The 144179-nt window shown below is 40.2% G+C and overlaps 3 protein-coding genes across 4 annotated transcripts; 1 reads left to right on the top strand and 2 right to left on the bottom strand.

The window, feature by feature from the left end:
- Positions 1-1302: 1302 nt before the first annotated feature.
- Positions 1303-52194, bottom strand: LOC146557267 (polycystin-1-like protein 2). The gene is made up of 40 exons (XM_085250554.1): positions 51945-52194; positions 51212-51370; positions 50942-51127; positions 37974-38084; positions 35494-35641; positions 31696-31925; positions 31346-31536; positions 29616-29832; positions 28845-28987; positions 27587-28700; positions 26661-26806; positions 26399-26560; positions 25655-25792; positions 25262-25393; positions 24960-25084; positions 23782-23902; positions 23528-23659; positions 22767-22880; positions 22109-22223; positions 21823-22013; positions 21509-21739; positions 20940-21041; positions 16852-17030; positions 16382-16528; positions 15434-15633; positions 15130-15341; positions 14753-14939; positions 13431-13671; positions 11446-11686; positions 11178-11274; positions 10964-11086; positions 10596-10781; positions 9178-9508; positions 8910-9043; positions 8576-8703; positions 7350-7510; positions 7017-7227; positions 5741-5842; positions 5487-5618; positions 1303-1780 (listed from the first exon to the last, which is right to left on the bottom strand). Exons 1-40 carry the CDS (start codon positions 52192-52194, stop codon positions 1577-1579), a joined length of 7674 nt encoding a protein of 2557 aa, XP_085106680.1. The 3' UTR covers positions 1303-1576.
- A 17012-nt stretch (positions 52195-69206) lies between these two features.
- On the bottom strand, positions 69207-133624 carry tmem163a (transmembrane protein 163a). 2 transcript variants are annotated; one of them, XM_085249248.1, is made up of 8 exons: positions 133088-133624; positions 126254-126373; positions 87716-87759; positions 86572-86663; positions 82028-82124; positions 75396-75507; positions 72922-73063; positions 69207-72741 (listed from the first exon to the last, which is right to left on the bottom strand). In XM_085249248.1, exons 1-8 carry the CDS (start codon positions 133287-133289, stop codon positions 72681-72683), a joined length of 870 nt encoding a protein of 289 aa, XP_085105374.1. In that variant the 5' UTR covers positions 133290-133624; the 3' UTR covers positions 69207-72680. The 2 variants fall into 2 exon arrangements, with proteins under 2 accessions (XP_085105374.1, XP_085105375.1); XM_085249249.1 differs by lacking the exon at positions 126254-126373.
- A 727-nt stretch (positions 133625-134351) lies between these two features.
- Positions 134352-143764, top strand: acmsd (aminocarboxymuconate semialdehyde decarboxylase). Its single transcript, XM_085250137.1, has 10 exons — positions 134352-134492; positions 135436-135480; positions 138848-138944; positions 139034-139083; positions 139256-139492; positions 139633-139726; positions 139895-139990; positions 140164-140336; positions 140554-140652; positions 141033-143764. The coding sequence occupies exons 1-10, from the start codon at positions 134436-134438 to the stop codon at positions 141093-141095; spliced, it is 1011 nt and encodes a 336-aa protein (XP_085106263.1). The 5' UTR covers positions 134352-134435; the 3' UTR covers positions 141096-143764.
- Positions 143765-144179: the final 415 nt, after the last annotated feature.

Genomic DNA, 144179 nt, shown 5'->3' with positions numbered 1-144179 from the left:
TGATATCTGGTGAACGCAGTAACCGGGTCATTGCAGTAGATTTCAATGCAAGACACCCTACGAGACCACCCATCTCCCATGCAACAGTCAGCAAACTGCTTGCTAAGTTGTTGAGAACCTATTTGAATTGCTTTAGTTACTGGACCCAGGATGATTGCAGGATGTCAACAGAGGCAGAATTTGCCATATAATAGGCCTAGACTTCATCTATGAATGTGACCTGCACAACCCTGCATGATTTCCAGAGTATTGCAGTTTTATTTTCAGAAAGTAATTGCTGAGATTTGTTCTTTGATGTACACTTTGGGGTTCTCAAAATGTTGGTTATAAAGTCCTCGTGAACAGCTGTCTTTACACTGTGTAAGCTTTTTGTCAGAAGGTAATCCTATTAACTTTCATTTTTCATAATGTTCAAGGGTGCTCAGCATGTTCTTATGCTTGACTTTCAAAACCACCAGAAACTGTCACGACCTCTGCGCTGTTCGCTGCTGCATGATCGAGTGTGCTCTTATACGCTGACAATCCAACATTGTGTCTCTCAGACACAACCTGACGTCCACAGTGGCTCAAAGCACACGCTCTAGTACATTTTAACTCACACACATCTGTTAATGTTTCTCACTTAGTGACACTGCAGAAACATACTTCCTTTTTTCTGGGTCAGCGTGACAAAGCACCCTCATATGGAAAAAGAATAGAGAAGACGGACCTGAACCGTGTTTAGCAGCTCTGAGTTGAATATTAAAATGATCTTTGCCTGACTTTGGCTTGTTAATGCTGTTGTGGCTGAGTGGAAGTTGAGTCTTGTTGACCCTGTAGCTTATGTTACATTTAAGACTTTTGCTTTTCTGATTTGCCTAATTTATGTTACCTTGAATTTACTGGTTAGTTTTATGCACCAAAAACTTTTTGGTTAGGTTCATGAAAAGTGGTTGGAATTTAAATATCTCAAAAGTGCATGAAAATGTCTTTTAAACCATCCAAACATGACAAGTGAGAAATGAGATCCATCACTGATGTCAGAACCTGACAGTCTGCAAAAGACGAAGCCTCTCTAATGATGCCTGCGTGTGTTTGGCTGCGATCTGCTTGGTGATGGACTCTCATCTATTTTGCAGTGTCTGTGGATACTGTGTGAACAAACCAGTTTCAGTAAGCTCGACCTGCAAGGACAGCATGTTTTAGAGAAATCAAAGCTGTTTGGGGAATATTAAATGAATAACAGTGGTTATTAGACACAAACACATGAATCACACACATGAATGCATTTTTCTCTTTATTTTAAAGCTGAAACATTGATTGTATGATTACGAGACACATACAAACTATATACTTACAATATATGTATGAAATACTCATATAGTTCTTATGTTTTTGGCAACCTGAGTATCATCGTTGCAATAAAAACAACACTGAGTCCAACATGCTCTAAACATCTTATTTATCTCAACAAATAATGTATTTCTGTGTGTTATGATAAGCTATTACACATATTCACAAAACAGTGCAGCATGCTCTCGAGAAGAGGGAAAAAAGGATAGGAGAGAACACCGTGGAATAAAAGTACAGTACGTCCTTAGAGGTTTACGTATTTGTCAGACATCTGAAAAATGTTGGAATCAGGAGAAGTGCTTAAGATATTTCTGCTGTTATTTTGGGCCAAGCCACATCCGCCGCTCACGTCGGACTCCCGGGTGTCTTTTGCATGTTTACGTTTGATGCCAAAAAGACTGTAGATTTTCATCAGCATCAGGTCGACAATCTCCTCCTCTTCAGAAGGCTGGGTAAGGAAGCACAGATTCAAAATCCATAATAAAGTACTGCAGATGGCGAGAGCTCTTTTGACCATTTGCACATATTCGTGCAAGTTTGAAATACGAATCCTAAAATGTGGGTGTACAGTTCAGCTCCTACGGTTACTTTGTAACAATAAAACCGCTGTGCTTCCTCACTTACATCAATGTTTTCCCTTTGTAAAAGCATATATTTTAAAAATAGAAATAAATAAATAAACCATGCTGGAACTGAACTGTTGCTGTGACTCCTGTTTAGGAGTCCCACTCAGCGACTTAGAAAACCATTAAAAGTTAACAGAATGGACACTGTCTGAATGCAGAACGCTTTAATTAACACTGAGAATTACACCTCAGGTCGAAATCGAACTGGCAGAAACAGCCTGCTGGCCTGGAGGCAATTTTTGGTCAGTTTGATTCTGCAGAATATTTTTAACCTGGAATCCTTAGTGAAAGATTTGATTGCATTCTCTTAGCTGTCTCAGTTAAACTGTGCAAACAAGTATCACTGACTACTGAATTATGTAATGTCTCTTAATTGCCACCAGTGAAATAGATCATTAAAAGCTTTCACAACCCTCCAAAGTGCCCTGAGTTAATCTGAATAATTGCAGTTATGTAACATTGCACTTAAAAAAAGAACATGTCGGGTTCAATAGTGGACAGTGGTTGCATACAATTGTTTTGCTTTGGCAGAAACTTAAACAACTAAATTACAGCAACACAACTTATTCATATTCAATAAACCTGTGCATTTTGTGTCGATAAAACATGATTGAAACATGTTTAGATGACGTAAGATGAGGTCTTGGAATATTTTAATCCTTCACATTTTTGTCACTTTATTCCAACACTATTCACTAACTTTTATCCTAATACTACTTGGTCACTTAAATACTACATGTTGTATGTTCAATGTTCAACAAAGTCTAGAGCAGGGGTCTCGAACTCCAGGCCTCGAGGGCCGGTGTCCTGCAGATTTTAGATCTCACCCTGGGTCAACACACCTGAATCAAATGATTAGTTCATTACCAGGCCTCTGGAGAACTTCAAGACATGTTGAGGAGGTAATTTAGCCTTTAAATCAGCTGTGTTGGATCAAGGACACATCTAAAACTTGCAGGTTTTAGATGTGTCCTGGAGTTCGAGACCCCTGGTCTAGAGTCTGGTTAACATAAGACGTGAAGGGATTTACAACAACTTCCACCCTTCTATCTTTATCTGGGCTGCAGGGGCATAACCGAGAAGTGATAGGGTAAGAGGAGGGTACACTCTGGACAGCTCACCAGTCTATCCCATAGAGACAAACAACCATTTGCACTCACATTCACACTTATGGGTAACTGTGGGAGGAAACCAGAGTGCTCAGAAGGAACCCACTGCAAACTAGCCAGATTGTGGATTTGAACCCATGACTTTCTTGCTATGAGGCCACAGCACTAACCACCACGCCACCAATCGAGGTTTAGCAAAAGTAGGAAAGCTATGATTTCAAGGCTTGATGCAGAATTTTCTGTACCTTTTTATCCTTGACAGGTTAAACCACAATAATTAGCAATAGCACACATGGTGTGTTTATAGTTGTCTGCCTCTTATAACTCCAACGATTTTCCTGCAGTTTGAAATCTCATGTGATCTTGTGACTTTCGTGACAAGTGAGAAACTCTTACTAGATCCTATCGTGTCATCTCAACAAGAACAAATTAAGCTGTTGAACTTCATGCAGATCCTACATGATTTAATTACGTTCACCATAGAAACATGAAATTATTTTCTTCAAATCACAAGTTAGACTTTTGTAAATGTAACAACCACTCAATTGCATTTTTTTCAGTGCATTTAAGCAGAAGCTGCAGAGTTCACAGTCTTTCCTGAATAAGAAGTCAGTACTCTTCCTGAGATAAATACACATTTCTATCAAAAAGGACAGGAAGCAGACAACATGAACGATGGTGGAAATAATAAAATTCACTCTTGCACTCACAGATTACGGGATACTTTGATGTCATTACCTAAAGCTACTGGCTGCTGCTCTCGACTTCTGTGTAAAGACTAAGTTGTGTTTTCAGGAACCATATGGGCTGTCTTACTCACAAAGTGACAACTTTAGAAATGTAATCTTAGCGTTTTCAGATAGCGAGCCAGACGGTTCCTGCCTGACAATATCAGCATTATCTCCAATCCCATCAGTGCACACAGCAGGCTGCTTCTGTCTAACAAATACCAACAAACAGTCTGGACAGCAAATTGTAGCTTAAACTAGAGTACAAGGAAACCTTTTACAGGAATTATTGCTAATTAGCATCATAAATATATATTTCTCAGACATTCACAATCATACTTTTAAACTAACTTCACTTTTTTTGTCGTCTTTTAGCTGTCGGGTCTCTGCTGATGAATAAATGTTCTGTCACAGAAGCAAATTCTCTTAATAATTACTCTACGAGATCATGGTGCACTTTACTGACACGAAAAAGCGTTTGCCTTCTCTGCTTTTACATAACTGACACCCATAAAAATGGAAGCAACACAGCCAAGTGTTAGGAATTTGTGGCTGTTCCAGTTTGGTTTCATGACTTTAGTGTTTTATATTTTGAGTTTGACTTTTAATTCCTCAACCTTTCAGTTTGCGAGTTACAGCGCGGTTTGTATTTCATTTACTGTTAAAAACTCACACACAGAGACTTCTGATTGGATAATAAGGAAGTCTGCTTCTTGTCCACTCAAAACCTGAATGTAATGATTTTGTGAGGTGCACTCGTCTGGCTTTTAAGCTTAAATTTCAGTGAAGTTTGCCCATGTGCTTAGGAGGTGCATGACTGGGTAAAATTTTGTTGCATTTAGATTTTTAAAGAAATGGGAGATGGTTGCTGCCTGTGGCCTGGAAACAGCTGGAGTAAAATGTGGATATTTGCAAAGTAAACTTAAGAAATCACACAACAGGAAAAAAAGTGTCAAGAACAGACTGACAGTGTCAAACCTGCAGCTTTTTGTAGGACATGTCATCTTTTCTCTGGGTACACTTTACACTGGGAACCAGAGTTTATTGAAAATAAGCAAATGTTACTTCTTTTTCTTCTTTTGGCACCTCAGCCTATCGCTTCTATGCTCTTGTGACACATCAACCCTCTGAACATCCTCCTTCACATCTATGGGCCTATTTTTCAGGTGTTCCTCATGGCAGCTCCTTGCTGCTCTGATTTAGTCTGAACCAAAGTTCCATCCATCCATCCATCCATCCATCCATCCATTCGCTTCCACTTATCCTATCTATACATTTCTTTAGATCCACAAAGACACAGTGAAGCACAAAAAGGCACCTGTGCTTTTTTGTGGCATGAAGCCACACTGCTGCTCACCGATGATCACTTCTCCTCTTAACCTAGCTTCAGCAACTCTCCTATGTGATCAACGTTATCCCTGTGTAGTTACAACAGATCCTCTCATCCCATTTATTTTGAGAACTGGTACACTTCTTTTCCTATTTTCCTCTCACTCGCCAATATTGTCTCAAAAAACCTGGTTAAAAAGTCCATTGGGCCAATGCTCAGCTTTTATTCCTCTAGAGCAACAATATCAGCTGAGTTATTCAGTAACATTTAAAATGCGTGAACTACTCAACTGCTACTGAATGATTAAAATTGTATGGTGAGGATAACTAAAACACAGAAAAATGATCCTGATTTTTGTTACCTTGTGGTATTTTTGCTCCTGATTGAATGCCACGAGGATCACCGAGAGCAGGAGATTGAGCACCACGAATGTCACAAAAACTATACAGGAACCAATGAGTAACCCACCAAGCACAGGATTGCTGGCCAGGACCTAGAAGATAGTGCCTCAGTTAGATGTTATTACCACTTTGAAACTAACTGACCAAATTGGAAATGACAGAAAAAGAAAAATGTTGACTTAATGTGTGCAAATCCTGAGACGATCATTCTCACCTCATCATATTTAAAGATGCCTATCTGCAAACCGATGAGAGTCATGAGAGCATCCATGAAAGTTTTATAAGAGGATAGGTTCCAGCCATAAATCACGTTACACTGAAGGAGAGAAATTACCATTAGATCAGCAGAAGGACCGCTGAGATCATTCCTGCCCATCATGGATTTCAATTTTCATTAAATAATCTCGGCGATAATGGAGTGAGGTTACTTGATTGGTATTTCACGCACCGTTTAAAGCATAATGACACTGTACTATAACAGAATGAATTAGTTTAAATTTACGAATGTAATGAACACCACCTGCCCCGGCTCTCCAGTCAACGCTCATCACTATTCAAGTCCTCTAATGCACACAGTGGAAAAGATTAGCATCAGCTGTCCTTTCGTTTTGGACTTTTATGTAATTTATCAAACTACTGGATGGTTTTAATTTAAATTATATTGATTAGAGCAGCGGTCTCCAACCTTTTTTGCGTCACGGACCGGTTTATGCCCGACAATATTTTCACGGACCGGCCTTTAAGGTGTCGCGGATAAATACAACAAAATAAAACTAGTACCGGTACCGAAAAAAGAAGATTTATTCATAACACACGTGAAAAGACCCAGGAAAACCAAGTTAACGATAAAAACGATAACAAAATAACGCTGAAAACCGATAAAAACCCTGAAAACCACACATTTTGCACCTGAGCCTCAACTCTCGCGGCCCGGTACCAAACGACTCACGGACCGGTACCGGTCCGAGGCCCGGGGGTTGGGGACCGCTGGATTAGACAAAGTCAGATTTTTCAGTGTTTCCAAAGAGTTGAGTTCTTGACTTTTAAAACATTGTTTATTTTACTAAAAAGTGTATTTTCTCAAATTATTAAGATAAATTAATCTTTTTAATTAATTTTCAGAATAGATATATTTTTTAAATCTTTGTATTAAAGGCTTTAGAGAACATTTTTTTGCTTTGACTGAGCAGCACCGTTAAATCTGAGAGAAGTTCTCTTTTCAAGTTGTCCAAAGTGTTATAGTTTTCTCCTCAGATACACGGTTTTGAACAAGCATTCCCCATCTTATCTTAAAGACCTCAGAGTACTCTTCAGTGGAACCAGCTTACAGTTTGGATTCAGGAGAAAGACACAGTCTCTACTTTTAAGATTAGGCTGTAATTAATAACCCTCCCGACCGCCACCAAAAAGCGTTCTGTTCTTGTCCATGTAAATACAAAATTATTTATTTGCGAGGAGTCAAGATTTGGTCAAAGGAACCAGATACTTACTGCAATGGAATAAGCAAGCAACATGATCACAATGATCAGAAGAAGACCGCTTATGCTGGTCCAGGCTCGCTGCAGTGCAGCTGTGATCATGTTCATCTTTGGGTTAAGTCTAAGCAGGTGCCACAGTTTGACAGTGGCGAGCAGGACCAGGAAAGCCATCAGATACTGAAAAAGGGATTCTGATGTGCCTGTCTGGTAAAAACTGACAAACCTATAAAAACAGGAAAGATGTGGAGTAAAAAAAACAACCCACCAAATAACACCAAGCATGGGAGAGGCATGTTTTTGCAGTTAAACAGCTAAAATTAAAGCAGAGTTTTACGTTAATCTCACTTGTCGTTGTGGTTTTGGTAGTATGCTATATCACGGTTCGTGATCAGAGTCCTCTGGATAAAGGCGGCCACGGCACTCCAGCTCAGCAGGATGATAGAAAGCTCCAGAAGGTTCCATTTGTTCTTGAAGTAAAGCCAGCGCTGCTGCTTCATTAATTTCCCCTTTCCAGGAAAAGAAGTGAGAGCAACAGCTCTTATGTAATCCAGCAGGGGGTTGTCTGCATGCTCATGCATTTGTTGAGGTTTTAGCAGGAACAACACCAAACATATGTTGACAATTTGCACAAATAAAAGTGCTGATTTGTCCCATGATGTCCAAATGCATGTGAAAATAATCTGATCATATTTAATGAAAGTCTCAGTGCTCACATAAGAGGTTTTTAAGTATAAGCATTTACTGTATACTGTTTATCTAACCCTAAAAATCTTTATGAGAGAGCAATACAAAGATAGATAAAAATAGCACATTTATGGATATTTAGGCTCCTTAATAATTGAGATTATATGTTGTCTAAAGCTCTTACTGTAGTTAATTTAACATGCAGTCTTTGGGACTTCCAGGTGAATTTCAGAGGGGGTGTAGCTACATGACATCTTGACAGATACAGAAAAATAAGCTGTGTGCTTATGTCACCATAATAATCTTAAGGGACTGCAACAAAGGGCACACAATAGGAGCTTATTGGCTCAGAAATTACAGTTAATGGTCGACACCCACGATCACAATGAGCCTGAATGAAGTGAAACGACGTGATTAACATGTGACTCAGTGATGCACTAAAAAGCAAAAGGATTATTACGAATGACAAATAAGATTAATGCTATTATATCAGCATCAACTTTGTAATTTCCTCGTAATTACAGTACAGTAGAGCTGCACAGCATTTGACATGCTCTGATTTAGCTGCTAATTGCTTCTGGATTAACAGGCAGTAACGACTTAATAAAAAATGATTAATAGAAACATGCAGAGTGGCTTCATTGACTGTTCAGCCTCACGACACTCGTAGTTAATCCACGTTAGACTAATTCTTGCCGATCACAGTAACAAACAGTAACTGCTCACTCTCAGGAAAATAATGGTCAGGAAACCAAAAAGTGATGATGATGCCATTCTAAGTTTGTTTAAACCTCATTGGCTAAATGAAGTTAGTCTATTTAACTGGATACATAGAAAACAATATTTGGAACTAGATTCCATTATGTATTAATAATGTTTGTATTTACCTGATTGAACATGTAATAGAGGATGAAAAGCATATAAATGATCTCAGCGGTCATAATGCAGATGTGGAGGCCGTCACCTGGCAGGTAGAGATGAACACTCTGCATTTCACTGTTTAACTGAAAGGCTCCTGCAAAGTCAGAGAGAAGACTTCACTTACATGCGTACAGCTTAATGTGATCTCAATCATAGGCTGTCGGAGTTCTCAGTATGAAGGTGTAAAAAGGGAATAAATGTAGATTGGAGTTACATATGAAAAGTAATAAAGTCTGATGTGTTATCCATTCTATAGAGTCTTCTTTAACAAAGCTTTAGATGCATTACAGTTCTCCTTACCTACAGCAGGGGACTCCAGCAAAAGCGTGACAATGCAGAGGAGATTCACATTTGCATTATAAACAGTGAACTCAACAAAGATGGCCCGCGTGTAAACATCGAACCACATATTGTTGAACAGATAGTCGAGGGTGCTGTGGATAAATATTAAAGAATTAATGTTGTTAATATATTCCATATGTTCATTTTAAAACCAACCAAGAAGACTATTAACTCTCAGACAACACAGCATCTTGGGTATTCTTTCGATTTTTCTTAAGGTAGAGACCTGGTTGCAGTTTGTAAATCTGGGCCGAGCTCCACTGAAAAGCCTCCCCCTCTGTAGAGCGCCAATTCTCCCCAGACGGGGTAAGCTCTGAGTTGAGAGTGTGTCTGGTACGTCCAGGGACTGGAAATGCTTGCAGAGATGTTATTTCCAATAGACGTGTTCCAGCCAGGTCCGTAGGAGCCCATGTCCTCCGCTTCCCATGAATATGGAGCGCTACAGCCTGGCACCATCTTTAGCATGGGGCCTGCAATCTCACACGAGTTCTTCTTCACTCTCAGTTGACGAAGACGTGCATTTCCCAGAAGCTTCGAGTTTCCATCAGTGATGAATCCTGGAACAGTATTTTACATTTCACTCTTATTGTCATTTATTTTTCATTTGAGTAGGCTACGGTCTTTTTAGGTCGTACCTACACGCACCTGCCCAGCTGCAAAGATCATTGCAGTTCAGGATGAGAAACCTTTGTGTAGCATGTATATATTTATAGATTTAGCTAAAAGGTTCAAGTCAAAGCACTCTAACATACGCTGGGAAAACTGTCATGTGTCTTGTGTTGACAAGATTACAAAAAAAAACTAGACCTCTGACCTTCACCTCAAGATCTGAATGTGTGTAATCCTTTTAGTTGATGCACCTATTTGAAAGTCCTAGCTTATCTTGTTCTCAAGTTATCGTGTTTACAAAGTCGGGTGTCCACGCTGCCTGCCCGACCACCTGGCAGGGTGACAGCAGTACTCCACCAACCTTTAACGGCTGAGGGATAAAAGGGCACATGTAAAAAAGAGGCAGGAAATATAGAATAATAGATAATAATAATCTGTACTTCCTGCACCAAAGTTCAGATTTGATATCACTGCAATCTCAGTGAAGACTTAAGGCACAATATTTAAAATAATACACAGATATTAATGAAATGACACTTGACACAAAACAGTTGCTTTGACATAAAGCTGGATTAATCTGTTCATGTGTTCTGCTTTAATAAACAAAAAAGTCTTCTAAAACTTTTATGAAATAACAAAACAAACCATCGAATCGAACCTCGAACGAATTCACCTGTTCGTGTAGATATGGTTATATCCCTTCTGTATGTTCTGCTATTGGAACGTTCTAAAAAAGGTTCAACACTAACCCTTAAAAGTAAGAACACAACTACACAGTGAAGCAGAATAAACAGCTTTAGGTCAGAAATCATGACTCCTTGTTGAAAGTCATCAAATGCTTTCCACTTCCACTCTGATAACATCCTTGTATGGACTTTTGTTGCTCTTTGCAAAACCATTTCTCCCATAGTCCTTTGATAACAGTCTACTGAGCCTGCAGATTAGAGGAGGTGGCCAGTAACTGGCAACGTCTAAAACAGAGATAAAAGCGAAGCCCTGTCCTGTTTGACTGTCCTTTTTGTAACAAATATTTACCTGGATATTGTCCAAAGAGGTTACTGAGTAGAGATGTCTTGGCCCAGTTGAATACATCTTGAATTGCCATGGTGGCTGGGGCGTTTCCACAGAAGCTTTGTTTAATGTGTGTGTTTAGGTAAAAAGCATTTGGATCTCTCTGGCCATGTGCCACCAGCAGCAGCATCCACAGGAACCCCATGTAGACTGAAACATAGAGGGGGATTAAGTCAAACCCAGCATTAATTTCAGGTCAGACTTACAACATCCCTGGAAGATAAGTTGTAGTCAAAATTATTATATTTTTTCTGCAGTTTCTGTCGTTGATGAAGATTTCCTTCAATTTGTTTTAATCAGGTTAATTCGCAGTTCTTTGTGTGTCTACTTACTCAGTATCTCCTTGATTAGAGCAAAGGCTTTCTGTTCCAGCATCCTGTTCCTCCTCATTTTTTCTACGTCTGCCAGAGGCGGCGGCTCATAAACACTGCCATAGCGCACAAACATTTGTTCACCTGTGGATGAAGTTTGTTGCCAAAGAAATGTTCAGTATTTAAACAAAAGAGGAAGAAAGTATGCTTTCTAGAGTTTTTCTTGATATTTTACCGATATTTCTGTGGTTTCTTTCAAATTGAACATTTTGAAAATCTTCCTCGTCGACTTTTTTAATCACAAGAGCAAAGAAGATTGCAAAACAAAGCACCTGTTTTGAGAGGCATGAATAAATGCAGTGGTTTATTTCGAGTAAATATTTAAGTTTACAAAAAATTATCTATATTAGAAACGTTAAATTATAAGAAAATTGTGTAACTGAAATTTTAACTGTGCAGGAAATCTTAAGGGTATGTATATAACAGACAAATGTTCTTCTCACCTTCAGCGGCTGAATAAGGAGGACACTCTGAAAGAAGGAAATAACCATGGATACCAACCAACTTATGGAGCGCGGTTTTCCAAATTTCAAGCCATACAGCATTGTGAAAAAGCCTGATACGACACTGGTTGCGATCACCAGCAGCCAGCCAAAAAAAATAAACCACCAGGGTAGACCTCCATGACAGCACGTCCTTTCTTTCTCACCGCCATCGCCATCAGTGCTGTCTGACGGACTGGCCCTGTAAACACGGAGCGACAGAACAGCAAGTAAAATTACATTTCCTTTCACCAATATGAATTTCAATAGCATTAACATGTAACTTTACAGAGCAACGAGTAAAAATGTTTTTGCAAAGTAATAGGCCATTATCCTAACATCGTGTATACATGTTTAAATCAGTACTGCTCTCCATATTATACTACTTTAGGGCCTTTACCATATAAAGCACCGTGAGGTGACTGCTTTTGTGATTTCCTTCTATATAAATAAAACTGAACTGAAAAATTGAATTGAATATGCTCAATAATGCAGAGGTAGGAAGTACAACTATTTTGTTAGTCAAGTACTTGAGTATTTATGTTCAGCTGTTAACTTTTACTCTCTACATTTTTACCCAAATATTTATACTTTTCACTCCTCACATTTTCAAACCAGGCTCATTACTTTAGGTTTAAGACAACTGAGGGAAGTTTTTATTTCACAGCTGCCTTCAAACATCTGAGTGATCTGAGGCTAAATGGTGGAAACAGTAACACAGAAAAGTAATCCTACTGTTGTATCTATCACTGGGGCTTTACACATACAAAGAGATCAAAGAAGCAAAAGCTTTTGATAACTCATATTTTTTGCATCATTCATCACGCTATAGTCAGGGGTTAAAGTGGGCTGGAGCATTGCACAATTCCTGGCTGCAGGAGCGAGCATAAAGGGAAAAGAGGAAAACAGAACAGGAAGAAGAGGTTCATGCTCAGAGTTAGGTTACATGAAATGTAGCAGAGATGAATTTGAATTTGAGCTGATGACACATAGATCCATCATCTGAAACTGATCGAGTAATAGCACAAAGTTCATTTAGCTTTGCATAAAAATACTTGATATAAATGTGCTTCAAAGAGCTACTTTTTACTTTCTCACTTTGAGTACATTTCAGAGCCTTTTTTTTTTCATCTTTTACTTGAGTAAAGAAGTTGAGTCAGCTTTTTCTGGAGTGTACTTAATACTTTACTAGTATTTTTTTAAGAACCTGTACTTGTACTTTGGCACTTTTTCTACCTCTGCAGATCAGCAATTAGACTTCAGTTGTTTTACTCATAGAACACCCATTTTGATGATTTAAAATTTAAAGTCACAATCTTGAAACTCTCATAGATTTTATTGTTTATTTTTGAAGTTTTTTAATAGCTTACTGTGCAGGCTCATGCATATTTTGACTAGTGAAATTTTGTGCTCTAGCTCAACGTATTTTAATGATTGAATTGTGCTCTATTTTGATTTACTGTGAGTTTAAAAATGGTGTTTGTTGGTCCTTTTTCTCATATTGCTTTTGTAGTTTCTTTGATAATTCTTACAGAACATTGCTGAGGTTTTGTTATTGCTTTGATATGTAGGGACGTCTGTCTTTTTAAAATACTTTGCACACAGGTGCTGGTTGAGTGCGAGCCAGGGTATTTAATCTAGGCTGTGCATGTGTCAGTCCCTGAGGAAGACTTTGAGTCGATACACGTTGGTGTGTTTTGCTTGCTGAATTGTTGCGAGAACAAATTTGTTATATGATTTTATCCTCAGAGTGCCTCAACAACCCCCGTCTTTGTGTTGAGTTTTAATTTTATCAATTAAAAGCGTTGCAGTGACTATAATAATTAAAACAAAGACATACAGCAGCTATAACTGCAGTTAATTCCTCCAAGATAAAATAAAATGTTCTAGATGGATGTGACATCTAACTGCACCAGCGCGGTCCTCTTACAGAGTGACTTTCATACGTTTTGTTGGTGGGTTCATCTGGAACGCCTCTGTTGGATGCAACGAGTTGATCTTCAAGCAACTCCTTCGTGCTCTGGACTTGCTGCAGCGCCTGTTTGTAGCTGTGTGGATTCGGGAAGCCTGAGGGACCCAGCTGACTCAACTCACTGTCGATGCGACACAGTTGTCTGTACAGATACTGGCTTTTGTTTCTGTTCTTTTGAATCCCCCCCTCTGCCGATGCTGGATAAGCGCTGCTATCTGAAAATGTACATATGTTATTACTTGGAAATCTCAAGGAAGCACATGATATGATGTGTTCAGAAAGCAAAAATTGCTTTGTTTGCAGAAATGTGATTGTTGGCAGCGTTTTCAAATTCTGTCTTTATTTGTTTCAAACAACCACTTTGTCATATAAGCAAGTATCTTCTGAATGATTTCAGAACTCTGCAGTGTCCGTCCTTTCAGGCAAATTTTCATCTTTTATGCCTCTTTGAATTAACAGCTGATTAAAAACAACGTCCATCAAATTTGTAGCACGCCACTTAAATTTGCTTTGCATGTTATTTAAAAGCAAAAGAACTGACACCAAACTGTTTGTGAGACCTTCTGATATGTAAGTACTAATTTGACCCTTAATGCGAGAGCTGTGATCATAAAGTTGTCTGACTACACTTGTGAAAAGTCCAAAGGTCGAGTTAGCTGATCTCCCCTCTGGTTTGTATCCAGAGGCACTCGAAGACATGAATCCTATTCTACGCACTCATATGTGGTGCAGAGTTCACATGTAAAAATTTGTGTCCAACTGACCCCGGCTTCAAACCAAAGTACTTCTCAGTAGACCTCACCCCAATGGCAAAGCATCGCTCGAGGAAGATGCAGCATTCACCATAAATTCATTTTCTAGGCTCAGACAGTCAGCGTGTTCTAAGGTAACATCCTAAAGAGCCATGAAACCGAGAAGATTTGCTGTACACCGCTTCAGTGTGGTGTGTGCTGATACTCAGTGGCACGCACCACAGTTGAAGAGGCAGGTGATTTTGGCCTCAGCAGCACAATCATTCATCAGCAGGTGCCAGATTTGGCTCCCTGCAACTTTGCTCTTGTTTTTAGAAAGCTACTTGCACTTCAGTGGCCACTTGATCTCCTCCAGTGTGTCACGATGTCCGTGCTTCAACTTTAGTTTTGTTTTTCTGAACAGTATAATGTTGAAACTGATATAGAAGTACCCAAGAATATGTTCTTAACGGGCAGGTCGCGCAAACTTAAATAAGATGGGGGTTTGGGGCAGTGTTGCAGCACTTTTGGTTGATCATGATCAATTATTAACACGAGAACTCACCTGATAGCTGAGGCTGTGTTTCTGTCTCGATATTTTCACTAGCTGTGTTATTCTGTGTGATTAAGTCTTTCAACACAGAAAGTATAGCATTGACATCATTTTCTTGTCCAGGTACAAACTTAATCTCCTTGCATGCGACGTTGCTTTTCATCGTCTTAGAGAGCGAGTGGGCAATTCTTGTGATGTCCTAAGGGGAAGCACATTCAATACCGAATTTTGATACCAAATGAAGTGTATGCACATTAGAGAAATTCTTCTAAACCCACAAAACCATCAGTATTTGTAACACGTACAAAAAAGTTTGTCATAAGGCTTGGGTGCCAGTTTAGCAGCACCTTAATATTAAATGCAGAAACACAAAAACAGGAAACACCTACCTTAATGATAACATCTAAAGACACTCTGTTAGTCATGTCCGTTGTGGCAGAAGAATCTTGTGTGTTCTTTTTCTTTTTTTTGCGCTGGCAACAAGAAAACTCCCGAGGACGAGTGAATCTGAAAATACTGACTATGAGGATATTGACGGGAAACATGATGAGGGAGCTCTGAACTCCAATCATGAACTGCTGCCAAGTAAACTCAAAACTTCCTGAAAATACAAATGGGAAATAGATTAATTAGATTTGGACTTTTTTACACTTTTTTAAAAGTAAATTTAATGGCAATACATTTTTGATGTACCTAGGTCCATTACTTGGTCAGAGGGATCTTTTGGGATCCCATAAAACATGATACTGGTTAACATGGTACAGAGCAGCAGAGAAAAACAGCAGGACACTCTCTGCACACAGGTGAAGTGGCTGCTCGGTGGTCGACTGATCACCGAAATCCAGAGGTGTCCGTCATTGAAATCCTTTGTTGTCTTTGTGAAGAACAAATTACTGAAAGATAAAAGCAACATTGTAAAAATCAAATGTTTTAAACCTTCATAAACAGCTAATTAGTGATGGATTAGCATCACATTTTAATCTTTTTCTAATTCCTGTAAAACACTATTGTAGATCTGAAGCATTTGGAGGTTTTAGAGCCTAAAGAAAAGCGAATAATCCCCACTAAATCACCAGATCAGCGCTTAAACCAAATATTTAGCTACTCAACTGGGATGAGAAGAAAGTGGCAGCTTTTACTGGGTTTCATTTCGTCTTTGGAAATCTGCCTCTATCTCACCCTATCCCCAGCTTCTTCTGTCACACCAACCCACTGTATGTCCTCTATCACATCATCCATGAATCTTCTCTGTTGTTTTCTTCTTTTTCTCCTGCTTGGCAGCTCAGCATCCTCTGTCCAGTGTGTCCACTCTCCCTCCACCTTGCATTTTAATCATACCTGGGCCTAATAATTTCTTTCTGGTAGCCTTGTGAAAGTCCACAAGCACTGGTAGATTTTTCAACGAGTTGAAAAGTAAATTCTGGCTGCTGCTTTGTGAAAGTGAATTTCATTAAAAAAAAAAATGATAGTTTACCCTGCCTGCTGCAAACATAACATTATCCAAATGGAACTCCAAACCATGAATTCGATTGAATTTGCATTTGATCAGTACTCCCAATCTGAGTTTCATGTTCAGCCTCTAGACAGAGTGCTTGTACGTGTAATTCTGCTACCAAACGTACCACCAGGCTTTGCGCTTACCTGAACCTTTTTAGATCCATCTCTGTTGCAGCAGGAAATATTTTATCGAGGGAACAGTCATCAATGTCTACCGACAGCCAGGAATTACATAGAAAATGCCATTTCTCCTCTGTCTGTAAATCCTGCACCATGACATTGCCTACATACCTGAGAAAAGGCAAACAATGTAAATGCAAGATGCAATCATGTGACCTCTGCTTTGCTCCACGTGACACCCACAAAAGTCAGTAGAAGACATATTACTTAAAATGACAGCTGAATTGCATTTAAAGACCATGTTTTCCTTAAAAAAGCAACAATAATTATCTTTAAGATCAGTGTAATTGGGACCGGATTCACACTGTATTCACCTTAATGTCCAATCATTGTGGTGTTCTTGGTCAAACAGTATGTTTCTAATGACTCAGAAAATACCATAATTGTCGAGATGCCTTTCTTTTGTGTGGTTGTGACATTTCTTTTTTTCCTACCAGGCAGAATGGCTTCCTGAATTGTTGTGCCATAGTCTGATGCCCTGCAGGTCTCCCAGGGAGAAGGGCGTAGTTAGCAGGAACATGTCCACTGCTCCCCTTTCAAACACACGTTTCTTTGAATCTGTCAAGTGGTGAGGCTCGCTGTGTCCTTCTGTGCCCAGCAGAGTAACTGTCACCTAAAATAATCAATTTTGTGCATGAAAAGTATAAAACTGAAAACAATACCATTCTGATTCCATATATGAGAGCAATGGTAGCGCCTTAGTACTGGTTTAAACTGTTTCTGGCAATATATTAGGGAAAACTTCAAATAGTAATAGAAATACGGACTTGATCAATTTTTGTCTGTTTCATACAGTTAGAATAACCACTGTAAAAATAACAATTAAGATTTCACTGTGTGTAAGTGTGAGAGTCTGTGTGCAGTGCATATGATACACATAGTGCTGTGCATGTATTTATATTTTGCTAGGAAACAGGTTACAGAATTTCATTAAACATGAGCTCGTAACATGCTAACATGCTAACAAGCTCGTAGGTCAGTGTTAACAGCAAGAAAAACATCCCCGACGTTAAGACACACAATGTTTTACCATCATTTACAAAACTGGTAAGATGTTAGCAACAAGTAGAAAAGTAAGAATTTACCAAAATACTTCTATACAGTCTGTTTTATTAGTTTCTTTACTTTCCATCCAGAGGAGTTGCCACCGGTTGGACATTAAAAAATGCATGTTTAAGCTCCACTCTCGTTAACTTTCTTCTTCTTCTATTCTATCTGATGAGATAGATATTAAAGCATGTGCATGTGCCTTTTCTTTAATATGTAATTGCATACATCAGTCTGGGAATACAGAAAAGAAAAGACACAAACAATGTACTTTTTCACATAAAGTTACTGAAAGAAAAAAAAATCACTGAAAAGTTAGTACAGACAGAAAATACGAGTGATGAGATGAGCAGCCTAAGTGATCAGTACAGAGCATGTGCTGAAACCCAAGTGCAAATCTGCCTGTAGCTTAGTGCAGAGGTGTGGACTCGAGTCACATGACTTGGACTCGAGTCAGACTCGAGTCATTAATTTTATGACTTTAGACTTGACTTGAAAAAATGTTCTAAGACTTGTGACTTGACTTGGACTTTTACACCAATGACTTGGGACTTGAATTGGACTTGAACCGGTTTACTTGAAAAGACTTGATATTTTACCCCAAATATAAAATTTAACATGCATATTATATAGAGATTGAAAATGTGACGTCATTCACGGGTAGAACCGCAAAGGATTCTGGGAACTCGTGGCAAGCGGTACTAGCGCACGCAGGCTTTCAATTGAAATCAGTTATACAGCGATAAAAAGAAACACAAGAAGCCGTTGTATTATTAACTGCAATAGCCGGTCGCATGACAGCCATGGGAAGCCGACGGGTAAAGAGATCGGTTGTTATCGGATTATGTCGTTGAAGAGAAATTGTTCGAGCCATGTTGCCGAAGTAACAAAGACACAACTGGATTGCAGCCATTCAAAGGTCAAATATAACGTCCCAGAACACTCCAGCTCACAGGTTAGTCTGCTCCAAGCATTTACACAAAGGTCAGTCTGCTGTTGTAGTTAATACGTCACTTTCATAACATAACTGGTGATATAGGTTACAAGCAAGTCTGGCGCTGAACAGAAATTGTCGCGCTATGCTCCTTTGTTTATTGTGCATAAATAGTGAATTGTCCTGACACAATATTGCGTTTCGCTTCTGTTATTATGGTACATTGACAAAAACACATACTTTTATTCACAGGATAAAACAGGTTTTTTGTATCACCAATTGTCCAGTACGATTACAGCATACAGTATTATTGTCACTGCTACATTTCTGTGATGCTACCAGAAATTATTTCCACTACTAATTAATTACCGTTGAGCTCAAAGGTCCTATTAATAAACGGTTAAGGAATGTGTATTTATGACGACGATTTGTGAGACTGGTAAACTTATGATACGTACGATGGTCTTTACTTTCTACACGGTGCATTTCAAGGTCCTGCACCCATCCGTCGGTAAACTGTACCTGGGCTTGTTGCAGTGACCTGAAGTTACTAAACTTCATGAGTGTGTGCACTCACTCCAAGAACCGTATGATTATAAATATGCATATAAATATGCTAAGATGAGATAGCTGACTTCATCTAACTAGCAAATGTTGTCCAGGCTACGTTGGTGATACAGTTTTTTTTAATGTGTATGATATTTTTGTCATGCGATTTTAAAGCCGGTCCTACAACCGCATCCAAGAATAACATGCAGCGTATCTCAGAACTGTCGGTGAAAATTATCCTTGGAGCTAAGTTTAATTGAGCTGCATTTTAAAGAGGTGCAATTTCACAATTTGTGTATATTTTCTAAGTTCACTATTTTGTCATGTGTTGAGAAAAACACAGATTTTAAAATTACATGGTCTAATATTTACATTTAGCATAACTGCAACATTATTTTTTCGTTGTTTTTTTTTTTTTAAAGACTCGAAAGGACTTGAAATTCAAAGTTTCAGACTTGTGACTTGACTCGGACTTTTACACCAGTGACTTGAGACTCGACTCTGACTTGCCTGACATTACTTGAGACTTGACTTGAGACTTGAGGATAAAGACTTGAGACTTACTTGAGACTTGCAAAACAATGACTTGGTCCCACCTCTGGCTTAGTGTTAGCAGAACATGCTAAAAAAACACATATATTATGGGGCCTAATGTGTCGGCAGAAAGAGCAGGTGTATGAAGCCCACCACCTAACGAAAGCTGAGTATTCACAAGCCTATTTTAGAACTCGCCCTTAAGATGGAGCTGATGGAGCAACCCCAGAAGTCTTTGGTTATTGAGTGCTTCACGGTGTTTCACTGCCAGCGAAACATGAAGAGTTGCTGAATGGCGTATTGTGTGTTTGGGTAACACAGATGAAAAAGTTCTTGTTTGTGGTGAACAGTGTTGATCAAGTTACTTGAAAATAGTAATTAGTTACTAATTACTGATTACTTCTCCAAGATGTAATCCTGTTACTTTACTGATCACTTGTTTTCAAAAGTAATTAGTTACTTTATTACTTAGTTTATAAAAACATGAGACACAACCTCAATACATAATAAAGCGAAAGACCTTTCAGCCCAGTTCTTTTTCTGCATAATCCATCATTATGTAAAATGTAATCAAATGAAAAAGTCTCTCTTTAAAACGTGTTTTATTGGTTTTAATCTTTTAACTTTAAGCATCAAGCAAAAATTTAATTATATGCAATATTCTCTGTGAAATGTGTTTAACATTCAAACCTATTTTCTGCATATTCCAGCTTATAAAATAAAATAATGTTTTGCGTTTGCACTCACTCTTTCAAATAAAATCTAAGACTCAGCGGCACTGGGTCCTGTGGCTCTTAAATCTATTTTCATCTATTTAGCAGGAGTGGGGCGGGTGGAGGTTTGCCCGGTGCCTCAGCAGTCATGTCAGTGGGAGGATCCGGGGATTTCTCTGTGAATTTCACATTCCCGTGGCGGTGTGCTCGGTGCTTGCTCAGATTTAATGTTTAATTTTTCGCTGTAGAAAGAAGTTTTTTTTTTCCACGCAGAGTGAACAGCAAACGCTAATGTTTTTGTCACTTACAGAATCAAACTCAAAGTAATGCCAGTACTTCCAAGCTTTAAACGCCGCATGGTTGTACCTTCTCTCCTGCACTCCATATTATTCATTGTTGATCTGCACATGGACGTTGCTGCCACGGACGTCGCACGCTTGTACGTCCTTGTCGTGAGACACGCTCACAAACAAAATCACGGTTTAGTAACGCAGTAACGCAGGGTGCTTATGGGAGAAGTAACAGTAATCTAATTGCTTTTTTGGCAATAGTAATCCCTTACTTTTCTCATTACTTGAAAAAAGTAATCGGATTACAGTAACGCTACTGCCCATCTCTGGTGGTGAAATTGTAAAAAGATGAGCTGCTGATAAGCAGACTGAAAACAGAGAACGTGCATCTCATGATGTTTCCACAAGTCTAAAGTAACTTTGTGATAAGTGTGACTTTCACTGAACACATGTACCTGAGAGGAAGTGGAGGCTCCTATACGATGCCCGGTGCAGACACTCAACAGGTAGCGATACTCATCCATTGGATCATTGTCCTCCAGCTCTGTCACCTTTACCTGTTATTCAGCCAACAAGCAAAAATATTATATGGACATGAGATGGAGACGCTATTCCCAAACAGAAAAGCTGTTCACATATTAGCGTTCAACTATCTATCTAGAAACTATCTATCTATCTATCCAGAGAGAGTTCATGTAAGAATATAGAAGATGCAGAGAGATACAAGTGTGTATTTTAGAAGTGGCTGAAATGACCTTAAGCTTCAAGGATCAAACAGATGAGAAGTGAGCTACAAAGTCTTTCTAGCTATTTTCTTTATTCTCTAACTCATACACCTCCAGGTTTTCACAACATCAAGCGTCCCCTGGAGCCTCAAACACAACTGTTTCCACAGAAAACACCTCAGAACAACTAACATATAAGTTGTTGTTGTGTTTTTTTTTAAGATATATAATACTCCTAGGAAACAGACAAGCCTTTTGTTATTTTTAATCTGTTCTTCAGTCCACGAGAGATGCAATACCTTGACTGTGTCTTGAATATCTTTTCGTCTTGCCCACACGAGGACCAAGAGATATGCCAAAAAGAGTGCCGCGACGAAGCACACAACCACAGGATTATCGGCAAAGGTTGCAAATAGCTCAGCAGTGCGTGACGGGTCGACAAGGTTGGGAGTGACAAAGAAGGAGTTCCCAAAGAAGGTGAGGTGGTTGCAGAGGCACTGGGTTTCTAAATGCGTGGTATTGGCACCAACCTTGAAAGACAACAGCTTATATTTCCATTATTGTTTAAGCAACGCCTCACTGTACGTGTAGCAGATTGAAATGTTGCACTTACTCTGCATCCAGATTTGCTCCAGTCCAGTAGTGATTTATTCCAAAATTGACATGAGGTTGTGATGGGCGTAATTGATAAACTGGCATTTATAGATTTTATACCTGGGCCCACTATGGGTCTCACAACAAGATAATGCACTCCAGTGTTGCCCTTTAAATCCTCAGGGTGCAGGAGCCATGTGTATTTCTCCTCTGTGCAGGCACATGAGACACAGTCAAATCTCACTTCAGTCACATTAGAAGTGGAAAAAATCTTGTCACCACAATTAAGCAAAGGCATTTCTTACCTTGTGTGGCTCCCTGCTGAGGCATCTCTGTTGCCGCTACATAATTTGTCTCAGTAGGGTAGTCATTATAACCAAGGAGGACTTTGAAGGGTAAAGGAACCTTTGAAGGCATCATCTTTAAAAGGTTGGACATGCAAGACAAAATCTTATGAATGCGCAATCTAAAATAAAATCATGAATTTCCTTCATGAAAGAATAAAGAATATAATTAGTAAAACTATGATTGGCTGCAGTCATCATAGTGCTACAGTGTAGCAAAGATATGAAGTTTTAGGGAGGGTAACAGCGTGGCTCTACATATTTGACATGACAATCTGTCAGCGGTTAATCACTATGACATTAATTTACATCAAATAAAGATTCTTCTGATGTAGGTGATGAAATGTGTCAGAAACTGGTACATATATTCGTGGTCTCCAGGAGATGACCTGCAATAGCTGATCTTTTAATGCAAAACTGCCATGTAAAAATTTTCTTTAGCCTCGTCTTGTAGCTACACTTTCTGCTAACAGTTAGCAATGTTAGCATGGTCACAAGCAAAAGTCACGCTGAACAGAATGTAGCCTCTGTATGTAATGTAACCATAATATAACTGTCCACTAAGCATGTTTGCTTCTTCTAATTTCAGGAGTCGACATAAAAGAACAAGTCACTGAACCTTTAGAACCAGGGTAGAGTTCGCTGAAGGAATATCAATAACCGTTGTGCTGAAGTTCCCCAAGTCCAGAATAGTGGTGTTCACTTGTTCTCCAGCAAACCGTGGAAACATGATCTGAAGTCAGATGTTAGAAAGCAGTTATCCACTGTTTCAAAATGTAGCCACTTTAACATATTTTAAACTTGTAAAATAGTTACATGCAAGTAACATATTAATTAGTACTACTACTACTATTAATTGTACTACTATTTAAAAGTAGTAATCCCTCCCCAGAATTACATCAGGCCCTTTTCTATTATATAATTTTTTTTGTCATTGAGTGAAAGTATTTGCATAAGTATTTAATCCTCAAGTAAAATATGACTTAGCACTTGGTGGAGAAATTGAAAGCAGTAAAATGTTTCTTGTAGGTGGTCACCACCTTCTCTCACATCTAGGGAGGGATTATAGCCCAGTCCCCTTTACAGAAACTCTCTAAACTCTCCAGGTTTCTTGGCTTCTTCTTGGTGACTCACAGTTTCAGCTCTCTCCCTAGATTATCAAATTCTGGAGATTGGTTAGGCCACTCCATGACCTTATTGTGATTCTTTTTTAGCCAGTGTTTTAGCCATTGATAGGAATTCTGGGCAACAGATTCACCATCTTCACTTCTGTCACAAAACTATTCTTAATATGCATTTCTCAAAAGTCCCCAGAAACAAGTCCTCTCAAAAGGAGATTGAAAACAGTAAGTGTGGATGCTGTAATGTTGCTACACTGACCTGAATATCCTTACTTAAGTTTTCCACAGGGATAACAGACCCTTCTTTTGTTGTGAGGGATAAATAACCTATGAATCTGCTGATGTCCCATCCCACCTTCCAACAAAATGGGTTTACATCTAAGTTCAGCATCTGAAAGTGTAATTCAAAGATCAGGTCAGACATTAGACGTTAGGATGATTGAGCAAAATTGATTTACACACATGTACATATCCACAGCACAAACACTCATAGGCACATGGGTATTGACGTACTCGCACATCCACTGGTTTGTCTGAAGGAAGTATGGTAGTGGGTAGTTGTGGGAGAGAAAATGTGATGCAGGTACAGTTGGTAATATTTACGGAGCCTGTGTACAAGACTGCTGGTAAAACTCTGTAAGAAAAGATCAGGAGATCCACATTAAACATGTGCTTCTCTTAAATATTAGTTTGCAAGTTTAACAGCTCTGGAATCAATAAACTATTAATATACAAAGTAAAATGTGTTTTCATTGCGACTTGGCTACTTGTAACCACGTTATGGTAGTTATGTTAACAACTGGAGGGGACATAAATGTGAACCACTGTCACTTCAAAGAGGCTCAGTAAGAGATCCTTTTACTATATAATGTTGTCAGTATAATAAGCCACTGTAAAAACAAAACTGGATTCAATCTGGATTGTCACAGATTCTGCCTTTACTGTAGTAAACGGATATTTTTAGGACATAGTCACTCCTCAGCGCTTTCATAGGTGCCACACAACATTGTTTTATGGAAAATGGAAATGGAAAATGTGAATGTGGCACTTACAAATGTGGATTGTACAAGATGGACATTATATTTCTTCATTTCCATTTAATACTTGTACAGCTGCTGTTATTGTGTATATATATATTTATATTTCTTCATACATTCTTATATATTTCTATACTGTGTATTGTGTATTTTGTTGTACAGTTATTCTATTTTCAACTTTAATTTATATATTTTATCTTATTCTTTCCCAGTTAAATTTACCCTTCATTCTAATTTGTGTTGTACAGTTATTTCATTTTTAACTTAAATTTTTATATTTTATTTTGTTTTATTTTATTCCTTCCTAGTTAAATTTGCTCTTTTTAATTTTTATATTTATTTCCTATCTTATTCATAGCTTTTTCATTTTCCTTTAGGTCACGAGCAGTTGTGTAAGCATTTCACTACATATCGTACTGTGTATGACTGTGTATGTGACAAATAAAATTTGAATTTGAAACATCTGTATTTGCTGAATTTTCCATGTGGTTTATGCAGGTTTTCCTTTATTTTGTCACCCATCCGTAGACAGGTGACTGTAGGCTTCAGCTTTTTAGTATACCAGCATCAGTGAGATTTTTCCAGTTCAAATTTCTGGGACATGTGGTTAATTTTTGTTTGATAACTTTGTCTTGCATTCGAAGTGAAACTTACCTTCTGACAAATACTTTAACGTGCGTTTTCTGAATTATGCTTGAGTCCTCATTGAGCTCCATAAAGACCAACATCGCACTCTGTATATTGTACAGGGCCCCAAGAAGGCCATCTGAGGTAATTTTCTGCAACACACAACATTTAGAATAAGAAATAAAACTGATTTTAAATACAAAAAGGTTTTTTTTGAAGAGACAGCAGATATTGCTGGGAAGTGATATTGATTTGCATATCTAACATTAAAAGCTACCACGATTCCCCAGAGAAATAAACACAATCAGTATCGGCCTCATAAGACTCACACTGGGACAATAGTCGAGCATGTTGCTTATGCCCTCCACAATAATGTTGGCTGTGGCAAAGACTTCAGTTGCGTTTAGATCCATGTGGAGGAGAAATGAACTCAGGGTTGCGAACAATGATGCGGCCCTTTCCTGAAGGTGGAAATTAACTCACAGTCACAGACATGTATTTGGGAGAAATTATGAAGATATTAACATTTTTGAATTGTCAAAAGCTTTAAAATGTGGTCCTCATGTCCCACCTTTAATTTTAAAAAAGCCCTGTCCACCAAACATTTACTTCCCATTAAGAAGGGAGCTACAGTGAAAGCAACGTACATCAGTACGCATTGCAGAGAGATGTCTACAGTCCTTACTGATGGATTCCTCCTTTTTTGAACTTCTCTACAGTACCTGTGCTGATGTATTGAGTTCAGTCCCTTTCTTGACGAGAGAAGCAAGTGCTGTGGCTAACACCTGAACGTCTTGTAGAGTTTTGTTGAGATTTTCATTTACTATAGCAATCAATATGTCCAGCATCTTCTGTCGAAGCTTCAGACACCAACAAAATAAATGCATAAAAAAGTGACATATTAGAATTTTACAGTAACAATGTTGTTCATTCAGATTCAAACATTTCCTGATTCACAGAGATGGTTTTTCCTTTCCATCCACCCTGTCTGATTAAGTTTGGAAATGAGACCTGTGTTTTCTTGAGAAGCTGTCAAAAAGATGTAAAATTACACACAGAAACTTCCTTTGAATGAATCAACTGTTGGGCGGCTCCTAAAGCATGCCCTATTAAAGGCCTGTACACACTGACTGCAATCTGAATACACAACAACAAAAGGAAGAAATGGAGATTCTGGGTTCATCCAAATCTCACAACAAAGAAGCAACAGAGAAAATTTGGTGGTTTGATTCATAACTGCATTATGACTGTTTTTGTACATATTTTAGGATGTCAGTGGAGCTGTCCAGACTCTTTTTGCAAAATTACACGGTTGATGTTAACAGCTGCATTAACAATACGTGAGCCTGAAAAATTTTTAACCCATCCGGTGTGTAAAGGCCTTAAAAGTTAAAAGCTTGCTTAGCCCTGCTGGCAGCACAAGGCTCTTCACTGGTCCTATCCTTAAACAGGATGAGATTTGCTACCTTTTGCCTATCTGCTTGTCCTGCAGGATCAGATTGGTCGTTAAGTTCATTGGCCACAGAACTGAAGAGTTGTCCAGCGACTTCTGGTGACAGCTGGCCTTCTGCCTTTAGCTGATCCAAGATGTTCTCTATTGAGCTTAAGCTCAAAGTTGAATCCATAACCTGATGAGAAGAAAATATTTTCTCACAGTACTACAAAATCAGAGCATTTCCGTACTCTGGATCTTTTCTCGTCAGTACATGCATCCTATTTGTGGCATACCTGTGCAGTTATAGTGGTGCTGAGTACTGTTTGGCCTTCACCCGTTGCAGTTGCCAGTATATTCAGTTTGTAGTTAGAATTGCTGTCTCCGAGAGGAAGGAAGATGAATTTTACTTCATTGCTCTGACTGCATCGCAGAGTCTTACCTGATAAGGTTCAAACAAGAGAGTTTCTATCATTATTAGATTTCTAGTGAAATATACTCCATTGTGTTTGTAGCTAAATGAATATTATGAATATTTCAGTATTGGATTATTAATCACACTACTAGCCAATCACATTATATGGTGCTACGATAATAGTAGCTGCATCCCTCACTTGCTCACCTGTCGCTGTACGCATTTGAGCCCTCTGTCACCTGACTTCCCTAGCTGTTACAGGTAGGAGTCATGTCACTACTGCCTCAGTCTGAATGGGCTACACTTTGGTTGAGTGGTGCTACTCGTGTTTTTGTGGAGATCACCTGTGGATTATTTCTCCGGAAGCCTTCCATCGATTTCTGGTATGTTATTTTGTGCCGTATGTTTATTGTTTTACTTGGTAGTAAATGCGTGTGTTTTTAGGCTGTAGCTGCAGAAGCCTCCTATTGGCCACGTCGTTTGCAGATTGGGCAACGCCGTTTGATCAGTAGCGGAAAGTGGGGTGAGTTGTGCCAGTTTTTACTTAGAGTGACTTTACAGTGAGGCCTTGAAAGGAATGCTTCTTTCTATAATATGTACATATATTTCAGGATCTAACTCATCCCTGGGATCAGTCACTTTGGATTGTTCTACAGTGCCACCCCCGTGTTTCTATGGATCTTTAGAAACACAACTTACCGCTGGGACAAATCGCCCCAAATGTTAAAACAACGTGGAAAATAAATGCCACTGTTTACTTAGTTACATCAGTGTCTTAAAAGATTTTGCTGATCCAGAAGTACTTACTCTGAGTGCTGAAACAATACTGACAGTTAGAGCAGGGATTTTCAGTATTGCAAGTTATATCAAAAGCATCAAGGATTGTTCCACTCTGTGGAGATATGCTACATGACAAGCCACTGGAGCCATCTCCATCCGTTCCGCAATCAGGTCCTCCCCCTCCCCCTTTTTCGCAGTCGCCTTTTCCACAGTCGCCTTTGCAACAGTCTCCTCCCCCTTTTTCGCAGTCGCCTTTTCCGCAGTCGCCTTTGCAACAGTCTCCTCCCCCTTTTCCACAGTCACCTTTGCAACAGTCTTCTCCCCCTTTTCCACAGTCGCCTTTGCAACAGTCTCCTCCCCCTTTTTCGCAGTCGCCTTTTCCGCAGTCGCATTTGCAACAGTCTCCTCCCCCTTTTTCGCAGTCGCCTTTTCCACAGTCGCCTTTGCAACAGTCTCCTCCCCCTTTTTCGCAGTCGCCTTTTCCACAGTCGCCTTTGCAACAGTCTTCTCCCCCTTTTTCGCAGTCGCCTTTTCCGCAGTCGCATTTGCAACAGTCTCCTCCCCCTTTTTCGCAGTCGCCTTTTCCACAGTCGCCTTTGCCACAGTCTCCTCCCCCTTTTTCGCAGTCGCCTTTTCCGCAGTCGCCTTTGCAACAGTCTCCTCCCCCTTTTTCGCAGTCGCCTTTTCCGCAGTCGCCTTTGCAACAGTCTCCTCCGCCTTTTCCACAGTCGCATTTGCCACAGTCGCCTTTGCAACAGTCTCCTCCCCCTTTTTCGCAGTCGCCTTTTCCACAGTCGCCTTTGCAACAGTCTTCTCCCCCTTTTCCACAGTCGCCTTTGCAACAGTCTCCTCCCTCTTTTTCGCAGTCGCCTTTTCCACAGTCGCATTTGCCACAGTCTCCTCCCCCTTTTTCGCAGTCGCCTTTTCCGCAGTCGCCTTTGCAACAGTCTCCTCCCCCTTTTTTGCAGTCGCCTTTTCCACAGTCGCATTTGCCACAGTCTCCTCCCTCTTTTTTGCAGTTGCCTTTTCCACAGTCGTCGTTTCCGCAGTCTCCTTCCCCTCCATCTCTTTGAGTTATTGTAGCTGAACGGTTAGCTGTGAGTGTCAGTAGAGCTCTGCCAACTCTAACATGCTTCTTTCTCTGAAAACACAAGCATTTATAAATGTCAGGTAAGGTAGAACAAAGGTGAGGATGAGGGTTAATATTTACTTAAAATATTATTTTGTACAGTTACATTAGAAGTACAACTACATAACTATAAATTGGATGGACTTCTGTAATTACCCGTCTGTTGTTCATTCCAAACAAAATGTTATTTTGATCGCTGGGTTTAAAGCCTAAATCTTTATCACAAGAAGCAGATATATTCAGCACCACTTCAAGAGAGGAGAAGATGTTCCAAACTCTGAGTTTTGCTTCTATAGAACCTGTAGAAAAACACACGGAAAAAATCAATGAATCAGCAGTAGAATCTGTAAATATTCATGTTTCAGACATTTTGACTGACATCAAATTCGGGTGGCTGTAGCTCAGGAGGTAGAGCAGGTCATCTACAGTCCTAATTAGAAGGTTGGTGGTTTGATCCCTGGCAGCTCCAGTCTGCATGATACCAACCCAATGCATCCATCAATGTGAGTGAATGTGTATGAACATAAGTTGTAAGTTGTAAGTAAGTTGTGTAAAGCACTTAGAGTGCCTAGGCAGAGTAGAAAATGAGATGCATTAACACTATGGAATACCTGTGTTATCAATTTCAAAATACTATATCGCCTTATTCTTAGATTATCATTCACAAGATTTTTGGAGAACTTGATCTTTGACCTTGAGGTTGAGGTCACCAAGATTTAAACTTGTCTGAGACTTTTAATAGATACACTAATTTGAACATCCTATGTTGCTTTGTTCTTGAGTTATCACATTCACAATCTTTGGTATTCATGATGCCCGCCCACCTGGCAGAACGACAACAATACCTTCAATTAGCCTTTTATGGCTGAGGGGTAAAATGCACTACATAAGAAGCAGTCCATTTACCATTTACATTTTAAAGCTCACCTTGAATTGGGTTTTCAGTTTCAAACATTTCCTTTCTGGTATTCATTTGTCTGGTTTCAGTGAACAAGCCATTGTTTCCAGAAAGAGAAAACAAGAGCATCACAGGCTCTCCTCGTACAAGGGAAACATCAAAAATAATAAATGGGGAATCTAAACATTCATCGCCCGCTGTCAACACAGAGGCCTGAAGTCCAACTATTTTCTCCAGAACACACACCTGTGGGATAAGCAGAATTACAAAGCAGAGGAACACATTAATCAGATAACAGAAGCAGATAACACGTTAATCTGATAACACATTAATCTGGCAATTAGTGTTTACTATGAAAATACATTAAAGATACATTAAAAATACTCTACAAAGCATTTTAATTCAGTAAGAAATTGTCTGATAAAGAAAAATCTTGACATATTAAATTGTGACTGTCTATGAGAAGAATAAAACTGTCATGGTCTGGGTGAGTGCGGGGTTTTTCCACTCTGCTGGGCTCCACGTTCAGGCGGAGACTCCAATCAGCCTTCACACCTGATTCCAATCAAGTCACCAGCATATAAGACCAGCGCTCACAACAGACCTCTGCCAGATCTACAGCTAACGCACTACCTGCCTGGGCGTTACGCTTCTCAAACTGAACTGCACCTATCTCTGTCTGGATGCTGGTTTCCTGATATCTGGTTGTAACCCCCTCAATCGTGGCACTTCGCCTGCCCACCTCCCTGCCAGGCCTGTTGCTACAAGTGTATTCCAGACCCTCCTTGGACCTCTAGCATGCCACTTTCACCTGCTATGTGTAAGCCATAACCATCATAGTTGAATCCACCGACTGACATTCACTAGACTGCCACTGACTGCCTGTCTCTTCTCGTTATAGTGACTCTGTGTACCTCCACCCAGGCCGCTGCCCCTTTTCCCTCCCCAGGATCTGGTCACAAAATCTAGCATCTAGTCTAGGGTGTGAATGGGTGGATGACTGGACGTGTAAAGCGCTTTGGGGTCCTTAGGGACTAGTAAAGCGCTGTACAAATACAGGCCATTTACCATTTAGTCATAGCGCACAGTCTGAGCTCCATGTTCCATAGTCTGGCCTCTTAGCCTTCACAGTCCATATCCTACATTATTTCCTGCTCTGTAATTAAACTACGCACTGTAAATAAAGCACTGTATTCACTCCAGTTTTGCCTCCCTCTGTGTCTGCATTTCAGTCCACACTCACCGCCTGGCCCTCTCGGCCGTAACAAAAACTTCCAATATATTTCCAGAGTTTTTGTGCCATGCAAAGAAGAGCAGGTGAGCTTCCTGTTTACGGAGGTTAGCTGGCAGCTGAGTGACATCAGACCTTGTGGTTTAATTTTGATTAAACTTAGATCAAAGGCACATTTTCACACTATGTTCCTTGACTTAAAATGACTGATTACCTTAATGGGGACAGCAGGATGAAAGTGCAGACTTTTAAATTCATAGTTGGTATGAAAAAAAAAAAAAGAAATAATTGTGAATTAAATTGAGAGAGATGTTCTCGTCTTCCCAGTTATATTTCCCTAATTATCTTAAAGAAGTTTTATAATTAAAGGTTAAATTTAATTAAGAATTTTAAACAGTCTAATTTTTCAATCAGTACTCAAATTCTTTATTCATATGAACACCATGCTCAACAGAAACCTGGGGATGATACATCATTATTTTTGTTACTGTTGTACTAAAAGAAGACTATTAGTTTGATTTACTGTACCTGCAGGTCTTTGGACACTTCAAGGAATGTGACCGTGTTAGACGCATAAAGTGTCAGATGGTGGCAGCCAGACCCGAGCTGCGTCACTATTTCTGATGTTACTGTGACGTTCTGGGGTTCAGTTCCTCTGACCACAGATAAACCGGACAACGGCTTTTCATCAGCTTTGATTCTGTAGGTCACATTCGTACCTAAAGAATAGAAAACAAATAAAACTTAAGTGACAGTAAAAGTCAAACATGATTTCGGGAAAAAAACAAATATATGCTCAAACTAAAGCCGATGCTGTTATGTAGAGATATCAAAATTTCAACTTAATTATTTGATATTAGGTTCACTTTGGTACCTACCTGCTTTTACTTCCATTTGAATATGAAAGGCTTCTCCACACAGGGCTTTGCAGTTGGTTTCATAAAAAGACAGGTTTCCAGCATAGCACTTGATAACACCGATCTCTGCAACAGGCTCTTGAATCGTAATTATTTTCTGAGCAGTAATGTGCATTTCACTGCAAGTGCATTCAGCTGCCACAATAAAGGTACTTGGATGAGTGTATTTGTGCACCACACTGCTCTCCAACCTGAGCAAATTCAAAAACAGGAATCAGCGTGTTCGTTTGAGTAACACTATTTCAGATATGCCACACAACCATTAAGTGCATCAAAATCAAATTAAACAAACAGCCATTAGCATCAAATGGTTTTTAATCCCAGTGTAATGGTGTAATGTGTCATAAAAATTATTATTATTATTATTATTATTATTTTTATTTTTTACTATTTAATTTGTAAAAATGTGTATACACACACACACACACACACACACACACACACACACACACACACACACACACACACACACACACACGTAGGAAAATATTTAGTATACACATCCAGAAATGCATACACTATTATATATTGTACATATATTTATTAGTTTCAGGTTGGCCATTCTTGTATTTTGCTCGTTTGTGTTGTTGTGTTTGCACATCTCTGTTGCTTGTGGGGCTCGCACACAAGAATTTCACTCGCATGTGCTGTGCCAGTGTGCCTGCACATGTGATGTGACAATAAACGTGATTTGATTTGAATTGATTTTGAAAAATGAAATCTTCCCTGACTCTTAAGTCTTTAACAAAATGTTGTCTGATATCACTGAAAGACTTTGGTACTTTAGTTGTAAGTGCAAATTCAAAAGATGTTGCATGTGCTTGTTCACAACTGAACAACAACACTGAACCAGGGGTCACTCCAGGAAGATCTCTATTCCTGACTCCAGGGTGAGTTTGCTGGTAGTCAAAATCTGTCAGAAAAAGGGTGATGCACTAAAAATCTTCTCGAGGTTGCCATGGATTGCTTGCAGATCGCCACAGTTACCTGCAGACTGGAGCGACTCACCAGCTACTCGCTGAGTACAAAGTGCCCAGATCCCATGGGTGCAAAACAAGCCCAAATCATCAGCCTTCCAACACTTTGCTTGACAGCTGGTAGGAGGTGTGAGGTCCTGATATGCTGATATATGTTTGGGCTCTACCAAATGGGTGGCTGTGCATTGTAGCCAAGCATCTCCAATTTGGTCTCATCTGGTCAAAGAACATTGTTTCTGAAATTTTGCAGTTTGTACAAACATACTCCGTGCTGCCATGTTCTTTTAGAGAGAAGATGATTTCTCCTGGCAACCCTTCAAAGCCAGCCATGCTTCTTTGAATTATTCTGTCATGAATTTTAATGTTATGAACGTTAGCATGTGGCCTGAGACCTGTGGAGTCTTACAGTAGAATGTTTTTATTATTTTTGCGCAGTCTCCTTGGGGTAAATTGACAGAGACGTTCAATCTTGTGATCGTTAATCAAGTGCTTTCCTGCAAAGAAGCGCAAGGATATAACATAGAAGTCCTCAATCCTTTAGAGAATGCTCGACATTCAACTTGTTTAAGGCACAGGTTAAAAACTGGTTATGGACAAATCAAGTGTGTGATCATGTATAAGTTGTATAGTTTTAATGTTTTATTTGGGAATAGAACGGTGTGTATGTGTGAGTACTTTTAATGTTTTATGGACAACAGATGGAAATTAGCCCTTGGCTATAATCTGGCATGTTTACATTCATGTAATTTATTTTACATTTATGTTCATTAACATGCACTGTCCTAAATAAATTAAATTAAAGTTCACCTAATGCCTGTGAGTATATCATAATGGTTTTCTGGACATTACACACAGAACGTCTAATAAAATTTTTAGGGTTTTTTTTGGCGATTTAAATGGGAGAAATTGGGTGAATAATGCAGTTCTTCAAAAATAACTGAACTTACATCTGCTGATCATTCCTGCATTTATTCCCAGTACCTTTACTGAAAGTGGCTGCAGTTAAAAACAGGTATGCAATCTAGTGGCTCGCTTATTAATTTCCATTAGGCATTCAAAAAACATTTATAAATAAAAACATTAAATTTTTAAAACATCCCTTTCCTTGCAAAATAAGACATCTTGCAGATTATCAATATGTGACCTGTTCTTAAGGTTTACAGATTCAGGTAACTTATAACGCTGATGGAGATGGTAGGCCTACACAACTTTCCTCCAGCTTTTGTACAAATGACTTTGATAGCAGCATGGTCCAACTGAAGTGCGGTGTGCCTGTTTGTATCATTACATTTCATGGTTAAATTCAACATAAGGATGAAATAAGTTGCACATTCACTATGATACAGGTGATGATTGTGTGGTGAACAGATGTAGCAGATCCAGCTAAAGATATAATGGATTGTTGTGGTTCACACTTTCATAGTGAACTTTGTTAAACTTTCACCAAGCTCATGTTGTCACATGTCAGAGCAGTGAGACCGATTACACAAACAATGCTGACGCAGGCTCATGACACGCTCAACTGTTGACTGATTTTTTATTTATTTTGTAGACTGCATTGCTTCTTCTAAGTGCTGAGCCTTTTATAGCTGAAGCGTCAAAACCTTCTCTGGCATGGTTCCTAGGCTGCATCCTACTTCTAGATGCTGTAATGTTTCTGTTGCTGTGCGCCTTGTCAGCTCTGGTAAACAAATTACTGCCGGCTGACGTAAAAGGCATTACTACCAGTACAGCAGTGACTGTCGCCACAGACACCAGGATTCAAAACTGAAACTGTGCCCTCCAAAAACAGGAAATACAGATTTAATCACCACTGATTAACTGATTACGAATGAGCTTGAATCTAACAGATGTTCATTTCTATATGACAGCCCCACACACCCACCCACACAAATGTAGTATCTAAAAGCACAAAAAGCCAATGGGATGCATTTGGGAATCACAGGAGGTGAGCTGGGTGTTGGCGAGCTGGAAACTGGAAACAGAGTAGATTGATTGGATTAATCAGTCCATCTGGTGAATTCCCCTGCCAGATGGACTGAAGACAATTGGCAGGTGATTTTGACACAGTGTTAGGAATGATGGGGAAATTTTTAATTTCTCTACTTTGTGCATCTTTGTCTCATCTGTCATCCCTCCATTCATTTTCCTCCTTTTGTCCAAATCAGGGTGGAGCCTATTTCAGCCTATCCTTCCGCCTGTGACTTGGAAATCAGTCTGATTATTTTATTGAAGGCTCTCTCACATTGTTGAGCAGAAGAGGAGGCTTGTCCGAGGAGCTACAGTTGTATATTGCAAAACTTGTTTTTTCCTGCCGTGATGCGTGAATGAGGAGTGCTACACCTCTGTAACATACAAACTATCCTCAAACTGGGAGTCTACACAAAAAATGAGGGTTTTTTTTCCATATCGAAGAAGAAATAACTGCTTTGCAGAGGAAGCAGCTGTGCCGCATAAATGTATTGCCATTGCTTTTAAATAGCAGCCTGGAGCAACTGTCTCAGTATGTTAAGTGCCAGTTGCACTGACTCCTTGCTCCTCCTTTTTCATCCTCATCTCCTCTGCTCGTGTCTCAGGTACGATGGACTAAGTGCACTGAGAGGATGCCAAGGAAAGGAATCAAGGATGTGCAAAACTTAGTAACAAGAAAGCAGGATAGAAGGCAAAAACAAAACTTTGACACCTACACAAAAATAACTAACCTCATGTGGAAAATAATGCAGAAAATGTTCTTTAAACTCATGGCTGAAAAAACCTAAAGATTATTAATGTTGATACTCACCCTTTTGGATTGTTCAAATTAATTACATGGCCATCTCCTGTGTTCACTCTGCAGCTAAAGTTTGTCAGGGGTGAATGTAAAAGCCACTTCACGTGGATTCTGACGTCACCAAGAACCACAGCGGTGGGAGTAACTGACAGTGCGAGCCCTGTGGTGTGGGAGGATGACCAGAAATGTTACAAAGCGCTTGTAGCCCAGCAAGCAAAAAATAGACAAGCACAAGATCTCAACAGATAGAAGCACAGATACCATAGAGGTTATTTAATGCAGGAGCATGATCTGATTTTAATGTGATCTGAGCAAAAAAATAAGAAGACAGCCCAAAGAAATAAACTGGAAATGCAGCCTTTGTTGTCAACTATAGATTGGTTTGTACTTTTTTTTGTTGGGACTGATCATATATATATTTCTGGGGTCCATGCCATTTAATGATGTATAAACAACCGAAATTACTTTAAATTAAAAATGCAGGGAGCTGAGAATTGGAGTTCAGTCGCATTTTGAGCTAACTGTAGTGTTTCCAAAAACAGCACTCCAGTACTAAACTCTACACGAATTAAAGACCTGAGTGAGCTTCTCCAGATCTTGCTGGGGCACAAATCTCCCAGTTTGACTTTATTTCAAAGATGCCAGTAGGCTGGTTTAGTTTCAACTTTCTAAAGTAGATAGTGGGAAAACTGGAACCTTTTTGTCATTTAATCGTTTCTCTATTGCTTAAACACTTCGGTGTTGTATTTGCCAATGGGAGTTGCATCTTTATCAGTAGGAAACGTTATGACAACACAGCCAAGAGTTCAAAATCTATGTACTCTGTCACATTTCCTAAAGCCTTCCAGCAGGACAGATTGTCATCTTTGCCTGGCCAATTCTGGCCCTCCAGCCTTATCTGTGACACCCCTGGTATAAGCCATTCCTGTCAGGTACAGGTAACGTGACTGAGCCTAGAGTTTGCACAGGCTCATCGTTGGAAAAACACTGTCTGGTCTGATAGGTCTCAATTTCTGCTGTGACATTCAGATGTTAGGATCAGAATTTGGTGCAAACAACCTGAAATGATGGAGTCAGCAGTTCAGGTAATGCTGTGGGGGATATTTTCTTATCATACTTTGGGCCCCTTGGTACCAGCTGAGCATCCTTTAAATGCCAAGGCCTACCGGAGAATCACTGGTGACCATCCTGTTGTAACCACAGTGTATCATCTACTGCTGGTGGCTTCCAGCAGGTTAACACACTATGCCACAAAGGTCAGATCAGCTCAAGCTTGTGTCCTGAGGATGACAACGAGTTCACTGCACTCCCAGGACCTCCACAGTCACCAGATCTCAATCCACTGGAGCACCTTTTAGATGTGGTGAACAACATGTTCACATCACAGATGTGCAGCTGCAGCAGCTGCGCGATGCTATCGTGTCAAAATGGCCCGACGTCTCTGAGGAATCTTTCCGTTTTGAATCTACCGATGTTGAGATAAGGGTCACTGTAGAAGCAGACCGTGTCTGATAGTTTGACCTATAATATAACTTGTCAGTGAAACATATAAAATGAATTTCAGTGTGAAGCTTGGATTGTTTGTTTGACATTTACCTGAACAGCTACTGCTGCCAAATAAATAAAAAAAACCCTCAGTACAGCTAGTCCTTTTCCTTTTTACGTTGCTATTAACATTAACAATCCATCTGTTCTGTCCAAGAACTCCAGTAAAGTATGAGAGTGATGAGAAGAGATTGTGCTCCTGTTTCTGAGTAAAACTTTAAATTGCTCATCAAAAATTTGGAAACAATTGGAGATAATTTATCTGAATTTCAGGAGCGGGACCAAGGCTCCAAACACACCCCTTCTGGGTCTTATCTATATATGACCCCCCAGTTCTACAAGATGTTCGTTCTCATTTTCGTGCCCCACCCGCCCCCCTTTTTTTCTTTCACTTCTTCAGTTGTCATTAGTACATCGGGATCTGCCAGGCGAGACGTCGCTACCGATGGAGACAAACTCAGACCTCCATGAAATGATAAAGTTATGTTAATCTTCCTACTATGAAGTAAAGTGTTTTATTTCTGAAACATTTTTACAACTGTCTTTGTGCTATTTGAGGTAAATAACGCTGTTTTAATAATTCTCCGTGGTTAAACAAGTGGGAGAACTTCAAATCTTTGTAAGCCATATTTTTATCTTCACACTCACCAGAAGTGAAATAAGCCACAGAGTGTGAGAGAAATTTATTGGCAATGTTTTGAGAGCTAGATTGGCAGCATTTTTTAATTGGGGTTCTAACGCCTGCATCAAGCATCATCAGCCATAGTTAATCTTATTCTAACACTTTACTGGCTCCTAACGACTTTATGTAGTACTCTAAGTGGGAAAATTAAACAGATGGGATAGAAAAGAACAGACACACGCTGCCCTTCATGGATTTAGGAAGTGTGATTCCACTTTAGAGGGAAAAAAAATGAAATTAACCTGAGCACAGAACCGTGACCTACCGTCTTTGCAGTGATAGTCCACAGACAGGTAGCTCTTCAGCTGAGGACAAGGGTCAGCAAAGGAGTTCGCAACTTCAGCAATCTGGCAGACCTGTCGGCCGTGGCAACGAGCTGGGAATCACAGAAGAATATGATTAGCTGCTGCTAGCACACACTGTCACACGCACACACATGTACGCTCCAGTGGTTTCAGCAGTGTGAAAAGTTTTGCATCTGTTCATATCTTAGTTCATGCTTTGACGACAATATGCTTCTTAGCTACCAAAATCAAAGGCAAATAAATCCCTTCAACCTCACGCACAGAGAGGGGCTTCATAATCTTGAGACGCTAAAAAATATGAAAAGAGTTGTGATAAACTTGAGATTATACTTATGGTTTGTAGAAATGAACAATATCAACATTTTAATGCAATGACTGGGCTGCAAGAGAAACAGCAGCACTGATGTGTTTATGCTGTGTTCATGTAACATTTTTTAATCATAATTATCCATCCATCCATTGTCCAATTCAAGGTTAAAGGGGTGCTGTCTCAGGGCAAAAGACAGGGTACCCTGACAGTCTGTATCAGGACTAACACAGAGAGACATGCTCACATTCATGCTGAGGGCCAATTTAAAATCCTCGAAAACTGCCAAATGTGTGTGTATTTACTGCAAATGTTAGTTATGCCAATTTAACAACAAGAAACAAGAATATAGCCAGTATATTTTTTGCCGTGTACACATCTACTATTTGGCTTTACCAAAGATCGATGGCCTAAAACGTTGATTCTGTATATCTGGACGTAGCGTTTTCAGCGGGAGAAACGTCACTCGCCCAGGTGACTTCTTCAGTCTCAGCTGACTGCAACTTTCCAACATTATAAACAGTACATTTGTACAATAACTGAAACCAGCACCACTGAATGAACAATGGGCTGTGAGGTCAGTTTCATGATCATTAATATGCAAATTGTCATGACCATTGATCAGCAACTACTGATCAAAGATCATTGATCCATGGCCATGAGTCCCATTCACAGAGAGTTGGGGAATGGCTGCAGTCACAGCATTGTAAGATGGTGACAGATGTACCCTTAGGCCCCCTCCTCGATTCAGAGATCGTCTTTCCCTTTTCACGTAACTGGCCTCCTTGACTCTGCGCTCAAACCAGCGTTCCTCCCTGTCCAGGATGTGCACATCCTCATTATTGAAAGAGTGTCCACTGGCGTAGGTGTAAATAGGCTGCAGAGTCCTGGCCTGACGAGGTAGCTCTTCTGTGTTGTGCCAACCGCTTCACCAGAGGTTGTTTGGTTTCCCAGATGTATAAATCCTGGCAATCCTCCTGGCACTTAACAGCGTACACTACGTTACTCACCAGATCCTTGAAGGTTCATTCAGTGGTGCTGGTTTCAGTCACTGTGTAAATGTACTGTTTATAGGGTTGGAAACCTGCAGTCAGCTGAGACTGAAGAAGTCACTTGGATGAGTGATGAGAAGTTTCTCGTCACTCAAAACGCTACAAGGTTCCGCATCTTCCGGGCAAGGACAGAGAGACTCAAGAGGAGCTTCTATCCCCAAGCCATCCGTGCCCTAAACACACACACCCGCCCGCTCACATCATCTATAATTGACTGAGACAGGACTCTCTTCCAGACACTCTAAACCAAGGCACAATGTACATTTCAATTCCTTTAACTTTAAATATGTTTATATTGTCTATCCTGTAAAATAGTCAGATGTCTATTCATATTAATGTACAGAATTCACCTGCTTGCTGCTACTACTGCACATTCACCCAGTGTATATACTATATGTATGTATATATTAGGGGTGCAACGATACTCGTATCGATATTGAACCGTTCGATACAGTGCTTTCGGTTCGGTACGCATATGTATCGAACAATACAAAATTTGTAATTTATTTTATCAACTTTCCTTCTGACGATGCTGTCTGTGTTGAGCGCTCAGTAAATCTGCATTCGACTACTCAGCCTAGGCTGCACTGTCGAGCACAGATCCACTGAGCGCTCAACACAGACAGCATCATCAGAAGGACGAGCGCAGGGCAAGCTAGCGAGACAGAAGTTAAGCTCTCCTTGCAACATGGCAAATTGAACCTTCCCCACCCTCATTCAGATGTGGCGTTTGGAATTATTTTGGTTTTCATGTGACGTATGACCCTGAAGGTAAGTGCGTCATGGACTAAAGTAAAACAGTATGTTGGATGTGCCACGCAATGCTCAATTACATGGGTGGGAACTAGTGTGTTAGCGAGCAGTTAGCTCGTTAACGTGTTAGCCGTCTAGCCCCACGCAGGGGTAGCTCGATAACGGAGCACTAGTGGGAACACAATGAATATGACTGCACATTTACGCCGACATCATCCTAGTGCAAAGACAAGTGGAAGCAGACAAAAACAACAAGCATGCATGTTACAAACTTTACCCAAGTCATTTAGACAGCCGTTAGCACATGATTCTCCTTATGGGGACCTGATATGTTTAATATTGTGGCGAGCTCAGACAAGGAGGAGAGGGAGGTGTCGTTTGGTCTTGCTTCCCGTGAGCTAGCCAGGGAGCACAGCCGTTTATTGACATCTGCAGAAGAACACTGCCGCTAGCTAACTCCTCAGCGCGGCAACCGCACAGCAACAACAACACACAGAGCGCCCTCTGACCCCGGAAGGACACACCGTCGCAGCGAGAAGGCGTCACCCGTCACTATGGCAACATAAACAAAACATAACTGTACAAACAGAACCCTGAACAGCCCTGACCCGCTACATAGCCCCCGCCTAAGGGGTCAGTCGTCCCCGACGACCCCATTGCCCCACACAAAGTCCTGCAAATGTCCAGGTGCCTTCTTTTGGCGCACCGGCCGGTCACGACCGGCGGGGGAAAAGTCACTCGGGTCAGAACATGGGGTGCCACCATCATCCCACTTCTGACACTAATGTGGCGAGCTCAGACAACGAGGAGACGGAGGTGTCGTTTGGTCTTGCTTCCCGTGAGCTAGCCAGGGAGCACAGCCCTTTATTGACATCTGCAGAAGAACACTGCCGCTAGCTAACTGCTCAGCGCGGCAACCGCACAGCCACAACAACAACACACAGGGCGCCCTCTGACCCCGGAAGGACACACCGTCGCAGCGAGAGGGCGTCACCCGTCACTATGGCAACATAAACAAAACATAACTGTACAAACAGAACCCCGAACAGCCCTGACCCGCTACAATATGCTGCTGAGAATATAGCCCAGAAGAAGCGTATAGTATAGCTTTTATTTTGGAAAGAGCCATTTCTCTGTAATAAACTCTCTTTTCCAAAGATGAGTGACTCCTCAATCAGATACAGGTGTTACCGCGCCAGATCCGCGGCCCCGAACCGTAGTAAGGAAACCTCTGGCAGTTACTTGAAGGTTCCGTAACTGACTCGTAGCCGGCAACAGCTTACTATACAGGTCAACTCCGCTAGCAAAAAGATCGAAGGAGGCGTAGGAAACTGCTTCACCGAACTTTATTTCTTCTCTAAGGCACGAACACAGCGTACAGTGGGCTGAAACAGTTTACTCACAGCGAGCATCGCCGACACAACTCTGGCTGTCGAGGGAGTTATTATATTCCTTTTATTTATTTTCTTTCCGTCTCTTCTGTAGCTAACCGTTACTTTTTCCCCTTCTCGCTCTCTCTCTTCACACACACACACCAGGCAGTCCCGCTACACACATCCCGAATACATTTCCCATCAGGCTTCATCCTTAAAGGGCCATGCCTGTAACACAGGGCTTGCAAAATCGGGCTAGCGATTTTTCCAGTCGGGCTACCAAAATCTATCTCTGCCCTGCCCGTCGGGCTATTGTAGGAAGGGAAAATATATGTCAATGCTTTTGCATTCTTTCGGAAATGCAGCTGGGTAATTATGTCATTGGCATCGGTGAGCCACTGTCAATATGTGACATATTGAAATCGCGTTTGAATTTGCGCTTGTTTTTTGCTTTCACTTTGCAAATATCCAGGTGCCTTCTTTTGGCGCACCGGCCGGTCACGACAGGCGGGGGAAAAGTCACTCGGGTCAGAACATGGGGTGCCACCATCATCCCACTTCTGACACCAATGTGGCGAGCTCAGACAACGAGGAGACGGAGGTGTTGTTTGGTCTTGCTTCCCGTGAGCTAGCCAGGGAGCACAGCCGTTTATTGACATCTGCAGAAGAACACTGCCGCTAGCTAACTCCTCAGCGCGGCAACCGCACAGCAACAACAACACACAGAGCGCCCTCTGACCCCGGAAGGACACACCGTCGCAGCGAGAAGGCGTCACCCGTCACTATGGCAACATAAACAAAACATAACTGTACAAACAGAACCCTGAACAGCCCTGACCCGCTACATAGCCCCCGCCTAAGGGGTCAGTCGTCCCCGACGACCCCATTGCCCCACACAAAGTCCTGCAAATGTCCAGGTGCCTTCTTTTGGCGCACCGGCCGGTCACGACCAGCGGGGGAAAAGTCACTCGGGTCAGAACATGGGGTGCCACCATCATCCCACTTCTGACACTAATGTGGCGAGCTCAGACAACGAGGAGACGGAGGTGTCGTTTGGTCTTGCTTCCCGTGAGCTAGCCAGGGAGCACAGCCCTTTATTGACATCTGCAGAAGAACACTGCCGCTAGCTAACTGCTCAGCGCAGCAACCGCACAGCCACAACAACAACACACAGGGCGCCCTCTGACCCCGGAAGGACACACCGTTGCAGCGAGAGGGCGTCACCCGTCACTATGGCAACATAAACAAAACATAACTGTACAAACAGAACCCCGAACAGCCCTGACCCGCTACAATATACTGCTGAGAATATAGCCCAGAAGAAGCGTATAGTATAGCTTTTATTTTGGAAAGAGCCATTTCTCTGTAATAAACTCTCTTTTCCAAAGATGAGTGATTCCTCAATCAGATACAGGTGTTACCGCGCCAGATCCGCGGCCCCGAACCGTAGTAAGGAAACCTCTGGCAGTTACTTGAAGGTTCCGTAACTGACTCGTAGCCGGCAACAGCTTACTATACAGGTCAACTCCGCTAGCAAAAAGATCGAAGGAGGCGTAGGAAACTGCTTCACCGAACTTTATTTCTTCTCTAAGGCACGAACACAGCGTACAGTGGGCTGAAACAGTTTACTCACAGCGAGCATCGCCGACACAACTCTGGCTGTCGAGGGAGTTATTATATTCCTTTTATTTATTTTCTTTCCGTCTCTTCTGTAGCTAACCGTTACTTTTTCCCCTTCTCCGCTCTCTCTCTTCACACACACACACCAGGCAGTCCCGCTACACACATCCCGAATACATTTCCCATCAGGCTTCATCCTTAAAGGGCCATGCCTGTAACACAGGGCTTGCAAAATCGGGCTAGCGATTTTTCCAGTCGGGCTACCAAAATCTATCTCTGCCCTGCCCGTCGGGCTATTGTAGGAAGGGAAAATATATGTCAATGCTTTTGCATTCTTTCGGAAATGTAGCTGGGTAATTATGTCATTGGCATCGGTGAGCCACTGTCAATATGTGACATATTGAAATCGCGTTTGAATTTGCGCTTGTGTTTTGCTTTCACTTTGCAAATATCCAGGTGCCTTCTTTTGGCGCACCGGCCGGTCACGACAGGCGGGGGAAAAGTCACTCGGGTCAGAACATGGGGTGCCACCATCATCCCACTTCTGACACCAATGTGGCGAGCTCAGACAACGAGGAGACGGAGGTGTTGTTTGGTCTTGCTTCCCGTGAGCTAGCCAGGGAGCACAGCCGTTTATTGACATCTGCAGAAGAACACTGCCGCTAGCTAACTGCTCAGCGCGGCAACCGCACAGCAACAACAACAACAACACACAGGGCGCCCTCTGACCCCGGAAGGACACACCGTCGCAGCAAGAGGGCGTCACCCGTCACTATGGCAACATAAACAAAACATAACTGTACAAACAGAACCCCGAACAGCCCTGACCCGCTACAATATGCTGCTGAGAATATAGCCCAGAAGAAGCGTATAGTATAGCTTTTATTTTGGAAAGAGCCATTTCTCTGTAATAAACTCTCTTTTCCAAAGATGAGTGATTCCTCAATCAGATATATTTATTTTTTTAATTATTTTTGTTTCAGCAACATTAAATTTAAAAACTGTACTTTTGAGTTAAAATATATATTTATAATTTTAATAAATGACAAATTAAAAAGGCATGAACATTTTTTTTGTATCGAAAAAATATCGAACCGTGACACCAAAGTACCGAACCGAACCGTGAATTTTGTGTATCGTTGCACCCCTAGTATATATATATATATATAATTTTCTTCCTCTACACCCCCCCCCCCAATTTTTGCACATGTCGAGGAGCATGTCAGGCTACATTTCACTGTGTCTTATACTTGTATAACTATGCATGTGACAAATAAAGAACCTTGAACCTTGAACCTTGAACATCCAGATGAACAGAATCAACTTTTGGAATTTACTTACCTGGATGATTGAGCATGCATCAAGACAAAGACTAAAGGGTTTTTAAATCCTGCTCTTCACATACGAGGAATTGAATTTTCAGGCCCCATCTTATCTTAATGACCTTGTAGTACCATATCACCCTATTAGAGCACTTCGCTCTCGCTCTGCAGGCCTACTTGTTGTTCCTAGAGTATTTAAAAGTAGAATGGGAGGCAGAGCCTTCAGTTTTCAGGCCCCTCTTCTGTGGAACCAGCTTCCAGTTTGGATTCAGGAGACAGACACTATCTCTACTTTCAAGATTAGGCTTCAAACTTTCCTTTTTGCTAAAGCATATAGTTAGGGCTGGACCAGGTGACCCTGAATCCTCCCTTAGTTATGCTGCAATAGGTGTAGGCTGCTGGGGGACTCCCATGATGCACTGGGTGTTTCTTCTTCAGTCACCTTTGTTCACTCTCTATCTGTTTATACACTTCACTGCATTTAAATCATTAGTTGTTATTATTATTAATCTCTGGCTCTCTTCCACTGTGCGTCTTTGTCCTGCCTCTTTCCTCTCACTCCAAACTGCTTGCGTCAGTTTTTCCTTCCCACTGTTACCAAGTGCTTCCTCACTGGGGCTCATGTGATTGTTGAGGTTTTCGCTGTATACAGTTTGAGGTGGTTGTTATTGTGATTTGGTACTATAGGAATAAAACTAAATTGAATTAAATCGAACTAAATTTTCACAGATAGCTTGTTTTAAAAAGATGATTTGATTGGACCATATCTGGTTTCTGGTTGTTCTAATTTTGACAAGGAATACCAGAAGGCTTACCAGACTTATGGATGTAGAAATTATAAATAGCCAGTAAAGCCTGATAAATGGCTTTTGTTTGCAGTTGAGTGAAAGCCATGAATATTCCAAACTGATACTTTGAATGGTGGTCTGCAGTTAGTCAGTCATTTTAGCTGAGGCACATCCGCAGCATAGTAGATAAAAGGTGGGACAGTGCCTGGTACTAATCCATATGTAGAAATGTGCTTTTTATTGTATGTGTTTAATGATTTTGTACGTCACTAAAGATGCTATAGATTGGATGTGCAGTTTAAAAAGGTGAATGCGCTCCAAACCACAATGCGTGCTGAAAAGTCCTCCCAGTGCCCGAACAGGATGAAATGGAATCAACGTTAAACGATGACAAACGGCCGCCTGCTTCAGTCATCAGTTAAATTCAAAAGTCAATATTTACTCTGATAGATGGAAATCATCTATGTATCTTTACTGACAATTAAGCTTTTAAGCCATTGTTGTTTGCGTTCTTACGTAAATGTCCCGATGGGCAATTATCTTTACAAAGAAGGGGCTCCAGTGAGACAGTGTGTTCTTTGTGATGTAAGAGATAAGGCTTCTACGTGGATAGAATTTCACCACAGTTTTCATTCATGCAGAACCTTTTATAAGGCGCCAGTGTTTGTTTTCCTACCCGAGTTCAGCAGGTTTAATGAGAGGGACCATTATGACGCTATGATCACTGTGCAGATTAGACCGCTCGCACATAAATTAGAATTACAAGATCAACAATGAAATAATGATGAAGTTATCTCTGTAGTTGCTGCACTCAGACGAGTCTTCTCCCACCCCCATTCTCTGCGGCCTGCTGGAGCGGGAGGGCTAGTAGGAGGAGTTGGCCGTCCGACTGCGGTCTGGGGTGTGGGGCCTCCCTGCTGCTGCGGAGTCGGGGTGGTCTGCCTCTCCCCACCGCAGGGAAAAGGGTAACACCACCTGGGTCTGGGTGCAGTTCCCCCCTCCAGGGGCAAGGGTACCTAGACCCGGTTTGTAGAGTACGCTTGGGGAGTGTGATTGTGTGTACAGCGTCTCTTTATGTCTGTCTCCACGTTGGTTGAGTGTGGAGTGAGTGCATATGAGAGCATGAGGGTGGGAATGGATGTTTGTATCTGTGTGTGCCTGTATGTCTGTGTCTATATGTCAGGTTGGGTATCAGACGCCACCTCTCTGGGGACACCTCAGGCCCTCCAAGGTTTGGAGGCCTATCTCCACCCACCACCACTTCCCCTGCCGGTGGCGGACTCCCTCAGCTGTCGGTGTGTTGGTGGTTCTTTGTGTCTGGGGGTGGGCGTCCGGGTACACACCGGCTCACTCCTTGGCGGCCGCTTGTCGGGGCCTGGGACCTGGGGCTCGCTCGGGCCCCTTTGGAGGTGGGGTGCCCCCGGCCTCTCGGCCTGGGGCTCAGTCACTCAGGCACAGCTGGGGGCCGGCGGAGCTCACGGGCGCGTCACTGCAACTCCCCCTGACTTCTGCTCCGCGGCTGCTGGGCGAGCCCTCATCTGGGACTCTCCTCAGCTCTTACTGGGACAGTGGCGCGGCTGCCCCTCTGTTGGTCTTCCTTGGTCTCTTGTGTTCTGGGGGCCTCTGGATGTCTGGAGTTTTGATCTCCTCCATACCTGCCTCATACCCTGGAGGACGGGGCTGTGGCCCCCCCACACTCCCTAGCAGATTGTTACATGGAGAAACCTTTGGAATGCAAGCATGCTGATCCACACAGGTATGCACACATGGGTATTCACAGACGCGGACTAAAGCTTTCTTGGCTGCTGCCTCAAAGCACACTGTGCGCTGTCTATCTTGCGTGCTGCACAATATCGTTTATTATTTAGTAAATATTGATATCTATGACTAGCTAGTTTATTGTGATGGTGCTTTGTTTTCTCTATTATTATGTTGCTCTTTGTTGTTTGCTGTCTCCTCTGTTTGTTTTTTTTGTTTGTTTTTTTTTTTTTTCTCCATACAGGTGACCCAGGAGTTCTTTTTTTTTTTCTCTTTCTTCCCCCCCTTCTCACCATCTCTTCTCCTCTTTGGTTTTCTTTCTTTCTCTCCCCCTCTTTCTCTCATTCATTCCCCCTGTCCTATTTATTAAAAAAAAAAAAAAAAAAAAAAAAAATGACAAAGGATGAACTGAAGCTCTGCCATCACGTAATGTCGCATACTGCTGTTTCTGATGTCATTTAGAAAAAAAAAAAAAAAAAAAAAAAAAGAAAAAGATCCTGGTGTAGAATGTGATATTAAATAAATTCTAACAACAGCTTATCAAGCTTAAACGTGCTGCTGTTGTTCAGCCGCTGGTTTCCTCTTTCTGGCTTGAAGTGAGCGATAAACAAACAAGAGACGGGAGTCACGACAGAAAAGCCGATCAGCTGATCATTGATCAGTTTCATGATTGAAGTGGCAGCAGGAGAGAGGGAGAGAGAGGCAGCCGCTCCATATATCGGTTGTTAAGCTTAACGCGGGAATGCTTTACAAACATTCAGAGATGAACTTACACACTTGCTTTACTTCTCTCTGGGAAAACTTCCTCGGAGATGAAATGCTGGTTTGGTAGCGAAGCTCCAAAAACACACAGCCGCTCTATCACGTGAGCACACTGCTCCTACGTGCTACGGTTATGAGCCGAGTTACGCCGTTTCACAAGTTTTGTGAGGTGCTTTTTTGATATTTAATGGATGGATTACATTTTTTTTATTTCTCGACCGATATCCGATCCAGTAATTTACGTCAGTATCAGACCGATACCGATACGTAATATCTCTAATTTAGACTGCTTGTTTGCTTGGCATATACTGTTCAGAAAGGAAGTATCCCCTAAAACCGATCAGATGCTCATCAACTGTGATGTTTGAACATGGGTTATAGATGAGTTGCTAGCACTCCACACACTTGTCCCAAACCTCTCTGATCTATGCCAGTTTGTCTTGTGGATGACAACCTAGTCTATCACGGCTGTCAAAGCAAATCAGCCGTAACAACATGTAAAACTTCTGCACTGACATTGTGGACCAAAAAATTGTCCATCTAAATTCTGCATCCCATAAACTGTTGGTAGATTCATTTCTAAATCTATACACACCACTCAAAATCAAGACTTGTGTGTGCTTTGATGTCTTTCTGGGTTATCTCTTTGCTATTGCCTTTGTAGGTACGTTTCCCTTCCAGGTTAGTCCAGGTTCTTTACATTTTGCTGTCAACAAAATTGATGTGAAGCTTTCTTCTGCCAACTCGATAGCCTTCATCCAGCTGTTCTACGATGCTAAGCCTGTCAATAAGGTTGCTATTCTCCAAGTGGCTACTTTTCTGTTAAGTATTTTAAGTTTGGGAATTCACTGTGGTCCACAAGGCTTTGATACCAGGACTTTGAAGCAGACATGGAAAGCACACCCCGCATTCAGTTAGTCAAACGTGTTTTTCATACAGCTTGACTGAGAAGGTCCATGTATATGTTCCACCAAAATCCATTGACTGCTGCTGAATGTTTCATTCTTGATAGTTGGGTCCATGCTTTTTAATTCTCTCTTTTTCTTCGACCAATAAAAAAGAAGAAAAGAAAAAGAAGAAAAAAAAAGAAAAAAAGAAAAAAAAAAAAAAAAAAAAAAAAGGAAAGAGCCATTTCTCTGTAATAAACTCTCTTTTCCAAAGATGAGTGATTCCTCAATCAGATATATTTATTTTTTTAATTATTTTTGTTTCAGCAACATTAAATTTAAAAACTGTACTTTTGAGTTAAAATATATATTTATAATTTTAATAAATGACAAATTAAAAAGGCATGAACATTTTTTTTGTATCGAAAAAATATCGAACCGTGACACCAAAGTACCGAACCGAACCGTGAATTTTGTGTATCGTTGCACCCCTAGTATATATATATATATATATATATATATGTTCTTCCTCTACACCCCCCCCCCCCCCCCCCCATTTTTTGCACATGTCGAGGAGCATGTCAGGCTACATTTCACTGTGTGTTATACTTGTATAACTATGCATGTGACAAATAAAGAACCTTGAACCTTGAACCTTGAACATCCAGATGAACAGAATCAACTTTTGGAATTTACTTACCTGGATGATTGAGCATGCATCAAGACAAAGACTAAAGGGTTTTTAAATCCTGCTCTTCACATACGAGGAATTGAATTTTCAGGCCCCATCTTATCTTAATGACCTTGTAGTACCATATCACCCTATTAGAGCACTTCGCTCTCGCTCTGCAGGCCTACTTGTTGTTCCTAGAGTATTTAAAAGTAGAATGGGAGGCAGAGCCTTCAGTTTTCAGGCCCCTCTTCTGTGGAACCAGCTTCCAGTTTGGATTCAGGAGACAGACACTATCTCTACTTTCAAGATTAGGCTTCAAACTTTCCTTTTTGCTAAAGCATATAGTTAGGGCTGGACCAGGTGACCCTGAATCCTCCCTTAGTTATGCTGCAATAGGTGTAGGCTGCTGGGGGACTCCCATGATGCACTGGGTGTTTCTTCTTCAGTCACCTTTGTTCACTCTCTATCTGTTTATACACTTCACTGCATTTAAATCATTAGTTGTTATTATTATTAATCTCTGGCTCTCTTCCACTGTGCGTCTTTGTCCTGCCTCTTTCCTCTCACTCCAAACTGCTTGCGTCAGTTTTTCCTTCCCACTGTTACCAAGTGCTTCCTCACTGGGGCTCATGTGATTGTTGAGGTTTTCGCTGTATACAGTTTGAGGTGGTTGTTATTGTGATTTGGTACTATAGGAATAAAACTAAATTGAATTAAATCGAACTAAATTTTCACAGATAGCTTGTTTTAAAAAGATGATTTGATTGGACCATATCTGGTTTCTGGTTGTTCTAATTTTGACAAGGAATACCAGAAGGCTTACCAGACTTATGGATGTAGAAATTATAAATAGCCAGTAAAGCCTGATAAAAGGCTTTTGTTTGCAGTTGAGTGAAAGCCATGAATATTCCAAACTGATACTTTGGATGGTGGTCTGCAGTTAGTCAGTCATTTTAGCTGAGGCACATCCGCAGCATAGTAGATAAAAGGTGGGACAGTGCCTGGTACTAATCCATATGTAGAAATGTGCTTTTTATTGTATGTGTTTAATGATTTTGTACGTCACTAAAGATGCTATAGATTGGATGTGCAGTTTAAAAAGGTGAATGCGCTCCAAACCACAATGCGTGCTGAAAAGTCCTCCCAGTGCCCGAACAGGATGAAATGGAATCAACGTTAAACGATGACAAACGGCCGCCTGCTTCAGTCATCAGTTAAATTCAAAAGTCAATATTTACTCTGATAGATGGAAATCATCTATGTATCTTTACTGACAATTAAGCTTTTAAGCCATTGTTGTTTGCGTTCTTACGTAAATGTCCCGATGGGCAATTATCTTTACAAAGAAGGGGCTCCAGTGAGACAGTGTGTTCTTTGTGATGTAAGAGATAAGGCTTCTACGTGGATAGAATTTCACCACATTTTTCATTCATGCAGAACCTTTTATAAGGCGCCAGTGTTTGTTTTCCTACCCGAGTTCAGCAGGTTTAATGAGAGGGACCATTATGACGCTATGATCACTGTGCAGATTAGACCGCTCGCACATAAATTAGAATTACAAGATCAACAATGAAATAATGATGAAGTTATCTCTGTAGTTGCTGCACTCAGACGCCATTTGACCGTGTTTTACCTGTAATTGATTCTACAGCGTCCGCCCAGCCGCACTCATGTTGTGGGGATGCTGGTGGAGGGAACTTGGATCGACAGTAATGAATACTCTTACGACCGTAGAAGCCACCGTCTATCATCAACACCTGACCCGAACCACACTGCAGAGTGGTGTTACGACCCTCACACGCAATGGTTCTCCCAGACTCTGAAAAGATTACAAGGCAGTGTAAAAGTAATTCTTCGTATGGAGTGATTCAGTGTGCAACACAGTCTTCGTCAGAATACTTACCAAACTGGCAAATAAAACTCCGGTTTTTGCTGCAGTTGTTTCTGGCCTCCCAGTGAAAGCCCGAGTTTCTCAGGACGTAGCCACAAGCTGCTCCAGGCTCTGGACTGCTCACCCACTTTGAATATGTGACAGGTGAACCATCGAGCCAAGAGAGATGACCTGATGATGCAAAAAAGCCATGAAAGCCCACTGATGAACATACACGCATCAATAATGCATCTAGAGCAGAGCTCATTCAGTTTCTGTTACCATTTGGGGCTTACAAAAAGTTTATTATTATAAACTGTGGTCCAAGTTGACTCCAACTACTAACCTGGTGGGTGTAAGTTTTTTTTTTTTTTTAGTGTACTTTATATTTTTACTTTGTGCAGAATTCTCAATCAGTGTGTTATATGAAGCCATTTCTCTCTATGCTGTGAAAATCTCAGTGGGAACAAATTTACCATAATTTGTCAGACTGCTGATTTCCTAGCTCTTTGTATTGTGCCGTGTTTAATCTGAGCATTCTCCACCATCCGAGATACAGAATTGATTTTCTGATTGATTTTCTAACCACAGGAGAAGAGAGCATTATCAGTGCAGTAAGAAAAAGGCGTCTTTGGTCGTTTAGTTTTGGAACTGATGCACAGTTCGTCCATGCAAACGTTTTGTTGTTAATGTTTGATTTAAAGTCATCAGTTAGAGGTCTGCTGGGAAATATCCACTAACAATAAAAACAAGTGTGACTTTTTACCTTCAGCAGATGGTGCCACACCAAACCAAAAGTCTTCCTTAGTGTCCATGTGTCTCTCGAGGAAGTACTGGGTGTCCTCGTCAGGGATAAAAGCAAGGTGTCCTCCATTCCCCTCACACCAAGCTTGAGCACTGAAGAAAGAGTGCCGGATACCCACAAATTCAAAGCAAGAGCCCCCGAAAGCCCTTTGGTGTTCTGGACAGGTGACATTTGTCTCATTTTCAGCCAAAGAGTGACAGCTGAGTGTCATCAAGATCAGCAGGTGCAAAATTGCCTGGCACATCCGTTCTGCTCTCACCTCCGAAATCAAAAGTTAGTCTCACTAGTTCTCTTTTAGCTTTTCTTGGAGGTTTCAGGTCTGAACTGATGTTTTTAAACACAACCGAGTGACATCCTACAGCTGAGCGTGTCTGACAGAAGCACCGCTCACACACCCTTTTGTAGTTACTGTAGAACACTGTTGACGTACTATACTAGCTTCAGAACCAACGAATGCATTTGCGTTTGTTACATAAACAGGAACAAAAGGGAATATGAAACTGATTACACAGTACTTACAAAAAAAATGCAAGCCTAGTAAGTCTGAAGGTTTACACAACGAGTCATCGCTATGTTAAAGAAAAACGAACAATTAAATTATGTTTTACTTCATTTTTTTAGTTAAATAGTTTCTTTTCACCCACTAATGAAACTTTTTTTAAAGTACACATGAGTGTGTGTGTGTGTGTGTGTGTGTGTGTGTGTGTGTGTGTGTATTTGTCTTAAAAAATCACACTCTACAAAGACAGAGAAATGTCAACCTTATTTTATATTTGTCTCTGCAGTAGTTACAACTGATATAAGAAAGTGTTTTTCACTGTGATGAATCCAGAGATAATTATTAACCTGCTGCACATTTCATCCCAAATCTGTCCTAAAACCATTCAGCTCATAGTTCTTCGTCCACTTTCTAGTCATTTTCCACTCTGTTGTCACACTTTTTCAGCAAATAGCTCTAAAAACCATGTTACAGTATGTTCTGTAGTTGCATGTTCTGAAGCATTTAGCAGCTACAAACTTAACTATGTTACATTTTGATAGCGCCTGTCCATCCAGTTTTGTTTTTTTTTTTACAAACCTGAGTATGTCTTTGACACAAGAAAACCACAGGATATTTTTCACAGTAGCTTGGATCAATTGGGTGGACTAAGAGCAGCGCTGCACTTTGATTGTGTCATTGATTTCACAGCAGGTGTGAATTCAACCAAATGACCAAGAATAATGGACATAATACCTATAGTCTCCAGCTATCCACAGCCCTGTTGTGGCTTGTAGTTACAGTAATTTCAAGAACTGCAATGACAGGACACTCGGATCCTTCAGGATGTAAAATGAAATGCTGTCTGTCTGTCTGTCTCTGTGCCTTGGTATGTCCCTGAATCCTGGGATGGGTATCAATGCCCTTTACTAAAACTGTTTCTGGGCAGGTTTTTCTGTGTGATGGTGCACATCATCTTTCTAACTATCACTGGGGAGTGCTGTTATTGTGGCTGGTGACACATGAACACCAAGACCCAAGGTTTTCCTTAAATCACTTTTATGTGGTTTACCTTCCACTGGTTTGAGTATTGTGGCTGATCAATGTTACCTTTTAAAGAGCAATAAAGACCTTCAGCTGTAATAAAGCGAGAACTGTTTCTGAAAAGATGCACCAATATTTTATATTAAACTGAGGCTTACTTTAGAGTAACTCCCAAGGATGTTACTGATTCCCGTAAGGAGGCACATTTTACATTGGAATTTTTTTTATTCAGGAAGATAGTCTTGAAAGTAAAACTGCAATTTATAAAGAAGGTCAGGTACAATAAATATCACCTTTCTATTTAAGCTGCTGCCTTTTTTTAAACGTTCTTATGAGTCACTTTTATATATTACTTGGGATGCTGCACAAACATCTTTCCTCACAAATAATTTTCTCTCCACAGTTGCACCTACGGCGAGTCTTCCTCACCCCCTTTCTTTCCCCTCGTTTCATCTTTCATTGTGAATCTGTGTTACTGTCCTAGCATGTGTCCTTCTAATATGCTTCATTTAATCCTTGATGGCTTTTCATTACAAATGCGTGACTGAACCATTACAAAAAGGCTTGTTTGTAGTGATTCACTGCTGCGAGCTAAAATTCCGTCTTTACATCCTGGTCATGTGTGAGCAGTAGTCATGTGCACCTGCAGCCACTGTGCTTTGTAAAAGGCTTTTAGCCACTTAGAACACCAAAAGAGGGCGGCTTTGTTTCCAGAATGAATGAGATCCTGCAACTCTGCTGCAGTGATTCGATCTGTGGAGCTTGGTTCTGCCACGAGTCAGAGATACTTGAACGTCTTCTGTGTAGGTTGTTCTATTGTTTTGTCATTCACCCAATTATTGCAATCATCTTCTAAGAACACAAACAGAAAACATGGAAACACAATGAGTCACGAGCAAGTTTTCCTACCAAATTATGGCAGGTAAATTCAACCTGGTAAACCTGGAAGTTTATTTTGAACTTTTGAACACGTTAAGCTGCAACACACCAAAGCAAGCTAATGCAACCAGCTGACCGGGTCTAAAGTTGAAATTCAAATATTGAGACAAACCAGTTGTTTCTTGTATACAACATGGGAAGTAGCAGCTGCAGTTTTTTACCTTTAATGACCTTTCATACTTTTAAACAGTCAGTTTTATGGTTTACTTAAATATAGAGACCTCCTGTCTCCATATAAAAAGAAAATAAATAAAAAAAAAACAATAATAGAATAGTAGAACAATAATAGAACTAATCAGGCCAAGTTTTTCTCAAATAACTAGGAGAAATTAAATGTAAAATGTATTCCAAACAAAAGACTTGGCTGTCAGGAGGTTAAAAAAATTAGCTTTTTAAATGTCAAAACTTCTGTCTTCCCCCGCGTTGCTGTTCCTTTTGTAGCTCAACGCCTAATGCTCAATACTGCCTGGCCATTAAGAATGCAGGCCGTGTTCAATAACAGATGGATGTGGACGTTCTTGAACCTGTAGACTAAGAAATGGAAATGAAACACTTTAGTAAAAATGGGCACAAGAGCCAATAATAAAGATTTTTCCAATTGTGCCGGGAACAAAGCCATTTCACCCAACAGCTGATGACATAAATCTGTGTGTGGAGGTAAGCAGGTTTATTCCATGAGCTGAAATGTCGTGTCCTGCTTCACATTTCATGTCTTCAGTTCAGCCTTTTAAAAAAACTGCAAAAGGACAACTGGGTGTTAAAAACACTAGAAGTTTTAGAGGAAGCCTACATCACAAAAATGATAGATTTGATGTTATTATTTTTTAAATAGAGAAATAAAATATTTTGAGAAATGATTTCAGTTGTAATTCTTTTTTTTAATCTTGGCCTTTTCTTCCGATGTTTTTGTGTCTCTCTTTTTTTACCGTCTGCTGTTTGCTTGATTCTGTTGACTTTTGTGCCTGTTTAAGGTTACTTCCTGTTGTATTTTTTAATGCGCATTTCTGCGTTTTAACCTTCCTCCTTTGTTTCTTTTCCCAGCCTTGCTTTTATCTTAATTGACCTGTTTCCTATTATCTTTATTAGTGCTTATGTATCTGTCTGCCACCTGCACCCAAATACTTCCTCTTATTATCTTCTGGCTTCTCCGGTTTATTTTTTTCCTTGTTTATCTGATTGGACTTTTGTATTGCACATTTTGTTAAAATGAATTGTTTTGGAATTGAATGTTTTGCCTTTTTAAGTTATGAATTTATGTTAACTAAGTACATTATTTTTCAGTGATTCCAAACACACTGCCAGTGCAACAAAACCAAAAGCCTACCAGGATGGAAAAGCATGCAATGGAGCACTGACAGTCCCCAGATCCTGGACATCAACATTACTGAAGCAGTGTGGAATCATCTTGACAGAGATAAGATAGAAAGGAAACCAACATTCAAATAAGAGCCACGAATGTCTTCAAGGAACTTTTCAAGAAACTATTCTTGAAGATTACTTAAAAAAATGACGAGGATCCTTGTCTGAGACACTTCTTACTTTATTGAGGACTAAAGATAGAGAATGCTGACCTTTATCCACATTAGAATTATACAAACGGTGTTTATGCCTAATGTCATCTACTGTCATGCATGTTTTCACATATTTAAAAAAAAAAAAATTCAGTGCAACTTTTTCCTATTTTCTGTCACGAAATTTGAGAAAATTTCTATTCTAGGTATTAGTTATTGTTTCTGTCATATCTCCTCCCTCTTCAGCACGTTTTGAGCACCTTTAAGGACAACTGCTATCACTGCCACTCAGTTGACATTCGGTATATCTCTTTTAAACCCACAGATGTTTCTAAGCTGCAGTCCTGAACAGGATTTAAACACTGTTAAAAGTTGGATAGTTCACAACTTTCTCCAACTTAATGAAAAAATGTTATAAAAAGGAAGTCCTGGTTTGAGCCCCTGACAGAGTTATGGTCCCCCTGCAACAACTGCTAAATTGTCTCTCAGGCACCTTGGGGTAATTTTAAATCTGCTTTCACTCTCGATGTTCCCGTCAAATCTCAGGTTCACTCTTGTTCACTTAAAACATTTTTCCAAACGAAGTACCATAGTGTCACGCTCTGAACTGGAGATTATTATTCATGTGTTTATTTAATCATGTTGCATTACTGTAACTCACTGTTCACTTGTCTAAGAAAAAACTGCATAGAACATCTGCAGAGCTCTTCATGGACAAGCACCAGCTTACATCAGTGGACTGCCATACGTCCCGAGCAGGTCTGCGAGGCCATGTGATCAGGGCCGACTTGTTGTACATCATACAAGGCTGAAAACTAAAGGTGACAGAGCTTTTGTCACAGTGGCCTCCAAACTCTGGAACTCTCTCCCTCTGAGCTTGAGATCTGTGCACTCAGTAGTTTCTTTCAAGAAACTTCTAAAAACTCAACTTTGTAGACTTGCATTCAGTCGGCTCTTTTTCTGTTTTTATGCTCTGGTAGTTTGTTGTGAAGCACTTTGGGATCTTTGTCTTGAAAGAAGCTATAAATAAGACTTTACTTTAGTTTACTTTACTCGCTTATAGGTCTGATTGTTGGGGTTTTCTCTGCATTGTTGTCGGCTCTTTTCCTTGCAATATAAAGTGCTTCTAAGTGACCGTTGCAATTTCGTGCTACACAAATAGAATAGAAAGCAGATGTTTTTGCACCTCTGGAGCAGTCGGGTGTGCGTGAACTCAATGCCAAGGAGGAAAACCATCAGCAGTGATCTTAGAGAAGTCATTGTTGTTGCCCATCAATCAGGAATGGGCTAATCAGACCATTTTCAAACTATTTAAAGTTTATCACTCTGCAGTGAGACAGTATTCACAACTAGAAAACATTCAAGACACCTGCCAACCTTCCTAGGAGTGGACATCACAGCAAATACACCTCAAGGTCAGACTGTGCAATGCTCAGTAAGACTAATTAGCATGGTAGATAAAATGATAGATACAATTCATAACAGTACAAAAGGAAAACACCATAGGAGCTAGGCATGTAGTAGTCATTGAATCGACTATGAAGTCCTCCGTATACCAAAATTTTCTCACGCTTATGTGAGGCCATCTGTCTGACAGCTGAAGCTCAGACAAAACTACATCTGCAGTTCAACGATTCCCAGCACAGCAACAAATCTACAGAAGAATGAGTGAAAAAGAAAACAGTCCAGGTGCTGCAATGGCCCAATAAACTGAAGCATTGTTGTGAGGAATCGTGTGCCTCTCGATATCGCAAAATGAAAGGGCAAATTAACACACTAAACGTTCAGTCTCAGCCTCCCCACTTGAAAGAGTACGACGTAGAATTACAGGCACTCTGGATAAAAATGGAGTCAGAGAATGAAAAAGGTCAGCTGAGAGTTGAGATGATTAAGGAGCTGCTTTCTCCATCTGCAGGAACAAGTGGCTAACTTAGAGGAACTCCTGGAGCTGAAGGTAGAGAACAAAATCCAACAAACTCCAGATATATAACAAGACATGTTTTAATATGGAAACTTTATAAAACCAGATATCTAAGGTAAAGGTATTTCTTATTGTTTCAGACCTAAACTTTTTTAAAATACGCATTTTCTTTTTAGATGAGTTTGCCATGTTTCCAACCATTTATTTGACCAAATCTTGGTGCTACTGGGAGCTCAGGTCTGTGCAGGCAAAGGATTATTAGCTGTGGTCCATCATCAGTTTGTGTGTGTGTGTGTGTGTGTGTGTGTGTGTGTGTGTGTGTGTGTGTGTGTGTGTGTGTGTGTGTGTGTGTGTGTGTGTGTGTTTAAAACATCACCTTATTGACAGTAATTAAAATACTAAGTAATAAAAGTACACTCATGAGTAAATTAATCTAATAATGTAAAATATAACAAATCTTATCTTTCTTTTGTCTGCTGCCACCTTTGGATGGATGCCCAGTGTGTGGAGAAACTGAAGGTAACAAATGCCATCTGTAGCTCAGATGGTGGAGCAGGAAACCGAGTAATCGGAAAGTTGGTAGTTTGATCCTTGTCTGCCCCAGTCTGGATCCCAAATATCCTTTGGCAACATACTAACCTGAAGGTACTCTTCGATGCATCCACTGGAGCATGAATGTGTGTAAATGTATAGCTTGTGTAAATGGGCAAATGAGGCAAGTTGTTCAAAGTGCTTTGAGTGCTCATTTAGAGCAGGAAAGTGCAGATATATAAGAACCAGTACATATCTGGGACTCTCCACCATTTGACCTTAGAACTGAAGAAGCTTCTCGGATGAGAGGTGAAACGTCTTCAAGTAACTTAAAGAAGTCCAGACGCTTTTCTTTGCAAGCTCCTTTGACTACGATGACCTGGATGACTGAGAACCTTCACAGACATAAGAACCAGTACAGTTATCATCTTTTAATGGTAAACTATCAGTTAGTAGAATAATAATCATCATATGGTGACTGTCTGGTCAATCGTGTTGTCGGTACTGCGAAACAAATCAGTTGTTTAAATTTTTTTGTATGGGGTGAAAAAATGAGCAGTAATCTCGCTGGAGTTTCAGTTCTTTTTAATTGGACTCTTGTTGTGTTGGTCTTGATTGTGCACTTTAACTATATTAGGCTAACATAGATGAAAAACTAAAAATAAATGTGATTAAAAAGTAGTTAACTGAAAAAAGTGCAAAACTTTAATAATGTGCTTCACTCTGTTCCCAGTAATGAAACATATCTGGAGGACTAACCCTTGCTGGGTCTTTGTGCTCCATCTTTATCTGCTTCAGAGACCAAAGTGGTTTTAAACTCACATGTTTTCTCAGTTCATCTCATCACATAAAGGACATCCCTCAGGTCTGAAAACAAATATGTTGTGTTTCATGGTGTTTGAGCTGGTGTAGCTACTTGTATTCCTTTCTCTTAGATAGCACTGGTGTCCTGTGCTTTCAGGATGTGATTAAATGGTTCCTTACATTAAAAGAATGCTCAACAGTAACAGACGCTAAACAGTTTCTGTATCAGATAAATTGCTGTAGGGACTTTCACTGCATTCTGGAGACAGCCAGAAATAAAGTCCCCATCTAGCAGAATAACAAAAACTAGGTCTGCAGTGACTCTGGTGCATGAACAAATCTGGTGACCCCAGAGCAGTTATTTGGCACAAAACTCTTTGACACTCTTGGAAAACAGTTTTAAAGAGTTTACAGGGAGCCATATTGGTCAACACCCACACTACTCTCCTGTTTTGCCATGCAGGGCCTGGTTACAGTGTAACACTGTTACCAGTTTGGTTTAAGTGTTACTCTGGGGTTTATCTACAGTGTGCATTTTTCTTATGTGCCATACGGAAGATTAAGAAAGAATTGTATTTTTTTGAATCACTACTGCACAGCATTCATATCATATGTGTCAACATCTGCAATTTAATGCTGAGACATGTTGAGTGATTACATTTGGATCTTTTGTTGGGAGATGCGTTCAGAGATGACTGCCCCACTTTCCTTTTTTAAAAGCTTTCAAGTAATTCAGAAACCAGGAAATGACAATTATAGATATATCAAATTATTATCATTATCTTTTTTTTTTTAACCAGATTGCACAAACATTACAATCAGTGCACTTATAATTGTCTGTGAAAAAATGAGTCATCAAATGCAATCACTGCAGGCTGCTGAACAAAACAAAAGCAACAGAGAAAAAGTGATATTCAGAGTTTCCTTTTTCAGGAACAAACAGTTCCCCCAATCCTGGCCCATTCTGCGTGCTTTCCTGGGTCACTGCTCGTCACTTCCACTGACAATACTGACATCATTACTCTGGTCCATTCATTTTCTTGCCTGCCTTCTTCGAGCCAAACAGAATCGATTCTTTGTGCTGTAAATCTCAGCGCTCTTCTGTCATTCTTTGCAACAAACCTCCTCCACATCTCTGCCTCACCACTCGGAGGCCAACCCAAGTCTTCATCTTCTTCTTCATCAGTATTTAGACTCTGAGGAGTCTTCTCCCACCTCCTCTCACTGCTGGGATTCTGACGATTCATCTGAGTCTAATACTTTAAGATACTTTAATTGAATTCTGAATCTCAGCAAATCACATTTAATATTTCCAAACAACCTCTCTTTATTGAAATGTGATGATAGCATCATATAAACTGCAAATCATGGCCTTTTCATATTATATTAGTATTGTGCACTTGGAAAATGTTTGTTTCATAATATTTTTCTAGTTTGACATTTTTAGTGCATTCGTTCTTTTGTGTCTTTGCCTCTGGCATTCATTTCCAGGATAGCTAGCTTCCTGGCTCATCATTCAAAAGTGGAAGTGAGTCTGATCTGGCCTTAAGAAACTTATTTAGTACTTTAGAAAACCTGGTTCAAATGCGAGTGAATATCAAGATCGGATCATGACAGTTATGCAAAATAATTTTGATTTATATGGAAAAGTCTGCATATAAGTGCTCATTCAAGGCGTTATTTAACATATACATCCAACATTTATGATAACTCCTAAAAAAAACCCTACTGACTGGCAAAGCCCAGAATGGATTAGTGATTTGCATACTCTGGGTCCATTTATCTTACCATTAATCATCAGTCTGAAAGTATCAAGAAGATGCTAAGATATGCTGTTTCCCAAATTCTGATTAAATTCATTACTGGTGTATTTGATTGAACAGAGCTGGATGTTTGGCCAAAAAAAGGAAGCAACAGACAAACAATGTTGCCCAGTTTTGGCCCCTTTTTTACCTTTGAAAAATATTTGATTTCTCACAGTTGCACTGCCAGCAGCGTACGAGGTCAGGGGACAGAATCTGAAGTTGAAAAGATTCATTGGAGAGAAAACTCAAGAGACGAGGCCAGCGGAAAAGTCGGGTCTACAGAGAGAGCAGCAATTACAGAGAGATTTTCTTGTAAAATGATGACTTGATTGATCTGAGGTCAAAGCTGAAGGGTAAAGAAAGTTTTTGAAAAAGTGCCTGCAGTTAGATGACCACGTGTAATGTCATCTCGGACAGGGGAATAACAATAAGCCAGCGTCTGAGACCATGAAAGTCTGAGTCGGCTGAAGATCGTTTCAGAGATAAAAGCTGATGTCAGTTAAGAAGAGACTGAAAGCAGAAATGCGACATTAAAAAGGATCGTGTCATATTTTAGGAAACATGAAACCAGGTTCAGAGGATATGAGAAAGAATAGGTAGACAGTAGAAGATGATAGTATAAAAATAAAAAACCAAAAGCGCTGAACGCTCCAACATTTTAATTATGACAAACAGAAAATTAAAGATGCCAGGTTAAATAAAGTTGCACTTGTCCTGGTCCTCAGCTTTCTGCAAACGAGCCATGTGTAGGTGAGGAACAACGAGCTGCTGGACCAGCATACACCAGACTAAAGTCAAACTTGTCCTCCATGGCTGAATGCCTGCATATAAATTCAAACATTCATTTCTGTATTTTGCTGTATTTTGAGTGCATTTCAGCATCCTGATCCTCATATAGACTTGGACTTACTAACTCGCTCTTATGGAAATTCGAATGCACTTTTTATTATTAAGGCAGATAGATGGCATACACCGAGCCAACGAGTCAAATAAAGCTAAAGACATGTGCCCACACTGATAGAGGAAAGTAACACTGCAGCAGTTTTGTGGACTGTAAGGTGAAAAGTATAAAGTTTTGCTGTTTGCTTTTGTGTTTCTACTGTGTGTGCTGTGTGTACTTTGTTGCTCTTTCCTTTGGATGAACTTGACAGATCTGATCTTAACCGCGTCCAATCTCCTTGGGCTGAACTGAGACTGATGGCTTAATGTTCAACACAAGCCCCCAACCTCACTGATGCTCTGGTTGAATGGAAGGAAATCCCAGTCTGTACTATCTGGCTGTTAGTAATCCTTCACAGGAGAGCGGAGACTGTTATAGCAGTAAATGTATGCAAATCCACCTGGAACATGCAGTGAAGGTTTACAATGCTCAGATGTCCACATAATTCTTCTGTTTCAGTTTAGTTAGTTTATAGCATCACTGTGTAATTGTTTGACAGCTGAGTAGATCAGTATGAAGGCAGTCTGATTTTGCTTAGGTTTATAATTGTTGTGCACAGGTGCGCTGGTGTCTGTCAATCAGGTGCATGATTCATGTGTTGGACTCGTGGAAATGAGCCAGACTTCAGTCACGCAGCCTCAGCCTGAAACCAAATCTAACGTGACCATTTGGTGGCCTTGATCTGATCCCAGCGCTGTTCTACACCATGTCCCAGACGGCTCTGACTGTCTAGCTATAAGAAAGACAAAAAAAAAAATATTAATATTATGTTTGTGTCACCTAATATCTTTACTCGTTAATGTCACATGTCAGTCCTGCAATAGACTGACAGCCATCTTTCACCTTAAGACAGCTGGGATAGGCTTTTAGTTCAAGCTAAAGATTGTGACTTGTTTTGAGGAGCCTACACACCACCAACACAGACATTTCTGACTTTGCGGCACATCATCAGCTGAGAAACTTCCTTCTTTCAACTGCTCACTTTAGGTGTTGCAAGCCTAAAGCATTGGAAATATTTTGTCTCTTCATGTTTTCTTTATATTTTTATTTTTTTTATCTTCGTTAATGGGGCTGCAGGTATGGAGTAGTCTGCAAGTTCAGAGGTGTAATCCAGATTATTTGCATTGAAGTTCTTTTCAGCAAAGTTCCACTGGCTTTCTTTGCCATTGCATGGAAGACTACAGAGGATTATCTGGATGTTCATGCCATGGATGAGGACAGTACTTTGATTCCTATGTGGAAAACCACGACATTGTCTCTGCGACTGATGTAAGGATCTGAGGCGAGCAAATTAAGTATGAGTTTCAAAAGTTATCAGTTCGTAACTGCTTCACTGAAGCATGTGAAATGTTCAGATTTGCTATTTGTCGTTGAAAAACTCTGTATATGTATATAAATAATTTTTCTATCTTCTGACCTTTTTAAAAATATTATGAAGTCCTGAAGCTGTAACATTTATCAGATTGGGCTTAAATATTTAATGAGGGAGACTTATTAAAGAGGACCAAATCAGAAGCTAAATGTCTAAAAAGAAAACACAAAATCACGGAGATAAAATTTACCCAAAGTACTCACGATTGGACTGCGTTGCTCATTTCAGTCTTCAAGTTCATTAATGCAGGTTTTGAGATGTTTGACTTTCACATCTTTGACTTGAAATGAAAAACAGCACAAACCTCGACTACGAAGAAAGTACATCCTGTTTCATTTCTAAAGTTTTACACACAATCAATACGTTCTCTCTCAGACGAGTGATTTACATCAGTCAGTGAGAAAAAAAAAAGGTGTTTCATATTAGAAAAATCCTTGAATAATAAAATACTGTAGAGGTTTAGCTTTAAGGTTTTTATGACAGGATAGATTTATTTATTCTAAGGATAGAATGAAAAACAACATAATTGATGTTATGTTGTTTTTCATTGTGCTTTTGACTGTAGTGAGTATGTTGCGATAGTACTGATTACAAACCAGCACTGCATCTTTATAATTCGATGTAATTATCTGCTTCACTTGTATATTTTTCTGTGTAATTAGGGGCATATATACAGGACATACAGCTGACATAATAACATGAAATTGCTGTCCTGTGGACCCTGAAAGAGCGGTGTTACACAATTACTGTCAGTTTGAAAACAGAAAAAATACATAACCAAAGAAATCTGAATTTCTGTGAGATAGTGGCAGCTATAATCTACTGTCAAGATAATACAGATCACATAATCACATTTTTAGCTGGGTTCAAGGGTACCTCTTCATTCGACATGCATTCATTTAAGGATACAAAAAGTCAAGAAGAAAAAAGGTTTCAAACAAATTATGAAATTTGATCACCTGTATAACTGAGCTGCAAAGACAACAGTGAACTGTATCATCTAAAAGTCTGCAGGAGGAGAGCTGCTGCTAGATTTGTTTGTCATTTATTATCCTGGTGTTGGGGGCCACCATGTGGTGATAGTAAAGAACTGCATCACAGTACCTTTCAAACATATGAATAGGTTAATGATGCATCAGTTCATAATGTATGTATCACACATTAATGCATACATTAATTAATCCGGGAACTTAAAGTGTTTTTGAGGTGTCATTGGCACAGGAAGGGCCCGGACAGTTTCCTGACCCTTAAGTTGCAACCTTCACATTTTTCAAAGTAAAGTCCGACATCAGAGAGGTCAGTGGTTATTTTTAGTATTGAGGCATTTGTTATGATAGATTATCTACAGAAAATAGAGTTTCAGTAGCCAGCCTCAGCAGAGCCTCTGCCCTTGACTGCTGCCCGACATGCACCCATCACCTACTGGGGCCTCCTGCGTGTGGTGAGCCCACTGGTGGGTGGGCACATGTCACCTCTTCAGGCAGAGTGTAGAATAGAGCTTCTCCTCAAAAGGACCCAGATGAGGTGGCTCAGGCATCTGACTAGGATGCCTCCTGTGCAAGGTTTTAGGGTAGGCCCAGGATATACTGGAGGGATCATGTCTGACTTGGGAATGTCATGGTTTTTCCCAGATGAGCTCGAGGAGGTGGCGGATTGCACAAGGTTCGTTCCAGCTACTGATGCAATTCCCCTTTGGTGTTGCATGTGGTGCAAGACTCAAAAGCAGCTTTTGTCTATTTATCCATTTATTCCTACAGCCACTTCTAAGCAGAGTACACTCAATGTTCTGGCCTCATGCGTAGATGCAAACAGCTATTCATGCTCACATTAACGCCATTTACCTTATACCTCGAAGTGCATGGAGTACATGGAAGAGAACAGCAACATGCTCCAGCTAGGATATGAATAACAGAGCTTATTAAACCTGTGTGTCAGCACTGCTTTGCGTCCTTAGTTCTCTGTGTGTGAAACTTACCATTTTAGTATTAGGACCTCATGACTGGATGCACAGATGTAGTTGGGGCTTCCAGCAGTCGGCTCTCCAGTTTTTCAGCAGTGTGAGATCCTAGCACGCTCTGATTCGCAGCTCTGCCTTTAGAGACTTCATTAAAAACCAAATAGTCTTACGGAAAGTATGAATCTACCTGTTACAGGGATGTTAAAAAAAATCAAACAGTGTAATGCATATCTCTTTACACACTACATAAAGATCTGCTCTAGGATCAAAGTACAACAGCTTCTCACATATGCAGTTCCAGCTGGTTGAGCAGGTGTCTTCAGGTTTCATTCCCTTTTCCAGGGGATGGATGTATGAAGCTATGCTTATGCGTTTTTCTACCCATTAACTGGTTTGTGCAGATTTCATGCATGCAAAAAGGCAGGTCGAGGTCAATAACATGAAGTGAAGATCAAAAAAAGAAATAGGTGGAGATGGATTCTTCCATTCTCCTTCACTTCGTGTCTTTGGGTCCTTCGCAGTGAACTTCACAGTCGATCATGAATCACTTTTCCTTCAGTGCTTATTTTTTTGTTTGTGTTTCCAAAACTGAGACAAACAGAACCCACGTTCCTTCCTCCAGTGAAGCACTTCTTCTTTGATGTTGTCTCAATTGCCATGTCTAATAACTTGAGATGCAAGCGATGATTTTATATGCAAAAGGTGACATAAGTGACTGCCTACTTACATTTCTTGACTAAAGATTGGAGCAGAAATGAGACTCGTGCATGTGCACCAGATTTCATGATAAGTTCTACAAAAGTGATCTGTGTGTAGACGTGACTGGAAAAATCTGAAAAAAGAGTGCCTTTGCACTTTGCTGCCTTTTGTGCATGCACACAATTTTAGATGTTAATCAGTACAGAATCGTTTGCATTTGGAAGAGTTGGGTTTGGAGGTAGATTTTAAATGAAAGTCTAAACTCATAGCTCAGAGACTGACTCCTAGTTTCTGTAAAGTCAGCTTTCCAGCCCAGCAGGAAAGCTGTCAAAGCTCTAGACTGGAGTGGTTACATGAATAGCTTCGGTGCCATGATTTATTCCTCCTAGAGGCCTATCTGCCAACTAAAAGGCATTAAACATTAGTCTGTGAAGTTCTACTCCTGATAGAATAATTCATTCACACTTACTTGGTGATGTAAAAGTGTTTTACAACTGCTATAAACTCCAAAGCAGACACAGAGATAAATTCCCATTTTTCTGTCGTCACTTTGTGGTGTTCTTAATGCACAGGAGCCTTTGCAGAACAGTGTGCGTGCAGGTCGGAGATGATGATGATGCAAAAGTGTGAAATGTAATCATAGGAGGTGAGAAAATACACTGAGGTACAGAAATGACTTCTATTAGTCTTTAACCCTCACTTTGCTGTTTCTGTGCTTCAACACACAGAATCCAGCCTCAGGGAAACACAAGTTAGTGTACTCCTGTTGGCTTTCTCAAGCCTCGATGAATGTGAGGCTTGTGTCAGGGAAGGGCGTGTGGTGTAAAATCTGTGCCAAATCAAATATGTGGATCCAACTGCTGTGGCATCACCCTGGGAAATAAGAGAGTAGCTGCAAATACTGCAAAAAATAAAAAGATGAAAAATTAAGAATATGATTGTTGCAACACCACCCACACACTGGTCAGCATCCACAGTATAGAGCAGCTCAGAATGACAGCATGAATACTGGATACAAACACACAAGTAACCTGTAAAACCATCAGTGTAGACACACGTTATTTTACATTTATAGTTTAAATGTAAAGTGACATTACATCACAGTAAGACTGTGTCTAAATTATTCACAACAAAGCAAACATTGTACAGATGACCTTCAAAGGCAGAGATCCAACCACTATTCATAAATGGGGACTGTGTAGAAAGGGTGGCAAGCTTCCGCTTCCTGGGAGTCAATATAGAGGAGAACCTTTCCTGGAGTGTGAACACCTCCGAGCTGCTGAAAAAGGCCCAACAGAGACTGTACTTCCTGAGAATTCTCAGGAGGAATAACATCACACAGAGACTGCTGGTGTCCTTCTACAGAGCCACCATTGAGAGTGTTCTAACTTACTGCATATGCATCTGGTACACTAGCTGCACAGGGGCTCAGAGGAAAGCACTCCAAGGGATCATTAACACCGCCCAAAAGATCACTGGCTGCCCTCTCCCCACACTGGAAGTTCTACACAACGCCCACTGTTTTAAAAAGGCCCAAAACATCATAAAAGACACCTCACATCCTGGCCACTCCCTGTTCGAACTGTTGCCCTCAGGCAGACGGTACAGGGCAATCAGAGCAAGGACTAATAGACTCAAACACAGCTGTTATCCAACTGCAATAACACATCTGAATACTACAAAAAAATGTCCATCACGCCACTCTTGTGTTAATCTATGCACGGTCTGAAGCATGTGTGTGGGAATGTATGTGAATGTTTTACTGTTATATCTTATTAGTATTTTAAGTATTCTATCTATTTTATTTATTGAATTTTATTGTTTTATTTATATTTTGATATTGCTAGGGATGATGCAATGATCGGGGACCATTCTTAATTTCGTTGTTCTCATGACAATGACAATAAAGTTAAAAAAAAAAAAAAAAAAAAAAGCCTCTTCTGTAATGAGTGTGATAGATTTAAGAACTCTTTCTTGAGCAAAACCAAACATGGCAAAAGTGCCAAAAGTAAAGTAAAAACTTCTTGTAGTAACGCTTGACAGGTCTGATATTTACAATTGTAAGTATATCAAGTAGCGAGTCAGCAGGATCACTGATTTGATTATTAAACTTAACACATTGTTAAGGTAAATAGTTTTACTTAAAAAAACAAAATTGTTATTATAATATCAAGTACTGCTTATTAAAAATAAACACTTAAAAAGAGACAATATAACATGAAGTATTACTTAATTTAAAAGGTTTTCCCTTATTTTAAGGTAAACAGCATAAATTAGGACATTTTACAATAAACCTAATCGATTTATCCTCACAGTTTCTATTTTATTTTATTTTTGTGTTTATTTAGTTTTCCAGTGTTTGAAAGAGACACGACTGTGCGTCTGTAACAGTGACAAACATCTCTGCCTCTGAACACAAACACACAAGAATCAAAGTCTAATCATCATACGACAGGAAACAATGACAATAATAATTTGGTGATTTTAACTTAAATACTTGTATTCAACGAGTCCGCGTGACAACCACCACAAACCTGATCTTCTTGACTTTGTAATTTGTAAATGAAACAAGTACACACAAATATACTCCTCAGTATGCAGGAAAACTGTTAAAAAATTCCCATTAGCGACGTAGTTAAATTAAGTAAGAGTCATTTCTGTGCTGGAGTCATTATGATTTTCCATTTTCTAATTAGATTTTATTTTAATTTATTTTGACTTTTTTCAGTTTACCGTGGTTTCAGTGAGTTTTCACAGTGGGTTTGCTCATTTCAGTTTAGATTTTAATGGTCCCAGTGCTAATGTTGGTCATTTTTAAAGAACAAAATTAATATTACATGGAGGAAAGATTTTAGGAAGTACAAGAAAACCTTTCTGAAAGCAGTTGATTCCCAAAGCTCCAAAGCTCCTCCTCTGGCAGGTTGTGATTATAAATTTTAGCAGGCAAACAAGAATATTTCCTGCATATTTTTAGTTTATATTAGTTTGTTTTACAAGTTTCCAATTTTGTAAAATTATTTCAGTTTGTTTTCATCTTTTTTCTAAACGTCTAGTTTTTATTTTTGAATCACCCGTAATGTTTTTGGTTTAGATTTCATTAGTGATAAAGGTTTTTCATACAGTACTTACCATTATTGTCCATTTTTCATTTAAAATCCTAAGAAGCACTCAGCTGCTCAACAATGACGTCTCGCTTCTTGCTTTAAAACGAATGACTCAGGATTGTTGATGATTAGGCAGGATAAAACTTTATTGATCAATAAAACATTTCTCTTTGACAAAGAGATATTTCATTGTTTCGTTTACATAAATAAATAGTGATTACATCATCTGCAATACCACCAATGTCGATATTGTACAAACAATTATGTCACATAGTCTTGATTTATTGTAAATTTGGTTGTCTGTGTGTGTGTGTGTGTGTGTGTGTGTGTGTGTGTGTGTGTGTGTGTGTGTTTAATGCATTTGTAACCACTGAAAGTGTAAGGATTTTTTACAAGCCCATGCAAAGCCTATAGCAACAGAGGAGTGGTTAGTATTGCTATTATAATCTCATGAAACTCTGCAGAATTGATAGTTTGATGCCTTTTCTTGGGTCAATGGGAAGTTCATTCATCATTACAAGCACACCAAAGATACACACATTTCAACAGAGCTGACAAATGGTTTGAATGATTTGGCACAGTTCATTAAGCTACAGAAGTGGTCATATTTCTGACATGTTTCAATGAAATAATGAAATGGTTTTCGTGTATCATGCCATTCTTCAATTAATGAGAGGTTTGTGCAACATATCATAACAAGATATTCATGTTTCAGGGTTCCTGTTATTAAGAGAGATGGAGAAAAATGAAAACAAAACATTTTAGATGACTTAAACGCAACTGCAGTGATCATCAGTTACATTTGACATTTTTGGCATTCAGTTGTTGCACAATCCCCACGACTGGCAGCAGCGAGTGCAACACTTTCAGAGACTATCCGTTGCTAAGGAGGAATCGAGTAACCAGGGCCTCAGTCGCAGCACCCGGACTAAACATTAGGGGGGTTTGAATGCACACAACAGATGTGGCATGAAAATAAAAGCAAGTGCAAAGAAGAGAGGTAGAAAGGATTTTGCTGCCAACTTCAAAACAGTGTCCACTTTATCCAACATAGCAGTTTACTTTAAATGAGCAACAGAGCTACTGTAAAGCATAATGAGTTTGTTCTGTGCCTTACACTGTGGCTTTAGCATGTAAACACTGAGCTTTGCTAGTAAAAGCCATTGTAAAGATTGTCTTCTATGCATTAAAGAGGGAGAGGGGCATTACAAATCAGTGTGCTGTTGGTGAGTAGAAATGGTGCGAGCTGAATCACACCTTCACTTTATATCTTAATCATATTCTTCACACAATGAAACTAAAGATAATACCAATAATTCTGCACCACGTCCAGCCGACTCAGAGTTGATAATTACAGTGCAGAGTGGATGTAGGCCTCTCCACAGCCAGTGCCCAAGGCTTTCAGCTGGGGATAAATTTACACGACTGAATATTAATTAAGACTGCTGTTGTGACAATTCCAGCCACAAGAGGGCGCACATACATCATGGCTCCACCAGCTGAATACTGAATATGAGTCTATATGTTGCTTTTAAATGCCCAGTTTTTACATGCTTGGTTATCTAATATCTGAGCTTGTAATACCTACAGTATTATAGTAAAATATTAGCGATTTGTGCTAGCAGGTAATATGTGGACGTGATCACCTGTAACTTTTTCAGCATGTTAAAGAAATTGTTTTTATAAGTGAAGTTTGCCTTGGACAGCATTGCTGGAATCCACCTACATCCAGTCAGATATTTTCACCTACAGTGCAAAAAACTTACAGTAAGACTCATCATTTTATGTCAACGATAATCTACAGTAATATGTAAAACGACATTTACAGTATATGCACACTACGGAGTAAACATTTGTAATTATACGCAACATTGATCAGTCTGTACTTTAACTATATATTGTCTACTCTCACGTCAGCCGTACAGCACTGTGACGATGTGTGACCTTTTGATACTGATGCACCCAAACAATGCGGCGAACATATTTACAGACCGTGTGCTTCGTATTTACATTCCATTCATTGCACGGAGTAATGACTGATAACGGAATGGAAACATGCAGGACAAAGAGGAAGCACAGACGAACACTGTCTCTGCCAATGACATTTTACAGGCTGTGTGATCTCTGACACTGTGCTTAGAGCCACCGCTGCTTTAATGGTTCAAACATCGTGCTTACAGACAAAATGAGGAGAATAAGCGGCATTAATGAACCTAATAAATCCCAGACCAAATTAACAACATAAACAAATGGGTTTGGTGCCCATGTCGTCACGATTCATGAGTTTTAATTGTTAGTCTGAACACAAACATGTCTGCTTTTCCTAAAAATGACTTCACTATAAGCTTTAAGCAAAAGGTTAATTAAATAAAGCACAGCCTAAGGTTAGTCAGACCACAGCTGAGTGACAAATTCCACATCGAGCAGTCTGTGTAGCATTGTTTTAGGCTGCAAGCTGCTTTGGAACCCACCATCACTGCTCCTACTCTTTGCCATACTTTCTAAATTAATGCTATCTTTGTTGTTCTGTGGCTCTGGTACAAATTGCTGCACACAGAAATAAAAAAATTTTCACTTCTAAAGTGATCCTTTCTGAAATATTGAGCAGAGTGTGCAGTGTAATATAAATGGGAGAAATACATTGAGATTTGTGCTCTTATGTTTCATTTTATGACAAGTGCTTGTACTTGGTGTCTCCAGTCCTCTCTGTTTCTCGTTAGCTTTAGGTGTAGCGTTCGTAGGTGCTTTTGTGTTCAGAGGTAGCAGCATTTGCTGACTCAGCATGCTCTGCCTGAGTCTCTCTCCCTGCTTCCTGCTTCCTCTCTCGCTGTCTTCCCGATACAAACTAGGAGGTAGAAAGGCTGCACTGACATGAGGAGGGTGATGACAAGTTTTCATTTCATCTCTGTCCTATGTGCTTTACGATAACCAGAAAACTACAAAATAAATAACGAAATAAGTTAGCCGGCAGCCTCCGTTTATTACAGGGTCACAAATAAAACACGTTCCTGAAGCGAGTTTTGGGATAACATGCATTATTTTCACTTAAGCAAAACCTACAATCTTTCCTATTGGTTTGAAAAAAAATTCAGCTATGGCTTCAATGATGTCCTCTTAGCAGCAAGTGATGTATGTCCAACTTGAACAAATCCAAAGCAGTTCTTGAATATTTCTTCTGTTTTGTGTCATCGTTTCTTCTTTTTATTGGTGCTTTATTGTACAAAACGCAAAGACGAGGAGAAATAATCAGAAATACTTCCTTTATAGGAGGATACTCTTCCATCACGTCCTTCTCAGAATCTCTCAGGTCTGTGTGTGTGTGTGTGTGTGTGTGTGTGTGTGTGTGTGTGTGTGTGTGTATGTGTGTGTGTCTGACACATGTATTAATCTTTAAATGTATGTACAGTATGTACAGATTGTGTGTGTGTGTGTGTATACATGTCTATGGGAGTGTGTACGGTCCCTGTCAGTGTGTAATGAAATGTGGATGAACAGGTGTATGAAATACAGAGAGAGGCGGGGCAGGAGGCACCCAGGTGTGCAGGTGCGTGAGTATGTTAGAACCTGCTCGTCTGGTCGGCACACAGGTCTCTCATTCAAAGCGCTCGTAGTTCCTTGTCTGTCTCACACGGGGAACCATGTCCTTCAGGAGCCTGTGGGCAAAGAAACAAATTCTAATTGTAAGATACGTCAGCAAAAATGGCCGTTCATGCAGGCGCAGGTACAGAGCTGCTGAGCTGTATCGGTGCCATTAGCATCGTGTAAATAATGCCTTAATAACTATAAAAGATTAAAGATTTCAGATTAGACACTGCTGCTGCTTCATGTCTTACTTGACCCCATATGCCAAAATAATAAGTCCCATTAGAACTCCAATGGTGGCATCCAGAAACCAGACGTCAGTATGATGCTTGAAAACTTCAGCGCTGATTAGAATGGAAAATCCCATGATTGCTCCAACCAGAGAATTAAACCCTGAAAAACAAACAAATTTAGGTGAGGACAAATAAAAAACAACATTTCTGTTAACAATGACAGTCTTTTCCTGACCTTAATGTAGTTGTTTTAGTTGGACAGATACGGTGAAATGAAGGACCAACATGTTATGTGTGGTGGTGGTAGCTCACTCCGGGCCACAAGGGCTGGTGTCCTGCAGGTTTTAGATGTGTCTTTGATCCAATGGAGCTGATTTAAATGGCTAAATGGCCTTAACATGTCTTGGAGTTCTCCAGAAGCCTGGTAATGAACTAATCGTTTGATTCAGGTGTGCTGACCCAGGGTGAGATCTAAAACCTGCAGGACACCGGCCCTCGAAGCCTGGAGTTCCCCACCCCTGATTTAGAGGACCTGGTGAGAAGCAGCATTCCCTCAGAGAAAGGATTGACAGGTGGGATAAAATATGAACATGTATCATCTCCATTTCACTTTGAAACACAAACTAAATGTAAACTTGTATGTATGATCTTTAAGTTGTATCAATATCCATTTTAAAGGATAAATCTGAAGCTACAGCTGAGCTTATGTATATTCTTCTGGTAGGTGTCGGATCAACATTTTGCAGCTGTTTTGAAGTCCTACATAAATGGCTCCACACTACATATACTGTGTTTGAATGACCCTTTATAGTGGCTGATGTTGTTCTTTATAATTACATGTGTGAAAGCTAGCACGGTGGGTTATTGTCTTGCCTGCAGTAAGTGTAGAGTCTTGTGGGAAATAAGAGGCTCAGAGAACAGCAACCTCAGGTTTATTGGATTGATGCCCTGTGTGTTTTGAGACCTGGGGATAGCAGTGTGTGTTTGCCAGAGACACTGTGTGTGTGTGTGTGTGTGTGTGTGTGTGTGTGTGTGTGTGTGTGTGTGTGTGTGCGTGTGTTTGTGTGTGTATGCTGTGCTTTTGTTCAGCTGAGCACGTGCCTACGAGCAGCGGGTCATCACAAACGACATTTTTTTCAGTTCATTTGTGTTAGAAAGTCACACAATAAACACAAGCAGGCATGTTCTGGTTTGCAATGTTTGTTTCAGCTGCGTGTGTTTTATTTCCTTTGGTTTAATGTGTTGGCACAAATATTCTGCTTCCAAAGGCTTTGATGGTGCAGATGTTTTAAAATGCCACAGTCGTTTTGTGGGTTTGAATTATTATGAATTGATCTAAGAATAATAACTCTGTTCTGACTTTTCATTTTAGTGACGATTTTTAGTTTTTCCTCATTTTGAGTGAGTTCATAGTGAGTTCTCTGTTTTTGTTGTCTCCATCTCATTGATGTACCTGGTTATGTCCATGCTTAGGTTAATCTCCAGTGTCAGTTCTCTTTTTTGAGGGGTATAGAAAGAGAGATTAAGGGGTTAGCGAGCTTTGTCAGACTTTTCTGCGTCACAAAAGTGAGTAAATCACGTGGTAACTTCTGAACACTTAACCTGATTCAGGTCATGGGTTTTGGGTTAAAATCTGCAGGAAGTGCCAAGTTTTCACAAATTTTTTATGTACTGTTTGAGTGCCCTTTCATGTGTGTGCACCTGTGTCTCATTCAGCCCTGTCCTCCTGTAATCTGTTATTATTCTGTGCAGCTTATCCTCAGACTGTCTGTGAATTGCTGTTTTTGATACACTTTGTTAGTTTTGGACTTTTTTGTTTCAGGTGTGTCTTTAAGTAATTAGATTCTGAATCCTGCGTCCTACATTTGGGTGCTGGTTCCTGCACTTCACCACCACAACATGACAGAAGCTCAAAGAGCAGATAAAATATGGTGCATACACTTAATCCACGATATATTAGCTTCCTCTGGCTCACCTAAAACCCTGGAAACTTCTGACAAGTTAATGCATCAGTGATACTAATTAATTAATGTCATTCTGAAAGTGGCCACGATGCTTCATGAAAACTGTTGTGTATTTTGTAAAACTCTCGTATTTTTCATTCTTGTGTTATCTGTGATATCATTAGAACTTTGATACGTTTGCTGTTGTTAGAAGAATTTCACTTGGTAGTTAAAAATGTAATCATACCAGATGGAAAATGTTGGGTTTGAACAACTTAATTACGATTTTATTAATTCATATGAATATACCAAATAAATGCACATGTTTTAACTCCACTCTAAGTCTCCCTCTTTAGGGACAGTGTCTTCCCTCTTGATAATTCAAACAACTGAAAGTTGCTTATGCTTTAAGTCACCTATCTAGTTATCTAGTCCCTCGTGCTCTTCTGTTGTGTTCTTCATTTATTTATAGTCATCAGTGTCCGTGCATGTGTGTGTGTGTGTGCGTGTGTGTGTGTGTGTGTGTGTGTGTGTGTGTGTGTGTCCTACCATCAGTGATAAGTGCCCGACTAGTCAGCACTCTTCCCAGCATGAACTTGGCCACAGCCAGCACAGCACATGTGAGCCCACTCACTATGGACACACTAAAGAGGAAGTCGTCCTGGGGTGAGACACGGGGGACAAAATATAAGAGAATATGGCAATATTTGTAAAAGTATGCAGAGTGAAATTAAAGGTTTCATCCTAAAAAACAAACAAAAGTTCAGCAAAAACACAGAGGGAGCTACTGTATAGCTGCAGAGCAGGAACCAACAGATTGTGTGACCCATAAAGCTTCTGTCAGCTCAAGCATTATTAATATATACAGGCTCGCCTTGGTGCATCAGCCCAAGGTCATACAGATGAAGTGATGTGAGCTTTGGGTGTTTTCAGGTTGTGTCTCAAACAGACTCAGCAAAAGAAAAAAAGGAAAATGCTTGACTCGAGAGCATCCACCTTTCAGATTTAATTGACCCGCAGCAGGGACTGAGAGCCGGAGATGAGAGGAAGAGAAGAGCCTAAAGGACACGTCTGAGGGGGAAACAGCCACATTGTTTTTGTTTTGACTTTGCTGTTCTCCACCAGATTTAAAGTCACAGCTATATCAAACATATCGGGATATTATAAAGCGGCATAAACTACCTGCTAATAAAACCCCAACTGTATTAGAAAAACATGCACACAAATCAGAGTAACTGCACTTCAACATTTAGGAAAACTAAAATTTTGGAAACGGCTGATTCCATCCTCCTATTTTCAGATGTTAATCTCACCTGCTGGAATCTTTTGAGTAGATTTACAAAGTTAAATTAAAGGCATTAGGCCTAAAATGCTGTTGTGGGCGAGTGAAAAACAGACGTGGATCTAACAAATGTTTTTTTATTGCAATTAATAATAAACTATAATTAACAATCAATAGTTGGCTCTATGTAATGTAAGGAAGCAGTGATCAATGTCTTTGCTAGTTAGGTCTCTAAAACGAATTTGTTTTTTGTGTTGTATATATTTAGCTGCATTTGCTGACTGATACTTTCAGTCTTAGTGACTGATTGGTATCAGTTTGTTTTATTACAATACTAAACAGATGCTAGTAGATGATCAGTTTGACCCCATGTAATCCCAGCAGACCCTCATCCAGTTTCAGAATTGTTGGGAAAAGCCACTCACTTGTTCCCTTAGAAGATGCTTATTAGTTAGTGTGCAGAGAATCATTTTTACAAGGGCAGCATCGTACAACAGCAACCTTTGCAAAGAACAAGAAGTATTGCATTGTAAGCAGATCTGTCCTCATTTTATCCACTGTACAGTTTTTGTAAAGTACACCCTCTTTATGTATTGCTTTATATATAATTTATGTATCAGGATATGATAAAAAAAAATTAGCAGCTATTAAAATGAGGAAAATAAAAGCTCAGATGAACAGCAAAACAAGCAAAACACATTACACAGTGATTAAGCGAAATAGAGGAACAGTGTTTGAAAACTAAATACACTGTTTGCATAGAAACCAAGAGAAGTAGCAGAAGTTTGTATGAGTTTGTAGGTGTGGACCATTCAGCTGTGTGTTAACACAGTGCCAAGGAGGGGAGACATCAGTAATACAGACACTGAAGACAGTCTTCTGAGGTGAGGATTAACCCAAGAGTCAGATTGTGCAATGCTCAGAGAAACTGCAAAAAACCCCAAGAGCTACATCTCAAACTCCACCGGCTACTGTAGCATGTTCAGGGTTAAAGTTTATGAATTAGAAAAAGACTGAACAAGTATGGCTTCAAAGGGTTACCAGGAGAAACCCTCTCCTCTGTGAAAAAACAAGGCAGCACAGCTTAAGTTTGCAAAGCTGCAAAGGACTTGAGCGCCTTTGTGTGGAGCCACTGAGGTGACCAAGTGTTCCAGAGTCAAATCTGTCTGACATGCTGGTGCAGATGGGGTCATGCAACAGGACAGTGATTCTAAGCACAGCAGCAAATCTACAACAAAATGTCAGAAAAAAAGATTTAAGAATTAAGATGTTGCAATAGCCCAGAGTCCAGATCTCCATCTGATTAAGATACTGTGGCAGGACCTTAAAGAAGAAGAATGACAAACGTCAGTGAACTGAGGTAGTAAAGAAGAGTGGGCTAGCATTCCTCTACGACCGTGTGAGAGACTGACAAAGTTGTAGAAACAATAATTTCTTCCAGTTATTGCTGGTAAAGGTGGTTCTACAAGCTCATGGGGTGTACTTCGTTTTTCACACTGCTTTTTATATTTTGGCTCAGTGTTTGAATAAATAACTAACGACCAATATGTCCCATGTTCATTTTTCTTAAATCTGAGGTTAATCTCAGGTTGCATTTACATAACTTTACATACTTTATGTCCTGATATGTTACATTTTTAGCCATCTGTGCCTTTCTTACTCCTACGTATTTGACATAGATGGAGTCACTTTTGTCCTTTTTCAGAAATCTGACCACACTGAAGTATTTTTGCATTTCATGAGATAAAAACAATCATACAGTTATATATCTATAAAATATATTTAATATACATTAATGTCAGCACAGTCTTGGTCTGAGACCTTTTTGTGGTGCATCTGTAGTGTTTGCTTTCATAAGGCAACAAGAGGTTTCCTTTCCATTGCAAGTATCTCCCAATAAATCCATAATTAAAAAGTAAATTTCACTTATATCTCTGTGTAAAGTGGATAAAAAGCAGCCTGTCTGTGAGTGCATGGTGTGTACTGTATGTATGTGTTGCATGGCTATGTGCTGCTCTCTCTCCCAAGCACAGAGCTGGTGGGGGCCAATCTCATCTCTCTGTGTTTAATCAGGCACTAGACACCGACAGCCTGCCATGAGAGCGAAACCAAGGACGTGACATGAATCCAGATTCCCTTTCTGCAACCTGCATTTACACAATATGAATTTACAGACCAGTACTTGTTCTTACTTACTACTGTTTTTGGGGGGGTGTTATACTGAATGTGTTAGTAAGGAGAAAACTGAATAAATAAGAAGAAGATGAGATCCTTCCATCCTTCAAACTCCTGTATTTAACCAAGGAAAGAAGCCAATGACAGTGTTTACATAAAAATACAGAGCCAGATGGCTGACATCACTCTTAAACAAACTGATAATTAACCAGATGTGAGTTATTCACTGAGAACCATTCATTGCTTTTTATCCTCTTACAATGTCAAATACACCAAGAGGCCAAATATTAATAGAGTACATGCATGTTTATCATAAATATAGAGCCTGAAATGGAACAAAGATTGATGCTGAAAACACGAGACACGTCAAAGAAATGTCCCAGAGACAGGCAGCGGTAATCGGCTCGTGCTGCTGTCAGGAAGGTCCTCTGAGACCAAACAGACAGAGTTTCTATTAACATAATGGCACTGAAGCATCACACACAGGCTGCAGAATAGATGCAGCCGTCTCTTGGCTGTACCCACTTCAATCTGTGCTAAAAGGGGCTTCAGTGACTCAATTTTTGTTTTACTTTTTATTTATGTTTTTGTTTTTTCGCTTTATCCCAGTTCAAACAATTGATTCTCATGTTGTTTAATTCATTGTTCAGACTCTATTGATATGCACAGCAGTTACAGTTTTGCTCTATGTGTCAGTTTTCTAATTGGTCCACTGCTGCTGGCTTTTAATGTCCTGCTAATTTATGCCACTAATGAAGCAGTTGGTGCAAAGAGAAGATTCTCTGCCTGGAATTGAACAAATTAAGACCAAAATGTGTCTGGGTCTAAATGATCTTAACAAGATGAAACTCTGAGGTGAATACACGTAATAACTATTAAGAGATCACATGAAAAAGCACAGAGTAAATGCCAAGAGCAGTGACTCTTCTGGAACATTGAACAGTTACATGCATGCACTTGACAGATTATGAAATGAACAACACCCAAAGAATAGTCCTGTAATAAATTCTTGTTTTGTAGCATTTGCAACGTTTTGGTGTTGGGAAGTTGTTTTAGAGAAATGTTAAAATACACCAGCTTGGAAAACAAAGATTTTGGTACTGGCAGAACTTTTCTCATCTGTTATTATCCAAAAGGAAGACTTTTAGATTGTGCTGCATTTATGTTATTTAATTTTATTAAATCAATGTTTCTGAGACAAAAAGGGTGTTTGTACACTAGAACTAGGTGTATACCCCAAAATCAAAAAGTGCCTCACTCCATTTCTTGCACCCTGGTGATTCCAGAGCATCTTTGTGAGCTGGATAGATACGTCGACACGCTGGTAACCTTTATGGACATCTGAGTTGATGTTGGACGAATGTCATTAGCAATCACTGTATTGTTTTTCATGTCATTCATGCATTAATTAAACTGCAGTTTGCATGTAAGTGGTTTAATAACTTAGTTGTGATGCTTTACAGCACAGGCACAACTCTACTGCAGTCTTTGCATGTGATATTTTTCCTGCCCTATATCCAAAATATTTCTCTCCCTCTTCTCTGGTTAGTGAAATGGACACATGGTTAGGGTTAAATCATTTACACACCAAGAGGGTCTCAAAGCTGAGAGTGAGAAACATTCTCAGTCTGATGGTGAGAGAGCTGGGCTGTACCCCAGCAACAGAAAGAAGAGACTATTTTGGGACCTTATTCATACTCCTACACCTCCAGAGAGCGGTGGTGGGGGAGGTGGAGCTGGCATTAAAGAAAAAGAGTGTCTGTGTGTGTGTGTCTGCGCATGTCTGTGTCAAAAACAAAAAGCAAACAAACGTCAGGTGGAGGGAGACATAAGCTCTGACGTCAGAAGAACAGCAGCGGAGGGCTATAAAAAGAAACCTTACTCACAGTGATGTGTGTGTGTGCTGCTCTGTTTGTGTGTATGGCACTAGAAAATAAATCATTATCCATCATTACAAATATACACAGATCACAAAAAACATCCTGTTTATGTCTATATCTCCAGAACTGCAGCTCTGTGAGGTGTTCCCGGTCTGCAGCAGTCCGTTTCTATTAGCAACAGGGTCACGGGTTGCCAACGGTCACTGAGCTACAGCTGCAATAAAAGTTCACGCTGGTTCTCATAAAAGCCAGAATACACAAAGCATCAGAGTTTGTTGTGTATGGAGCTGCAGACCAGTCAGGGTGCCCATGCTGACCCCCGTCCACCACCGAAAGCGCCGACAATGGACACGTGAGCATCAGAACTGGACCACAGAGCAATGGAAGAAGGTATGTCAGTCTGACGAATGATGATTTCTTTACCGGGTGACTGTGCGTCACTTACCTGGGGAATGCCTGGGAACAGGACACACCATGGTGTACCTCCTACCTAAGCATTGTTGCAAATCATAAACATCCTTTCATGGAAACAGTACTCCCTGATGGTTGGTTGGCTGGATGGCTGTATCTATGAAGCGCCTTGAGGCGACTTATGTTGTGATTTGGCGCTATATAAATAAAATTGAATTGAATTGAATTGAATTGAATTGTGGCCTCTATCAACAGGATAATGTGCCACCAATCAGAAATGGTTCAGGAATGATTTGAGGAACACAACAACCAGTTTGAGTTGTTGACTTGGCCTCCAAATCCCCCAGATCTCCATCAAATTGGGTATCTCTGGGATGTGATGAATAAAGTAGTCCAATCCATGGAGGCCTCACCTCACAGCTAACAGGACTATTGCTAACATCTTGGTGCAGATACCACAGCACACCTTCAGGGGTCTAGTCCATGCCTGGACAGTCAGGGGATCAACACAATATTAGGCAGGTGCTCATAATATCATGCTAGATTGGTGCATGCATGTGAATGTGTGAGTATAGTATGTGTTGTGAGCCACACACTCTAGTCACATGTACTTTTTCTTTAAAAAAATGTATTATCAGTGCACAAAGACACAAAGGCCAAACATTAAAACATTATTCATAATATATCATAATATCAGAAAAGATCACCATTAGAAAAGAGCCACAGCCAGTTCTGAAGTAAACAGTTTTTTCATTATTGAACTCAGTTTACTTGTCATGACATGTACTGAAAACAGATTAGATACACTATATTAGAGCATGATGTCTTCTGTGGCTTCCCAAATTGGAAAAAGTAATTTTCACAATGCCATCAGAGCGGGCTGTTTCCCAGAGAAATGTTCTTCTATTTGTTGAGCTGGTCTTACTTCACTGTGATTGGCTGAACTATTTCAGAGTTCAGTTATTAGACCACATAAATGGGACTAGTGGAGAGTGTCTATTTATCTTTCAATATATTTTCAGTTTTACTCTGAATCTTTTTGCAGTTTCTGCCAAATAAATGCCAAATCACTCGCCCACGCATCCTTTGAATCCATTGCTTTAAATTGTTCTCTATGCAAGATTTAAGACAGGCTTTTTAAACCCACTCACTATGCAATGAAAATGTATCAGTCAATATTGGAAAGTTATGCAGAGTTATGAAATCAGTGTTCAGAATATATATTTGAGGGTTTGTCAGACCCGACAACAGTAACAGTAATATCTGGTTGCATTATGTAAAATACTTTTTAGGGAGGTTAGGGAGAGACAAAAATCACAATTACAATCAATCACAAAGCTGTAACTTTCCTTTATCTAAATTACACAAAGAAAGTGTCGGTGCAGTGTGAGCCAGCGTCTGTGTCCATATAGTGTGTGTGCATGTAGCCTCACCACTTTGGGGGGCATCCTGGTAGCCAGATCGTGGATGGCCTTTCCAAGAATACAAATAGAGGAGAGAACGAACACAACCCCAAGGACGACACATGCTCTGCAGACAAACAGGCAAAAGAAGAAGGTATGACGATTACTGATGTTGTAATAACCCAAAGGAGCTTAAAGGGGAGCAGCAATGCTTTCCTAAGGTCTTATTATTTTTACATCCATCATGATTGCTGCTTTTGCATTTCACAACAAAAACATCTTTCACATAATAGTTTCAGTGTTTGACAGACATTTGACAACATCTTTACATTCTTTTATTTTTAGTGATATTTGTTAAAAACATGGCAAATAATCAAAAAGTTCCAGCTACTGGAACCTGCACGGGTAAAGTATGAATGCATGAAAAATGTCAACGAGCAAACAAATAATGGATGTGCAGAGATGTTGCATAGACACTTTAACATGTCTTGATCACACAGGGCTAATTAGGGGAAGTAAACAGCTGGGAAAAACACAGATGCATACAGTTAAGGTAATGAGATAGAGGAAGTAAAGGAGCAACTATTACAGAAATACAGCCGGAAATAAAAAATAAATCCCAAATCGAACTTAACATACGGGAATTGACACAGGAAGTGGAAAGAAAACGTGGAGGGAAATAAATATATAATAATACAAACAAGCAGAAGGACTCAAAATATATAACAATATGCACTAGGATGAAAACTGAGCCAATAAACAAACTAAAAAAAAACAAATAAAGAATACTAAATAAACAAAAACCCAGCACCCAAGGGCCAAGACTGGGAACCATGAGGACATTATTTTGGTCACTACCCAGAGCTCATGGCCATTGGAACATAGACTGACTGATGGCTTTGCTTTCACACTCATCTCTCTTCACCCCATCAGATCAACGTAGTATCCTCATTACTGAAAACACTGCACCGGTCCATCACTTGTTCCACTCTCACTTCTTTCATGAACAAGACCCTGAGCAGTAGCGGTTTTTGGCGACACGGGCGTTTGCCCGGGGCGGCATCACGGGCAAAAAAAAAAAAAAAAAAAAGATTGCTCGTACTCATGCTGCCCCGACATCAGCCAGCGCATATTGGGAATGCCAGAGGCACCGATCGGCTTTCTATCGCCCATTTGCTGGGAGTAAGGGCGCCCTCCGTGTGCGAGGTGCGCCTGCTGCTTGTGGCACAGGGAGGAGAGGGCGGGGCGGCATCTAATAACCAACTCGCAAAATAAAACAAAATAAAACAAAATAAAAACAAGCCAACAAACACAAAACACCAGACATCATGATACAGACTTATAATTTGCACAGATGTTTTTTTCGAAATTCTATACGTGAAAAGTGAGCGCGAGAGCCCTCGGTGCGCCTGCTCGCAGCTGAAGTCAAAGTAAACTTTATTGTCATCTCCGCTACATACAGTGCAGTATATAGAGAGATGAGACGATGAGGCTGCAGTTACAGCAGTAAACAAACAATATATATCTATAAGAAGAGTAAGAAAATAAATATACACTTTAGGACTCAGGGTAAAGGGATCAACAACAATTTCAAATTTACAGTTTGATGATTTAAAGTCTCACACACAACCTGTCGGCTGCTTCCAAATAGAGCACATTTCATTCATAATGTTGTAAATCCAAGCCCATCATGTATTCATGATTTGAATCCTGGGTTGTGTGAAATCTCAGAAATGCACCTTAGACAAAGTGAATCTGTGAACTAAGGTGTAGGTCTGTTAGATCATGTTGTGGTGATCCTCGGGTTGAGGGATGGGTGTTCATACTGGAGTGCAAAATTAAAACCAGTGGAAGATGGACAAGAAAAGTTCAAAGCCATCTGGTGCTCAGTTTAGAAAAACTAGAAAAGAAGAGGAGGAGAAACGATGCAGGTAAGCAGATGTGTGATTGGATAATGGCAGGTCATCCTGAAACAATCAGAATCAGAATACTTTATTAATCCCTGAGGAAATTATGTGGGTTACAGTTGCTCCAAGAAGAAATGGTAAAAATAGCAACAGTAACAAACTAAACTCCAAACAATACATTATGTTACAGATTTTACACATTTAAGAAATAGCACTAATCAGATCAGTCAATTATAAATATCAAGGATTAACAGAGGGGATTATAAATAAATATCAAGAAAATTGACAAGAATATTACATCAGAGTAGAAAAGAGCGTGTGTAAAAAGGGTGTAACTATTGCAGGGGTGCCAGAGGGAGTGCCCAGGGCGCCAAACAGGCTAGGACCGCCACTGACCCTGAGAAACCCAGGGCAGCAAGTTGTCCCTATTTTGAATCATATTGGGAGGTGCCTGATGAAGAACCACAAAAATCTGAGAGGTGATCCTGAGGCCACTAAACCTGTCTAGAAGCTAGTCCATAAAGGTGGGATTAGAATGATGACCTCAGTGGCACTATCAGTAGTAGTAAGCCTATCCTTGCATCTTTTACATGAACCAATCTCCAGGAAGTAAAACATCTTGCCTCATTTGCAATGATATGCTCACACTTTTTTCTACTTTTCTAACATTACACTTTAATTTTCTACAGAAAGAACATTAATATAATATAAATTGGGTGTTTTGTGGTTTGTGTGTGTCTCTGCATCCAGCTGACAGCACTAACAGAGAAAAAGATCCCGCGTGTGCATGTGAGTGACTCCGTGTGAGTTAATGGACAGTGGAGAGGCAGCTCGGTCTTTCATTATCTGTAACACCTCTGAGCTACACAGAGGTGTTCTTGCAAGACAAACAGGGCTCCATACAGCCTGACAGCTAATTGATTCATTCAGCTAAGCCACAGCAGCCCTAAAACCTGGTGGATTAACGCACGTGTAGCAGTGACACATTTACAGTAACGACACACAGTTAATGGCTCATCAATAAGGATTCACTTCTCTCCATCCTGCAATTTAAGAAGCACCTTTTCTGAAATTGTTTAATCTGGGTATACTGAACATAAGCAAGAGCCTAATGGGGAAAATTATTTAGACCTTCAAAGGGAAGATTAAATTAAAGCTATCGTGGCAATATTCTCTCTACTGGAACTACGGATTTTAAAATTGTCAAGTATAAAAAAACATTTAAAAAATCCACATAAAATCAAAAACAGACTGCAACAATTTGCAAATCTCATAAACCCAAATAAAACATAGAAAACATAGCAAATAAGACACTCATTTTGAACTTGATGGAGCAACAAGCGTCCCTTCTTCTTTGAAGAACTGTGTAAACGTCTGCGAACTGAGATTCAAGCTGCTCAGCAGTCCTGAGTCTTCTTTGTCATATTTTTCTGTGTCATGATGCTCCAGATGTTCTCAGCTGGTCCAGGTCCAGACTGCAGGCAGGCGGGTTCAGGACCCGGACACCCGAACAGTTTAGTATTGTCTTGCTGAAATATGGTCTCATCTGGAAAAATGTCATCTTCATGGGAGGACATGTTCCTCTAAAACAGGGCTGGGGGAACTCCAGGGCTCAAGGGCCGGTGTCCTGCAGATGTGCAAAACGCACATCTGCCTTTCCAGGTGTGCAAGCATGCATGCTTTCCAAAAATAATTTCCACTTTGGATTTGTTTGGACCTCAGAACACTTTTCCATTTTGATTGAGTTCACTTTAAATGAACTTTGGTCCAGAGAAGACAGCTGCCTTTCCAAATCCTGTTCATGTGTGGCTCCTTCTCTCCATGTTGGAGCTTTAACCTGCATTTGTGGATGGCACAGTGTGCTCCTGAGTCCATGCGGTGATTTCTATTGAAGAACAACGCCTGATGTTATTGCAGTGCTGCCCAAGGGCCCAAAGATCAGAGAAAATATTGATTTTCAGCCTTGTCCCATTCACACAGATATTTATTCTAATATTCAGAATCTTGTGATGATTATGTACTGCAGATGATATTTATAGTCTTCATAATTTTCTGTTGAGGAACCTTATTGTTCTACTATTTGTACATGTAGTTTATTTGCAGTTTAATGAACCTCTGCCCATCTTTACCTCTCATAACCTCTGCCTCTCTAAGATGTTCTTTTTATATCATGTTACTGACCGGCTGCCAATTAACCTCATTAGTTCGTCCATCTGTTTCTTTATAGCACAACTTACTTCTCCTGCCTTTTCTTCCCCAGTCCCAACTTTGTTTGAGTTGCTGGCATCAAATTCAAAATGAGCTAATAAACATATTTTTTATGAAATAGTAAAATTTCTCACTTTAAACATTTGATATGTTTTCTATGTTTTATTGTAAATAGAATATGAAATCACTGCACTCTATTTTTATTTATATATTACATAGGATCCGATCATTTTTTAAAATGTAATTTACTACAGAAAGATAAAATCATATGCATGAAATGACTGGATTGCAGGGGAATGGGTGAAGTCCTTTCACAGCAGAGGTGGGATTCATGGGTAAAAGAAGCCAAAGAGTAAAGATGAATGAACAAATAAATAAAACATACAACACCTGTGGTTTGAGAGTTGTTTATGATTCCACCCTTGTATCGTTGATCAAAAGATAAAGTTTTGTACTCACATATACTCTCTGTGTGCAGAGTGCACAGCTGCTGCATTGCTGTAGCGCCACAGGACGATGGCTGATGACATGACATCCAACGTGGCATCAAACTACAGAAACGAGAAGCAAGTAATTAGAGAGAAAGAAGTGAGGAAGGTCAAAATTATCCATTGGACCTATACCACGACTCTTTAAATGATCAGATGTCCAGTAAGACGTGTAGACAGCTTTAAATAACTTATTTGTGCTGAAAATAAAACCACTTCATTCTGAAATCCCGTGGAGGAGAATAACGCATTTATTTCAGCACAACAGAATTTCAGCGGGCACATGAACTGACTCAGGTTATGTATGAATAGGGATGAGTGGATGTAAGGATTTAAGAGTCTCATTAAGGCTTATAGTGGAAAAACTGCAGGAACCACTTTCAAGTCTGTGCACCACAAAGAGCGAAGTGTTGATGTTTGGCAGGAAAATTAAAGCCATAAACATCATTAACGCGACAACAGTAGCTTCATGTTGGATTCAGGACTTCTCAGGGACAAACTTCTCTCCCTGAAGCCGGATCACAAAATAAAATCGTTATTAGTTCATTTTCAAATCATAAAATGTAAAAAGTAAGAAAAGGATGACTCAAAGTCTCACAGAGCTATCGATGATAAGCTGCTATGATCTAACCTCTTTGCATTGGGGCACATCCTCTTATTTTCTTCCTGCTTCTGTTTTAAAACTGTCATCTGCAGCCAAGCAATTAAACTGCTAATTAAAATCCAATCTTTAAGGAAGAGATAGCTAGCTCTGCAGATTATGGTTTATAATATTTTAATCACATTAGGCTAATCACATCTCCCTCCCTGGGCCCGGGTGTGGATATTGTAATTTTCACCTTCACTGCCATTACGTCATATTTTTATGATAATTCTCAGTGATTTCCTCCTAATAAGATTTCCGCTGTGTTCTAGTGGAGATCTGTTTAGCAAACACAAGAAGCATTTTGACATCCAACCACAGCGCCAGCCTCCAGTCCCTTCTCTGCCCTGTTACCTTGGAGACAAAAGGACCAATAGGACTTTGGTACTGGGATTCATTAATAAATCACTAGCACCCAAGTTATGACTAATTGATCAATGCAAATAGAGAGAAGAAAGGGGCGGGAACTTACGGCGAATCCAAATGCTGACGCGCTGTGTCTCATAAACGATACAGCTGTGGAGAGAGAGACGGACTGTTTACATCATACAAGTCTTTATCCCTTTTTAGTCACACTAACATATATGCACATGTGATTCAGCACATGTCACATGCACGATCAGTAGGTTTGTGACGCTAAGTGGGAAACAATGTGTTTATTAAATCAGCATAACAAAATGAAAAGCGACTGTGATTAGATGAGTTATTTCTTAAAAAATCAACACTGATATTCATAAATGTTCTTCCTTTCTATTGAAATCACCAGCACCTCTCACATGCATACACTATATCACTATATCTAGAAACAGGAAATTAAAACCACTGGGTTAACCTGAGCTGGAGTTCAATCAATAAAGAGTTGAAATCTAAATCTTTGTTTATTGTATTCCGTCTTTTTGGCAAATGATTAAGCAGAAAATGCAAGTGCAAAAAAGAACAATTACATTTTTATTTATGATACCACTTATGACATGTGAGCAAATTAAAGGAGTTCTTGGCAGGTTGAACCTTCATCTGATCCAGATTTTTACAGCACTGTCCTTTATAGTCTATAATCCTACTCAGTATCATCCAAAGCAGAACAACAAGCATTAAAAACTAATAGAAAAACACACAGCTCATGTATGTCCATCTGATGATGCTCCAGGCCATCCGAGTTTGATACGTGTAAACTTGGCATGATTAACTGTCTATTAACAACGTTAATGATCGGCTAACGCAACATGAAGTATCCCTCGAATAGGATTAAAGGTTTTGTCATCCTTTATCTACCACACCTGTGCTGTTCATCTACCTGTCCTGGTGTGCTGTCCCCTCTTTCTGTGTGAGTGTGTGTGTGTGTGTGGTAGTGCATGTGTGTGTGAGAGAGAGGGAGACTCTCAGGGGACAGCACATGGTCAGTTTAATCACCATGGCAACAGGAGATTTGAGGGCAAGATGGCCGTTGGTTTGAACTCAAAGCTTTCATCTATTGTAGCGGAAGCCTTTTGGCCATTTCTGAGACTTTGATGCTTCACAGTGTCAGGTAGGATGTGACCTTATTTGACAAGCTTTAATGACTACAACTGTGTTACAAACTTTTCAATTCTTTTGATGCCCCCAGTATGAGGATAGGATCAGGCTTAGCTGTGCTACAGCTATGCCAACACTGTGGAGAAGAAAGGATGGAAAAGCTGAACAGGAGACCGAAGATAACACGTGGTTGCTCACACATATGCTGTCTTTGTGTCTGGTTTTGTCCCAGATAGCATCACCCAGATTCTCCTCTTCATTCTGAGTCACGTTCACCATCTTTCACGATTATCTGTGCCCTCACGTACAAACTGTTTCACATACAAAGTTTATGAATCTCTGGGGCTCAACCAGACCTCCGACCCATCTGTTGAGTCAAGAGAAAAAGTCGAACTGAGAATGTTTGAGAAAGCTAACACAGGGAAGTCGGACAGGTGGTGACTCCTCAGTCTGTATATACAGTCTGTCTACTATGTATATATACAATACATTATCCCTGGTCCAACATCAAGCTCATAGTTTGTCTTTATTTGAAAGGAGTTCCAGTAGACTGGACATTTCGTCTGAGTTGAGGTAGCTGCATTGGGTTCATTTGGTGACTACACTGTCTCTGTTGCATTTCATAGACAGAAATGATGGCATATTTCATATTGCCATGTGATTGTGCGTCATCATGTTTGCTGTTAGGCATGTAGGAAAGTGCAGGTCGGACACAGCTGGATGGATGGTATCGAGCGTGTATGTGTGTAATGATTAGGGTCTATGTATCAGTTTTAAACTTTAGTTTTGTTAAGCAGTTATATTTGTGACTTGGTGTGACGACTTCACTACCCTTGTGTCAAAACAACAATCAGTGGGGTAGCCGAGTACTCCCCCGCACTGTTCACTAGTTTTTATAGCTCAGTGCTTTGTCCATGCTCATCCTTTTTCCCAGTTGTTGATAGTAAGGTCCTCTCTTCCTCTGGGCTCTCTGTTTACCTACAAGGTGATGGTGGCTTGGCTGGAGAGACTTTTAGATAATCTGTTCCTGGATGTAAAGGCCACCATGTCCGATGCTTCAAATACAAACTTTATGAGGTGCAATCATCCATTTTCATTTTATTACACAGTTTTAAATACAAATAACATCTGTCCAGTACATCTTGGGAAATATCTGACAAACATGCGGTTTGAGAAGTACTGCCCATCACCAGAGGAAGCTATAACAAAGGTAAAGACGTACCCACACAAGAAGGTAAAATCACCGTAGGTATGTGAGGATAGTGTTTTATCACTGATAAGACCCAGACAGGATGTGGATGTGACATCATCATGATTCCAATAACTTAACCGGTCACCATCACCATTAGTTTTTGGTCTGGACAGTACAGTTGAGAGCCTATATTCTACATTTTTACTTCAGTGTGGGGAAAAGAAAACATGTGTAAGATTTTCTCAATATCCTGGAGATGCTCTAGTATCTCGCATCATCATATGCAATTCTACATTATTAGAAAATTAGCTGTGGTGATTGATTCTGTGCTTGGTGCCAGAAATTCAAACAGATATTATTGAAACTGCAGCATATTCAGAAGCAAGAAAAGACTTTTTTGTAATATATGATGCAATCTTTAAAATAGCCAAAATGGTTCACACAGGATAATTATCCACTGAATAAGAGAAAAAATCTGCTTACATCTGCATCTCTTTGAGGAACTTCTCTCTGCATAATATCTGACCTTCTGTCTTCAAATACAAACTGTAAAGCTAACAACATGTTCACTGAGGAAGCAGTTTTCACACATGTATACATACAATGAGCCTGAGATTTTTCTGCTGTATTTAAAATGTATTCAGTGCTTCAAAGAACAGATTCGTCATCTATTAACTCATTTGTTATTGCTGATATTATTCCTCATTCATCATATTTGTCTTTCACTTCATGCCCCCCTTTAATTAAACATGCACTCAGATGAAAAAAAAAAAACAGAATTCTCCCCTAAATAAAGCTGCTAATTTTTAAATAGCAGCCTCTTTCCTCTCCCAGCATGTATTCATTTCTCCAGTTTCTGCTCTCAGGCTCATTTGGATGTGCCAGCCGTCTGTGTGGTTACCGCCTGCCAGCAAATCGATGCCTCTCTTGAGGTGAGCAGACACGATTCTGTGTAACATCCTCTGGGTTGTTAGTTAATCAGGGAGTCAAGCATGCATGACCAGTGCTAACAAGACTGGGGAAACAAAGAGGGAAAGCAAAGCAGAGTATGGTAGAAATGGAGTAGAAGAAGGAGGATATAAATGAGAAGGAGGAGCAACTAAAAGAAAGGGGGTACGTGCTTACAAGAGAAGGAGGAGAAGCAGCGGACTGGAAGAAAGATGCAGATGTGAGGATTATATAGAGTCCGGGGGAAAATGGGAACGTGAATAAGAGCAAAAATGTGTGTGTGTGTGTGTGTGTGTGTGTGTGTGTGTGTGTGTGTGTGTGTGTATTCATATCTTCCAAAGATTGGAAGTTTACTTAGATACTTGTGGGGACCAACAGCCCTTATAGGGACAAAAATGCTGGTCCCCACAAGTTTAAAGACATATGTGTGACTCAAAATGTGGTTTTAGTGAAAGGGTTATAATTGGGTCATGGTTAGGTTTACGGTAAGGGTTAGGTATTCGTCTTTCATGGATACGGTTAGGTTAAGGGGCTAGAGAAAGCATTATGACAATTGGATGTCCCCACAATTTCTATGAACATTATTGCTAAGGATTGTCTTATTGCATTGGAGTCACACTGGGTTAAATATGTACACTTGGGTTTTAAGGGGTATTTATTATTTTCTTCTTTTTTTTGGGTTGTATGGAAGCCCCAAACGCAATTTCATTGTTCTTGACAATGACAATAAATAAATAAATACTAAATACTAAACACAATTAGATGTGTGTGTTTTATACATAAAATGTTTGCACAGAGAAAAAAACCTGATAGCTTGGAAGTTCTTAATTGTGATTCTTCTGTGTTGCAGTATTTATTTTGAGGAAAACACAGTTCTAATAAGAACAGTCTAACAGTCTGACAATCTTCTATTCTATTTGCTAATAGTCCACTTTGATGTCCTGTCAACACCTGCATACCTCATAGCTGTAGCAATGGTTATGACTTGGCAGCAGTAAAAACCTAATTATCAGTGAGTTATACAAGAACTGGGGCCAGAGCCAGCACCAATATATTCTCTCTCTCTGGCTCTCTGGCTCTAGTCTTCCCTTGGCACTGATCACTGATTATAAGCAGGACTTGGATGAAGCAGCATCTGATCAGACATCACTTCCAGACCAGGCTTTGAACTCTTGGGGGTGTTGAGGACCAGCGAGCGAGACATGGTGGAAGCATTCATAATGACTACCGGTATTAATAGTTTCTGAGCTCTGTTGTCCTCTGCTTGAGGCAATATGCAGAAATGAAAATATAAATGATAAAAGCTTACAGACTATATTGGACAGACTTCCCCCTTTCTAATGGTTTGTTGGTGCTCTTTAAAGCTCATTTCCTTTGGTTTCTGCTTGGTGCAAATTTTTCTTACTGCTCTGACTTTTCATTGTTAAAATGGTAAATGGTCTGTATTTGTAAAGCGCTTTACTAGTCCCTAAGGACCCCAAAGCGCTTTACACATCCAGTCATCCACCCATATTCACACACTGGTGATGGCAGCTACATTGTAGCCACAGCCACCCTGGGGCGCACTGACAGAGGCGAGGCTGCCGGACACTGGCGCCACCGGGCCCTCTGACCACCACCAGTCGGCAACAGGTGAAGTGTCTTGCCCAAGGACACAATGACCGAGACTGTCCAAGCCGGGGCTCGAACCGGCAACCTTTCTATTACAAAGCAAACTCCCAACTGTTGAGCCACGATCGCCCCTGTTAAAGATTTTGCCTCTGTGAGAATAGCATGCAGCTAATATTGGACTTTGAATAACTGGACAAAAGAAGAAGAGTCGTGTTTTCTGCAGAAGCAAAAGAGTTGAGAGTGATAAAGTGGAGTGCATAAGGTGAAGTCACTGTGATGTCGACCGCTGGTTTGTAAAATCCCCCCACTACAGCACCGAGTCAGTTGCATTCAGCAGCTGACTGAGATACCAGTCACATGAACTAAAGCATGCCCTGTTCTCTTACAGATGTCTATGTGATAACATTATATTTTGCAGTCAGAGGAGTCACCCTCTTCTGGCCAAGGCACTGCTGCTCTGATGCCCACAGCATGTCTGTATTTGGATAGAAACTGAAATGAAAACAAGACCTCAGAGAACCTCACAGAGGTATTTACTTGATAAAGAGAGCTCTGGAACTTGTTAGACATCCAAGAAGGCAACATTTCTATCAGATCACCAAGAAACAAATAAAAGCCATCTGGCCTTTGTGACAATTGTTCAGAGGGGAACTAGTGAGAGTGACAGATTGTAGTTTTGAGCTTTCTGGGGTGAAAATGAGCTCTGCAGAGTGTAATGCAACTAATGTGTGAGCTATCTTTGTCACACAGGCTGATAAAGGATAACTGTATAAAAGATAAAGCAAGCAGATATACAGCAAGTCCTCACTGCGAATTGACTGGTATTGATGTTTTTTATTGATACAGTACTATCATTGATTGGGTGTGGTTCCTTATTGATTGCTTATTGATGTCTGATCAGTTTTCAAAACTGTAGATCTACACAGGTTTTCAGCATCAAAGGAACTGGTTTCTTATCTCAGAGTGAACACAGTGTAGAAACAGAATAAAAGGCTTGCTCATGATTCACACAAGCGCTGGTAAAATAAACTTAATAGTATTTGAGGTAAACGGTGCTAGTGATTGGACAGTTTTGGCCTGGTTCTGAACCAGAAGTCCCATCTCTAGTAGCAATCACTGGAGTTACATTAGCTCCACCAGTAATGTGACCTTCCTGAATTTTCCCTGTCAGGAAGTTCTGTATGATGGGCAGAACTCAGAGGACGTAATGTAAAATGAAAGCACAGCTTTATTGCTGGACACAAAAATAAACATAATGTAGGTCAGGAACAAACAAGACTAAAACTGGAGAACACACGAGGAGAGACACGGACCATGAGAAGACAACAAAGATGCAAACTCACAGATTACACCAGAGTGGAAACACCTGGAGAAAAAACACAGCTGAGCTAAATCTAACGAACAAGACAAGGGAAGCAAAACTAGACATAATGCACACGAAATGAGAGACTATCAAAATAAAACAAGTAGTAACTGAACAAAGAAACAGGTGGGCAGACTCGATACAAAGACAAGCACAGAGGCAGACTTCATACAGGAGACGCTGAGGACAAAACACAGAAACGAGACTAGGACAGACAGGCCATGAAAAGAAACTAACATACTACTAGACTAGAAATAAAGATGAACTCAGAGGCACTAGGAAATATTACACTTGTAAGACAAAATAAAGAACTTGAACATAAATTATCTCCTAAATGCAAATGAATAAATCGTGAGTTCACAAAAAGCTGGACACACTGGGTGAGAGAGCCAGGACCATGTACCATTGGTTAAAGCTGATCTGTAAATATCTACAATGTTAAAGCTAAGAATCTGCTTCATTCTGGTCAAACTGCTGAGAAATACAGTGTATATCCACAGTGGCACTTTCTACAGCAAATGCTTGTTATCCATCAAATCACCTCTGTTGCTGATTATACTGGGGGGAAATTCTGTATTAAATTAACAGAATCATTTGCAACCAAATAGAAGCATAATTATGTCCTCCCCTGTGTTCCTCAAGGGCAAGAGCTCAATTTAGGGATGTGAAAGTCATTTTACATCACACAGAGGAAAGGAGTAATCTGGGAGACTGAGAAAAAGGCGGAGGAGGGATGAGAAGGCAGCAGCACAGGCAGCAGATGGACAAATAGAGTGACACAGTGAGACAGCACGGGTGAGATTAAAGTGAGAGAAAGATGAGATTGTAGGAGGCACTCTTGCACTGCCAATCAATGCATCTCTGAGCTTCTAATCTAATCGAGGTGACTCATCTGTACTTTGAAAATAACTCCCAGTAGACTCGTATTGAAGTTGAAGATGGTTCCAAGATGAGGACAGAGATTCAGAGTGGTTGAATCGTAGTCATGTGGTTCAAGAGCAGTTAATTTTATTCCTTGAAAACATGGTCCTGGTAGATCTGTTATTTGCACAATGTAATGACGAGATGGAACTAGCAAACAGAGGCGGGTACGTAAAGAGCCAGAGGGAGAGGGGAGCAAAAAAGCTGGACAGGGAGCAGAAGGAGGGGAGAGGGAACACAGAAGGGGGCGAGCTGACAGGGAGGAGGAATTATGCATCATTATAGTTGGACGTAACAAGATTTTTATGCAAATCCACCTGTCTGAGCATAAATTTTGCAGTTCCAGTGGAAAAGAACATTTTTGTTTTACTATCTGAGGTGGAAAGCAAAACAAACTCTGACTAACAATGCTCAAGGTGACCTGCTGCAAGGCAATTCAAAAGACTCGCACTGAAGATGAAAATAAATTCAAAGTGCAAATGCAAAAATGTAGAATAGTTTTTTGTCTTAAATTAATTTAAAAGAAAATAAAATTTCATTGAATGTAAAGTGAAATATTTCAAAGCTTTGTAGCTCATAGCAGTAAACTAAGATCTACATTTACACTCCACAAGTTCATCAAAGAATTGAACAAAACATTCACTCAAAATATGACATTATAGATATTGCACTGATTGGGAGGACGTGCATGTAAAATGATAACAAAACTTTTGGAGGTGGGGCTAAACTAGGGAAAAAATGTACTGGAAAGTGTTTTTGCTAACCCGAACCAAGACACTTGTATCCTCAAAAACGTCACTATCGCTGTCAGCAAAGACGAGTGAGCTTCACTGACTCACTGACTCGTTCTAGGGCCTCCTCCAGGATAAAGAAACGTGGACACTTCTCACCCAGCATTGACAGCTGAGGTAAACAGCAACGGACTGACATTCATAAATGGACAGGAGCCAGAGTTGTTTGTCCTACAGTGGCCTACAGCGTAATAAAGCTGATCATTTTAGCCTCCATTGATAGTTTTCCTGTTCATTACAGCTCTTGAGGTTTGCAAAGTGATTGGTTGGATTTAGCTTTGCTAACAGCTGCGACTGGATCACCACAGGATGACTTTATGGTGATTACATCCGTTTACTCTGAGACTCTGTGGGAGTCACTGTGAGTCACGATATAAATAAACACAAACTACTAACCTTACTACAAAACATATCGCCTTTCAGAAAACTATTTTGTGAAATGTAACCACAGTTTATAGAAGACAGGAGTGTGACTTCAGTAGATACACCTATTATTAGATTCATGTCTGTGTGTGTATTCCTTTGTGGTTGTTACTCTCCACTGGGGCAGGAAGTTAAAACAAAAGCCCTCAGGACGCTGCTTTCACATTAATTAGCAGCTTTAAGCAGACAAATAAACCCTCTGATGGCCATTCACAGACCCCCCCCCCCCCCCCCCCCCCACACACACACACACACACACACACCAAACTCTAAAAGCACATCTACATAAAGTATCAAAAATTAAGACCTTTAACCAAAGAGCTCGAGCTAAATTTCGATCTCCGCACACAAACAAAAACACGACCCTTGCCTTCTCGGCAGACACATCCGACATGGCTGCGGCCGTTTGCTCAGCTGCAAAATATTCTGTTTAATAATTCAGGACCTACTGCTCAGCTCTGCACTATGGCTGAGTTCACCCTGCGGAAAACCCTGCTGGGATACTTCCTTTCTCCCGCCGCCTCTCCCCCTCAGTCCTCTCTCATTTTAACCTCTCCCTTTTTTCTGTCCTCCTTCCTCTCTTCATCCCCTGTGGGTGGCGCGCTTGCTCTCCCTTTGTCTCTGCCTACCTTCTAAAGGAGAAGTCATTCTTTGCCTCTGTTGCTGCAGTTGTATTCATCTTCCCATTCTCCTTCCCCACATCACCCCAACTTCGTTTTACTATTAATCACCCTTTTGTACTCCCTCCCTTCCCCCCTTTACTCTCGTCCACCACTCCTGTCTGTTTCCATCTCTTTCGTCATGCTTCTTAATTTGTCACTTTCTTCACTCCTCTGTCCATTTGTTCTTTCCCCATCTTAAGCCGTCCTGCCTTGATTCGGTACCTCCCTGCGGGGCTCCCCTACTCCCTTCATTCATCAGCGCTCTTCTCTCACTGTAGCCCAGCAGTATTGATTTGCAGCAGGGCAGAGCTGCAGTCGATGGGCACAGCGAGGGAGGCGTCATCTGCGAGCGGCTTGGTGCTGTGGACTCACGAGGTTTCATGCAGAGATTAAGTTAGGGCAAGCACACGGCTGGTTGGCCTCATGCTTCCGAAACACCTGCAGGTTTTAAAAAGCTTCATCCTGGAGCCATTTTAAAAGCTTTTAGGTGGGGTTCAAGGATTTTCTGCAGCTTTCCTGCTCAATGCCAAGAAAGAGGTGTCACTGGTACGCTAGACACGAATGTGTTTAGAAAGAAATTAAAGTCCAGCAGAGTCATAAATGGATTGTGTTGGTACATAAGACATTTCTAATGAAGATTCTCTTAATTTCCTTTAGCAAGGGAAATTACTGTGCTGCAGGTAGCCAAGGGACATCCTGTAGCAAATTATGAGGCATCAAACAAGATTTCCTCTCAAGGTCTCCGCTGTGACCTTGAGGCATCATTAAGACCTTACTTAAGAGACTCCCGAGACCTTGGAATGCACTTCCACCAGATCTCCAGGCTACAAACTCTCTCTGCTTTAAAATCATGTTTTAATACCCATCTATTCAGAACTGCACACCCTTCATCATGACTTGATCTATTTTTACCTCGATTCACTTTTATAGTTGTTTTTTATTTTGTTGTTGTATAAGGCGACCTTGAAGGCCTTTAAAGGTGCCTGTAAATGAAATGTATTATTATTATTATTATTATTAAGAATGAGACACTTTAAATAATTAGACATCCTACGTTTGTCCGATACAACATCACAGTAGAAAGCATTTGTTCGAGACTAAACCTTTGCCAAACTGAGCAGATTCCAACTGTTCAAACCGTGTGTTTTTTATTGTTTTCATTTTTGTTGCCAACTTGGACATCCTTTGCTAAAATCTGTCAATCCACCACAGAAAGTTGACCACAAAACAAAGTATGACTAACTGTGGGAACTCAAATATAGTGTTTCACTTGAACTGAACAACACAGTTGTCAAAAAGCAAAAATATCATCTAGCTGTCAAAGTGCGGCAGTGTCGGGGGCAAGATGTTGGCACAAATGCAGGATTCATTCCGAACTCTTTAAAAAAACTGTAGCTGACAACGTGTTAGCATTCCGAAAACAACGAATCTCAGGAAAACAAAGAGGGCGAGAGGAGACTTGACATATCTACACAGGGTAATGAGGTTAGGGAAAAACAGGTGGGAACAAATCAGGGATAACAAGACAAAGGAAATTAACTCAATGCAAGGCACACAAGACAAGAGACTACCAAAATAAAACAGGAAATAACTTTCACTGAAGCCCGAACAAAAAAACACGGAGACAGGACAGGAGGTTATAAACAGGGTGAGAACCAGATTAAACAGCTCTACTGAAGGAGGTAATACTGCTCACCTGCATCTGATGCAGACACTGTGTAACTAATTTACTTCTGTTTGGCATTAGCTGCATGAATTTCTATATTTTCATACAGTTATTTAACTTATTTAACACAAAAAACAATATAAACTTTGTTTGCTTTAAATAAATGCACTAATCACCCTGTACACTAATTACAAGAAAGGCTCACAGGAAAGCGTTTCCTGTGGGCCCATTACCACTCCTGGCAAGCCCATTAAATAATCTCCTCACTGCTTACTGTTTACCTAACTAATTTATTTGCTTTGATAAGACTCGAGCCTTCAGAGTTCCTTGTCAGGGATACAGTGAGTAATAATTAGTGGAAATCACAGAGCCAAACTCGGCAGCTGCTGTGGTTAACTTTGGCCCGTAAGTTCCACTGTGAAGTGAGTGGGAACAACTGCTACAGTCTGACATGTAGACAAGCAACACTGTGGCACATAGATAAACACGCTTACAACCAAACCACCGACATACACGTAACCTAACAAATTTCAGATATGGCAGGATGGATTCAGCTGAGTCTGACTGTCTGTTTTAGCCCTGCACGGAGACACCTGATCCCCTGCACTAGCTTGAATGTCTGATCTCCCGCCAACTCTTTCCCTCTCTTTCTTCAGTGAGATACATGCACTTGAGAGCTACAGTAATTTCCCAGCCTCTCTTTGTATCACTATTACTCAATTTCCCCTGGCACCTCTTCCTGAGAACATTTTCCATCTATGCTGCTCGAGTAAAACAAGATACAATGAGTTGCAAAACCCTCCTCTGTGCAAATGAAAAAGCTAAGCAGAAGCCTTCTACCGCCAATCTGGATTTATGCATGAACAGGACAGGAAATTATTCACATCCCTGTACTGCTTATTTAATGGTATGAAAGCCTGCAACTTTAGATACAACTTTATGTAGATTTGTATGCAAATATTAAGCACACTGTTTAAGGTAGTATGCTATACTTTTAATCTAGATACAAAATGTTTATTATCTGCTTTGGCATTGCCTATTATTTGACGTCCAGTGGACAAAACAAACAAACAAACAAACAAACAAACAAAAAATCCAATGTGTTCACACTGTGTGTACTTGCTAGTCTATTCAATACATATGTCTCTGTCACTGACCTTGAGGAGGTGCTGATTCAGAGATATTTCAGGTGAGGATTCGTTTTCATTGTAGCGCAATAAAAAACTGGAGGAAGTAAACTGAAGATAGAATGATATAAAATAACATGATGATGCATGCATTCATGCAAACCTCACAAAGTAGCACCTACATTTAACTAATAGAATAGAATAGAATAGAATTTATTGTTGTTATAGAGGTTATAGACTGGTATCTCTTCTAAACCCATTAAAAAGAAATTTAACAAAATTAGTAAAAACTAGACATCATCACTCCAAAGGGAATAATTATATAGGGTGAAATATATTAGACTGTTAATGGATGGTGGTGTGGTGGGGGTTGATGGAGGCCCCAGCTCGGGGGGAAAACCTGAATTGATCGTTTGCTTGATGGCAAAAGTTCAAATAGAGGGTGAGCGGGGTGTGAAATGTCTGAATTGATTGTTGCTGCAGGCCTTCTTCCTTAGATGGTTTGCGTAGACATCTTCTACATGTGGGAGCTCCAACCTTACTCCATACGTAGGTCCTTCAGCTCGGCAGCTGCACAGCGTCTGTGCCACATCGTGATGCTGTTTGTAACGATGCTGCAGATGTTTCTGGGGGAGCTGTGCTTGTTTCAGCTTCCTTAAGAATAGCAGCCTCTGTTGGGCTTGTTGGGCTTTTGTGCCCAGGCTTCAGGTGTTGTCAGACTAGATGGCAAGAGCCTCTCAACACTCTCTGCTTCTCCCTGTATGTGAAGGAGGAAGTGGGCTGTACTTTCTCTTCTCCTGAAGTCTTATAAGTGTTAAGATCCACAAGAATATTTTATAAAAAAGTATGTAATTAATCATGCTTTATGAGTTACTCATCATGTTTGTCTTCATTATCAACAGCACACATTCCAAGCTGAAATATAAGGCTGTTTTGTCTGTTACACACAAGGCTGCCTTTGGCATCGATGACTTAACGCACTATCCAAGTAACATACAGTATTGTGCAAAGGTCTTGAGCCATTCATCATTTCTATATATTGAGGTTGGAGTTGGTTTGTATACCACTGTGGTTGTTTGGCTTCTTTCCTTTTTATAAACTTGCTGGTTAGTTTTAGACACTTACATGGTAATTACGTGGAGTTAGGGAAAGATTATGATTTGAGGGAAAATACACATATTCACAACACTGAAAGTTTAAAAATGATAAGTTGGGATTGACAGATGTGTCTGATTAACAGCATAGCCTGAGGACTCAAACTATCCCATCCAAGGATAAATGAGAACCCACTGGTGGTTTCACGTTAAACAACTAAACAGTAATGGTAGTGAATATTGTTGTAATTATTATGAACTAAGCGAGTCACCACTTTAACAGAAGTTAAAGTGGTGACTCTTGTATTCTTCAATGGATGGTTTCAATGCATGAAGAGCTGCTTGAATTCGTTATAATTCATGTGTAAAGTGTCACATCCTTGTGTGTACGCTGTGAGTGCGACTTCGTCTGAATATAAGTTGAGAAAGTTGGTTTGCTGTTTTGTTTTGTTTGTGAAGAACTGAGTCCTAAGCAGATCCACAGTGCTGATCTCCTGTGCACCTCTGACCACAGCGTATATCTCCCACAGCTAAATAATGAGCTCTGTGGAGACTGTTTTACATAATCAAATTGAGACATGCAGACATACAGAAATCTCTGAGATGCTCACACAAGCAACTGCACACACGCACGCACACACACACACACACACACACACACACACACACACACACACACACACACACACACACACACACACACACACTGTGGGCTGCTATTTGTGGGAGGTAGGGGAAGATTATTTCAGCTGTCAAACACCAATTACTGTGATATTTTTGTAGCAAATGATAAAAAATGTTATGAGCTGAATAAAGTATTAGAGCTGTAAACGTCTCATTAAGGGTTCTCACTGTTATGCAGCCATGTGATTCAGTCGCAAAATGATGCAAATAAAAATACAATTAAAAAGACTTGAGGGGTCACTCGCCCCCTGACCCAACACTGACCCAACACTGCTTTGAATTTTAGTTTGTGCAAAAGTATTTTCTCTAAAAAACAGTGGATTATAAAAGCAGACAGGGAACTGAGGCTACAATTGTCTAAAGAGCTTGGAAAGAAAAGCTACAATTCACACAGGTTTGTGAAAACTGGAAAGTAGAAGACAAAACACTGCCAGGCGTGATGAGTTTCGATTTCTTCACTGGCACTGTCTGAATTTGGTGTAAACAGCATGAAAGCGCGGATCCATCTTTTTTTCTTCCTTTTTTGTGTGTTATGTTTGATTTTTCCAACAGGTTTTAAAAGTTTCTAATGTGTTCAATTCATACAGTTGGCCAATTAAGATTTTATTTAAATCTATTGACGATTATAAGGAACTGACATACCCTGAGAGAGTATCCAAACGTCACACAAAAAGCACCCAGTTAACCTACAGATCCATATCCAGGACCTGCTTAATGGGCGGTGATAGTGCCAACCGCTGCACCACCTTTCCAATATGTCACTTCTTTGATTTAGTTAGAAACCAGTGAATTATCAAAGAGACAAAACATGGCAGCTAACAGAACAGCTCAGGAGAAATGTTGATGGAATGGTTTCAGGGTTACTTTGATCAGTATTAGTAGTGTGCTAATGCACCCTTAATCACCCTTTGAGCTTTTGGGTGCACATAAACAAGAGCCCAGACTTCACACACATATTTAAACACAAATAGTTGAAAAATCCTTCTGAATATTTACCATTCGAAGGAAAAACCTTTCTACCCCATCTGACATGAGAAAATACTTCACTTATTTACAGGGAAATCCTTTAAGGCCAGTAGACACCAGTGAAATTGCATTTACTGTAAATTAAGGGCCCTCAAGTAAGCTGTAACCAAACCTGTGAGTCCTGATCTTGAAAGACAATCACCTACTAGTCATGTCAGTGGACAGTCTGAGAGTTATGTGCGGTTATGTGTAATTTTTCTGGTACAAAAAGTTGAGGATTACTGATTTCTGGATGTACAATGTGACAAGCAGTCCTTTCATAGCAACAGGCCTCCTGTTTCATCATCATCATTCACCGTGGTAACAACAGCACAGAAGGCGCCGATAGGCTCCTCGGCTGAAAACACTGTGTGATGAATTGGATTCAAAAGTGTGTGGCAGCTGAGGAAAGTAATTGAAGCCAGTATAACTGAAACTGGATGAAGATAGTGCAGCAGTACAGCTTGAGAAAGGATTTTAACACTTGTTGTGATGATACAACTCTTCCACACAACCACAATACTCCGTTCTCCTGAGTTTAAAACAAAGAAAAGACAGATTCTTATTATCACGGCTCTGACTTATCTCCACTACATTTGAATGTCAGTAAATGGTCCTGCTTTGATAAATTTCGTATGAATCTGCTTAAAGAATCATTTGCACTTCAGTCTACCTCACATCACAGCCCAGTTTCACTCATTCAAACAGGTCTGCACCAACACACAGTTTCATCTTGGTTAAAAATGAATGAGGTGGGAGTCATGACCAGAAACTATTTCCATCTATTCGGATTCAGAGTTGTCGCTTTCTGCGATGGATTGGAGGGGTGTATCTGACTGTGAGCTGGTCCTGTCATAACAAAGTAAAAAATACTGCACTTCTGGCATCTTTGAGAAGGTACCACACGCCCTGTCCAACATCTCCCTTTAATTTGCACTTGTAATTCCTTAAATTAATTAAATGGTTCCATAGCTTTCAACCTGCAACCATGTCTTTGGGGTGTTGCCATATTTTAATTTGTTGGTGGATTAACAAGTTATTTATTTCTCTTGGGACTAAGTCTCTTTCAGAGGCAGCCCCCAGTGGCCACTACTGGTACTGCAGTTTTTAGCGCCGCTTCAATCATAAGCATTATTTTCTTGTTTTTTTAAATGCTGAAAATATAGCAAAGGCATGATACTGTGGTTTTCAGTAACTCAATATTAAATGCTTTATTTATTATACATTATATTATAGACTATATTTGGCTTATAATGGCCTTAATGAATACAAAATAGTGACACCGAGTTGGTAATCTTTTTTGAGGCCCTTAAACTATTCTTAAGTGTCCAAGTTCATTCAATCCCTTTTATTTACTCCTTATACATGTCTCAGTGGTATCCTGCATTAGAATTTGATGAGGCACTTTTCCTAAACCATTACACTATCTCTCACTCACATTTTGTTTACCATCAGCTGTTAAAACCACCCAATGGAAAAAACAGAATCTATCTCGACATTTTATTTGTTGTAACAATCACAACTGAGACTGAAAGATGAAAAAGAGGAATAAAAAAACCAAAATGTTTTGCTGTTACAAGCACAAATATAGGTTGGTGTTAGTAACTACCAGGCAGTCGTGCTCATCTTCTTACACCTGACTTTCAGGGACAATAACAACATGCAGTTTTTGCACCGTGTGAGTTGTGTATCATCACGTAGTGTGTGCTTGTCCTAGCTGAATGAGGGAGACGCTGTATATACAGTATGTACTTTCAGTGCTGCAGGAGCTGGGACACCTGGCAGCTCGAATTTCATTTCTCATTTTATTTTACATTTTTTTCTTGGCATTAAGTGAGCTGAGGGGAAAAAGAGACACATACCTTAAGCAGTGCATGCACCATTATCCACACCCCGCACAACAGAAACAAGATGAAACAGAAGTCTTACTCAAAGCGTTTCTGGCTGAGGTGCAAAGGTTTACAAGCCTGAGTGACAGTGATTGTTGTTTTTGGTGCTTCCAGTTAAGGGTTCACTAGAATTTTGTCAACTCATTCTCACCACATGTCTGATATAACCCCCACCTTCAGTGTAAAATCCATTCAGTGTCTTAGTGTCGTGCGTCGTGTGCAGGCTGTCGATTCACTAGAACATCCTGAGCCACAGTTATAAAAGACTGAGCCTGAGATTGTGAAAGAAAAATCTATTTTTGGTTTATTGGCCAGGATTACGTTTTTACACACATGCATGGACACAGACACACAAGCACACACACACACACACTTGAAACAGGAGACTAATTTGTACTCAATTTTCAGGGACCTCTTGTCGAGACAGCCAAACCTACTTGCATTCTGCCTGTAAGTGCCTTACCCTGTGTTATTCTGTGTGTGTGTATGTGTGTGTGTGTGTGTGTGTGTGTGTGTGTGTGTGTGTGTGTGTGTGATGAAGCCCTCAAACCTTTGATGTTCAAACTGCAGCAAAGATATCATCGACCAACAACCTGATATTATTTTTATATGAAAGATAAACTTGGCACAAAAAGAAAGGATGTTTGTGATTGGTCGATTATTTCTTTGCTGTAACTATGCTACTTGGCAATAAATCTGATAATCTCCTCTGGAAAGCTTGTTTATTATTATTATTTAAAAGGAAAATGCATTTGTAGGTTGAGCAGCAGAGTTGAGTATGTTGCACCCATCAAAAACTTGCCAAATCTTCGCTGCTAATGCCAAACAGCTTATTCTGCTGTGGACTCTTATATCGTGTCATTTCGATGGATGAAGTCTGAAGAAACAAGACATACTGGCAATTTAAACATTTTTTAATTTAACAAACTGGGGCCTCAGTGACATGTGGAAGAAACATAAAGAGGAACAACAGCCTGGCACCTCCTCCTCATGCTGATTGTGTTGGTCACTCTGGTACGGACAGCACGCTTAAGCTGATCACATAACTGTTCAAAGGGGTGGAGGTCAGGACTGCAGGAAAACCCCGCTGTGGGATTGCCAGTGGTTGCAGAATCTCATCTTGATATCTCTGCACCGAGAGTGCCTCCAATGACAGCAAGCCTTGTTTTTCCAGAGAGAGAGAAGATGACCTTCACCATCACACTGCCTCCACCAAAAGCTGTTATCAACATAGCGTTCTCCATGTCTTCTCCATACTTTGATCCTACGACAAGACAAGGAAATGGTCTTCTTCTTTGGATGTCCACTTCGCCGCCTGTCTCTGACACCTTCTATTATACTGAACTTAGCCTTCAATTTGGAGAGGGAACAACGGCTCACTCAAAAAATGCTGCAAAATGGTTTAAGTTGCACTATGGCACAGGTCTATCCAGACCAGTGAAACAGGGACGCTGCTCCAAAATGCTACAATCAGGCACCTAGATAGATAGATAGATAGATAGATAGATAGATAGATAGATAGATAGATAGATAGATAGATAGATAGATAGATAGATAGATAGATAGATAGATAGATAGATAGATAGATAGATAGATAGATAGATAGATAGATAGATAGATAGATAGATAGATAGATAGATAGATAGATAGATAGATAGATAGATAGATAGATAGATAGATAGATAGATAGCATGTACCATGAGTGGGAGGTGGGTTACTGTCTATTCAACACTCACAAAGAGGCTATTATGATTCAGCTGTAGGGAAAACAAATGATCCCAGAAACACATAGAGTTCCTTTGTTAACTATAGATTTTCCAGGGAATGTGTGTTTAGCAGGTGGCTTTGCAGCCTGCATGAGTTCCCTTTGATGGAAAAAACTGCATAAAGTTCCTCCACAAGAACCAGAATGTGTACATTAATTTCCAGAGACTTCTGTTCTCAATTTACCGGTCGATCTACGTCCCTACCCTCACCTATGGTCACGAGCTGTGGGTAGTGACCGAAAGAACGAGATCGCGAATGGCTGGCCTCTCAAGAGGGGCTCAGAGTAGAGCCGCTGCTCCTCCACATCGAAAGGAGCCAGAGAAGGATGCCCCATGGGCGCCTCCTGGGTGAGGTATTCCGGGCGTGTCCCACCGGGAGGAGGCCCCGGGGCAGACCCAGGACACGCTGGAGAGATTATATCTCTCGGCTGGCCTGGGAACGCCTTGGTGTTCCCCCGGCACAAGCTGGAGGAGGCGGCTGGGGTGAGGCAGGTCTGGGCTTCTCTGCTTGGGCTGCTGTGACCGTGACCCGGCCCCGGATAAGTGGAAGAAAATGGATGGATGGATGGATTCTGTTCTAAATCTAGTCTTTTGTTAAGGGATGAATAAATAGCCTGAATGCTAACATTAAAGGGAAAACTGAAGGTCGAGTATTCATCTACAGGCATTTCATCCACTGTATAAATGTACTGTAGCTAAAAACTGCACCTTTGCAAAGAGAACATTTTAACGTACTATTCATTTCCTGAACCACTCAAACTACTTCTGAATTCACCACTTACTATCATCAATGCTCAAATCAGTCTTTATATAACTAGATTTTTTCAAAAGAGATAAAACTCCTGAACTCTTATTCCTGGAAATGGAGGTACCACTAACATTCACCAGCGTTGCTCCAGCTGCTCCGTGGACAACAAGATAAGCTATCTCTGTCCACATGTTGTGAACTTTATCAGCCCTTTACTTCTTCCCCTCTTTATCCTGTCACCTACTTATCTTCATATTCTCTATCTGACTGCACTTCCTGGCCCTTGTGTGTTCTCCCATGCACAACTTTGTATTCTGCGCTAACATAACCCTAACAGGTCTAAGCCAGAATGATGAAGGAAGAAATTGAAATTACTCTGCAGAATGAAGATAAACGACTTGCTCGTTCTTTCTCGCATTCATTTCCTCGCTCCCTCATGTCTCCAATAGTATTTACCTGTTCCACCAGCTCAGTGGTATAGCCTCAATAAAACATTCATGCATTAAGGGGAAAATTAGGCTTTCCCAGTCGCTTTTCCCTGAGGTCAGCCAAGTCAGCATATAATCTGTTCCCTGGAAACAAATTGCAGAATGAAGAACCCCCGGCCTGTTGGTAATGGATCCAGTGCAAGCATCAGTTTACCATTGATCACACTGGACCTGGCTGTTGGGTGTTCTTGGAGCTCTCCTGTTTGTTCCACTGTGTTATCCCACTGCATGAGGAAAGAGGGTATCTAGTATAAGAACGCATATAAAAATGCACTGCTGCTTTCATTCTCACTACTGAATACAGTGAAAACTGTTATTCTTACTCTCCTCAGATCAATCAAAGCAATTTGTTGAATTTCTGATTTTTGTTCATAACCAGTGAAGTATGTCAACATGCCTGGATCACTTCAGCGGTTTGTCCTTCACTCTGTAGGAAACAACAGTAAACTTTTTGAAGGTTATTCAGTGGTGATAAGTGTGAAACGTAAAGTCCTCACAAACGTTATGAATGTACTTTCAGTGATGTACCAAACATGTCAAATGTTAGATTCTATGTTTTGCAATGTATATGAGACATAAATGTAATTTTGCCTGTGGCCTGTGATGTTAACTACATTACATGGACATAAAGTATTGAGCCACACCTCTCTGAATTCAGATGTTTTCAGTCCTATTTCCATATATGTATGAAAGCAAGCTGCTAGTCATGCAATTTGACTTTGCAAAAGAAACTGTGGTTCTTAAGGCAGATTTCCAACAGTCTGCTGACTCAGTAACTGCAGAGTCCCAGACCTCCTCTGGCATTAACATGAAAACAAACCTGTGCGTCAGGAGCTTCATCGCATGGCCGAGCATATCCTGTAGGTGTAAGGTGTGCAGGTCCCGCTGCTTTTGTCCATATACTGTAGACTGTTTCAATGCCAGTTAAATAGACACAATCCTCCTGAATAAAACGCCGCTGAATGGCACTTGCGGTGTTGCTCAAAGTACCAAAAAAAATAAACGTGAACATCTCAACAGCAATCGTGACTCAGTTACTCAATAAAAGCATTATTGTAAGGAGCTTCACATAAGAACTATTTTCTGTCTATTGAATTACACACAGAAATTCAAACAGACACGTGCAGCTTACTAACATCACAGCGCAGACAAAATTAAGACCATTAATCGTTATATTTTCCATGTTGTCACAACTATTACATGCCGATGCATGCTTAGGAGATGTTGTTGGGTAGAAAGAACTTTTCTGCATAAGAAATGCTAACGATGGTCATGGAAATGCTGTACAGAGAGATATGAGTGATATGGCACGCTGAGTAGACTTTGAGAGTCATTTAGTGACTTTGTCCTCTTCACTCCGTGTGGGACAAGGCTTATCATCATCTATCACAAGTGCTAAGCTGTTCCAGGACCAGAGATGGGCAGTAACGCGTTACTTGTAAACGCGTTACTAGTAACTTGATTACTTTTTTCGAGTAACGAGTAAAGTAAGGGATTACTATTGCAAAAACGGTAATTAGATTACCGTTACTTTCCCGTAGGAACGCTGCGTTACTGCGTTACTAAAACCGTGATTGTTTTGCGAGAATGTCTCATGACAGTGACGTAAGCGAGTGCGACGTTCGTGACAACAGCTGTGTGCAGATCAACAATGGATCATATATCGAGTGCGGAGAGAGTATGAGCGTGCAGCGTTTAAAGCCTGGAAGTACTGACCTTACTTTGAGTTTGATTCCATAAAAAGGGCCAAAAACATTAGTGTCCGCTGTGTGTGGGAAGAAAACTTCTTTTTACACCGAAAAAAACCCCTAAACTTCCAAGCAAGCACCGAGTAGCTACGACGTAATGGGAAACTCACAGAGAAACTCGCGGGTTCTTCAACTGACCGCTGCGGCACACCTGCACCAGGGTAAACCTCCGCCTACCGCACTCCTGCTTTACAGGTGAAAATAGAGCAACAGGACCGCTGAGTCTTTGACTTTATTTATTTTCTGCTGTGTTTTACTTGCATCTATTTGAAAGACTGAGTGTAAACACAAAAAATATTTTATTTTATGTGCTGGAATGTGCAGAAAATAGGTTTAAATGTTAAACTAATTTCTTCCAGTCAGTGAATGTTGCATATAATTTAATTTTTGCTTGATGCATAAAGTTAAAAGATTAAAACTAATAAAACAAGTTTTAAAAAGAGACTTTTCCATTTGATTACATTTTGTATGATGATGATGCAGAAAAAGTAGAATTGGTCTGAAAGATCTATCGCTTTATCACCTATTCAGGTTGTAAATCGTGTTTTTAAAAAGTAACTAAGTAATTAATTACTTTTGAAAATAAGTAATCAGTAAAGTAACAGGATTACTTTTTTGGGGAAGTAATCAGTAATTAGTTACTGATTACTTTTTTGTCCAGGACAGTCAAAAGCCAACTGCGGCCCCACAGGCTGCAGGTTGGGCATAGAGGTTACAACCCCAACCTGTAAGAAAACCTTGTCTTACAGAAACCTAAGAGCCATTTAGCTCCATTATACTTAGGAGGATGTAAATGCATTTACAGTGGGTTGTTTCAATGTGAGTTCACCAATTTAACTGATATTAAGTTCAATTCAATTCAATTTTATTTACATGGCGCCGAATCACAACAACAGTCGCCAGCTAAAGCTGCTACAAAGACAACCCCAACAACTCCATCAGACGACCCCCTATAAGTAACCAATTGGTGAAAGTGGGAAGGAAAAACTCCCTTTTAAGGGAGGGGCGGCCATGTGCTGCGACCAGTTTGGGATGAGGGGAGGAGATAAAACTGTGCAAGGTAATAACTAAAGATTAAATGTGGAGTGGTGTATAAACACATAAAAAATCATAAACAGAATTACAGAGCAAAGTAAATATATGCAAAAATTATGATGTGAACCTGTAACTTAATTAGAAAATGATTGTCATTCTTCTTCATCCTCTCTCGTGGACTCCAGAGTATTTCATTAAGATGTGTGGTTGATGTTTTGATCCATTAGGAAGAAAAAAAAGCAAACTTCCTCTGCTCAGCACTTGAGTAGCTCACATGGGATTGAACACAATGCTGCCTCCACTTGTGTTACAGGCCGATTAACTGAGCTGTCATTAATATTTAACGATATTCACAGAACTGCTTTTCTCATGCCTAGATCACATGCAGCTGCACGTGACGCAAGACGTCGAGCCAGGAGGTGAAGCTGTGGGCCTCAAACACAACGCCGCAGCGAATAAGGACAAATTAGCTCCTGTTAAGTCTCTGCATCCTAACCACCGGTTTTCTGTTTGTATATTTATTTTCAGCGCATACCTGCTTACTCGTGTTGTGAAATGCTACACCCTGACGCTGTACTGCAACCACACCGTGTGACTAAAACGAAACATCCTGAACACACTTTCACTTTCTCTCGCAGTCTCTTCTGACACTTTCTTTTTTCTGATCACACTGCACCACCCCACTTCTTTGGCTCATCAGTGAGGTGCAAAAATAGTCAAGTGGTGCTGACTGATAAAAGATGGTGTGAGGCTGCCTAGAGAGGCTGTCCTATAATTATGCTGCAGATGGAGAGTTTCTGACAGCCAAGCAAATACACAGATAAAACACTCCATGGCTTCTGATAAAAAAAACGCCAACCCAGAGTTCCCTGACGCACCAACAGGAGAGCAGAGGTGTGGCGGAGAGGTAATTTTACGAACCCGAACGAGCTGTTCACCATCACTGTGGAGTTTTCTGGTTTGCAGTGTTTGACAACAGTGGAATCAAACTCATTCAAATATTAAAGGTGTGTGCCTAAACGTCAGTTTGCCTCAGCTGGAAAATAAAGTACCTCTTACTCTGCGTCAGCCCTGCAGCATTGTTAAAACAATTTCTCCTGAGCCGCGGATCGATAGTGCACTGTTGCTACAGTGAGGTAGGATATCTTCTGTGGCTTCATCTTTAAAATGGCATCAGGAAACTTTACATATCGGCACAAAGCAGTGCCTGTAAGTAATCCAGAAACAGCACCTCGACCAGAAAGATAAACCTGAGACGTTAGTGCACTCACAACACTTCACCTCTCTCTGCACAGATTTTTAGACTTCATACATCCTTAAAAAACTGGAGTAAGGCTTATTCTTACTTCACTTCCTGATTTGAGCGGAAAAATATGTTAAAAATTAACTTCAACAAACTCTATTTGCCATTAGCGGATAGAGTCCCATTAGCCACATCAAACCCAGGAGGCAGCGTGGTTGTAAAACCTGATTAATGTAGTGTGAAACCTAAACAGAGGCCTGTTCAGCGTGACTAAAGGGCTGGGATGGACAGGAGTACCTTGACAACACTGGAAACAGGTTTAAAAGGTTATTACAAAATGCCACCATTTGTAGTTGAGGAGATTGCAGTGAGTTATACACAAAAGGCATGTTTGACTTATCAAATTTATCTAATTACTTAATCTAGTTTTTTTTTCTTTTTTGTGATTTGCTCAATGTTTCCACAAACAAATTTCTGCATTAAAAGGAATTGAATGAGAGTGAGAAGTTCATTTCTCTGTGTCTGTTTTCATAACAGACACAGAGAATAACTTAGCTCAGAGCCAACTGACGACTGAAGTAGTTTAATACACCGTGCATGACCACATGGTATCCACTGAACATCAAGGGTTTGTAGGAGAGCACAAGGGTGTGCATACAAAAAGACACGCACACGCTATTGTTCAAAGGACTCGTACATAAAGTTACACAATGAAACTAAACAAGTGCAGCTCAAGCGTAACAATCCTGGAAGACGACCATTTTATAATGACGAGCAGAAGTTCAAAGTATCAAAGCGAGAAAGAAAGATGCTTTGAAAGTGGCATAGTTGCTGATGCTACACAAGCACGTCGGAAAATTTCAGAAACTGCATAAAACCCCCATAAAACTCTTGTGTTTATGGAGAAATGTCCAAAATGTATCCAGTGAGTGAGCAGTTCTCTGGGCAAAAATGCCTCGCTGTAGCCAGAGGCCATGAGAGAACAGCCAGACTGCTTCAGGTTGAGGGCAAAGTAACTCTGACAAACACTTTGACTTATTTTGATTCACAGCCAAAGTATGCAGAAGAGCATCTTTGAATGAAAACATGTCAAATCATGAAGCAGATGGGCTTCTGCAGCAGAAGACCACACCAGATGCGACTTCTGATAGCTGAGAACAGGAAACTGAGACTACGTCCACACGTACACGGGTCTTTTTGAAAACGGAGATTTTCCGTTTTCGTTTTAAAAAATTATCCCGTCCACACGTAAACGCAGAAATGAAGGAAAACGCTGCTAGGAACATGCCAAAGCAACAGGTGGCGATATATTCCTAACCGTGCAGAAATGTTGGCCAATCAGAAGTCTAGAAGCCTCGGTGGGAAAAAGTAAACAAAGCTGGGGCATAGAAGCAGAACCGAGTCGTATGTGTGGAGGGACAGTAACTGTGTGTATATATAAGCATTTAAACACTGCAAAGAGAACAATCAACAGTAACAGTATTGTAGAAATTCATTTCACCGAAACAATAACGTGGCGCACACTGTGACGTCAAAAAATGCGCACACCTTTGACGCTGCGTTTTCTCCGTTTTTCTCGTCCACACATAAATGCAAAAACGGAGTTTTAGAAAATATCCACCCTGGCTGGAGTTTTTAAAAATCTCCGTTTTCAGTGACCGAAAACGCCGTTTACGTGTGGACGAAAGGTGCAAACGCATAGAAAAATCTGCGTTTTCAAAAATACCCGGGTACATGTGGACGTAGCCTGAGACTACTTGCTTCTGCTCACCAGAATAATAATAATAAAATAATAATACATTTTATTTGAGGGCGCCTTTCAGAAACCGAAGATCACCTTGCAAGAGAAAAAATAAGCAAATAATAAAAATAAGGTAGAGTATTGGAAATAGGACGAAAGCACGGCTCCATCCTGCCTTGTATCAATGGTCCAGGCTGGTGATTGTTGTGTAACGGTTTGGGGGATAGGCTTTGGTACCGGCTGAGCAACATTTAAATGCCACAGACTGCCAAAGTATTGCTGCTGAGCATATTTGTCCCTTCGTGACTCTAGTGTGCCCATCTTTCAGGACAAAACTCAAATGATCTCAACAATAAGTTCACTGTACTCAAATGATCTCTGCAGTCAGCAGATCTCAGTTCAACAGAGCACTTTTGGGATGTGGATAAACACGAGATTCACATCATGTATGTGCAGCCAACAAATCTGCTGTGTGATGCTTTCAGGTCAGCGTGAGCCCAAGTCTCTGAGGAGCTTCCAGCACCTTGTTGAATCAGTGCCATGAATAGTTCTGAAAGCAAAAAGGGACTAGACTTTCTGGGTGTTCCAGTGAGGACAGCACACAAACAGAAGCACTACTGCGGGTTTTGCCCTGATTTACTAATAGATGTAGTAAAATTACCAAGGCTCATAAAGGAGAAAAATGTTTTAAAAAGAGAAACAACTGCTGTTCTGGTTGGAGGGGAAACAGTAGGACTGTGATTTTATACCTCTGACATTATTCTCAGCCTAGTAGAGAGTTCATAAATGGCTTTGGAATTACAGAAAGGCCTGAGTATAAATACATACACCGCCCACAGTGTGATACATACAGATTTATGCACATGTAACTAAACGTCCAGTCAGTAATGATTAAGAATCGACTTTGAGCATTAAAATGATCAAATCCTTGACATTAGTGTGAGCATTTCAGGACAAGAGAGATAAGAGAGATCTTTATTATTACTCTTTAAGTATTTGCACTGATTCTACTGCTTTAAGACATGTATTAATAACCTCAGCCTACATCATGCGGCGTCATGTTGGGATGTCACACCTATATGTGCGCGCTTATGTACAGTGGGCCTAATTGGTCTGCAGACGCTTGGTGTTGAAGAGGAGGAGGGGAAATGGGATTGAAGCATCTGGTGTGAGAAACTGCTGATAACAACCTCAGTGCTGCAGTCTAGGATCTTCAAAGAGTGCAGATAGCAGGGGATCTGTATATTGTGACAGTGTGGTGTAATAATGCGGTATCCCTGCACTGTGTTATGATAGTTTTCATTATAAAGAGAAACATGGCAGCTTACAAGTGCATCTCACTCTTAAAGCCTTGTGCATTAACCCAAAGTAATTTTTTTTATTATTATTAATTTGTGTGTTTTTTATAGAAAAAACACACAAATTAATAATAAAAAAAAATCTGTAACTGTAATGAAGAGCAGTTAAAGAAACTGCAATAAAAGCGATAAGAAATAAAGAATATTAGAGATATTTTAGTAAGAACCAACTTGCTGGAATATTTTTAAATGGTGTATTTATATTTGCTATTAATGTCACTTTCTTTGTTTACATCATTGGAGTCTCTCGTTTCTGTTGTTAGTTAGGTGCTGTCTCACTGCTCAGTTCAAGCTGTTTAAGCTCGCTTGGTAACCCATTCAAACCAGTGCAAACAAACCAAACAGAGCTCATACGAGCTGCAGTAAACCCCAGAGATCCCATTGGCGATTAGTGAAGACTTACCATTGGCCATGGCCAGCAGCTATCAAGGGCAAAGGACTAGTTTTCTGCGTGGCTGTTGCAATTTACAGAAACAGATATTGTTTAAAAGCTAATAAAAAGCCAAATGACTGTCAGATAAAAGCTGATTGACTTCAGCTTGTATTTCAACAAACATGTTTCCTCATTTGCTCTTTATGAAGACGGGAAACAAGTCTGTGCAAGCTTGATTACTCAAGAGTTCATAATAATAATAATGGACTCCAAAAAGCTTCTGTCTGTGGAGATTTAAAGCTAGATTATGCTATTTATTTATAATATTTAGTCCAGATTATATGATCTGCAATTTTAACAATTATAAGAAGAAGTTGTTATGAATCTGAATCTTTAATGAATCTCATAAGTCAAGAACACTGCAGGGGCCACGAAGTGATGCATCACACAATAGAAGCTATGCAGGACAGCCGCCGTAGCGCCCCTGTAACCTTACTCTATCCCTGAGAAGTCAAAGTACCCTCGTCCCCATTCTGCCAACAGGAAGATACACCAACCCGCTGAATGCAGAGAATCCTACACAGAGCAGTTCCATTCATAGTATAATTGATAGTGAATGGTTAAGAGTCTCAGCACATGCCATCAAATTATGACGCGCAAAGAGAGCATTATCCTTCTCACAACACAACACACAGACACGGCAAATAATGGGACGCTTGACATTTAACAAGATTAGCATTTCAGCTAATCTGTGGCCTTAGCCCAGTTTGCTACTCTCCATTGTTTTACTATTGTCTGATAATCAGAAGCACCTGAGGAATGATGAGTGTAATCACTAAACACTGCACAGATACGGAGGAACTGAAAGCATTAACTGTGGAAAGGAGTATCTGTGATTTGACCTGATATGTTTATAATTTACACGGGTATAAAAATAATGTTTAGAAAACAGTAATTTGAGGCAAATTACACACTTCAAAGTCCAAGTACATCAATCAACCCTAAAATCCATCTTTTAACATAATAACAAGCTTCCATTCCAGCATTTGGCTCATAAGTAGACAGGAAGGCTGAAGGCTCAGAGAGTTTAGATTTAGCCCTAAAAGTGGTGACTGGAGGGGAAAAACTCAACGATCACTGAAATGGCTCTTTTGAAATTACATATTGAATCTGTAAATGTTTTATGAGTTAAACAAAAAAACAGACTGAACGAACGGAGCTCAAACACAGATGCAGAACGCAACACCTGCAATCTGTTCACATTCAAATAATGCTTTCATTTGCACCTTTGTGCCGGCAGAGGTAAAGGTTTCGTAATTATTTAAGTAAAGATCTTGTTTGATCATATATGATCAGAGTGAATAAAATAGATTAGTTCCAGCAGAAGTAGAATATACGGCACTTGAACACCCAGAACAGTAACATAAATGAAAAATAACTTGATGGGTGAGTTTAAAGCGTTCTTAGATAAACATATACACACACACGTGCACAGAGGTGTACTAACAGGCACATTTCTTAGTTCTGTCTGCGCAATACAAAATTCATGATCTGAATGAGCCCACAGATGGCTGCCAATTTCATACCCTGACATGCTTTTTCTGAACATTATGTTCATCTGTGCATGCTTTTCATTGTGCAAGTCCAGCAAGTCTGCAAGTACTCGAATTGGAAAAAGTTATTCTTTCGGGACTGAAAGCCGGGACGACAAACAAGGAATTTTTCAGTATTTATTCTGAGCCTAAAAAGACAGCAGCGAGGATTATACAGTCCATAGAAGTTGTCCTGTCGTGGCATGTGTGGCATAATATTTCTGACACATTTAGCACTGACAGACAGAAAAAGACGACTGGCTGACGCTACAATGACACACAATGACCATTTGGACCAGGAGATTAAGCCTCATCCAATTACTAAACTCATCCAGTAATCACATAAACAATACACATCTGGGGGGCTACATAAAAATAGAAACTCCTACCAAGTCAGAGCGTGTACGATAATGGGAGCGAAGGCAAAACAAACAACAGCAACGAAAACGCCAATAGAAACAGACTGCAATTGGGAGCGAAGGTAAAACAAATGAATAAATGATTGTGTTTTCTACCCCGAGGCTCCGTGGCGACAGGGGTGGGGTCGAGTTTTCAAGTAAGGTGGAGGCAGAATAAAGGAAATAGAACATGGCGAGTGGAAGCTTCTGAAGAAAGAAGGTCTGGGTGGAGAGGAAGAGGAGGAAAAGTAGGAGGTGATGAGGGCCTGGGGGAGTAAAGTGCAGAGAGAGGCAAAACTGGAGCAAGAGAAGGAGGGAGGAGGGAGAGAGATGTATATTAGCACGCCTGTTTCTGCAGTGACTGCCTGGATGTGATAAATGTCCTGCAGATAGCAAACAGATATCGTACAACTCAACACAAACGTCACTTTTTTACAGACTCTGCTGTCTGCGATTTACACTTTCAGTCATTTATTCTTTGTGATGGTAACATGAGATCTATAATGATAGTGAGGTACTAATGAAAGCGTCAAATGAAACATGAAACTCATGAGGTTATGACTGAATCCTTACAGGAGGTAACACTCCAGCAGAAGTGTTAAAAAAGCACAACTTAAATAACTACAATCCGGTGACCAGCCACCGTTACACATTTCTGCCTTAGCTACAAATGTGGATTCATGTCGAGCACCGTCTGTTCAGATGGCTGCGTGATTCACATCACTCTATGAAAGGTTGTCATTATTCTTTGTTTATTTTAGTGTAAATAAATTTTATTAAAAGACCAACGTCGTCAGGAGCTGTGTCTGTGACCCAGCATTTTGAGTTTATTTTATATTTTTGATTTCTTATGTTATATTGGAAATATGTAAAGTTATTGTGCTATTTTTTTAGTTGGGCTTGTGTTGTGTTGTGTTTAGTCTAGTCTAGGTTTCATCTATGCCCCTGCGTTTGTGAGTCTTTTCCTGTCTTCTGTGTCCGTCTGTCATGTGTTTCATGTCTACATTTCTCCAGGTTTCCTGTTTTATTTTGAAAGTCTTATATTTCCATGTTCGTTGTGTTTAGTTTTACTTTCCTTTGTGGCATCATGTTTATTTGTGTCAGCTGTGTCTCCCCGTGTTTCCACTTCCCTCATTACCCTCCTCTGTATTTAAGTCCTCCTTCTGTTCTTTGGTGGGTTTTCTGTTTGTCTTTATGTCACAGAGTTTCTGCTTCCTACTGTTCGGGTTCATGCTCAAACTCACGTTTGGATTATTTCACAGTTACGTTTGTTCCCGTTCAGTTTCATGTTCTTGTCGCTCATCGTAGTTTTCACAGTCTAGTTTTCCCAGTTGAGGTTTTCGTTTTCGTTTTCACTCCATAAAAACACCGGCGTTCTCTGGCCGTGACAAAAGTCTTGTTTTTTTCTTACACATGTTTCACTTTAACTGCTGAATTTTTTAAGAAGAGATTTTCTGAAAACTGGACACCACAGTGCTGTCAAATTTGCTTAAAAAGGAGAACATTTTTTAGGGAGGATCTTAAGCTATAGATTTAACACATATTGTCGTGGTTCTACGACATATTGTCGTAGAACCACGACAATATGTCACAAAACTAAAAAGAACCACGACACAATATGTCGTGGTTCTTTTTAGTTTATCTTTTAGATCATTTATTTTCTGTGATTTTATTGGTTTTTAATGGTTTTGTCTTTTTTTTCTAGCTCTCTTAGTTATTCTTTAGTATTTTGGTAGGAACTGGTTGTGGACTTCGGGAGGTCTAGAGCAGGTCCACTGCCGGTTCAGATAGAGGGGGAGGAGGTGGAGGTGGTCAACAAGTACAAGTACCTCGGGCTGTGGGTGGACAATAAACTGGACTGGTCATGCAACACAGAGCACCTGTATAAAAAAGCCCAAAGCCGACTGTACTTCCTCAGGAGGCTGAGGTCTTTTAACATCTGCAGGAAGCTCCTGAGGATGTTTTACCAGTCGGTGGTTGCTGGAGTACTTTTCTATGCTGTGGTGTGCTGGGGGAGCAGCACAGCAAAGAAGGACTCATCCAGGCTGGAGAAACTGATCAGGAGGGCTAGCTCTGTGGTCGGCATGAAGCTGGACACTCTGGTGACAGTGGCAGAGAAAAGGACATTAAAGAAACTGATGGACATTATGGACAATGCCAGGCATCCTCTGCACACGGCCATTAACAACCAGAAGAGTCTGTTCAGTGACAGGTTGCTTCTCCCAAAGACAAGAACTAACAGACTTAAAAACTCCTTTGTCCCACACGCCATCAGACTGTTTAACTCCTCTCTGGAGGGGAGAGGGAGGGGAAACAGGAGGACAAAGGAGGGGGGAACAACTAAGCTGTAGTGCCTCTTCACCTCACTGTGCAATACCTTTTGTGCAATACTTTTGTTAATAGTCAACAGTGCAATAGACTCAATACTTGAAATGTGCAATTCACTTGTATTTTTATTTTTATTCCTATTTATTCTATTTATCCCCTTTGTATATTTTATTTATATTGTCTCTGTATTTATATATATGTGTGTGTGTATAACTCTGTAACTTCTGTCGGTGCTGTGCTTTTTTGGAAATCGAATTTCCCAGAGGAACCCACCCGAGGGATTAATAAAGTTCTATCTTATCTTATCTTATCTTAGTTTCTAGCCCTCTGGTTTTGTTACTGTGCCTCCCTTGTGTTCCCCGTGTTACGTCTAATTATCCTGGTTTCTATGTTCGTGTATTTCCTGTTTTACTTTGACAGTGCCGTGTCCTATGTTAGAGTATTCTGTTTCCTCCCTGTCTCGTGTGTGTCATTAGTAGGGATGGGTACCGGTGTCCGGTGCCATGATGGCACCGGTTCTGACATAAACGGTAGTAACCAGACCGAAAAGCAGCGCACATTTCGGTGCTTTATTTCGGTGCTTTTTTTTCCTGAGCTGTGATACACTTTAGATTCTAGCCAATCATTTTACGTTTCCGAGGATAGTAGGCGGGGCCAGGTACGTACGTTCTGTTAGAGCAGAGCTACAGATTAAAAATGTCCAAGGCGAAGCGGTCAAAAGTCTGGCTGTACTTCACAGCAAAAGATGCAAACTCAGCAGCAACAAGTGCTTTAAGCTGATACTGTGATACTGTCAAAGGAGCTAACACCTCAAATCCGATGAAACACCTGGCGACGCATAGCGTTTTTTTAAAAGCCCAGAAATGCGCCGTATTTGACAGCTTGCTGCGAGACCTCACACCGTGCACATCTACTGCGGGCGGGTTGCCTGTTATGCAACATCCCCCAAAAACACGAAGAGGAGAGTCCTGGCCCCTAGCCCTGCCAGTGTAGCAGAAATGATGACGGATGATGGTGGCAGCAGCCGTTCTTCTCTGCGTGAGTAGCTAATTTACATTGAGTAGGCTAACCACGTTATTACATTAATGCATGTAAGGTGAACTAGCAAACATCATCATAGCTACATGCAGCTGTCTTCTTGTTTGATGGCAGATACTCCCTTCACCCTGGCTAAAAAGGCTAAAATGACCAAAGAAAAAGTGGAAAACAGTTAAACATGAGAGGTTTAGGACAAAGTTTGTGTTTTTTCCATTGTTTAAGCACTGCTTCCAGCCAAGAGTGATACCATATATGCCCCATAGCTGCAGAAAAGGCTAACATTGTTATATTTTTACAAAAAACAGCTGAATATGAGAGGTTTTTGGACCAATTTTGTGTTCTCCATTCTTTAAGCACCGGTTTGAGCACCGTTTGAGCACCGGCACCGTTTCAAAAGTACCGATTTGGCACCGGTATCAGATAAAACCTAAACGATACCCATCCCTAGTCATTAGTCCCCGCTGTGTTTCCCTCCTGGTCCTCGTTACCCTCTTGTGTATTTAGTCCTCTGTCTTCCTCTGTCTGTTGGTTTGTCTGCCTTTCTCCCCCCGTGTTTCCATGTTTTAGGTTTCCTGTTTTCAGACGTGACACATATTGACAGTTTTCTTGAATATAAAGGCTGTATTCATGGGAATTTAAAAAAAAAAAATCGTTCTCCTCTAGGTCTTCTGGTTTTATGAAGGTCTTTCAAAGATTTTCTATGAACATTAGCTGCTTGTTCGCTCATTTTCAGTCCAGTCCTCGTACTTGTACCTGACCGTTTTCAGAATCGTGTTTGTTTTAGTTCGTTAAGCCCCTTAATACTGACCTATGAATCATTCAAGCATAAAAATGCATCATAAACCAAAGCTGTGTCTACACATAACAAAATAGCTCATTTTAAATCGTATCCTCGGGCGCTTCGCTACAAACCGCTTCTTTTAAAAAAACTGAATTTATGAAGATGATAAATGCTAATGCTAACAGTGTGAGAGGCATCAAACTGTATGTTTTAACCAACAAGGTGAAACTAAGGGAAAAATCTGCAATATAAACCCTTTAAAGACAAAAAAAACATTTATACTGAAAACTATTATTTCCAATAAACAAGTTACACAGCAGAACAAGTTTGTGATACCTGTATTCAGTCAAGAGAGCATTATTTAATCGAGTATTGCACTGAATGAGTTTATGAAGTCAAAGAAAATGGGCCTGAGTAGAGACGAGCAGAGTTTAATCTGTGACATCAGTCAAACAGGGGTGTCATTGTGCCTTCAGCACATGTCAAAGATTACAAGTTGGTGTATAGGTTGTGTTACAGAGCTACGTTTTTTTTCTGCATGCTGGGCTTCAGCTACTTCTGTCTCCAGCCATGCAGTCGTGGCACACATAGATATCCATAAAGTGCTGGATTATTTATAACTATGTTGGGCTTTTGCTTTATGTATCTGGGTTAAATCACAGTAATTACGCCCCGACTGCATGAAGAGAAAGAAGGAAAAGTAAACAAGAAGCACAGAGGAAGACAGAAGACTGAAGGAGAAGCTGCTGAAGACAAATCTATTTATTTCTGTTTCCTGCTGTCTTACTCTTACTCTGCTATATTTATAATTTCACAGTATTTTAGTAACATTCTTCCTCTTTTATGTCCTCTACTTCACATCCTGTCACTACCGCACCACCACATTTCCTTCTTTCTTCTTCCGTCTTTCTAAATCTTGCTTTGGCGTCTTCTCAATCTCAGCTTTATTCCCCTTGGCCATCCTCCTGCTTTAACCCTCTTTTACTCATTTCTACCACAATCTTCTGCTTGCTCAAAATTTAAATGGCTGTTGGCAACAGGCCTGATTGATCTCGTGGCTGCCTATTAGTGTGGAGGCCTATAGCCTGCTCCTAAATGTCCTAGAGGCACTCTGAAAATCATTCCTGTTGGTGTGCACTCAGTCCCTACTCTGAGTGTGGAACAGCTTCTCAGTGGACTGCCTGGCAAGCACCATAAAATGTACCATATGGCAGAAATCCTCTAATACTAACAATTCACACGAGAATCTTTAATCAAAAACACTTGAAGGCTTTATATGTTTATTATATGCTGGTTGATGGCAACACAGAAAAATCAGTTTTCTACTTGAAGGAAAGGTGTATGTTACAGTCACGCATGATGCAAAAACACCTGACTTTTACATGTAAGCCTGCAGTTCTTGTCTCCAGTCATAACAACACATCAACATAATTCTCAGTCCACAAAACTAAAAACTAAACAGTATGTTTTCATACATTGTGCATCCATTTTCAATGAATACAACAAAATTAAGACTGGAGTAGAATTGATTTGATGCTCTGTGCATCATATGAATACTGTACTAAACTGCATCTAATATTATTTAAAGACTCATATTTTTACATATTAGTCATGTATATTTGTGTAGAGTGAAAAAAATGAAAGTTGGAGAATGACAAACTACTGTGAAAACTGTTTATTTTTTCAATACTTATCTATTTTATCTATTTATTTTATTTTAAAAATAAATTTTCATTGATTTCATCATCCTGTATATGAATATCAAAGTACTTGTCCATCTATCAGTGTGATTACCAAGATATAAAGGAAATGTTGTCGTCATCTTCTAGTTTCCTGTGTTTCTCAGTCACCGAGTTCATATAATTACCTGCTCACACTCTGCTGGACAGCTTAAAGCACAGAGATGTTCCTGCTCCTTTCTCTTCTGGTGTGGTCTGTGCTTTCTCTCTCAGTCTGATATGTCTGATAAAGCCTCAAAGACTTGTACCACTTTCACAGGTGAATACCTAACCACAAAAGGCAGCTTCTCAAGAGAGGTTGCAAGCTCACCCAGAGCAGCCAATCATGACCGAGACATTCGAGAGTCAATACAATTGAAAGTAAAGCAGAAGAGGCTTGCAGTGAACCCTTCTCCTTTCTAAATGTTAAAGTGCTGCTAAAGGTCACGGAAGGATAGAGGATTATTGCAGATTTCCACAGAGAGAGCTGAAGACAGAGAAGAAGAGGAAAAGGAAAACTAGACGGGCAAAAGCTAAAAGGCTGGCAAAAACAGGATCCAAAAACGGAGTTTTGTTTAAACATGTCCACTTCAGGAAAACTCATAAAAGCTATATGACAGTAGATATTTTGCTTGTGACAGAATCAAACTATCTTTTGCCTTTGCCAGCAAATCACAGAGAGGGAAAAATGAGTAAGGAGGGAGATATATGCTGAGAAAACCCATGAAGATGAAGTAAACAAAGCAGAGTGTAAAGAAATACGTTGACAAGATGTAAAACATAAAAAATGGAAGATGGTGGGCCTGAAAGAGGGAGAAACTAGGGCACAAGCAGGAGGAAACGACGCGCTGGTATTCTTTAAAGTTGAGCCATCGCAACCACTAAATCCCCAACGCCGCCTGCCAGGACTCATCACGCCCGGTCCTGCCTCGTCCCCTGGCGCCATCGTACCTTCCAGAGCTTCATTCATTCGTCCATAGCCATCTGCCTCTCTTCCCTCTACTGCAGGTGGCAGGAGAGGAGGTGGAGAGCAGTGCATTCATACTTTAATTTTCTGACCAAGTTCCCCTGACTTGTCTTCTCAGGGCTGCGTTTAGGAGACGTGGAGGTAAGCGCATCTACACATCTGGGTACCTTCTGCTCTCTTGTTCTTGTTTTTCTCACTCTCTCAGTTTAGAAGTTCATTTTTTAGTGGGTCATCCTGTTCTTCTGCTGAAGTCTCTGTTCTCTGTGCTGAGAGTCAAACAAAACACACACACACACACACACACACACCATTCTACATTTCGCCTCTTTCTCCTCATTCATCCCTGCACTAGCTTCACTCTGTGAGCTGTATTAATTCATGCCAGCATTGACAATATAATATTTATTTTTTTCTCATCTTGGTTTATTTTTACACATAGAGGTTGTATTTTTTTTTTTAAATGCACTGAATGCTGATTACTGTGGGTCTGAAGAAGAAGTGCTACTCGTATCCAGATTTCATCAGCTAATTAAAACTGTGTTTTAATTACGAGTTGATATCTGTATTATAATATCCTTTTAAATATAGGTAGCGATTTTAGGACAATCTGTGTGGAATAATCTATTCAGCATGTTTTGAGGAGCTATGCTAAATGACCAACAACAGCACAAACGAGAGCAAAAATAACCCGTACTACTGGATGTTGCATGAAAGACAGACCACACCGTCCTCCTCCCCTGCCACCTTCTTCACCTCTTTGGGGATGATACCTGCTGGCCATAACACGAATATTCTGTCCAGTGTCTTGTGAGTGTGTCTTCAGGTCTCCTCCATGTTATCTCACATTATCTTTAAAGAGAGCCCAAAAACTCTTTAGAGGAGACTTTGTTTGCTAAATGGATCATTATCCATAGCTAAGGACCGAAGCACATTTTTACCAGTAAATCAACAGCTTTGTCTTTGGGCTTCACTGTTTTAGCTAATCACTGCAGACCCTGCCCTGGCCCAACTGTTGCCCACTTCGTTCGTCCAACACTCATGAGCAAGAATGCAAAACACTGCTGCTTATTCACTTGAGACACCAGCTCACTCCAAACTGGAGTGGACAAGCCAGCCTCCACCAAAGTGGAGGTGCTAATTCTCCTCTCTACTGCAAACCCCATCTACACATGTAGCTCCTGCTTGGAAAATGAGCTTGTGCTTCATCAGTATTTACTTGAAAAGACAAAAGGCTTGAAAAGGTTGGGACACATCACAACTTGAATCTTAGCAGAATGAAGAAGCAACAACCCCTTTGTCACTGCAGACTGCGCCCTCACACATTCTGTAAGTCATAAGACAAGAAACTGTGTTGAAACTGTTGCACGCAATGTGAAGAACTTCCAAAAGCAAAAGCCTTTTTGTTCAAATCAGATGAAGTGAGTTTTAACTGCTGAGTGTGAGTTAAATAAGTAGTTAAAGAGGCATGAAGACAGTGGAATAGTTATTACAGCTCTCAGACTATATTTACTTCCATGTTAGACATTATATCGCTTACAAAGGCTTCGAGGATAAACCTGAATTTTGAAAAAGTAAACTTCTGTCAGACTTTATTACATGATTTGATGCTGACAAATTAGTTTTAAGCCGTGTAATTCAGAGATTATGAAATTACTACAAGTGCAGCAGAAACAGACGTAACCTCTGCAGTCTAGCTATGATGAAGAAACTGTTTACCTCGAGCTTGCAGAATAATAGTCTATTTATGCCGAATCCTCACTTCAGTTTTTGTAAACAAAAAGGTTTATAGTGAAATTACAGCACTGTGCAAAAAGTCTCAAGCAACCCTAATTTCTTTGTATTTTGCTTCAAAACAGCCAGACTGTCTATGGACATTGGCTCCATGAGTGAACATCTCATTTTCATTTCAGACAAATGGTTTGTTTGTTTGTCTGTTAAACACATTTAACACTGACTTATGAATCATGAAGCATAAAAAAGACAACAACAGAAAACAACAACTCAAATGTTTGTACGGTGATCAAAGCCTGTAGCTAAAAATTCAAGCAGTTTCACAGCAACTCCTGATGTTTTCTTTGGAGCAGTAATGTGTTCAGTGCTCCGTCACTTGGACTCTGGTGTTATATACAATAGCTATAAATTTCTCCAACACAACAGCTGACAGAACACATCTGGTGAATTAATATCAGTCTTTGTTGAACCAAACACGCAGCATCAAACCAGAATTTCTGAATTAAAAAAAGGACAAACTGCTACAAAACACCAGCAACAAACAGCAAAATGTAGCGTTTAAAATCAATTTCTGAGATTCAATCACTTTATCATGTCAGCACAGGTATCAGACGCGCTCTTTGTGGTCATACACTCCAGACATGTGTGATCTGTTCATCTCCATTTCAAAACAGTAGCAGATGAAATGTGCTGGGCTTCAATTTGCTTCACTTTTATAACTGGGAAAGCTTTTAGAAATGCTATGAATTTAGCGTTTAAGCGCTTTAACTACGGAATCACTGTTCATTCATCAGCACATTTTTTATGGCTTGGTATGTTAGTCACATCGTTTCTCCTTTGTGTATGGTTTGGTTAAATCCAAAGTGCTAAATGGGATCTTTGTCATGAATTAAACCAGAAAAAAAAACGTTTTAACATTATACAACTAAGTATTTCAATCCTGAGTCTTTTCCAACTCCTTATGAGAGGGTTTTGTTTTTTTTTTTACTTTAATGTGAGTTTTGACAGTAAAGTGAGAACTAAACAGCTCTATAGTTGCTAAATATGGCAAAAAATAGCAAAGTCTCACTGAAAGCTGCCACAGCCAGAATAAGAGTGACGACGATGGAGAGCCAAGACACCCAGAGCGCCTTCTTCCTGTAGTTCTGTGCTTCATGGGGCTTCAGGCGCATGCTGCTCTCCAGGAGACCTGCAGTCAGACACATAAACTCTGTTACAAGGACAACTCTCTCTTTTTTTGTCTCTGGTTTGCAAGGTTCATTTAATGAAACACTTTGTGATCAAAGGTAAAGTAGGTGGCAATCTGAGTTATTAATACACTTAAAAAGGCATTCAACTCTCTTTAACCCTGAGTAATTAGTTTAGTCTACTGAAAAAAAGCCTAAAGGCAATCATGTGTCTCTGAGTCCCACAGAGAAGAAGTGTTAAGATGAAATCTTGAAGATACAGAAAGATATTCTAATATAGTTTAATTCAACATTTTGCGCAAATAACTGGACTCGGGGTGTTTAGTACAGAGCGCTCAATGTAATAAAGGTTTACTGTGATCAGTAGAAAAAAAGAATAAAACAGAGCAGCTATAGCACAGTATGCTGGAGTTTTCCACAAAACTACCCGCTTTGTTTCAGGTACACTTTCAAAAGGGTGTCCGGTGGAAAAAACTCCTGGGACCACTGATGTGCCCTACTTTTCCAGTACATCCTTGTATAAGAAGAATCTCAGATTTCCTTCAGTGTGAAGGAAGGTCACTGTGAAGATCCATTTAAAAAGTTTCAGTGCAACACCATTTATAATGACTCAACTCCAAATGGCCCGGCAGACGTCTTCGTGGGTAATTATTATTGTCTTCTCATTCTATCACCTTCCAAGAGAGCATTAGAGGTTCATGGAATAATCTGGAAACACTGAACGGTAAACCGCAGCTCGTGTATGAAACACATCAACAGTGTCTGATATTCACCTTTCTTTTGAACCTCAACAGCACCCGTATCACTCCGCCACCAGCACTCACAAATTCAAAGCGTACGGACGCAGTAAAGTAGCTCCTGACTTTTAGTGTTAATATCATTGTTATTGTGTTATTGTAAATAACTAAAACTAAACTAAAACTACATTTAGACATGAAAACAACAACTACACTTGTGAAAAAAATGTAAACTTACTGAGACAATTTTCTTAATTTGAAAAAACTAACTAAACTAAAATATTGTAGCGGCATTTGTTAGCTTTAGTATTTATTAGTTTCATAGAAATGGAATAAATAATTCATGTATTTTAAATAAATCAAACTGTGATATTTTACAGCTTTATTGGACGGATTTATCAGGCAGCCCACAGACTACAGAGATGTGGTGTTAAAGAAAAAGAGAATAACTCTTGGTCTAGACATTCACATGAATTTCAGCCCTGCTGTGGTGTGAGACTTCCTCGCCTGAAGTCACAGACTAAACAGCCCAGATTCTGGACTGCCTGAAGCGTTTTCATTGTCATGAAATGTGAGGATGGCTCTGCAGAGTCATGCATTATTTATAAGTCTGAACTTTTACATCCAAAAGCGATTGTAAGGCTGTTTTCTTTTTTCTTTTTTTCCTGAAATGTGTCCTGGGGACTGTCACAGTCATCACAAAAACAAGTTGAGAATAGAAATTAATAAAGGGAAAAACGAGTAACTGTCAACCTGTGAACTCCCTGAGCCAAATGTTTGGAATGCAACTTGAAATCAGCTTTTGAGATTTGCTTTAAAATCGTCATTAGATGATAGTTTATGCATAATTAGTTCATATTCTCAGTTATTACTGCGATATTAAGAAAAATGTATATTTTTCCCACGCAGTAACACAGCTCTGTGTTTAGCCTTTATTGGAGCTGAGACTTTATTCTTCTGGTCAACTCCAATCTAAAGGTTACAGTGGTCACAAGCTCAAAACTCCCTTTAAATGGCAACACAGAACTGCGTCACAGACGAGGGAAAATCTGCTGATAAAAAGCTGACAAGTCATAAGATCGTTTCATAAAGTGAAAGTGGTTTTACTAAAGGACACGCCTGATGGCTGAACTTGTCTTCAGTGGTGCCAAATTAGAGAAAGAGGAGAGCTATGTTGGGGCTCAAAGATAAAAAATCATCTTTGAAAGAATGATGAACATTAATGCGGTCAGACTGAGCAAGCGCTTTGGTGAAATCCAGAACTGAATTCAAAATCCTGCTCCTCACATACAAGGTCTTAAATAATCAGGCCCCATCTCATCTTAATGACCTTGTAGTACCATATCACCCTATTAGAGCACTTTGCTCTCGCTCTGCAGGCCTACTTGTTGTTCCTAGAGTATTTAAAAGTAGAATGGGAGGCAGAGCCTTCAGTTTTCAGGCCCCTCTTCTGTGGAACCAGCTTCCAGTTTGGATTCAGGAGACAGACACTATCTCTACTTTTAAGATTAGGCTTCAAACTTTCCTTTTTGCTAAAGCATATAGTTAGGGCTGGACCAGGTGACCCTGAATCCTCCCTTAGTTATGCTGCAATAGGTGTAGGCTGCTGAGGGACTCCCATGATGCACTGGGTGTTTCTTCTTCAGTCACCTTTCTCACTCACTATGTGTTACTAGACCTCTCCTTCCCACTGTCACCAAAGTGCTTGCTCATAGGGGTCATATGATTGTTGGGTTTTTCTCTGTATGTATTATTGTAGAGTCTATCTTACAACAGCACCTTGAGGCGACTGTTGTTGTGATTCGGTGCTGTATAAATAAAATAAAATGAAAGTTGAAATAAAAATTGGTGACAGTAGGAATGAAAAACTCCCTTTCAACAGGAAGAAACTTTCAGCAGAACCAGGCTCAGGGAGGGGCGGGGCCATCTGCTGTGACAGGTTGAGGTGAGGGGAGGAAGACAGGATGTGTAGAAGAACACCAAATGTTGTTTACTGTCAATCTGTCCATGTTTTAATGAATTCAACTCAATTCCATTTTATTTATATAGCACCAAATCACAACAACAGTCAAGGCGCTTAATTGGATCCCTTCAGATTCACAGAATACATCACGCCGCACATACCCTGAGTACATCCAACAGACTGTCAAATTTCCCTTCAGTTTCCACAACAGCATCATGTTTTCAGAGAAGCTTGTTGCTCAGCAGTCTTTGTTACAACCACATTTCAGAGTCGCTAAGTGACTCTTTCACCACCGATGCCGTGACGTCAAATCAAATTAAGTCCATTACTTTTATTTGACTTCCTTTTTTAAATGAGACCTCTTTTCTTTTGTGAGTCTCCAGCTCACCCTGCACACAGGCTTTTCTTGCTGCCACCTAAGGCTGTTAGTCTTACGTGGGTGCAGACAGAAGGAGACAAGTCAGATAGACCATACAGCAACTCAGATATAATCCCTCACCAGATTCCCACCAGTGAAAGTTACCAACTGTTCCAAATAAAGCTTTGGTTTAGTTTCCAACTTGGTCCAGACTATACAAAAGCAGTTTGGACCCTAATAGAGATAAAGATTGTAAAACTATGTCTTTCAAAAGATACATTATAGCTTCAATATCTTTAATCAAGACAGAAAAAAGCCCCCAGTCTGCATGTAATTAGTTTATGAGGACTTAAACTTGATGTATTAAGTGTTTGATATCTTTTATGGATCTCGCAACAATAAGTTACTGATCAGCATCAAACTTGTGTTTGTGTTATTGCAAAGTATAAATTACAAAGTATAAATTTGTCACCATGAAGGGGAAAACAGCAAAACTCCACCTTTTTTGGTAACACTGTGACGCAGAAAAAAAATTATCCCGTGACTCATCGTAACTAATCTTTTGCTCTAGCTGCAACAGATTTTGTTTTTAAGGCAAATGATCAAAGGAAACCAGAAGAGTCACATGGACTGTGCAAAACGGGAGATGGAAATCATCTCGACGACTGCCATCAGAGCAAACTGTGGTTTCTGTGTAATATCATTGGGACAAAGATCCATAAAAATGACTTTAAACCAAACATGCATGGTTTATCAACAGTTGTAAAAGACCAGCTAAATGCTACAATATCAATGAATCATGTTATATGGCCTATTTTATTTTATATTTGTTCTGAAGAAACTTTTCTTACAACCTGAGCTGAATGTGTTGTAAACAAGGTGCAAAGAGTGATTTTCTATGGATATTGTATAGTGCCTTTCCATTCTATTAGAGCACTCAAAATGATCATAAATTGCACCAACATGAAGTGTCTTAGTCAAGTGCTGAGCTGCTTCTAGACTACCCACTAGACCCCTCTCTTGAGTTTGAGTGGAAATGTATCAGCTTGAGATAGACACGGTAATTAGGAATAACTTGTATTGATTTTAAGAGACTTTAAAAAAGGGGGCAAAATTACCCATAACAGAGTCACCGGCTTTGTATATACTTCAGTGCAAAATCTTACTAAGTAATACACTGTTTTATAAATGACAAATAAAAATGACATGTGTTTTTTTATTGTTTACTATCAGTTAAAAGATAATATAATAATAACATCGGCTAATCAGTTAATAATTGGTTTGTAAACCATCTATGAACATTGGATTTATGGCATTTATAAAATTGTAACTAACGTTGCAAAACTTAAAATAGTAAGAAATGCTCTTCAGTAGCTCTGTGAATGATGTTTGGTAATTTAAAGTTGAAACTGGTGTTTTTTCAATACTTGAATTAAAGACAAAGAGTAAAACAGTGAAAAAAGTAAACTCAGTTAAAACCTTAACTGGTTAGTTAAGGTTTCAACTGAGATTACTCAGTTAAAACTGAGTAAACTCAGTTTACTCTTTTACCCTCAAGTCTTTTTAATTGTATTTTTATTTGCATCCTTTTGCGACTGAATCTGCATAACAGTGAGAACCCTTAATCAGACATTTACAGCTCTAATACTTTATTCAGCTCATAACATTTTTTATCATTTGCTACAAAATATCACAGCAATTGGTGTTTGACAGCTGAAATAATCTTCCCCTACCTCCCACAAATAGCAGTGTGTGTGTGTGTGTGTGTGTGTGTGTGTGTGTGTGTGTGTGTGTGTGTGTGTGTGTGTGTGAGAGAGAGAGAGAGAGAGAGATACTGAGGGGGAAGTGGGACAGCATGGTAAATCACTTTGCTCACATGATCTCCAGCTGGGGGATCAGACAGGAGGCATGTGCTCAACATCTCCTCGTACTCTGACTCACACACAAGCTTGTGCGCACGTCTCTCTCTCAATGCTCAACTCCTTCACACCTTTCTCTTCTAAAAATGATGAACATCAGCCACACAGCTCAAACAGCAGATTACACATCTCCCATATGAACACATACATGAGGAAATACAAGAGAGATACTCCTGAGAGGGGTGTGACAAAACTGCTCCTAACCTTTTGTAACCCTGCTGTAAGCCTTACTATCATCGGTCATCAATATGTGCACTGTGTCATGTGTACATCTTCATTAGTAAGATAGATATATAGACAGCATTATTACAGGATACATTTATCATTTATGCAAATCAGAAGTGTGAAGACAAAAAGACTGGGGGAGGGGGGGTGAACGAGAGGCTGTGAAAGTGAAAAATACTGAATGAGTGTGTGTGCATGATGTACAGCAGCAGTGCTTAAACCACCATGCATCTGTTTCACTCGTTTCTTTGTTTTTTTATATGAAGTGTCCTCTTTTTTCTCTCCTTACAGATTTTTAATATTGCTAAAGTAATTACTTTCATTTATATCGCCTTGTTTGTTATCATGAGCGGTACCACGGCATTGTAAACATATCCCCACAAATTTATAGTCCGTTTTTGCAAGAATCTAAGACCTGCTGTTTGGGTTCATTGCAACAGCGCCCTCTAATGGCTGCAGTTATAATCAAAGGGACAGCAGTTTAATGATGTGGTTGCACAGCCATCGAGTCTGCACAGGATGGAGGTTAAGGTTGACAACAATGACACTAGACACAGAAGACTGCTGTTCTTTTTCCATTCCAAGCAGGAAGCCACTGTTCTGTTTAACAATGACTAAAAACAAGAGTCTTCTAACCATAACCTTAAACTTTCCATAAACATAAAAACTAGAGGCAAAGACATTGGGAAGATTGTTCAGGTTTTTTGGTCAGTTTTCTACAAAAAAAAAGGTGAATTTAACTGACGACAAATAATATTTTTAATACACACAATGTTAAAGGTGTCTGTAGTTCCAGTTTGTTCTTCTGCCACCTGACGTGTATCCTAAAAGCTATTCCAAGCTGCAGTATCAGTCTTGTCTCATCATTCAGTGTGATCCCAGACATGGATTTCAGCTCTTAGAAATAATCCATCAGAACATTAAAACATTTCAGCAGTTCATTATTATTGCAGACATGCTTGATCACATTGCAAGACTACTGGGAGAAACAGTATTTAATCAGCATGTCAGCAGATCCAATAAACATTCTTTATATTTAATAGAGTCTCAATTACAATACAGGCAATAAGTTTATTTTTTGTTTTTCTCTGAAGAGTTTTTAAAGTGATTAAGAAAATGCAAAGGCGCACTGGAGGGTTTGTGAAACATATAAACAACCAGCCTCTAGTTGCATGTCTTTTTAAAAAGGCAACTTTTTCCAGAGGCAATGTAGGCCAATGTCTGCGAATGAATGAATGAATGAATGAATGAATGAATGAATGAATGAATGAATGAGTCTAAGAGCTGAAGCGATTTTAAAGCTTTAAACTTCACTTCGAATTTGGTCATTTGGTCTGGTATGAATCCTGCTGATGAATGGTTGTCATTTATTATTCAAGGAGCAGACTAAAAATATCTCACATGAGTAAAAATAACCATCCCATCCCCACAGGGCACGCACACACACACACGCACATGAGCATCCATAACTTTCACAATGCATCCCCAAACCTGCCATAGGTGTGTCAAGTTACCTTCTCCCTCCACCGTGTCTGTGATTTTCATCTCCTGGCCCACGGTGAATGACTCAGGCTCCGTGGGGGTTTTGGCTTGCTGGTGATTGTGGTTGGTGAAGCCATCCGGGGCGCACTGGCCGTTCCGCACCGTTGCCGGGCAGGGATCCACAACAGTCGGGTCTGGGACGGGGTAGGACTCTTGGGTCACCTGGTCTGTCATTCTTACTGCGGTTGTTTTGCTTTCAGTCTCAGAGGAAGATGAGGATGATGGAAAAAAGATTCACACCGGTTCGATAAGTGCAGCAGCCATCCAGCGCGTCCAATATGCCACCGGTGTCGACTCAGTTACGCAGAGGGGAGAGAGAAGAGATGGCGATAAGACAAGCTGGGAGATAACGGATTTATCTTCGTAGCATCAGCAGCGAAGCAACTCCCTCTGAGAGAAGTGAGCACTGTAGGATCAGTGCAAAAACCCTGCTGGCTGAGCCACTTAGACACAGTTTAGGGTTAGATGCGACAAAGCGATAAATTGCAGAGATCTGCTGTGAATCAAGAAGGCGGTACCTTCAAGTTTCCCCCCTCCTCCCCTTCCTCTTTCTCTCCTCCTCCCATAATTCAGCTCTTAATTCAGAATCAGTACATGCAGTGACATCTGCCCCGAGTTAGCCAAGCATTTTTACACTTTCTCTTTGAGTTTGCTGTGATTTATACGCACAGGAGACCTGTAGCCCAAAGCCCAGACCTTTACACATTCAATAAGCTACCGAGCAACTTAACATTACCCTGCTGCCACAGATGTCCTTAATGCACGTTAGTAAATTGTATTTAACCATTGTGTTTTCTACTTATATTTGTGCCAGTATGTTTATGTTATTAAAGGGTTTTGCATCATGTGAGGGATTATTGCCCTAAATTCGATATGCTTGCATATTGACAATAACCAGTTTTGGATCTTGAACCCTGGCAGGTTGACCAACCTTAATCAGCCACCAGGTGGCATCCTCGAGCAGCGATATGTGCAAGCAATTAAATAAAGTTGGCTAATGAAGGTCGTTTCAGTACATTTCAAACTGTGCAGGCTAGCCACAGAAATAAGCTGCAGCCATGATGTGAAACCAAAATAATCAATTAAAGCCATGAGTGCAGAATTCAGGCTCAGTGTAACGAAGGCAGACAGTTAAAGGAGCGGGTTTACAGCCTCTGCTCTGGTTTTCTGTTTGTTTCAAAGATTGGGCAATAAATGTCCCAGCAGCAGATATTGGTCATTGGTTTCAGGCTGGGGGTGGGGAGTGAGTGTGCCCACAGTTTTTCCCAGGATACCTCGGCCAGCAGACCTTTACGTTTTCCGTGAATAATAATCATAAGGATGAAGGTTGATATTCACAATCATATTTTACCAAAGGAGTGGCCCGACCTGAAGCAGGTAGGAACTGTCACAGACAAGATGATTTGACTTTTAATGTCACGGAGCTCCAGTGTTAAATAAACCCACAGTCTGTAGATGAGATCTCACGTGAAGTGGGTCAGTGGGTTTGAGAAAAACATCTTTGTGTCACTTCCCTGGCAGATGGAGCTTGAACCGGGGCTATTAAATGCTACTAACGTTTAATATATAGACTTTTCAGCTGGCTTGTCAGCAGGGAGATTAAAAGTCCACTGCATAAATCTGTCCTCTATGGATGGTTAAACTTTAATCAATAGACCTTGGACTTGGTTTATCTGTTCCTGCCCTTATGTCTTTGTCACTGCCTGGCTAATCATTTCCCACATTTAAAGCTGAACAGAAGACATGAGCTAAATCGTGTCTGTAAGAATCTTTTGCAAAGAATGTGATATTTAAAAATTTACGTTGGCTGGAGTTGGTTAAAGGGCCCTAAGCACAACATTATTTGAACTTGAGATCAAGTCCACAGTTAAACTGGCATGATGACATTTCATTTAAAGCAACCTTTCACTGAAACAGCTTCTTGGGGCCACAGATCCACACATCAAACACGGATGTAAAACCCATCTTGCAACTGGAAAAACAGAAGCTCCTCAGTGGCATTATCCAAGTACACAGTACAGCTGATCTGCATGGATATGAAAAGGGGCTTTTCTGCTGTATTGCTCACGTAGCTCATCTGCAGCTTCATTTGTATGCAAAAAGTGTCAGCATGCTCAAAAGGCAATATCTTTTAGGTATTCAGGGCACTGGAGTGGCCAGTCCTGTAGGATGATGACCAAACCCTCACAGATGGGATAACAAAATCTACATTTTCTATCAGAATGAAACAACAAATATGCAATCAAATATATGGCTGATATTTATATGTGATGCTTTTAAACTCTGGGTTTGTAAAACCTGTATTTTTTATGTGTTTCAGAGGTACGGCTATGATGGGTTTGTCCAGCTTCACCATCACTGCAAGGTAAGTCACTATTTCCTCTGCTTTCCTGTGCAGCTACAGACAGGGTGCAGGTGCAGGAGCACTTATGCACTGCACTACTTTGTTGAACACACAGCAGATTCATCCCAGCTGGCGACTGCACCCACCCCGCAGACCTGCCAGGCTGGTCCTGGCTATGTGAGCAGCTGCAGAACTCAGCGAGGTGACACAGCATCAGTCAAGTGATTCGGTTCAAACAGCCGTAACGCAGCCCGATACAGAGCAGCTTGGCAACTTTTAGCCCCAAACATGGGCTGAGCATTTTAGTAACAGCAAAGTATACTTGACAACGAACAGTCTATTCTTCAGAATTAATGCCTAAACTTGGATAAGCAATGAATTTGTGCTTGTGTGCTTCGTATTAAACATCTTAGAGGAGTCCAGGCCTTTTGGATTCACCCAGAACATTTGCAGTAATATCAACTGTCTGCTGCCATCATGTGGCTCAGTTTTGTTAGCAAATGTAAAAGTTACAACATGTGCTTTAAAACCTAACCTAACACAAACCTAATTTCAAAAAGGCTGGGACACAGCATGAAATGTATCTAAAAACAGAACGCAGTGATTTGAAAATCTCATAAACCCATATTTGATTTACAGCAGAGCATAGAAAACATATCTACTGCTTAAACTAGGAACACGTACCATTCATTTTGAATTTGATGGCAGCAACACATCTCAAAAATGTTAAGAAAGGGGAGATGGGGCCATCTTTTCCACTGTGAAGCGTCCCGTCTTTATTTGGTCTGTAAATGTCTGGGAGCTGCTGGACTTTTGGAAGAGGAGTGTTGTCCCATTCTTGTCTGGTGGAGGATTCTAGCTGGGTCTTCTGGCAGTCCCGTGTCTTCTTTTTAGATTTTGATTTCATGTGCAAAATATTTTCAGCTGGTGAAGGTCTGGACTGCAGGTACAGCAGTTCAGGACTCAGACTCTTCTACTACAAAGCCATGCTGTTGGAATAGACACAGTATGCAGTTTGGCGTTGTCATGCTGAAATATGCAATGACTTCCCAGATTAAAGACGTCATATCAATAGGAGCATATATATGTTCACCTAAAACCTGTATATAGCTTTCAGTATTGATGGTATCTTTCCAGATGTGTAAGCTGGCAATGCCACAGGAACTAATGCACCCCCGTACCATCACAGATGCAGGTGCTTTAAGTGGGTGTTGAAAACCAGCTGGATGGTCCCTCTCCGTATTAGTCCAGAGGAGGAAAAGGCCATTTTTTCCAAAAGGAATTTAAAATTTAAACTAATCCAACCACAGAACAGTTTTCCATATTGCCTCAGTCTATATTAAATGAATGAGGACTGATGGCTGATGTTCACATATGGCTTCTTCTTTGTATCATAGAGCTTTAACTTGCATTTGTGGATGACACAGTGGCTAGAAGTGTTCCTAAGCCCAAATCACATGCACTGATTTCCATGACAGAATCGCCCCTGTTTTTAATGCAGTGCCACCCGAGGGTCTGAACATCAGTGACATTAGCACAGATTTTTTTGTTTTGTCCAGATTCTCTGAATCCTGCTTATATTTTGGAATTTATTGTTGAGGAACATTGTTCTACTTGTAGACTTCTGAGAAGGTCTTCCTGTCTAAGATGCACATATTTTATGTGAATACAGGGAGTGCAGAATTATTAGGCAAATGAGTATTTTGTCCACATCATCCTCTTCATGCATGTTGTCTTACTCCAAGCTGTATAGGCTTGAAAGCCTACTACCAATTAAGCATATTAGGTGATGTGCATCTCTGTAATGAGAAGGGGTGTGGTCTAATGACATCAACACCCTATATCAGGTGTGCATAATTATTAGGCAACTTCCTTTCCTTTGGCAAAATGGGTCAAAAGAAGGACTTGACAGGCTCAGAAAAGTCAAAAACAGTGAGATATCTTGCAGAGGGATGCAGCAGTCTCAAAATTGCAAAGCTTCTGAAGCGTGATCATCGAACAATCAAGCGTTTCATTCAAAATAGTCAACAGGGTCGCAAGAAGCATGTGGAAAAACCAAGGCGCAAAATAACTGCCCATGAACTGAGAAAAGTCAAGCGTGCAGCTGCCAAGATGCCACTTGCCACCAGTTTGGCCATATTTCAGAGCTGCAGCATCACTGGAGTGCCCAAAAGCACAAGGTGTGCAATACTCAGAGACATGGCCAAGGTAAGAAAGGCTGAAAGACGACCACCACTGAACAAGACACACAAGCTGAAACGTCAAGACTGGGCCAAGAAATATCTCAAGACTGGTTTTTCTAAGGTTTTATGGACTGATGAAATGAGAGTGAGTCTTGATGGGCCAGATGGATGGGCCCGTGGCTGGATTGGTAAAGGGCAGAGAGCTCCAGTCCCACTCAGACGCCAGCAAGGTGGAGGTGGAGTACTGGTTTGGGCTGGTATCATCAAAGATGAGCTTGTGGGGCCTTTTCGGGTTGAGGATGGAGTCAAGCTCAACTCCCAGTCCTACTGCCAGTTTCTGGAAGACACCTTCTTCAAGCAGTGGTACAGGAAGAAGTCTGCATCCTTCAAGAAAAACATGATTTTCATGCAGGACAATGCTCCATCACACGCGTCCAAGTACTCCACAGCATGGCTGGCAAGAAAGGGTATAAAAGAAGAAAAACTAATGACATGGCCACCTTGTTCACCTGATCTGAACCCCATTGAGAACCTGTGGTCCATCATCAAATGTGAGATTTACAAGGAGGGAAAACAGTACACCTCTCTGAACAGTGTCTGGGAGGCTGTGGTTGCTGCTGCACGCAATGTTGATGGTGAACAGATCAAAACACTGACAGAATCCATGGATGGCAGGCTTTTGAGTGTCCTTGCAAAGAAAGGTGGCTATATTGGTCGCTGATTTGTTTTTGTTTTGTTTTTGAATGTCAGAAATGTATATTTGTGAATGTGGAGATGTTATATTGGTTTCACTGGTAAAAATAAAGAATTGAAATGGGTATATATTTGTTTTTTGTTAAGTTGCCTAATAATTATGCACAGTAATAGTCACCTGCACACACAGATATCCCCCTAAAATAGCTAAAACTAAAAACAAACTAAAAACTACTTCCAAAAACATTCAGCTTTGATATTAATGAGTTTTTTGGGTTCATTGAGAACATGGTTGTTGTTCAATAATAAAATTATTCCTCAAAAATACAACTTGCCTAATAATTCTGCACTCCCTGTATGTTTCTGGGACCATTGCAGTCAGTTATTTGCAAGTCTCACAGCATCACAGCTTTTCAAAAGTAAGGTTGTAACTGACCAATAACACAAAGAAAATCTGTCCAAAGATATTAAAAGAAACTAGAGCTGATAGTGGTCTTAATGTTGTGTTTTAGGGTGAAGCAAAGATGATGAAGGATGGGAAGGTTTTCCGGGTAATACAGGAAAACTGCTGGGATCCAAATGCTCGCATAAAGGACATGGATAAACACGGTACATGCGCAGACACAAATGACACAAAGTTTGGTAGTTTCATCCTTTAATCAGTGACTAAAAGCAGCATTTCTTTTCACGGCCTGCAGGTGTCACGCTGCAGGCCCTTTCGACCGTTCCTGTGATGTTCAGTTATTGGGTAAATGCACAGCCAGTCACAGCAGATTTGGTCAAAAGCTGTGTGACAAAGTGGTGTCTACTGTGTGTCAGATAACTGAGTTGTGCCTACCACTAAACTTTGCAATACTACAAGCTGCTTAATGATCTTCACAGATATATTTGTGTATATTCATCGTGTCTTTTGATTGCAGGCTAAGCCTCACGACACACTCGATCTCTGTGTCCTTTTGAATGACGACTTGGCTAAGACAGTGCGTAGCCAACCCAAGAGGTTTGTGGGCCTGGGCACGCTGCCCATGCAGGCCCCTGATTTAGCTGTGATGGAGATGAGGCGCTGTGTGAAGGAGCTAGGCTTCCCTGGGGTCCAGATTGGGTCGCATATCAACAACTGGGACCTCAATGCCTCTGAACTGTATCCCTTCTATGCTGTAAGACTTTACACACTTGCATAATAACATGGGGTTATTGTGATAGTGTTTTTTAATTATGCCTACATTGGTTCCAATCATTTTTCTTTATAATTATGGCCTAATTTCTTATTCATTTCTTATTCTGATAAACACTACAGGAAGCAGAGGAGCTGGGCTGTTCCATATTTGTCCACCCATGGGACATGCAGACAGATGGGAGGATGGCAAAGTATTGGCTACCCTGGCTAGTGGGTGAGGAGGATACTGGAGTGGGAACAGAACATACTGACTATTACATCTGGTCCAGCCAACTAAAAACAACACTAATATTAAAACAAGCCAGCTTTCATGTGCTATTTAGTGCATTGTGATGGAAAAATAATAATGTTTATATGTTTTTAAATGTTTTTCTTTCCTTAGGTATGCCATCTGAGACAACCATGGCCATTTGCTCGATGATATTTGGTGGTATCTTTGAGAGATTTCCAAAACTGAAAGTCTGCTTTGCTCATGGAGGTATAAAAAGATAACACCATGCTTATCATTTAGTTTACTATTAATATCACAGCAGTATATAGAAAACATTAGGCAGCCAAATTTTCAATGTATTCTTCCTTTATGCTCTTCCCTTAAGATGAAATAAGTGTGTTGATATTTGACGTTTAGTGCCTGTGTTCACGTGTATCCAGGTGGCTCTTTCCCATTCACTGTTGGCAGAATTGAACACGGCCACAAAGTCCGCCCTGACCTTTGTGCAGCTGACAACGATGTCAGTCCACGGAAATACCTCGGTTCTTTTTACACCGACTCCCTGGTTCACGATCCCGCCTCCCTGAAGCTGCTCATTGACATCATTGGAAAAGTGAGCTGGTGTCCAACATTCATTCATTCCACGAGTCACACCTCTTTGGTGGCGAGAGAGGATAGATTCAAAACACACTGAAGAGTACTGACTAAACACAGAGAATGTGGACTGTGAGAGTGTATGCTGATGTGTGGAAACACTGATGTTTTCAGGATGGAGTTATTCCTGCTTTCACCAAATCTTCATGTGCTAAGTTCACATTTTCCTGTTCCAGGATAAAGTGATGCTGGGAACAGATTATCCATTCCCACTTGGTGAGCTACAGCCAGGATCACTCATCGAGTCGATGGATGTGTTTGATGATACACTAAAGGTAGCATTATTTTCCTCTCGTTTACTTAAGCAGCACAGGAGAAAGGGTTTGTCATCATGGTGGACTCTACCACACATGGAAAGAAAGGAAAGCCAGCCATTGTACATCATGTAAATCCTGAACCATGTTTATTGAACACTTAACAAAGAAAACAAAACCAAAGAAAACTCTAAAACAAATTTAACAAATATATGTGTTTTCATTTGTGTATGTGTGTATTTTTCTTTAGATTTAAAAAACAAATCACACTGATGATATAGAGGCCCCCCAAAAACTCATGTATCCAATATGATATACTTGGCATTACAGTTTTTTTGTATATTTTAATGACAGATTTTTTTAATATCTTCAAAATAATGACTCTCTCTTTTGTGTTACAGGATAAACTGCTTGCTGGAAACGCACTAGAATTCTTAGGACTGAAACGGGAGCTTTTTATGTAACATGATACTGAAATACCACCAATGGTCATTAAGTACAAAGGATTTTTTTTTGCAAATATTTGTGTTTGAATGATTTTTTTTTAAAGATTCTAATTATGGAACATTGTTATTCATGTTTATCATCAGAAGGTAAGCATTGTACTCATAGAAGAGACAGCTGATGTTGCTATTTTCAGAATGTAAAAATGTAATGTTATCACTCTAAGTTAGAGTAATTACGTTATAGTAATTGTAATGTTGTAAATGTAACAGGTTTTTCCATCTGTTTGAAGTTGCAGCGTTTCAGTAGGCTCTAAATAAAAATGTTAATATGATGCAATAGGCCGCTCTGCTGCTTTGCTTCTTCGTCACTTGTTTTGAAGCGGTATTCTTCTTTCTTATAGTAAAATAGCTTTGGACAGATTCATCTCTCGGGTCTTTGCTGACATGGACATAATCAGTGATGGGAATAACGGCGTTACAAGTAACGGTGTTACTAACGGTGTTACTTTTTTCAGTTACGAGTAATCTAACTAATTACTATTCCTATCGTTAAATACAGTGCAAACAAGTGGTTGAAGCTGTCCTCAGCTTACCGCATCTTATATCAGTTGCACGGAAGTAGCTGTAAGTAATCTCCCGCGGGCAGCAATCACTTTCTGTCCGACCATCACTTTTTGGTACAACACCTGGAGCTAAGGGGCAAAACAATCATATGAGTGCTGCTGTTTGACTGAGGAAGAATAAAGTAGTCGTGGTAAGCCAATCACATGACCACTTCAAGATGACAAAACAACAAGGTGACATATACCAGTTTTTAAATTGTGTTGATAGGCCACATAAAAGAGTCATGATAAACAATATATACGCAGCGTTTTTTCCTCAATAGTTTTGTCATGTTTACTGTCTAAGGACAGCGCAGCAAGCACTCTCTGCTTATGAGCAAAAAATTTAAAAAATGTTGAAAAATGTCAACCAATCAAAAAATGATATGGCAACATGACATTCGGTTGTTTAGGAAGAGGGGGAAGTTTTAGGAGTGACAGCGAGAGAGAGAGATAAAGACAGCAGAAAAAGAGAAAGAGCGAGTTTTGAGATGTGAGAGATTTGTGACGTTTAGTGTGTTTGGAGTGTGTAGTTAGGTGTTGTCTTGTGTGGTTAGTGTGTAGTGTTGTGGATAGTTTTGTGTTGTGTGTCAGAACAATGAGGCGACTGCTGTCTCCAGGTAGAAACAGGAGTGATACACCTGCTGCTGTCAGACCTGCAGGTATCAGGCTGTGATGTTTCCTTTATAGTGGACAAAAATATTTGGAGTGGCACAAATAATTTGTGTGGCATCTTATTGAATGCAGAACAGCTGATTGTTCTGTAAATAGTTTGAAATGGTTATTTAATAAGGGTAAAATGTAAATGGCTGCAAATAACTTTGTTGTTTGCAAAACTTGTGCTTATGATTTTAAAATTGACAATTTATATTTGCATTTGAAGTTATGAAATATGATTCATTAAACATGTTTGTGGTTGTTACAGTAAAAAATATAACTTTTTCTACTCGGAGTTTATGTTTTTTGTCTGATTTTAGGTCAATTGTGTTAATAGAGTATGTCAAAATGAAAACATAACTGTAAATTCAGACATGTGAGGTTGTGCTGAAAAGAATGATACCAAACAAGGCAAAGTAAATAGTTTTTAAAGGTAAAATCAAAAGTAGTTAAAAATGGCCAATTATACCCTGGACCCCAGAGGGTTAAACTTTTTTTTTTTTAAGTAACGCAATAGTTACTTTTCAAGTAATTAATTACTTTTAGAATCTTGTAACTCAGTTACTAACTCAGTTACTTTTTTGAAGAAGTAACTAGTAACTATAATTAATTACTTTTTCAAAGTAACTTGCCCAACACTGGACATAATACAGATAGGAGTTTTCGGCCTGCGACTTCTTTTGTTCGTTACTTGTCCAGTTTCCTCATTGTTTATAAGGACACACTGCATTGGACTGCAGCTAATAACTCTTTGGGAATCCACTTGTTGATACAAAAATATCATTCCATCTCTGTCAAACTGTGTTATTGTTTCCTTTTTAGCACAGCTTCAACTAAAGTGGGAAGAAATTGTGTGTTTTTGTGAAAAGCTGCAAATACGAAAGTGCCTAAAGATACAATTTAAAAATAGCTTTTTGTTGTTATGTGTGGACACGACACTGGTTCATCTCTTTGGGTAGATACAAATGGTCAGGTAAAACGACTGGACCAAGGACAGAACAAGCAGCCAATGTCCAAAGAAAAACTTTGAAAACCTTCAAAGGTCTGGAGAACTATGATGAAAGACCACTTCTCAAAATGACAGTACAGTCTGCTGTTAAAGTTTTGCAACAGCTACCTGTCATGCTTAGATTTCATTTATAATGTTTGCATTTTACTCTTACAGCCTTAGAGGGTGAAGCCCCCACTTACATGATTGAATGGCTTCACATCCTACATTACAAGTCAGGTTTTTAGGGCCACAGATCAGGGCCTTCTTATGATTCTGCATACCTGTCAGAAAACGAAGTGATTGTGACGATATTTGGGTCGTGCTTTGTGTTTTATGTTCATTTTGGTTGCTTATATGCATCTTGTGTCATTGTTATAATATTGATTGTTTCTTACTGAATCTAAAGCAATTTGTGGCTGTTCTCATTTTAAGAAGTGCTGTATAAATACAATTTTACTTACTCAATGGAAGCTAAAGTTTGTTCTTATGGCTCAATGGTCTTTGTGTCTCTTTATGTACACTGAACAAAAATATAAACGCAACACTTTTGTTTTTGCTCCCATTCCCCATGGGATGGACGTAGAGACCTAAAATTCATTCCAGATACACAATATAACCATCCCTCCCAAACAGTGGTCACAAATCAGTCCAAATGTGTGGTAGTGGGCACATCTGCTATATTGAGATAATCCATCCCACCTCACAGGTGTGCCACATCAGGATGCTGATCTGACATCATGAGTAGTGCACAGGTGTACCTCAGACTGCCCACAACAAAAGGCCACCCTGGAATGTGCAGTTTTTTGCGCTATTGGGGGTCTGGGGACCCAGAACCGGTCAGTATCTGGTGTG

Source organism: Mchenga conophoros, linkage group LG16, assembly GCF_057382185.1.
Source record: "Mchenga conophoros isolate Kocher_MC1m ecotype Shallow Benthic linkage group LG16, M_conophoros_male_GT1.1, whole genome shotgun sequence".
Taxonomy (NCBI): domain Eukaryota; kingdom Metazoa; phylum Chordata; class Actinopteri; order Cichliformes; family Cichlidae; genus Mchenga; species Mchenga conophoros.
The sequence above is the reverse complement of the archived record's forward strand: the minus strand, read 5'-3'. Positions and strand labels throughout refer to the sequence as shown.

Coding starts and splice junctions, on each gene's coding strand:
- acmsd (XM_085250137.1), top strand. CDS start 134,436: ATGAAGGTTGATATTCACAATCATATTTTACCAAAGGAGTGGCCCGAC. Junction 138,945..139,033: donor AAAGGACATGGATAAACACG/GTACATGCGCAG, acceptor CACGGCCTGCAG/GTGTCACGCTGCAGGCCCTT. Junction 139,084..139,255: donor CTGTGATGTTCAGTTATTGG/GTAAATGCACAG, acceptor TTTTGATTGCAG/GCTAAGCCTCACGACACACT.
- LOC146557267 (XM_085250554.1), bottom strand. CDS start 52,194: ATGACACTCAGCTGTCACTCTTTGGCTGAAAATGAGACAAATGTCACC. Junction 21,740..21,822: donor GGAGCAAATCTGGATGCAGA/GTAAGTGCAACA, acceptor TTGTCTTTCAAG/GTTGGTGCCAATACCACGCA. Junction 13,672..14,752: donor AACACAGCCTCAGCTATCAG/GTGAGTTCTCGT, acceptor GTACATTTTCAG/ATAGCAGCGCTTATCCAGCA.
- tmem163a (XM_085249248.1), bottom strand. CDS start 133,289: ATGACAGACCAGGTGACCCAAGAGTCCTACCCCGTCCCAGACCCGACT. Junction 86,664..87,715: donor CGTCAGCATTTGGATTCGCC/GTAAGTTCCCGC, acceptor TCGTTTCTGTAG/TTTGATGCCACGTTGGATGT. Junction 72,742..72,921: donor ATTTTGGCATATGGGGTCAA/GTAAGACATGAA, acceptor CTTTGCCCACAG/GCTCCTGAAGGACATGGTTC.